The sequence below is a fragment of the Dermacentor variabilis genome, chromosome 8 (genome assembly GCF_050947875.1).
Source record: "Dermacentor variabilis isolate Ectoservices chromosome 8, ASM5094787v1, whole genome shotgun sequence".
Lineage (NCBI taxonomy): Eukaryota > Metazoa > Arthropoda > Arachnida > Ixodida > Ixodidae > Dermacentor > Dermacentor variabilis.
Genome location: NC_134575.1, coordinates 16,184,516 through 16,310,379, shown reverse-complemented (window position 1 = coordinate 16,310,379; position 125,864 = coordinate 16,184,516). Strand labels below are relative to the sequence as shown.

General features: G+C 45.1%; 5 protein-coding genes across 7 annotated transcripts; 3 read left to right on the top strand and 2 right to left on the bottom strand.

Moving 5' to 3' along the window:
• The first annotated feature begins 7,308 nt into the window (after window positions 1-7,308).
• Window positions 7,309-13,557, top strand: LOC142589705 (uncharacterized). Its single transcript, XM_075701254.1, has 3 exons — window positions 7,309-7,722; window positions 10,206-10,636; window positions 11,139-13,557. Exons 2-3 carry the CDS (start codon window positions 10,323-10,325, stop codon window positions 13,000-13,002), a joined length of 2,178 nt encoding a protein of 725 aa, XP_075557369.1. The 5' UTR covers window positions 7,309-7,722; window positions 10,206-10,322; the 3' UTR covers window positions 13,003-13,557.
• Window positions 13,558-17,442: 3,885 nt separating this feature from the next.
• LOC142589704 (uncharacterized) lies at window positions 17,443-23,561 on the top strand. Its single transcript, XM_075701253.1, has 2 exons — window positions 17,443-18,809; window positions 22,132-23,561. The coding sequence occupies exons 1-2, from the start codon at window positions 17,684-17,686 to the stop codon at window positions 22,308-22,310; spliced, it is 1,305 nt and encodes a 434-aa protein (XP_075557368.1). The 5' UTR covers window positions 17,443-17,683; the 3' UTR covers window positions 22,311-23,561.
• On the bottom strand, window positions 23,257-59,536 carry GTPBP1 (GTP-binding protein 1). Its single transcript, XM_075701248.1, has 12 exons — window positions 59,395-59,536; window positions 58,381-58,657; window positions 52,222-52,330; window positions 50,442-50,622; window positions 48,072-48,324; window positions 47,832-47,927; window positions 44,344-44,582; window positions 41,406-41,550; window positions 38,140-38,322; window positions 35,531-35,669; window positions 33,402-33,725; window positions 23,257-31,036 (listed from the first exon to the last, which is right to left on the bottom strand). Exons 2-12 carry the CDS (start codon window positions 58,498-58,500, stop codon window positions 30,918-30,920), a joined length of 1,908 nt encoding a protein of 635 aa, XP_075557363.1. The 5' UTR covers window positions 58,501-58,657; window positions 59,395-59,536; the 3' UTR covers window positions 23,257-30,917.
• A 223-nt stretch (window positions 59,537-59,759) lies between these two features.
• Rint1 (RAD50 interactor 1) lies at window positions 59,760-85,976 on the top strand. The gene is made up of 14 exons (XM_075701247.1): window positions 59,760-60,005; window positions 60,157-60,401; window positions 62,378-62,551; window positions 63,321-63,455; window positions 64,113-64,248; window positions 65,327-65,440; window positions 67,333-67,555; window positions 69,712-69,849; window positions 70,687-70,886; window positions 72,862-72,943; window positions 73,919-74,144; window positions 76,565-76,745; window positions 78,734-78,852; window positions 81,043-85,976. The coding sequence occupies exons 1-14, from the start codon at window positions 59,886-59,888 to the stop codon at window positions 81,233-81,235; spliced, it is 2,286 nt and encodes a 761-aa protein (XP_075557362.1). The 5' UTR covers window positions 59,760-59,885; the 3' UTR covers window positions 81,236-85,976.
• Tmep (Transmembrane endosomal protein) lies at window positions 78,809-118,412 on the bottom strand. 3 transcript variants are annotated; one of them, XM_075701249.1, is made up of 10 exons: window positions 118,178-118,412; window positions 112,924-113,162; window positions 111,045-111,207; window positions 108,958-109,048; window positions 107,435-107,510; window positions 105,680-105,771; window positions 102,470-102,639; window positions 100,900-101,150; window positions 100,294-100,577; window positions 78,809-78,992 (listed from the first exon to the last, which is right to left on the bottom strand). In XM_075701249.1, the coding sequence occupies exons 2-10, from the start codon at window positions 113,152-113,154 to the stop codon at window positions 78,809-78,811; spliced, it is 1,542 nt and encodes a 513-aa protein (XP_075557364.1). In that variant the 5' UTR covers window positions 113,155-113,162; window positions 118,178-118,412. The 3 variants fall into 3 exon arrangements, with proteins under 3 accessions (XP_075557364.1, XP_075557366.1, XP_075557365.1); XM_075701251.1 differs by lacking the exon at window positions 78,809-78,992 and adding an exon at window positions 87,899-90,448; XM_075701250.1 differs by lacking the exon at window positions 78,809-78,992 and adding an exon at window positions 91,079-93,547.
• Window positions 118,413-125,864: the final 7,452 nt, after the last annotated feature.

Here is a 125,864-nt window from a genome sequence, read left to right as displayed (position 1 = left end):
AATTTGTAGACAGGGTAGCGTCTTCAGGACTTTAAGAGCATCGGTACCCTCAGCTGTTTCAGTGATCAGGTACACTGCCAGGAGAGTACATGATCCGCTTGAAGCCAAACTCTGTGCTCTATGAGGTTCATGTGGCACGCCACGTTCCTATTCCCATGACAGGTGCTGTAGAGCATCAATTGGATGACATGGGCAGCGGAAACGTTTGAGGAGTATCTCCGAGGACTCAAAGTACAATTCGAGACTGACTACAAACCGTTCGTAACGCTGCTGGACAAAGCACCGCTTGATTTGTTTCGTCCGTGTATTCAGTAGCCTCCAAATGAGGCTAACGGGCTTCATGTTCTATATTTGGTACGTGCCCGGCAAAAATCTTGTCTTGGCCGATACTTTGTCAAGGGCTCCGGTCCGATCGAGGCAGCGAGATCCTCAAGCACTGTCTGTATCCGAAGTCGAGCGCTTCGCACAAGGTCGCGTTGATGCCGTGGCTCAAGTTTGTGGCTTTGAGAAGGTGAAACAAAGTCAGGCAGAAAATTCCATCTGCCAAGCCTTGGTTTGCTTCTGTCGAAACGGGTGGCCACGACATCGCTCTTTTCAAGCCTGTATGCAGCCGTATTGGCAATCTAAGGCGACAATCTCAGTTTGTAATGGGGTTTTGAGGAAAGACATGCGCCTCGTCGTACCGCAGCGTCAAAGGGCCGAAGTCTCGAGCCGTCTACATGACGGTCACCAGGGCATCTCTAAATGTTGCGCGCGTGCGGGCAAATCCGTGTGGTGGCCGGGACTAAGCTCGGAACTAGCAGAGTTAGTAACAAACTGCGTAGAGTGCTGTATGTCACGCAAACAGGATTCACACCTAATGATCTCTTCCGACGCCCCCGATGCTGCCTTAGCAGGAAGTCGGCATCGATCTTTGCGAAATGAAGGGTACGGACTGTCTTGTTGTTGATTACCTGTCAGGATATCCAGAAGTTGCTCGTCTTGCGGCGAGTATCACTGACCACGGTGTAAACCAGAATAAGAGCATCTTTGCACGGTATGGCATTCCTGAAATAGCGTTTTCAAACAATGGAACACAGTTTATTTCGACAACGTTTGACTGCTTTTCTCCAGAACATGGGTTTCGACATGTCACGTCCAGCCCGAGATATCCACAGGCCAACAGATAGGTGGAGAGGACGGGTAAGAGGATACAAGGTCTTATTCAGAAATCCCATGATCCATACCTATTCTTAGCAGGTTACTGGGATACCCTTTGGGGAAAATTTCAGCCGAGCTCTTGATGGGCCGGCGACTGCGTATTACGATTCCCCTGCACCCCATAAAGATGTCACCCAAGTTCGTCAACCTGAAAAGGGTTCACGACGAAGATCGCGCCGTCAGGAAGAAGCAGAAGAAGGAACTTGAATCGCCGTCATGCCCCTGCTGCCACCCCTGCTACAAGGGAACAGTGTGTGAGTAAATGACTGTAAAGCAGCAGGCGTTGCCCTAGTAACGCCAAGATACCAAGGTCATATGTCATCAAAATGGACTCTGGAATACAAATTGAGAGAAACCCCTGGCCTCTCATTCGGCTTGAGCCGAAGGGTGGTGACGAGGCAGGAAGCTACGACATCCCACAGGACGTAAGCTCGCCCAGCACAGCCCCAAATTTGACCCATTTGCCAAGTGAGCAGACCGCCGAGTCACATGATGGTGAAGACAGACAGCTTGTTCCATTGCCTGCGAATCGACTGAGTGCTTACGTGACATGCTCGGGAAGAGAAGTGTCGCACCGAACATTACGGATACGGGCAGTGAAAATTTTGGTACCGTGGTTCAAGTGTTCTTGTAGCGCGTCCAGTGTATGAGGTGCTGCATTGTGGGTCCAGTGCGACTCTTATTATACCAAAGCAGTGATTTCGCTGGATGGCTTCAAGATTTCAAAAAGTCAGTGCGCTTGCACTCTGTGAAGAAGGATGACCAGTGAAGCTGTGTATGTGTCCCACTTCATGGTGAACTGCACCTCCACCGTGGGTCGGCGTGGCATTGCACTATCACGTATGGGGAGTGCTTAACGCTTGCTTCACCTCCACCGCTGGTCGGCCTTGTATTGACTATCTTCGGCATCGGTCCGCGTGTGGGGAGTGCTTAACGCCTGTTTCACCTCCGCCGCGGGTCGACCCGGCATTGCACTATCTTCGGTATCAACCCGAAGACAGGGCAGTGCCGAACCGATAGTGGACACGGACACGATCCTGTGGGAACTAGCCCTTAACAGCGTCGCGGTAATTAACTGTAAAATTGGTTGCGTCATTGTGTTCCATAATTAATTAATTAATTAATGCTGCAGACGAGCACGTTCGCGCTATAGCGTCGAGAGGCTCCAACGAGCCAGCTGTGGAAGAAGACGCTGGAGCCAGTACTGATGGTGATATAGTGTTTTGTTAACACACGGACACGATCCTGGGAGAAGTAGCCCTTAACAGCTTCGCTGTAAAAGAAAGGAATATGTGGCGTTGCATCGCCAATGTATACTATCCTTCAGGTGTTCACGACACACGACCTATGGATAGCGAAATATCTATTAGCGGAAATGATGTCATATTTGCTGGTGATTTCAACTCCCATCATCTCACATGGGGCTTAAAAACAGATCAGTGCGGTATTCGACCATGAGATTGGTCATAGGACGATAATCTCATGTCAGAAGTCCGGTCATCCTTATTTTGTGAAAGGTTTAGCTACTTGCGCTCTAGATTTGACTTTCCCAGGTGCAGGTCTTTGCGTATACTCTTGGTCGACTGTTCACTATGCCACAAATAGGGACCACATTCCGGCGATTTGTGAGATTATGTGCCCGGTAACATTCTTAGTGTCTTATGCACGAACATACATAAATTATAGCAAATTCCAGAGTAATTTGCGATCATCATTGACTGCCCTATCTGAAGCGAATTTTAAGCAAAAAGCATTAAGCATTGGTTCACTCTTAGAGGACTCCCATAGAAAAGCTGAATTTGAGGTTCACTCAGTTAAAGAAAAATCCTCTTCGCGCTGGTGGTATTATGACTCTTCGCGGGATTGTAGGAGAAGAAAAGCCTCCTGGAAGAAATTGTTACATAACCCATGCCCGGAAACTTGGTCAGACTATAAATTTGTTGCAGTTACGTTTAAGCGTGATGTATCAAAAGTAAAATATGAAAACGACATAAAGCATTTTGATTTTCTCGCCAAACCCAATAACAAACGGGCGCTATTCAGCTTTCTTAGATACAAGAAAATGATTCTGTTGCCGGCAAACGTCGAATCTAGAGTTTTATGTTCACATGACATGATAGAGTCACTGGAAGTTCTAGCTAAAAGGCTGGAGCATCGCATTTCTTCTAATGTTCATCCCGCTACATTGATTCCCCATATTGATGAGGATTATACGGAGATAACTGCAAATGAATTGTCATATGTCGTAAAGAAAATTCCGACTGCGGCTCCAGACCCTGATGGAGTCACCTTGGCCATCTTAAAAAAAATTTATACAAAGAGTTGCAAGACGATATGCTAAACATCATGAATTATTCAGTCAGAGGAGCTTGGATCCCAACAGAATGGAAGATTGCAAAGATTGTACCGCTACCTAAAAAATAGGAAGAGAGTTATACCCTAGACATCATTAGACCAATCGCCCTTACATCACATTTTGTAAAGTTGATAGAAAGAGCCTTACATGTTCGCGTTATGAATATTATTAATACAAGAAAGCTTCTTAGTCCATGTCAAATTGGATTCAGGCCGGAGTGCTCCATATGGCAAGCGCATATTGACCTGGAAAGTCGTATACAACTTGCACGGCGCCAAGGTCAGTATGCGGCGTTAGTTACGCTTGATATCACCAAGGCATACGATAGCATCGAACGCGAGATTCTGGTAAGCCGGCTGCGAGAACAAGTCCCCCAAATATTTGCAAGCATGGATTACGCAATTTTTAAGTGGCAGAAAATTTAATTGCTTCCGGAATGGCTTTTCATCGAGTGCATATAGACAGGCAAAAGGAGTTCCACAGGGCTCAGTGCTATCTCCGGTTTTATTCAGTACATTAATGAGCTCCATTCAATCCCAAGAGGATGTATGCATATACCTGTATATGGATGACACTGCCTTTTTCTCACCGGCAAAGGATATTAAAGCACTTTACGAAAACCTGCAACGCTATCTACTATTTATCTGTTCTAAAAGCTTGGCTTAATTCCATTCATCTGACTCGAAACGTGAACAAGTGCTCATTGCTCGTATTTACTCTGAAGGAAATAGTACATATGTCTCTGTCGCACCAGCTCGATTTCATTCCACAAGCAGATGCTGTTAAGTATCTCGGTGTTATATACGACAGCTCTCTTTCATGGCGTGCGCACATAGATTATATTGCAGTTAAAGGCGTTCGAGCAATGGGTTTGTTACGTAGACTGAGCAATAGTCGATCAGGCATGCGCAGGGGCTCCTTGTTATCAATCTACCGTATGTATATACGCCCTGTCCTAGAATTCGGCTGTGTGCTATACTCTGGGGTGTCTGCATATAAGCTTCGCCCCCTTGTTCTTCTAAAAAAAGCAGGCATTAAGGCTATGTTTAGGGCTGCCTAAATTTGTAGCAAATGCTATGTTGTATCTAGAAGCAAGAATTCCTTCTCTCGTAACTCGGTTTCGTGTGCTCGCGGTACAAACATTTTTAAGGCCGTACAAATCACCAATAAGACATTGCCAAACAGTGTTCATTTCTCAGCCTAGTATGTTTTTCGATGCACATTGGTCTCGATTCCACACTCCTCAAGTTAATTTTGTACAAACTCTTCTCGATCCGTTGAACGTTAGGATCAGAGAGGTAAAGCCCATTTGTGACAGTGAAAATCCTCTTAACATACAATTTTACAATATTTTTCTAAGCAATGCAAATGACCTACCCTACCGAATGTCAAATGCTATTTCAGAGGATCATTTAATAACATCACAAACAAATGTAGTTATAGGGGCTGATGCCACGCAGAACCAAGAAAAATGTAGTATCAGTATATTCAGCCCTATTCTCGATTGGGCATTTTCCCTGCGGCTTCCGGATTTTGTACCAATATTTCTTGCAGAATATTTAGCAGTAGTACTGACCCTTCTTAAGTTAGGCCCAGCACGAGATTATGTAGCCATTTATATTAATTCGTTGTCCTTGTGTACTTCACTCACAGCACCTAATGAATCTCTGGCTCTGCGAGTGTTTAAATCCTTAGTACCTTAACACTTAACTAATATCCGTATAGTCTGGGTACCTGGGCATACAGGCCTCATTCTAAGTGAAACGGCTGATTCATTGGCGAAAGCGTCGCTAACTGGCTCAGCCATTCAAATTCTCCCTACATCAGCCTTGATTATTGCTGCAAGATTTCGGAGGCAAATCATGATGCGAGAATTCTCTGTGCCATCTATAACAAATTCCTCGAATTTTAAACACTTACTGTACCCCTGGAAAAACACTCTGCCAATCTAGAAAAAATGAAGTAACTATTAGTAGGCTTCGCTGTCGCATACCTTTTTTTTTATTTTTGCTCATACAGGGCTGGTCCGGCGCTCTCACCGATTTGTCATGTGTGTAGGCAAAATAAAACCATAGAATATTTCTTTTTATTTCCTGTATACGAATCATTAGCTTAAGAAAACAAACCCTAGAAACTCCCTCCGTCTTATTGGATTAGCTTTAGTTGTTCAAAATGTGATTTCTTTGGGTTCCTCTACTCTTGGGCACAGCAACGGAAAGGTTTGCGCTGCCATTCAGGAGTTTCTTTCAGGATCAATGAGATTTAGACTCCGAATATAAAATTTTTATCTTCCTTTTCTTTCACCAAACCTGAACTTGAATTCTATTTACTTTATGGTCATGATATAGAATTTTTCAGTTTCATAAAATCATGCAGGCTCTACAATCTCATATCTTTCGATTATAGCTTACATATCATATAACTTTTGACTTATTGGCCTACCCGATTCTTGGCCAATTCCCCAGAGTGGGTATGTACCAGTAGATCACAGGGGTCTACATCTCACGCGGGGTACCCTGGCAACGAGGCGGCAAATTCCATCGCTCGCGAGACGACAGACCGAGCTGGCCCCCTCCGCTCCGGGATGGACACGCGTGACTCCCTCCTCACCTTCCATGACATCACCCTCCATTACCGCAACTCTCGCCTATCCCTCCCTCCCCCACACAAATCCCTGTATAAGCTCCAACAGAGCACGTGGCGCCATTTACAGACCCACACTTTCTTCTCTCCTGCCCTACTTGCCCTTATTCACCCCGGTGCCTTCTCACCCGAATGCACGCTCTGCAGACACTCACGAGCCGACTATGCTCATATTCTCTATTCATGCCCGAAACACTCTCCCCCTGTCCCTTAGCATGTATCTAGTCCCCAGCTGTGGGAGGCTGCTTTGGCCAGCCCGGAGCCGGATGTCCAGCTACGACTAACGATCTGGGCAGCGGAAGTCGCCGCCAGGCATGATCTGGTGGCCACGACCGGCAGCCCGAAGGCCACCCACGGAACGGCGGCATCTTAATTTTTTTTTCATTTTTGGGGGCATTCACTAAATAAATTTTGTGCCACCACCACCACATCTGCCAGCGCTCCGATGAACACGCACCATAATGCATCAAGTGCTCCAGCGTCCTGCCGAGCGACGCCCCGCGTTCCAAGACGGCTGCGGCGTTGGAGCTCGCCGGTGACGTCTCCGCCCACGAGGAAACGGTTCGCTTACGATGAACGGGGGCTGCTTCGTTTGGGGCTTCGACGGTTGTCTGTTGTGTTCTTCCTTCAGGGCGTCTGCTCCGACGCGGTGGCAGCAACGCTATACTATGCTGTCTTCCTTTACGCAACCCCGGAGCGCTGGGGCCGCGGCGGGTGTTCCCTTTCGCCCCATCTGCCATCCTTGGCTCTGCTCCGTCGAGAAGCGCTCGTGTCGCGAGTGAGGGTGACGTGGCGTCGCGGCGATGCCCTTTCCCTCACGCAACACCCGGCGCGCTAGCGTTTCAGCAGGTGTTCTCTTTCACCCTCTCTGCTTGGTCGAGGCACAGGTCGTGACGTGGCGTCGCAGCCAATGACAATGGGTGCCGTTTCGCTGCCACAGATGACAGACGCCGGCTTTCTCGCTCAAAGAGAAATTTGACGCCTCGGCATATAAAAAAAGATATGTAAAGAAAAAAAGCATGTTTCGTACCTGCGTGTGTGGTCTACTGAAAACTTATGCGCGTGCTCGTGCTGTTGCGTACGCATTTAGAGTTCTTTCTTTTTTCTCCCGTTTCGGCAGTGACGTCTACAGTGGGTACGAGTCACAATTTCGCCGGACAACAACAACGACCTCCTCGCTTCCACTACTGAACCATATTTATTTTCTTGAACCCCCGCTCCACCATAATTCATGGCCGATCACCCCAGAGTGGCTTACGCCATTTCACTGAGGAACAAGCGGCCAAAAAGAAGTCTTGAGACCAGGTCAGCAGAGCACGCATTGCCATCGTCGTGGGCGCTGGCATAGCGCGAGCTGTGGCACGAGCTGTGGAACGAGCAAACGAGCAGGAGGTTCGCGCTTGTAGGAGCCATTCCGCAATCTGTCCTACAAACGCTGCAGAGGCAAACGAAGGAAGTTGGTCGACCGTACGCATACACCGCTAAGCCATCGTCGTGCAACGAACGCCTGTCTTCCACAAGACGTGAGTACCGGTGTCTTCTCCTCCCGCTGTGATAAACAATGGCCAGTCAAGAGATGTCGCCGAAGACAACGTTCCGACAAACGAACTTGCCGTCGTCAAGGTCTTGTCGAAAATTTGGCTTCAGGGACATGTCTCGTTCCACTGTTGATCACTTAAGCCACCATGTTCCTGTAAGCTTCTCTCTTTCTCTCGTTTTGGACTCCTCGCGCTGTGTATCACTCTAGTTCGCAGCAGTATTCAATGCTTAACAAGCATTTCATACTGCGGTGCATCTTCACATTGTTCACGCGATCAGAGAAGGCAACAAAAATAACAGAGGCCGTTGTTAAAGGTTTCCACGGCTTGGACTGTGCTTGAGAATGCGTTTGTTTTACAGCGAAGATGCCATTGCGTATAACGATAGAAAGCTGAACTCGCTTCTCACTTCTTTTTTGCATAATGCTATTGCGCTCGTGTAGTCGCGCTAACAGCTTCGCTTTCAAACAAACGCCCACTGATGAACATTTCAAGCCCTTGCCATGGCGGCTTGGTGGCTGCGCGTCATTGAGCAGCTAGGCGCGAGGTTTCGGGTTCATTTTTCGGCCACAGCGGCCGGATTTCGAAGGGGCCGAAATGCGAAAAACGCCCGCGTGCCGTGCATTGGGTGCACGTTAAAGGTGCCCAGGTGGTCAAAATTAACCAGTGGAATAGGACAGAATAGAATAACTTTATTTCCATCTACTTGATGGAGGAGGCTGCAAGTAAAAGCTGCTCCAGTAGAAGCAGCTTGACGAGGCCCGCAGCCCCCCCCCCCCCCCCCCACCGCCTACAGAATATTCGGCACAACAACATACATGCAAACACATATGCATTATACATATATATGCTCTCATGAACCCCATGTAGTCCCCCGCTACGTCAAATTGTGCTTTTGGCACGTGAAACTGCAGAATTTCATTAAATTCAATGGACAAGGTGTAGGATACTTATGGGCGATGTGCGGGCTAAGCCTCAATCGTGTGATTTAATTACAAGCTTTGTAAAAACTTCCTTAGAACGGGTTATGCAGCCATTATCCTCAATGTTTCCCAGAGTATACAGAACTGTGTGTGATGTCTAGTTCACATTCGGCAAAACGGGACTGATGTTTGGGATAGTATCAGAAATTTTAACGTCTCTGGCTTAGTATATATGTGTTGCAAATAAATACTAGAAACTCCTTTTTATAGCGAAGCTGTTGGGATACTTTCCCCGCTATCATGTCCCCGTGTAGAGAAAAAAGCCCGAAGACAGCACAATGCCGGGCCGATCCGCTGCAGAGGTGACGCAGGCGTTAAGCACTCCCCATACCTGGGCCGATACCGAAGATAGTGCTAAGCCGGGCCGACCCGCGGAAGAGGTGCAGTTCGCCATTAAGGGGCCCACATACACATGCAGCTTCGCTGGTTATCCTTCACAGAGTGGAAGGGCACTGAGGTTTTTTTTTTTGTGCTTAATACGGGGAACGTTGCAGGTTTTCCCGGTGTACTCAATGAACAGGCTAGGCGTCTTACTTTTATGCATTGAGTTCTGGAGTTTTACGTGCCAAAATCACGATTTGATTATGAGGTGCACTGTAGAGGGGGACTCCAGATCAATTTTGACCACCAGGGTGACATTAACGTGCCTCCAATGCACTGGGCATAGGCGTTACTTTCATGTTATGAAAACAAAGGTCAGGTGATGTGTAGGCAAAGCTTAAAGCGTGTGTTAATTACGGGTTTTGTATACACGGGCGCTTCGGAGCGTTATAAGCGTTTTAGTAACGGCGAAGAACTTGAGAACTCGCCGGCTTCAGTTGCTAAATGTGCTAAAGTGATTATTAAAATCAAAATTGTGTTAATTTGTCCATTAGGCTTTTCGATTTTTCCCTGCACTTAATATTCGTCACTTCGAGCGATCCAGTTCAAGGATTGGAATTTGTGCCATCTGCCACGTGCAAATTTTTAAGTGTTCAACACTATAGAAAAAGAAGTTGTCGGACACTCCATGCACATCTAACAATCGGTTACAGTAAGTGCAGAATTCTTTTTTATGCTTACTTAGGCTGCACTTCTTCCTCGCCCAGTGCACGCTTTGGTCCCCTTCCGCTCACTTCTTTCTCTACACTCGGCTGTTCTTGTTGCCATCTTTTTCGCTTCTTTGTAGCCGACTTCTTCGATTTTCTGTTGCCGACTTCTTCGCTGCTTGCCTCTTGCTTGCCTCTTGTTCTGATTCGAGCACTTACCCATCTGCACACGCCCATTCCGGTGATTGGCCAACAATATTCTTGTACCCAGTGTCACATGCCGAGATGGGCATACTCAGCGGCTGAAGTTGTATAACCAGCAGAACAGCAGCAGCCGGCACTCGCAAATCGGGAAGAAGAGGCAAAGAAAGCTTTGCTTAACTAAAAATCGCCTGTATTCACAAAGTGTTCTCTCTCTCAAGTACTTCCGCCTCAGTCTTGCCATTACGCTGCGCAGACTTGGGACAACTCCTAGGGACAGCCTCTAACGTGACGACCGTTGACCGACAGCCGCAAATCGGCGACTATTCTGCGTAGCAAGCGACGCCTCACCCGATCACAGCGCGGGCAGCAAATGGACAAACGCGACGTTCGGCCTCGGCCTCACCGCGACAGCACCGGGGCGTGTCGCTTCGACCTGAGAAGGCGCTGTACCAGGAGCGACAGCGCCCCGGTCTGCCAGCTCCTGTGGCGCCTCGAGGCGTGCAACCAGCTTCTCTCCCACATCGGGTTCCAGCTGCGCGAGGAAGAGGAAGACGGCATCGGCGAGCTCCGGCTGGTCCTGACCCCGCGTCAGGTGACCGTGCACCCGTGGAGGGCTCCCATGAGGTTCGGCACTCGCAGCCGCGCGGCCACGGATCTCTTTCGGCGCCTGTGCGAGGCGCACAGGTGCGTATTCTTTTGGCGGTAGAACGTGGCCCCTGGGATCACACCAAGGTGAGCCATTGCGATCTCGGAGGCCACTGCTGAAAAGGTGAAAGCGGCGCGAAAAGGTACGCAAACAGAGAGGCAGAGAGAGGGATCAGGAGTAAAAAAAAAATCAAATTCTGGGGGTTTACGTGCCAGAACCATTATTAGGTTGTAAGGCACGTTAGTTGGGGACTACTTTTGCGCACCTGCTGTTCTTTAAAGCGCGCTTAAAAAAGAAGTACGCGAGCGCATTTGCATTTCAACCCAACCGAAATGCTGCCGGGATCGAACCAGTGACCTCGAGCTCAACGACGCGACGCCATAGGCATTAAGTCACTGCGCCGGATAAACTGACCAGACAAGCTCCCTCTTTCTTTCGCTCTCTGTCCCTCTCTTGCTGCACCCTTTTTCGTGGTGATTTCTCTGTTGCAACTACGAATACGTACCAAACTCGCCCAATTTCCGTAACCGTTGTAAACAGGTGTGTCACGTTGGTCGAGCTCGACTACGACGTCGCAAGGTACGAGGTGCTGCTGGCAGCTATCAAAGAGAGCGTGGGCGTGAAGCGGCTGCGCGTCTACGACTTCCACGACATCCCGCGGGACAACCCGGGCCTCTTCGACGTCATCCTGGAGCTGGTCACGTCGATGGAACGCGTGGACGAGCTGGAGTTTCGCAAGCGGCACCACCACTCCATAGACAGCGTGCCCTTGCCTCCGTTCTCTCTCAGCCGAGTAGGGGGCACCACTCTCAGGAAGCTCAACGTGGCCGACCTGAACCTGAGGGACTCCGAGGTGTCCAAGCTGATCACGCTGCTCATGTGCAACGACACCGTGACCGAGCTCGCCGTCGGGACATCGGTGTGCACGTTCGCCGGCACGGAGACGTCGCTGGGCTTCGCCGATTACCTGGCCAAGGCCAAGGGAATCCTGCGCAGCCTCACTCTCAGATCGGTCGGTTTCTGCAGCGCCCCCGACTTGGAGAGGCTCGTCAACACCATCGCCGCCATGACGGCGCTCGAGGAGCTGGTCGTGGACATGGTGCCCTGCGGCAGCGAGGGCACCGACATCTTCGCCGAGGTGCTCGCGTGGAGCACCACCCTGCGCCACCTGAGCGTCGTCCTGCCCCCTTGGTGGGACCGGTCCATGTTCTACGACGTCTTCGACGAGCCGGACAACCGCTTTCGCAGCGTTCGACGCTGGCTGACGGGGCTGGCCAAGACCACCGTGCTCGAGACCCTGACGCTGGACCTGCTCGGCTTTCACCTGGACGAGTGCCGCATGCTGTTCCGGGCCCTGGCGGAGAACGCGAGCGTCAGGCGGGTGACCGTGCACCGACTCATCGAGTGGGGCTGCGTCGAGAGCGCGTGCCGCATGATCCGAGAGTGCGGCCTCTCGGACCGAGTGCTCATCAAGGACCACAACATGAGCCCCAACAGCATGTCCAAGCTGCCCGCGTGTCCGGAAGTCAAGGCCGTCACCGTCTACTCGCACTGGTTCCGGGCCGCGTCTTGCAACATTCGCGCGGCCTTTCGCGTCCTGGGCGCGTGCGGCCACCTCACCTCACTGCGGGTCCACCTCAGCGACCACACCTTCAATTACTCGGTGCTCAACGCCCTGGCCTCGTACCTGGCCGGTCCCAACCAGCTCAGGGAAGTCGAGGTGCACTTCTACGCCAGCCTGTTCAACGAGTTGAACATGCCGCACGACAGCAGCGAGAGTCCCCTGATCAAGGCCGTGTCGTCCAAGCCAAACTTGAGCAAGCTCACGCTACGCCAGCTGCGGCTGAGCGACGCGGACTGCCGGCTGCTCGCCGACAGCGTTCGGCGCAGTCCGAATCTTCGCGATCTGACGCTCTCGGCGGCCAACAGCGGTCACTTCCTGAGGCTCTTCGCACCGTCGGCGGCGAGGAACTACACCTTGCTCAACATCTGCCTCAGCAACACCGACGGGAGCGACGAGGACATGAAGGTCGTGGTGGACGTCGCCAGGCGCAACCGCAGCCTCGTGGCGCGAGCCGCCCGCTTCGTGCTCGATGACGACCGGTCCATCTACTGCGCGAGCGCCATCGAGTTGGTGTCGCGACACCCCAAGCTCGCGGAGACATTGCAGGACAAAGCGGCAGTCGGAGAGAGTGGAGCCAAGGAGATGATCCGGCGCGCCCTGAACAGCATTTCCGGCCTGGACGCGTACATGACGGCCGTCCGCGTAGTGAAGGACAGGGTGGAGTGCTGCAGCCTGCCGGACGCCGGCGTTCAGCTCGACCAGCTGAATCACGACTGTTGGCTGCACATCAGGCAGTACCTCAAGGTGGCGGACGTTTTGCAGGCTGGACATCCGCTCTGAGGAGCCGCTCAACAATACACACACTCGGGTTCTGACCGCGACGTCTGTGGCCGTCTTCTTGTTCCTATCTTAAAATGCGTAACCATTTTACGCGCACGGTTCTATCATATGGGAACTCACAACAGAGAGAATGTGCGTTCTGCAAATTGGCTACAAAATATACTTTAAGCATAGATGTGTGGGTGGAAGGGGGCAGTGGTGCAGACATATTTTTTGGGGGTGGACACAGTATGTCCCCCCCCCCGCCACAAACACGCACTGATACGCCCATCGAACGGACGGAATGGGAACGCACATCTGCCATTTCCGGCGAGGAGCCGAGTCGTCTTCAAGGCAGTTAAGATTAAACGGTTTACTATAAGTGGAGGTGTATAGGTTTTGTAACGGCAATGACATTCACACTTCCTTTTTTCACCATTTCTGCGTTAAATTACATGGAATATGTATCCTCATCAGAGACGTTCGTAGATAAACGATGAGCATTCAGAGGCATCGCCAAACATCGTGTCCCGCCACACAACATATTTTTTGACAACTGTATATTAGTTGCGGGTTGCGGGCGGTCTGTATCACGAACGCAGTGAAAAGTTTCCGAAGAATTTCGATCACGTCCGCTTTGTTAACGTTCACACCCAAAAGCTCGCCACAGGAGCAACTTCCGCTGCTACAGACGAGGTTCGAGCAACCAGAACTCGTTCACTTTATGAACGTACAATTATGCACGAACATTCGGGCGTTTATGCTCCCCTGAACACGGTCTTTTAAGCTTATAAAAGGAAATGACATGTTCCTAAATAAGCGCGTATAGTACCTATTGCTCAGTGTTTGCATGCATATGCACAGCCAACACAGCTCGCACGCGTGCCGACACAACGTAGACAGCTTTTTGTTCACTTCTACATTGTGCTGAATGTCTCAACCGGCTAATGCGTTTACCTCATTAATTCTTGACAAGAAAAGCTTCAGATCATATCGGATAAGCGCTTGAACGAGCCATACGAAAAAGCTCTCGGAAATAGTATCATACAGTGACTCAGTATCAGTGGCACAGCGTCGCAGTGGCACGGTATATGCCACTGCATAAGCGCACGTATGAAGCATACCATTGGTAAGCGGACAAGCATGTAGAGCGTAACTGGCAGCATAGCCAAGGATACTAGACCTGCAAGCGCAGGTTCTTCAGCGGATTCTTGCGCAGCGAGAAGTAGTGTGATGGTTGGGAGCCCATGGTGCTTCACTAAATGGTTTTCACAAGTGGTCTTCTCGGCAGACGTTTACTTTTATGCTGCTCTGCAGGTCGCAGAGCGGTTTCCTGTGCGATTTTGCTTCGTTTATTGATGAAATATTTATTAAGAAGGCCCTATGAAACTGAAAATAGAGCTCCAGTTGTTCGACTGAAAGCGTGCAGAGAGATTGAGAGAGAGAGAGAGAACAAACGTTTCATAATCCGAATTGGTGAGAGAGAGTTATTTCTTCACCCAAGGCGGATGGCCTCCTCAGTCCATGTAGTCATTGACCTTTGCTGCGTCCCTAATTTGCTATCGCAATCGACGCTTCGATCGAAAGGCGAAACATCTATTGTGATAGTAAATTAGTGGACAGTCATATGAAGTAAAAATAGTAGTTTTACCGGCCGTGTAAACTTGCAAACATACGCACACCAGCTAAACCAGCAACCATCGTGTCACGCGCGCACAAGCAAACGTAACACATATCTCACTCAACGACCGCACAAACTCGCTGTCAAAACGCTGGAGTGAGGAAACGCGGCAGCAGCAGCGAGCGAATTGACCTTCGTGCTGTCGTTCTCATCAACGCGAACCAAGTCACGTAAACACCGCGCACAGCGAACTCTGTTACCCGTTGCGTTCGTTTCAGTATAAAACGTACAGGCCGGTCGCGCGGCCGCCCAGCCCGCCCGGAGAACGGTCCCCTCGGAGTAGAACGGTCCTCCCCTCTCCTCCTCCCTACCCTCCCCCTGAGGCCGCGCGCGCGACGGAAGGCGGCGCGCTTCCTCCCCGCTTTCCGCCGTTGCGTGCGCGAGATTTAGCCGCTATCACCGGCTCACCGTCGCTAGCTTTCACTTGCATGCAGTTACAGCAAACGGAGGCGAAATGCGAAAACACTCCTGCACTTAGATTTAGGTGCACGTTAAAAGAATCCCGGAGGTGGTCGAAATTTCCGGAGTCCTCCACTACGGCGTGCCTCATAATCAGAAAGTGGTTTTGGCACGTAAAACCCAATAATTTAACTTTTAACACAACAAACGGCGCGAGGCGACGATCTTGTCGGACTTTATGCGGAACCTCACGGTGACGCCCAGTAGCCAAAACACTGACTATCTAAAATGGACAGGGATATCGACGAGTATTCCAAGCAACTTGGCCAAACAGAATGACATCAACTATTTGACAGGCTCGACGGACAGCTAGGAAATAAAAACGCCTGGCAGCTTCTCAGGCACTTATTAGATCCATGAGCAGGCCAAAAGCGCATCGCGCAACAAAATGCGTCGACTCGTTTTTAAATATCCGGGCTACGACCAGGAAATAATACAAAAATTGAAATCGATACCTAAACGCATACAAATACTCATCACAAGTACTTGAGTACTCCAGACATACTAACACGGAACTAGACCAAGACATCACCGAGGCGTAAGTATGTGTCGTTTTAAATAACATTCGTACAACGGCCGCCTCAGAAGAGAATCAAATTTCCAACAAAATACTCCGTAACCTAGATGACAAATCCATTAGAGCCATTACTGAACTCCGGAACAAACAAACACATGGGCGCCTGAGGCACTACCACTATGTTGGAAACATGCTAGGGTAATTTTTATTCCTAAGCCGGGTAAGACACTAAACCTGGAAAACCTTCCACCTATTCCCTTTACCTCTCGCCTGGGGAAGCTGATGGAGCACGTAATTTTAAGGTATAATGCTGCAAATTCAACATATCTTAAATCCGGGACCCACAATGGCTACCAGGACCATTTTGGGCCTGGATGCGTATGGCCCGTGCTGTGATTGCTTTCCTATGCGACAGAAATGCAGGTGCTGGGCTGTGATAGTGCTGACATTGCATTCGTCCACACCATGAAGAGGGCGCTTGAAGCTGGCGTCTCAACAGTGCGCTCGCGTGTGTAGAAGGAGCACGTAAGCACGCGCCAGCAAAGTGGCTCCAAAGCGTGCACTCCGTGTCGAGGGCACCCAGGCCAGAAAGAATCGTCGCACGGAACAGGAGCGTCTTCGCTATATACGCAGCGAAACGTGGTGCAGACCGCTGCTACCACGATGCGATGTGCCATGTGAGGCAATGATAATGTTCAACCCTCTCAAGAGATTATGAACACTGACGCGCAACGTCTCAAGCTAATACATCTTCCTGTGTGTCCAGTGGACTACGCGGACAAGCAGCAATGGTGCGCCATGGTAATGGTAACATCGACTCACCACTCTCGTGTTAGGCAAAACGTTGAAAAGCTTTAGCCGTCAACATCACCGCTAATTATCGTCAATCAAAGCAAACAGCATACAAAGCTTCGCTTACATTGGTTCCAACAGTGCGCGGAATCAACAGACAGACAGACAGACAGACAGACAGACAGACAGACAGACAACGAACGTTATTTAATCCTGAGGAGCTACCAGGATCTCCTAACGGGAGGCCATTGTAGCCGCTGGCCGCGCCCACGTAAAGGACAGAACGCCGTGACGCTCCGCTCTTTCCTTACCTTGCAAGCTTCTATTCATTCTTTAAAGCATTGGGAAATCGCTCGTACACACCAGCGCCAAGCAATTACAATGAGAAATATTTACATAGCTAACCATATGCGCCGACAACGGAAGGGGGGGGGGGGGGAGTGGAGGCTCCGGGTACCCAGCCCCCTCCGGAGTTTGCCGGGGGGCGCTGAGCCCCCCCCCCCCCCCGCTAGCGTGTCATTGCCAGAGTTTTGTCGCACATCATTTTAGGTTTATTTTGACTTGTCTCGACCTTTTCACTTAAAATTTTACTGTGGCTGATAGCTTACTGCATCATGGTTGGCGCGGACATGCACGGATTTTATTTCATGCTTTGCTTTATTTCTGCAAATCCTGACAATAGAACAAGCGTATTAGAAGTACCAGCGGCTGCTGCCTCCTCCGTATTTTCTCACTTTAACATTGCTTCTTCAAGTGCAATAAATAAATAAATATAAGGCGCCGAAAGCTGCTCGCCCCCCCGGCAAAATGAAAACTTTCCGCCTATGCCCTGAGGCATTAACCGTCGCATTATATATATATATATATATATATATATATATATATATATATAATTATAAAGGATATTATATTGTATAGATCTGAGGACGCCAAGCAACCGCTAGGGGTGCGCATGTTCCTTGAAACCGAAACTAACTTTCGCCTTACGGAGCTTGGTTTTACGGTGAACGCGATCGGTCGATAAACTATCCGACACGAGCCACAGTCATCATACACCGTAGCCCGACAATCGTGAACTCTCAACTGAATGTGACAGCGGGATAAATTCGCGATCGCCGAGGCGCCAAGTATAGAAGTTTGCCAAAGGCGTTGACATACTAGTACATCGCCGTTGTCAGTTCATGTGTGCGTTGGCGCGTTCTTCCGAAGCGTCGGAAAGCGCCGCGTCGCCACCGCGGCCAGGCGAATGAGCGATGAGCGAGACACCCGCGACAACACCAACCACAAGCAGTGCACCAACAAAGCCATCCGGCAATGACACCGCCGCCGGCACGCCGAAGAAACAGCGGGCCCAAAACTTCTGCTACGCGCCGCGCTGTCGCACAGGTCAGAAAGGCGCGCCGCGGTTCTCGATGTTCACCGCGCCCAAGGACCCAAAGGTGAGGAAGATCTGGCAGTACAACCTGCGCCGGCTCGACAAGCCGCTCACCCAGTTCTCGTCGGTCTGCGAGCGGCACTTCGACCCTCGTTTCATCGTGCGCGACTACGTGCACATCATAAACGGCGCCGAGGTGCGAATACCTCGAGGCAAGCCGAGGCTCGCCGAAGGCGCCATTCCTACGCTGCTTCCCGACCTGCCCGGGTACCTCTCGAAGAAGCTGCCCAAGCAGAGGCCGACCAAAGGCAGGCAACTGTCGGAGCCCGTGGTCAAGACCATCCTACAGGCGACGCCGTCACCGCCTCCGAAGAAAAAGAAGCAGCTTCAACAAGATCCCGGCGACAACGAGTCCGGCGATCAACAAGCCGACGACTCCGTGTGTCAGGACAGCAGACCCGACAGTCCGTGCTCCAAAGACGCGGACACTACCGCCAGTGGCGCCGCTAATCAAACGCCTAAGGGGGCTCGGCCAACCCCCGAACTTAAGGTGGTTCGACCAGCCCGCGAACCTCCACTGACGATAGAACGCCTCAGGAAGGAAAACATCGAGCTTCCTTCGGTGGCGTGGTGCCTCCTCGGAACTCGAGACCCGTACAGAGTGGTGTTTGCGACGACCGACGTGAAAAAGGTTGCGCCGGATTCGCTCACGGTGACGCACCCGAAGCTGGTCAGCTTCTCGACGAGCACCGACGGTCCGGAAATCGTGGCCGAGGCGTACTTCCAGGGCACCCTATGCTGCAAGTCGATCGTCACGACGCTGGACGCGGCCAAGGTGATCCTGCAGGACGCGAATGCGACACACATGTGCAAGGGGGCGATGACCCCGAGCGAGTTCGAGGATTGCTGCCGCAGCATCACCGTGCAGCTGCTGCTGAAGATCGGCAAGAACGACGAGGGCACCGTGTTCAGCCTGGAGTGCACGAGAAACGTTGAGACGGAAGGTAACAGCGCTTCGCTTCGCCTCACGAGTCGATGGGTGGGAGTGCGTAAATGTGCTGTGCGTGCGAGTGGTTATGTGCGTGCATTTGGGGCGTGGTAGTGCGTTTGGTTTTCCTCTTCTATCCTCCCCCCCCCCCCCCTTTGGTTCTTAGGTGCATAAACTGCGAAATCAAACACAAGAAACTAAAAAAAGTCTTGGAGCATGTACACACGAAATGCTGCTTGGATGGAGGTGCACTCTCAGTACACATTCTTTACTGTTATAGATTTTGACTGTGTTTGCTTAACGTTACTAGATGCAGCAAGAAAAACTTGCTAGTTGTTACGCATTCTTGTTGAAAATTCAGCTCAACTTAAATATGAAGAATGCACTGAAGTGTCCCTTTCTTCATCTTCACTTATAAGCTGTGCTACAGTTTCAACAGGAAAAATAACTGGTCAGTGGATACACGTCCTGTCACTGTTGTCACCTCGATTATATTTGCTGAGTGGACTAACAGGTTGAGTCACGAAAAAATTCAGTGCGTCCTCCATGATCACCCACAGTTATTCAGACAGGCATCAATTTCGGTGAAGCATTGGCTACCTTGATGGTTACCATCGGGTGAAGAAGGTAATGGATTTTAAGAGGGGCAAGTTCAAAACGGTGACAGAGGCATCTCATGAAGGACTCGCAATCAAAAATCCTGTTACAACGTTGCTGCTTTCCCACTTGGCTTTGGTCATTGCTAGAAGCTTGCAGGCCGAAGCTCTTCAGGAGGCCTTGTCTCCATCTGTGCTGGCCGTTTTAGATGAAAGCATAATTTATAAACCCTTACACATTATTTGATTGTCTTTTTTCCATGCCACAGAGATGTGGTCAATGCCATTAAGAGTCTAGGGCTTTATGTTACTTAATGCCATTATATCTAAAGGAGGACAAAGCGGTCACCCCTGTTCTGCATCTACTCCTGTTTGTCTTGTCTTTCTGGCGCTGTGACTGTAGTCTTAACCGGACAGCTGTCAACACAGTTATTACTCTGAGTAGCCTCAGTTGCTTAAGAGCTTAACAGATAATTACATTATAATGCCACCCATTCAGAAAGCGCACAAAGTGCAGCATAGCTTCTGACACGAAAAAATGAGATGATTCACGTCACTGAAACCTGATGTGGCGATCTCGTACCAGACATGACTGACGCTTGCACACGGAGCTGTGCTGCTGAAAGTAATTCAGAACTCAACTGGACGTTGAGGGAGAGCAAGTTGCCCTGGATTTCCAAGAAAAGCACCAAATTGGAGAGTCCACTTTGGCAGTCCACCTGGCCACTGTATAGACCTCAACAACTGAACCGGACTGACTGGCGTGCTGATGTTTGTGAAATCCCATGACCGGCTACCTTGGTGACGTGAACAGTCACCTTTTCCACATCCGAAGACACTCTTAACTTGGCTCGCATTTGAGAAGGTCACATAAAAGGTGTTGTAATTATTTGTGGTGCTCTTAAGGAATTGAGGCTCCTTACTATAATCATAGAGTCAACAGAAAAAAAAGCAGGTCCCGCAATTATCATGTCAGTGCTCTTTCGTCACAGTTACAATAGCTGCAGTGAATGCAGTAAATTTGTTTGTCAATTGTAGTGTTATCCAAAACAGTTATTTAGCAGGGGAAAGTTCCAGAAATGGCACTAAAGAACATTGTCAACCTATAAACTATTGTAGATCACTGAAATGCGTTGTGTCATCTATAGCTATTAACACTGAGAGTGAGTGTACATTTTACAGCCAAATAGCTTAGGCAAATGCAGTATGGCCACAAGTGGCATTGAGTTTTAATGTCTTTCGGTACGTCCGTGTTTGAGTGATTAAATGTCATTTCTTTGCACCCGTGTGACATGGATATCAGTTCGTGATAATGAGCATTTGTGGAGCATTTTAGTTTTTTATTTGTGCAGCCTATTTCATTTACCGTTTTATTATGTGTACAAATGGACATTTTTGTATCACTTACCAAAGAAACATTCCATAAAGAAGGAGTTAACCTGAACTGTGAATTGGTTAAGACTCGCCAACATTATGATTTGAAAAGTACTGCAGTTAAACCCACCTACTCCTCCAAAGAAAAATACTGTAAATTTTGTATTTATATAAAATCTTAACTGCTTATTACAAAAAGAAAACATACATTGTGACGTACCCATGCTGCAAACAGGCCCCATTGCAGATATGTCCAAGTAATCATGAGAGTCCGAAAGAATTGCCTTCATTATGAAAGCGAACTACATTCGCTTTCTTCTAAAAATCAAGTTTTAAGAAATACTAGGTGGAACTCTGGTGCTGCAATTACTCAGCTACCATAGGAATGATGGCCATTAGCAGATGGATTTGGCTTGTGTTGCTTCTGGCTTTAAACATTCTTGTATGCTTTAAGACAGTTTACACATATTGGGGCATATTTTTGACCCATAGCAATAATTGCCATCTATTTAGCATGCCTTTTCTTTTTTTCTTTAATTCTGTGCGCCCTGTACTTTTAGGCCATGAAAGGCATGCATGTTAGCAGCATGATGTAGCATTCTTTACAGAAAAGTAGCGAGTGCAAATTTTTCAAGAAAGAAATGACAAGCAACGCAGACATTCACTGCTTGGGACGAACATGCAACCCACAGGGTGTAAACTGTAAGGTTGAATTTTTTTTTTTTACACAGTGTTAACACTTTAACCCCAAATTATATATGCAGAAACCTATGAAATTTCCCTATTTTTTACATAGTCGTAACTTTTTCTGTCATTCTGGTTCTGAAAACATATTACTGGATTGGTTTCTTGCCACAATCAACCACACACACAGACATAAAAAAAGAAAAAAAGCTGCTTTTGAGGGCAGCTTTCCCTCAATGATAACTGTAAGTCATCTTTGGCAGTGGTAGTAGCAGTGCAACTCATCATTGGCGATATTGGTATAATCTCCCATAAGAAGTACAGATTGTGATTGAGGGTTAAAAGGTTAAATTGCCAGCAATTATAACTTTATGAGCACAGCAGGTTAATTAGTCTCTGTGCACATGTGTAATCGTTGCGAAGTGTTTCACTTTCAATGCTGGAAATGACCAATTTGCAAGGTCGCAAAGCCATTTGAAGCGAGACGGATGAAGTTTAGGCAAGCCCTTGTACTACTACTCACTTTTACATTGGCCGAAGTGTGCTTGCAGCTGCCGTAGACAATATGATGGAAGAGGTCCCTCTAGCAAATATGTAGGAAAATAGTATGATCGCAAGTGTGCGCACTTCGTGGGCAAAACTCGTGAAACATTCAAATGTCTCCCCGGTTGCACTTCCTCGCAGGAACAGTGTGCGTGCCCTGCAAGGTGCTACGAAAAAATCTGCAAAGCAGGAAGTCCAGAGTGCTAAAAAAACTGATGAAGGAGTGCCTTGACGACGGAGAGCCAGACAGCCCCGAGCAGACGATGCAGGAGAGTGCCGTCTGCTCTCCTGCTCCAGAGGAGCTGAGAAACGGCTCCTAACGAGCACTTCAACTCTCACCCCGCATAGGATTCCATACGAGTGGTCACTAGAGGGTTCCTAGTGTCTGCTGGAGCTGCCACTATGGTGGTTCGTTTTAAGGACTCTGTACAGTCTGGCTTGTAATAGTTGGCTTTTGGCCATCCCTGTGGCATCGCTCACTACTAAAGTAGCGCTACAAACGAACTAAATGCGTGAAATTTTCTGATGATGGACCCACGATGGTCGTTTGCTCTGCTGCTAGGGCTACAATTTCGAATCTGTTATTTTGTGAAGAATACCTTACGCGGCATTGATTAGTTCAATGTAAACTTTGGAGTGTGATTGTTGATCCGTTTTCCAAGCTCCTCGCAGAACAAGTTCTCTGAAGGCTAAGAAACACCACTGATGCTCAAGCTAGATTTATGAAACAGACCAGATTTCCAATTCACTTCACAGATGAGTGTGATTTGGCTCAGTACTGCCAAAACATGCTGCACATAGGCATGGTAGAAGCTAGGTGCTTGAGGCACGAGCTGCTGCAGTTCAGCCAGTCGTGCATATCTAGCTTTAGTACCATCAATGCATTAGATTGCCATTTATTAAAGCACATAAATTTTTGTGACAAACTGAACTGCTTCTGAATTATCAGTGCACTTGTCTTTAGAGAACGATGTTATCAGCTACACCAGAAAACTAGGAAAATTATACATTGGTAACAGAAGCCAGAAACGTATCTTTAAGCCAGGTCCACAGACGAGCCAAGCAAAACCTGCCTTCTGCTTGGCATTCACACATTGGTTGAGCTACTGTGTCACCAGGATACCCTCCCGTAACATTTGCATGAACTCTGTGCTTGCTATTGTTAGCCCACCTGGGCTCTCATCGACACCATCTTACAAAAGCCATCATTGTCTTGTTTTTTTTTCTTGTTTTTTTTTTTTACAAACACAGTCAATGCAATACAGGTAATGTTTGGAAATGTTTATTCCTTCTTCATTTGTATAAACAAACACTATGTGAAAGGAGCACAAATTATTTCAGATGGCCACTGCAGTCAACACTATGGTACACCGGTTAAAACGAAATTTCTCTGGCACGATTAACACAAATGTTTTACCATAAAAGCAACACAATGTACACTTCTGTTAGATTATAATTTAAATGTAAGCCATATGAGAGTGCCTTGTAAATATGTGCCCAATCAAGGCTTTCCAAAGCAGATGACATCATGTGGGTAGTTGTTTTTTCCATTAATTGTACACCTCGGCGAACTTGCTTGCAAAAAACGAACTCTATTGTACAAGCAATTCCGTCTTTGACTGTGCATTATCCATTGATTTGACCACGAGACACCAACTGTCTCGGTGGACAGGGACGATCCGATGGCACTGCAGGAGCCACTGGAGTGTTTTAGCAAATTACCACTCTCTTGTTCTAGTAATGCCGGAGACGTAGAAGGCAGCACCGCTGGTCACACTCTCTGCAGCCGTCTTCAATTGTAATTCATCATAAGTATTGACATATTGCACAACTCTTCTCAAGAAAACAAACAAAAATTTCGACACGTGTCGGAGCCAACACAGATATATTAAAGAAGTGCCGACACATTTTAGTCAAGCCCACTTAGTTTCTTTTTGTAGTTATAAGAAGGTACAAAGCCTCTTCACTCTCCAAAATTAATACTCGCAAAGCATATCAGAGCACCCTAAATAATTGGTTATGTCCCTTTTAATCATGGTTCAGCCAGTTTTGGTAATCGAGAAGTGGACGCATCGAGACGCCATCGGCTTGCTCCGTTCCAGCGCTCACTGCTGCTACCGTATGCAAGCACGACTGGACGAAATGCACACAACACTCTCGTTTAATTTCTGTTATGGGCAACTTTTTTTTGTACTTGGCCATTATTGCTACACAAAATTGAAAAATTTTTGCTTCGCGTCACGTCACGAGAACGTCAGTGGCACCAGGTCTGGCAGCAAGAGACTTGACTTCAGTATCAAATTTAAGTATCTTACGTTTTCCAACACGGCTCATACTTGCCAAGCGGCGCACTTTCAAGAAGTGTGCGGTATGGCTTGTACAACTTGAAAAATGTGTGTCAGTAGTAACTTCTTTAATTTGCTATTCCTGTGCATGTTTCCATCGTCACGACTTGTACGGTAATGGCATTGCATGTCTCGGGACTAAAATGCTGCGTTGGCAAGGAAATGCGTGAAGCCTTGACAGTGCCATCACTTTTTAATCTCATCTCGGGTGTTGTTGCTGAAAGACAATTCAAAATGGGAGAGTTGAAAATCACAATTACGCGTGACAACAGCGCTGCATCATGCATGAGCGATGCTGCATTTCGTTGTTGTTGTAATGAGGCTTGAACCTGTAGTTTTACATTCTTTAGTGGTTAACGCCAGTTCCAAACAGCCAAAAATTTTGCTATTTTCATTGACCGTAAATGACTGGAACAAGCCTCTAATGAGATTCACGCCTCTGTAAAAAAAGGATCAGTAATTTCGCAAGAGTGTCCATGTCGCCCATTTCCATATACTCCCAGCAAATTTCCAATGCCTTGTACCCGGTAGTTGTCAACGGTACACGCAACAAATGTCGGCCAACAATATGTAATGGCTAAATATAACACCGAGGGAAAAAAAGAAAAAAACCTGAACGCATCGGCTTAACTGTGTAGGCACTGGTGCCGAGACTTTTTTCTGTCAATACTGATGAGGCTTCACTCTTTTTTTGACTTTCTTTCTTTTTGCACTAGCGTCAATTAGACAACTACTTTTTTTCGTAAGTCAATTGGTTTTCAAGATAACATTACTCTTCCATTGTTTCAGGTCACAATAGAAAAAAAATAAAGGATAAAATGTTCCCTAGGTAAAGTATTTCCAAGCCTAAAGAGTAGAAGCGGGTGAATATCTGAAGTTTCAAATATGAACTGAATATCCCTCACCGACCATTTGTATTCAGAAAGGTACTATTTCTGAATATTTTGCAATAAACGACTGCTGATGTTTTCTTTCTCTTCTCCGTCTGCTAATGACAGTTTTGTTATCGGTTTTGAGGCACAAGCTTGCATGACAACATAAGAGTTCTGCAAGTAGCAAGTAATCTGGTGTTTCTGTCAGGCTGGTCATGCAGCATTTCAATCTTGTACATGACGATTACCGATGTTTTCCTTGCAGCAGGCACTTTTACATGTGTTTATGGCAAGGAAGTCCATCAGCAGCTTTCTTTCTTTTTTCTATAACTTGTGATCACTTTTTGGCAACAATCTATTTAGCATTTTCATAAATCTCGCACTTCATACAGCAGCCATTCATTCTTGCAAGGCCTGTTTGTAACCAAGCTCTAAAGATGTCGTTCAGTCTTTTAATGACAATTAGTGGTCTTTTGTTTAAGCCATATTCTTTATCCCTGATAGTTGGCAGTCTTTTTTTGGACCAGTCAGATGTGGTACTTAGTTCTACAGAAATAAACGTTCCTTTTGTAAATAGGTTTATGCATTTGCGTTCGACTATTCAACATTCGATTCGATACTTGCTATTCATATTAAAGAAATTTTATTCACCCACCTCTAATAAAGAGTAAAAAACGAAATGTTTGAAGCACTTTTCTTTTTTCACGAGTTATATTGCCACATTTTCTGCCACTATGGAAGACATTGCTAGATCCCGACTGGCAGCTTACCACTATCATTGAAAAGAAAGGTGCACAATCAACTCTACCGGTGCTAATATATGGGGTAGAAACTTGGAGGTTGACAAAGAAGCTCAAGAGCAAGTTACGGACCGCACAAAGGGCAATGGAACGAAGAATGTTAGGCGTAACGTTAAGAGATAAGAGAGCAGTGTAGATCGGAGAGCAAATGGGGATAACCAATATTCTAGCTGACATGAAGAGAACAAAAAATGGAGCTGGGCAGGCCAGTAGACCATTAGAGTTACAAAATGGGTGCCAAGAGTAGGGAAGTGCAGTCAAGGACAGCAGAAAACTAGGTGGGGTGATGAAATTCGCAGGTGTAATTGTAATCGGTTGGCGCAGGACATGGGGTAATTGGAAAGTGCAGGGAGAGGCCTTCGTCCTGCAGTGGGCATAAAGCAGACTGATGATGATAATTTTCTGCCACATGCAATAGGCTGTAATACAGCTAATAATGGTCAGATAGAAAAGCTGCCTTCTAACATTTCATTTGCTTACTCTAAGCTTACTAATCATGCCTTAGAGATAATATGTTATGTAGGTTTTTTTTACATCGTAGCCTCAAACAACGGAAGTGAAATGTTAATTATCTTAAGAACTGACCTATACATATCTTACCTACATCTTTCACATCAGCCAACAAAAATGTATGTTTCATTAATTACCGATAAATAACTAACACTAAAAGGAACAGGAAACATCACAATACATTTATGCCATCTTGAAATCAAAGCCACTGTAAACTGCGGAAATAATGCTATCAAGAGGGTTCAGTGGTTCCAGTAGCAGGTACAAGGTGGACAATTGTCTCTGCACAGACATCTTGAAATGTAAGAGACCCTGTAATAAAGAACACTCCAAGAAGGGGAGGGGGGGGGGTGCAAACAACGGCAATAGCGAAAGTTTTTTAATCTTGCCAACTGCAGACATTCGCTCTTTTAGAATACAGTGCAGTCCACTTTCGTTGGGTAACCGATTAACTAGGCCCGAGCACAAACACCCTAAAAACCTGCATCACATGACGAGCTGGTGGGGGAACACGAACGCACTGTTACCGCCCATAGTGTCTTCTTTTGCCAAGTCTGCTTTCGCCATTAGAGTGGCACTGTCCGTATTGTAGAAGCCCAGCTTATCGATACAGCTCAACTTCATTTTATTTTAACAGAGTAGAAATTCACATCTGTCAGTGGAACCTGTGTCACGGACATTTTGTGGCCGACTGTACACGTGCATGGAAAGACAACTCGTAGACAGGAAGATGTAGAAATTTCACGGGACATCCATAATATCTGTCAACATGCAATGCCTGCACCTTTAGCGCCGCAAGCAACTATGGAGTTGAAATTGTGATAACTTTTCTATGCAGCAGCAAGAAACGGGGCAAGACTATTGCTTGCTCCCCACCCACCTCCTAATCCTCGTAGCTAACTTGTAAAAAGAAAAATTGATTTGAACTAAAATATTGTACAACCCAAAAATCTTGACAACCGTAATTTCTGTCCTAAATGAGCCGGTTAAATAAGCTTTCATTTTCTCTGCAGCTGCACGATTATAGTTTCACAGCAGCGGTTTTCTATACAGCAATGTGGAATATAGCGCTTTCATCTTGGCCCTATTGGTTCCTCGCCAATGCTTTGCGATAAAATACAGAAAAGGAAAACTGTCATTTTGCCACACAGAAAGCTTTGTTGTGTTTCTAATGCACTGCATTCTAATACATGTGCGTCATGACTGCAGCCCTTCAAAGCAGATGATGAATTCTATTGTAGAGAGTCAGCAAGAACTGCAATCTTTCAGCAGTTCCGAGGATGGAACTGACAATTCTCACTTTGTCTGCGATGTCAGTTGTCGTTAAAATAGATGAGAAAAAAAAAAAAGACAAGTTGTGTAGCACAAGAAAGCTGGAAGTAAAATGACACCACGAGGTCTCGTACACAACAAAAGTGTTCAAGAACAGATGAAACGTAAACTATGCAAGCACCAAACCAAGCTAGACAGCAACAATACTAGTTTGTATTTTATCTGTGCTTAACCCTTCAATTCCCAATTCTGAGCTATTGTCAAGGGAGGTTGTAGCAATATTGCCAATAGCAAGTCATGGTCAGCGATCAGCATTACTTTCAATTTTCAGCGCTAGAGGGCAGTGGAAGGTCAGAAAGAACATGAAATCAAGAATCAATATATCTGCAAAATCAGAACGACATAGAAAAAATTACGACTACATAAAAAATGTGGGAAATTCAGTATTTTTTTCCAGAAATAATTTGGGAGTTAAAGGGTTAAAAATCATATTCTACTTGAACAGATGTAGCAAATAAGCTTTCCTTCATTATCATCTGTCACGATATTCCAACTCACAAATCCATACCAACTCATCCAAATGTCAACCTTGCCGACACAGATACGACTTTTTAGTATAATGCAAATTATGCCTGTAACGATTCCAATAAAGCATTCTCTTTTTTGTAACCGTTACATTGTCCAAAGCAAAAAGTACAGACCATCAACAGACCTCCAATTATACCTTCGAAAGACACCACCCAGCAGTACAAGTACTTTGTCATAATTATAGGCTCAAGGAATTAACTCGCAATGAATCACTCCCAACTTCTCTATGCCTCCAATATGCCTTTTTCACAGCTACAGATCATTTTAAACAGTTGACTGATTTTTCGGACATGCCCGCTAATTCAGATGCCTTTGCAGCACTGCCGCATATAGCCGATATATGTGGGCATCCTCACTGTCAAATTTTTCAGACTTTTTATCATGACTGCAGGTCTGAAATGGCATTAATTGAAACCGCCGCCATTTTGATTATCTCGCAGCCTCGAACCAGCGCTCTCCAGCGCCAATCTGCTGGCAGTAGTCATTTTGTGCCGTTTTTAGGCCTAGGTGCTTCGACATTCTGTGATCAAGGTTCCTGCTGTTCAGTGCCATGTTCAAAGGATTTGCCGATGTTGGCAGTGATGCTGACATCTTCGCAGATGTCGTTGAAGCGTGGAGAAGGCCTAAAACGGTGCATAATGCCGGCTCCTGAAAGTCAGCTTCGTCGCAGTACAGCGGTGTCATGCGATCAAGCATACGCAATGTATTGCAGTGAAGCATGTAAACGTACCAAGAGTGTAAGGGGGCCACTGTCACTGGACATAAAATGTGTTCCTTAACTATACACACGCACCACCACTGTCTCCTGTCGCAGTAAGAGCACCAAGACGCCTAGTATGTGTATTGGCAGGCCTTTAAAGCTATTTCGGGGGTGGCTGTGGCGATTTGGGCTCTGAAAGGGCAGTTAAAGACATGCTTCTTTTTTTTTGACTGCCTGGTTTCTGGGACGTTCTTGCGGTCTCTATGGAGTCCAAAAAATGTGACGTTGGTTGCATATACTATTAGGTTCTCGTACTGAAATGAATACCTATGCTGATACCACAAAGTCTGTAGAATCCTTGTTTATGCCCTGTGACTGTGGCAGTGCCATCATCAACGTGGAGGAATTGTCACATGGACAACCTTGAAGCCTTGTCATAAAAAAATTCAATGGAGTAATCGTAGGACGCAGCCGCTTCTTGTCACAGTCATGCTGGGTTTGTCGCCTGCTTGTCTGTCACACCGCTCAGAAGATGTAACGCACAATTAACCATGCGAACACTTTGGAGCCAGTATTGCTGTTGCAATGACAACAATGTTCTTGGGTATCGAGGACGAGAGAAATAAAGTCCTTAAATGTGGCGAGCAGAAAAGAGAGTGGCATGGGCTCGAAGAAGTGGCCAGCAGTACTTAAACCTACGATGGACGAAGCAACTTATTGTGCACTGTACTCGGGATTCAACCCCATGTTTGCATTTGGCAATTGAGAGCACGAAGACAACGAAGTCACAGGAGGGTACCTTGTAAAGCCCGACTGCCTAAAGTTTCTTTTAAGTTGTTTTTTTTTCGTCCTTTTCCTCTTTCCTCCACATTTGTCATCATTGAGTTTATATGGGTAAACTCTTCAGAGCATCCAAAGATAATTGAATATTATCCTGTGCAACACTAGCCGATTCCCTCTGAGAATCCGACTCATTGCAGCCTTCATTTATTCGCGTTAGTCAACGTCACAAAAGTTGGCAGAATGTTATAAACCCAATTTGAGCCAAGCGTCGGTTAAATACTGAAACTTGCAGCGTACGCCACGCGAATCTTAATTTGAATAATGTGCAAGTAGAGGACATTGGTGGCAGTAAAGCGCACCGTGCTTCAATAGTAACCGCCGAAGCAGAACCAGCAAGAAGAAGTACACAAACGTCAGAAGTTGCATCATGGCCAAACAAACTAGTCATTACAGCAACAACGCAAGCTTAACGAGCCTAAAGTTGTCGAAAAAGAAGAAAAGGAACGGTCAAAGTCAATGGGCATTACACAAGGGCAAAACAAAAAGGTCACATTGTGTGAGAAATGAAATTCCATAAAAACAAAAAAAGCACAATGGCTGTACTGTCCATGACAAGAGAGAAAATGAGGAGCTAAGTGACAAAGCTAACAAGCTCATGAGCAAAATTTTCAAGCCGAATTCGCTCTTGCAAGTTAGTTCAGGGTAAGGTTGTTCTGAACACATATGGGTAAAACTTTTGCTTAGCAAGCGAGTCCTTTTGACATACAAGGAATGGGAACAGGTGCTTGGCAAGAGAGTCCTATTAGACACACGGGCACAGACAATGAAGCGATGGGAAAAAGACATAAAAAAATAAAATAAAGAACACCGGGGGTATAAAGACAGCACCAAGGATCCACCAATGAGATGCCCAAGTTGGACACGAGGAGTCGGGGTTAAGAGTGGCAGAGAATGTGGGCGTGCACGCTGGCTTTAAGTACGCACTACAAGGATCCCTGTCGGGTGATGTAACGTAATATCTGGGTCTTAAAAACACGCTCTACAAAACACAAGGTGCCTAGATGATTGGGGCCATTCGGGGACCTCGGTAACGGCCGCGGTTGCGTTTGCTGGCTTTCTGCGGTTCGTTCTCGGCCCTGGGCACTGCTGTCGATAAGCTCCCGGATGAAGTGGTATCTGCATCAATGAAGAGGATAAAGGAAATAGAGAACAGCAGTTAGGATAGCATTGGTTTTAATGTGTCATATTTTTACAGTTATTGTACCGTCATGCAAGTGCCGTGTGACCCTCCGGTCTCACCAGCTGCACACTTCATCGCAGACAACCATTCAAGAAGGTGAAAACACTGTCAAGTCAAAAACTGCTGTGCAGAAAACCTATCACCATTTCCTTTACACGGCTGACAGTAGTACAGGTGCAAGGAGGCAGCTAGACTCTCACACCACCCATTCCCGCGACGTCTGTCTTCCCTGCATGACTTGTGCATTGCCTGGCATTTGGCTTCCCCGCATCAACACACACATGACAGACTGAGCCACGCAGAATATGATTGGTCTGCCCCTAAGCTAGCGCCACCTGACAGCATGGATAGCTTGGGCACAAGAGGAACATGCTTCCTGCTTTCTGTTTTTGGGAGACACTGGTGTTTACAGTGTGATTGTGCACTTGTCAGTGCACCAGCACTGTCTTGCAGAGTGCTTGTCTTGTCCCTGTTCGGCTTTGGAGAGCAGCACCAGTATTGGCAAACAAGATTGCTTATAACCTAAAAGAACAGGGGTAGCAGGTACAGTCTAAACGTAGTTATATTTTGTTTTTTTAAAGTCTGGCAAGGGTAAACACCTGCATGGCAGGTCAAATAGGCATAGTTCCTCAGTGTGGTTCATCAGAAACTATTCCATATACCACAATTCAGTTTGGTGAAAAGGCCTCGGCAATCAGTTTAGCGGCCCGCTGATACATTTTACGTATCATAATTCTACATGCAATAACAAGTTCTCATAGTTAAACAAAACATGTTTTTGTGTAATAATAAAGCTAAAACAGCTTTTTACGTGCTGTTTTAGTAGAAAATTAATCATTGTGACAGACGGAACGGTGCTTGCCTGGCTTTCAGAGAACGACGCCAATCCGAAGTCACAATATACCGGCATTCCCATGCATACCACAGTGCAGCAGCGCCAGATTTCCCTCTAGGTAATATACAGTAGAATCTCGGTGATACGAACCCGGCTGATACAAATTTCGATGTGATACGAATTCGTGAAATTCCTCCGCCGAAATGCATTGTGTACAATGAGCCAAAATTCGGACGTTCCAAACACTTTTCCGCATCGGGCCGGGTGATACCAACTTCGGTGCCGCGACCATCGAGCCGCCACCGGCGCAGCATGCACAAGTGCCGGTTTGGGATTCCGCGGCAGCAGGGAGGCTGACGAGGCAAGCGAAGCTTTCTCTCTCTCTAGTTTTTGAGGGCGGCCTCTTCGCCTTTTTCTTTTTACTTTGTTGTTGCCCGAGGCTAGTGCCGCTGCTTATTGGTCCATTCACCCTGCGAACCAGCCAACCCAACCGGTAGGGCGCGATTTGTCGTTTCCACGTTTCTCGCGGCCCTGCGTGCCCGCTACGCCGGTCTTTCCGCTACAGCCAGCGCGCAGATCGTCACACTAGCAGCAGCTCCCGCTTCTTTGTTCCCTCGTGCGCGACGGCTATGGAAGTGCAGCGTGTTGTTTACGTGTGTCGTATTACGAGCATTGATCATGTCAGCACGAAAGGTACTGCAATCAGTACGATGTCGTGAAAGTGGACAGCGCTGTACTTAAAGGACAAATTGGATATTTTAAAGAAGGTGGACAAAGAGCCCAAGAAAAGGCGCATTCACATGGCCAAAGAATTAGGCCTGCCACTTTCTATGCTGTCTACGATCGTCAGTCAGCGCGACCAAATTATGCAGAATGCGCAGAACTTAGGCAAAAATTCCAAGAAAGCGATGACTGCTCACCATGTAAAGTTAGAAGTTCTCCTAACATGGTGTACAGAGGTCACCACGGCCGGCGTCAACACTGATGGAAAAGTTCTGCGTGAGAAGGCTGCGGACATCGCACTCACGCTTGGAATTGAAAATTTTCTAATATTTTTCTAATAATACTAATATTTTCGCCTCCCCTTGAGATTCGTATCACCAATATTGTACTGTAGCGAGAAACTCTATGGGGACGACGCACCGCCGTGACTGCGCGACGAAAAGTGGAAACACTACATGTTAATTGATACATATGCAAAGAGCTGGTACGGTTTATGTGGATACAAAACGCATTATGTTCAATGGCTGCTGAGTCGGGGATTTGACTTTACTACTGTTAAAATGAAACTACTGTTTAAGCAGGTGCAGTTTAATGAGGTTTTACTGTATTGCAGTAAAGGGCAATAACAGACATAACAAAGTAACACTTATAACGAAGTAATTTCAGCTCCCTCTTCAACTTCATTATAATGAGGTTTAAGTGTGCTAAACAATGGTCCCGAACACCTTTGCCAAAGTACGCACCCGCTGTTTGGTATTCAACTGGCAAGACGTCGCCGTTGTTCTCAGAGGTGGACGGTGTGCTGTTGTTCCTGGCCTGCTGCTGTGGTTTGCTGACCACCTTGGCGACCCCATGGTAGTGCCCGCCACCGGGCACAGGTGGGAAGAGGCGCAGCACGTTCCCCACGGCCTTGGTGCGTCCCTCGCGGAACACCAGGCGCATGCCCGGACGCAGGTACTCGGGGTTTTTGATGAAGCGGAATCGCACCAGCGCCTTGTCACCCGTGCGCAGGCAGTCGGTTGACATGGTCAGGATGGAGGCCGTCTGCCGGATGCTGCCGCAATGAACTGAAAGGAAATCGGCGGTTGACAAATATGGTAGTTATACCATATTCATTTTTACCATATTCATTTATTTATATTATTCATTTATACCATATTCATTTATACCATAGTTCATTTGTTCATTGTATCAAGGTTCCTCTGTCAGTATAGCTGGGTATTCTTGCACTGCGATGGAGCTGAAGTGCTGCTATGATTGCCTGCAGTCAAACATGCGAGTTCACGCTCAGGGGCGAAATGCCATAGCTACTAAAGAAACAATAACTTCACTGGCTGACTGACTACTTGCTTTGACAAGCCAGGACAATACAGTAGAACCTTGTTCATGCATTTTGGAAAAAAAAAAAAAATGTGAGAAATAAATGTACGAACCGGGAAAACATACAATCCGAAGTAAATAAAAAAAAATTGACAGACTCAATTATTGTTGACATCTACGCAATGCGAAGCGTCATGCGGGTCGTTGCGGCACGAGTCGTCGACGCATGTCATCGGCACGTTTGGATTATCGCCTACTAAAAGCATGTAGTACGCTAGCAATGGCACTACACATCATGCGCTGTAAAACAGATAGGTTAAGATGCTTATCGCAATAGGTTTGGCGGCGATAGCTGTGAATGCGGTGTGCGATGAGCCGGAATAAGAAACTGTGCACACAGTTTTTTTCACGTGAGACAGGCAGCTATATGCTGTTGTCGATTGCATGCGCTTCACGCCTCTTCTTCTTCACAAGGGATTTAGCGGCCGGAAAACTTATACGATAGCAGTCTGCAGCAGGGAACAGAGGCGCATTTCAGTCATCGCCTATTAATAGTGTGCGTTATGCTTCCGACAGTACCACGCGCTGTGAAACAGATAGATGAAGATGCTTATCGCAATAGGATTGGCAGTGCTAGCTGTGAATGCCACGTGCGACGACCCCGGAGATGATTTGCTGGCACCGAATTGAAAAACTGTGTGCTCACCGACGTTTTCACATGAGAAGAGTGGGTGAGTATTACAGTGAAGCTGCCATGGCCGGGCAGCTATAGACTGTTCTCCACAGCATGCGCCTCGCACATTTTGTTGTTTACATGGGATCTAGCGGCCGGAAAAAGTATCATACGATCGCAGTATGGCAATGTACTGAACGTTGGTGCAGAAAAATCTTATTTTCTGGGAATGTATTCACAGGTAAAAAATGAGCGTAACTCTGTTGGGTCTTTTTTTGTGTTCTCGATTGCAAACATTGGCGCCGGAAAAATGTACGTAACGGGAACGTATCAACGACGTTCTACTGTACTCGCTTTGACAGGCCAAGACAGTATTAAGGCTCTGAGGGACACCACAGCCAAGGGCTTCCGCTTCATTTTTTACCATCTAAGGTTCTTTGATGTGCAGCACACTTTACGTTTTTATTTCCCACCTCCATTAGAATGTGGCTGTAGGAACTTCAGAACTTAGCCTGTTACATCACGTGCAGCACTAGGAACACAAAAGCCAACAAGCACTGATGTAGTAGGTGGCAAGAAACCTATATGCGTTGAGCAGACCCCATGGCTCTGGACAACTCCTCCTCTTCCCTAAATATATCCCCACCCTATCGACGAACCCAATGAACCCCACCAAAGTGGTATCCCAACAAAAAATCTGTATGATCCCATGTCACTGTTTGACATGGAGGTATGCCCAATCTCCATGTCTAACAGTTGGGCCTACCCTCTCTTAACAGGGTAGGCCTACAGTCATTCTTTTTCAGCCAACTGACATTTGCTAAGTCATCACTCATGTGCTTCCGCACTGTGATGGGCACAAAAAGAAGCACTCCCCACCCATGGCCTGGTAGCGAGGGCTGATGGTGGTCGGGTGGTGCAGCACCAGGATCTCGCCCTCGAACTCCCAGCATGACTTGGGCTCCAGCTTGGGCGACACCAGCACCATGCCCTTGCGGATGTCCGAGCGCTTCACTTGCTGCAAGGGGGCACATAGTGAATGCACTTGTCAGTTAGGACTCTTTACTGTCTCGCAACATTGGGGCAAACTGAACAACATTTCACCGATACTATTAAGAAGACTGAATAGTTAACGGGTGTCAAAATTCAGCAAGGTAGTTAGCTCGAGGTCAAAGCACCTTGTTCGTCGCTTCTTGTGTGATCGGCGGCATCACAAACTTATCAATCTGCGAATACTTTGTTTACCACAAAACAACAGACACAAGAAAGACGACCAGGACAAGGCGCTACTCTCAACTGACATCATTTTATTGCATCACTCCTTTATAGACAGCTGAAACTAGAGGAACATGTGCAGTGAGTACCATGCGGTGGAGCCACCAACATCCGGGCACAAGAGCGCACTCTTGCAATAAAATGATGTGAGCTGAGAGTAGCGCCTTGTCCGGTCGTCTTTCTTGTGTCTGTTGTTTTGCGCTAAACAAAGTATTCATGGATTCACACCAACTAGCCCACCAACGCATTGTGCTGAATTATCAATCTGCGTCGAAGTTTATGGATACAAAGCCTCTCAAGTAATAGTAGTAGCCCTCAATTTCAAGCTCCCTACTTCCTCCGCTTAGGCTGGAAAGGTATTGCACAGAACAATATAAGTGACTGTCTATTTGACTAACAGAATGAGTGCCAGGGAAGGAGCAGTGCATTTGAGGGTGCCAGAGTGGGCTTCTTTGATTTTCCACTTCTGGCTACCTGCGGGCTGCCAGAACTAGCCAGGACTATTTTGGTCTGGCAGCTCTCAGGAAATTCTCTGGCTATCACACGACAAAAAAAGGCAATGAGCGCTCACTACTGCCTTTGCAGGCACTTGGCAAATCGCAACGCCAGTGCTTGAGGACTTTTGCATCGCTCAGCCAACCAGCTATGGTGACCTATGGTTTTCATTACATCTGGCATTATCTTCTCATTTTTTTGGATGGCGGGATACAGAAGTGGCAGACACTTGAAGTTTAATTTTTGCACCTTCTGAAGGTTGTTTCCATGAACAGCATCTGGTGCATTCATGCGCATTATCTAAAACGCTTCTGCATCATGTAGTGCGCAGGTTGTAGATGCTCATTCCAACAAGTTGCGGTGCTTCTTGGGTTTACCTTTCTCTGGTGATATCTATCTTTTTTACATCTCTCGTGCATATGCGGTGATATCTCCTTTTTCTGCAGTTAGCAAACCTGGTCGCAGTCGCAGCTAACCAGCGTGCTTCATCATACGTCTTGGGTGGCATCGAAACTGATAAGTTCTAACTAGGCTGTTGATGTTAATGAAACGCATTGGTTGAGTAATGGCCAGCCAGTCTATATAACTGCACATAAATTCGATTGCTGCTATTATGATCGATACTGTTTTTTGTGTAGTTTTTTGCTTGGTCACAGACTGCGTGCACTTCCACGTACCAGCTGCAGCCCCAACTCCTTCAGCACTACGCCGGAAGAGAGGCAGCATCAGCCAAAATAACTTTTCGAAGTAAAAGCCCAAGCAGGACGGCACGAAAATCTATTTGCGTACCCAATGTCCTGCTTTTCAGTGTCTTGACAATTGCCAAACGGTGACAGAACGTGAACTCGTCAACACTGGTGGGCGACATCGTCACTGCAAGCAGGTATCCTCGAGCCATCACTTTTGGGGGTACGATCACTTTCGTGAGGTTTCGTGTCCTGGCACCAGATGCGCCAGAAGTGATTTGTTGCACTGTGCAAAGAGTGAGCTTGGCCCAGCACACGTCCTGTGCCGAGTCGTGCGAAATCTTGTGATAGTATTCCCAAATGCAATCACTAGAGGATATCGCTTCAGCTCTTTGGCAAACGTAACTAAATAGTTCCAAGCGGGTAACGCAAAAATGTGCCGACTAAGCCAAGCATGCCAGCCACTGCCACAGCAGTAGTGTGTTTACGTTATCAGAGTTTTCTTTGATCCCACGGCCAGCTGTCCCGACACTCAATTTTGCGACCTTCAAGCAGCTTCGGGTTGTCTTGGGATGTCAGCCTATGTTACCAGATGTCGTTTTCCTATCATAGTGGGAAATAACTAGTTGCCATCCAGATGCCAGAACTCCAATGGTCAAAGAGGCCTAGTGTTAGAAGACGTAATGAGCACAGGAAATTTGCAGGCATAGGACAGGCTCGGCTGGTGCAAAGCAGAGGTAGTTGGAGACATGTGGGAGGGCTGATCCTCTAGAGTGTGTCACTGTGGGAGTGGCAGTAGAATGGCCTAGGCTTAACTTGGGTCATTACAGCACATAAACAACCAAGGGCTGGCAAAATAATAAAGGAAGCAAGCAAGCTCCTGCAGTGCATTGTTTCGGCACTCTTCGTACAGTGCATTTTTTATATCACCCGCCCTATTTGAAGACGTCATGGAACCATCATAAGTAAGCTTACAAAGAATTTCCGTTCCTTGTCAGCCAAAACAAAACAAAACAATAAGGTTGTTCTCACCTTCTTCAGTGCAAAGGAGGCTGTCTGACCACTGTGCACCTCCTTGACGGGCATCCGCTTCCGATGTATGGACTTGACCGCAACAGGCTGAAAGTGGCCCAGTGGGTCCGGTCCGAGCAGGAGCACCTCATTCAGCCGAATGACGCCCTTGAGCGTGGTGCCCGACACCACTGTGCCCACACCCTGCATGCAAAGCCAAAGCGCCCATCATACCCCATTAGCTTCTTTCAGAGTACTCTTGTGAAAATTTCACCTTGCACAATGCCAAAGCACCTATTGACATCCAATTCATTCCTTTAAGAACTCGAACAAAATGTGCACCTTGCACAATGCCAAAGCACCCATTTACACCCAATTCATTCCTTTCAGAGTACGCCTCTTAAAAAGAAGTGCACCCTTTGAGGCTTATCTCTTATCTTATCGTCAGCTGCGTTGCTAGCGTTTCCGTTCCCGAAAACTCGGCGCTCACCACTTTCCTGTCAAGAATGCTATGTCACGCTGTTGACGTGCATGTCGTTCATGGCCTGGAGGTACCGGGAGTGCAGTTTAATAGGGTCCCTGAAACGGTTCATACAAATTTTGTAGACGTGTAGAGTATAGCTACAGTAAATTGTTTGCACCACAATTTTTGTGAAGCCTTTCATATTGAGGAAGCTATGGACGATTACAAGTTACCCTCCTTCACAGTCATGCATCTTCTCAATTCATTCGCCGAGTAATCAGGGCTAAGCTCTGCCTTCACTAACTCGCTGTCACGATGGCACGTCGTGTCGTCTACTTCCGGTTGTCTCGGAGCAGGCGTGCGAAGCCTCTCCAACCTCTCCGTGAGCCACCTGGCAGTCGATCCCAAGCGAGAGCTATCGAAGCAGCTTGCGTTGCGAGCATTGTGTCACAGCGCCGAGCATGTCCACTATTTCAGCGACCACAGGCGAGCTGGGCGTTTTAACGGATGGGTGGAGGCGTAAACTAAAGCCCCTCCGTGCTACTATTGCTCTGATGAAGGAGCTTTAGCATAGATGTACTTGAGCGGCCTGATAGGTCTGCGCGGCCCAGCCACCTGGTGGCGCAGAGCTTAACCTGACAAACAAAGAGCTAATATTGCTCTACCCTGGCGTAAAACATTTTAAACATTTAGAAAAACAATGTGTTCACGATTACGCTCCTGCCAGAAGATTACACCAGCAGCAAAGCAGAATACACTTCGTTACTGCTATATTAGTTCTGCACTTGGTTGCGCTCTGTGCGACCGAGTGGCTGCACTGTTCAGACCGTTCAAGTTTGCGCAACCATTCATCCCATGAAATGCCCAAGCGCAGTTCACTTGCGCTTGTATTTACCCGACTACCGGTAATCCTCCGGCATAAATTTACGGCCGCAAATGCGCAAATCCTGGTGCCAATCGGAGACCGACAGTCTGATGCGCTGCAGCCACTCTGCTTATCTACTGACTAGCAGAGGGACACGATGTCGCAGCTTGACATACTGCCAGTCACTTTGCGTGCAGCCCTCAACATAACAAGGTCGAACCATGGTGCTAACAAAAAGCAAGATTGAGACCAACACTGACCATGAAGCTCCTGTCAACACAGAGCATGTTGTAACAGAAGCAGATGACCCTTGCTGTGTGCCGGAAGTCTTGAGTGTACTGACAGCATTCTCTTTATGTTACTTTCTTTTTTAGAGAAACAAATGAACTAACATTCCAACTATTATGAACCACATTTGTTTGCCATAAAATTGGAAAAATTATCGATGACACACCCTGGGCAGCCACTCGAATAGCTCACACTACTGGCGTCATATGGTCACCTCGCGTCACCTGGTCAGAGGCGGCTGACAACTCAGCCGAGCGACATGCTGCGATTGGTAGCTACGTACATTTTTAAAACCTTATAACAAATTACACGCTTTACACAGAGCACTTAGATGCATCAATTAATGATCAGAAGGACCTACCCTAGCGACAAAGCACATTTGCACAAAATCGTCAAAATCTTTTCAGGATCCCTTTAAAGAAAAGAATAGAACACAAGGCAGATGACGGTTATTGTTGTGGGACAAGATTAGCCCCAAAGGGCGCAATCTTTTTTTAAGAGTGTAGTCTGACAAAATGTACACCTTACGCAATGCCAAACCACCCATTCACACCGCATTCGCCCCTTTCAGAGTATTTTTACAAAATGTACACCCGATACCATGCTAAAGGAAAAGCAAACTATGTGATCTGAACGAACATTTGCCTTTGATATCACGTCAATGACGCTTTGCTTGAGTGGGCATATCTCACATATAAAACTTACACTAAAGTTATCCTGCGTCCACTTGCAGTGAAAGTATTCACTGGACCCTCTTTCCTGTTCTCTTAGTAAAGTGTAGTGTGCATAGGTAGCGTTTGAACTCTAAGATAGCAGTTAAGTAATTAATCAATCAGAAGGTTAAGATGATAAATCAATGATCAATCAATCAATAAAAAGCCTAGTCCAGAAAACGAGCTGTACTACAGGAACTGACCAAAAGCATTTTTCACTGCTCGTTAACGCTTTCAGGGTCACTTCGAGGGCTTGTAAACAAAGTGACCGCACACCTACGAGAGAGACATGCAGGAGAGCAGCTCACAATAACAGTTTGAATGACAAGAAACGAGACAGAAATCACTTCTGCCGACGTCCTTGACTCGAAAAAACACTTGCGAAAATGCCAATCATAAAATGCGCATGCAGAACTATGGGCAGACAACAGGGGCGGTATTCTGTAAGAATCCACCTAGTGGACTGTCCATTTCGGCCACTGCTGATTGGATAAAGCCGCTCGTTTCTTCCTCGTTCATACAGCTGCATCAAATCGGCAGCGGCCGAAATGGACAGTCCACTAGGTGAACCCCTACAGAATACACCCCCCAGTGAACTCAGCGAAGTGAGAATACTCCTAAAGTGCCGCGGTAGGAACCACCGGGGAGCAAAGTGAAAAATCAGTTTTAGTGAAAGCGAAGAGCTCGTAGCACATTAAGCACTTTTTATAATGGAGGAATGATTATAGAAGTCGCGGAAGGTTGAAGCACCTCCAGAGTGATGCTAGGGGGCGCCTCATTCTGGCAAGGTGCATTTTTTAAAATGTTCTGTCATCACCGCACATGAACAGCGATGATCGTCAAAGGGTTAATAATCACAAATGTGACATTTTAAATTTAATTAATTCACCCAACTTGACTAAGTAAGACGAGTTGTCCGAGCTGACAGGATTGTCGGTTGCGCAAAAGGCACACTCACGGGGACCGAGTAGGTGTCGTCCACTTGGAACTCTGCTGGCTCCGAGTCCAGGTTGGGCATGCGTGTGGAAAGCAGATTCAGGAACATCTTGAGCAGCAGCAGGTTCTCACCCGTCACGTTGGAAACTTGGAATATGGGGCACAGCCTGCACGCCGCAACGAGGAACCACAGTTAAAAAGCGCCGCGAGCCGACAGCTGTGCACTACAACTCTGAAGTAATCGTATTGAGCCTTCATTTTATCAGTCAATTAAGTGTTTTAGCACAGCCTCACCCACGATCCCACCTGCCAATGAGCAATGGCTAAGCAGAACGAGCTAGCTGCCACACCTGTCCGCCTGCCTGGCATCTTGCCAGTGCACTTTGCAGTACAATACAGTGAAGCCTCGAACATGGATGTAATGAATTACAGAATATGATGAAGTAAACCTAAAAATGTTTCTTGCTGATATCAGTGTGCAGCAAATGTACATTTATGAGTCTTCTCGAGTACGTCCGCTTGACGTAGCACCTAGTGCGCGCCTGAACTCCCTAAAAAACTATGGTATGGCAGGGTTCAACAGTACAGCAGCTTATGCTAAAACACTCTACTCAGCTACAAATATAATTGATGTGCTAAGGTTAAAGGTCCAGAGAAAAAGCAGGTGCAAGTACTGCATGTGAATAAGTGGCAACAAAGCAACAATCTGTGCCGACCTCCCAACATGCAACAAAAAAGAAATGTAAGAGCCACATATATATATAATGATGCATGCAAAAAGGCTGGTAAAGTTGAACTTGACAGCACACAAATGTCCTGGCCAACAAGAAAATCCTTTGAGATAAGACGTTCCTCTAGGGTGCAGCATTTCCTAAAGCTGTTGTTTGGGATTTTCTTTCTTTTTTTTTTGACACGGACACTAAGAAGTGACCTTTAACCCGACATGACATTTTCAACTTGTCATTCTTTTGCATTAGATGACAGTCGAAACCCTGTCAACCCAAGAAAGAAATACTCGTAAGCCTCAAGGGTCCCCAAAAGTATACTGTAATACTTATTTTTATGAACTAGTTTCAGTTTTAGCACCAAGGTGGTAGCCATGACATCATGATTTACAAGCTCGGTTTGTTTCTGCAACCTCTGCGACTGCCTCATACAAGCACAGGCAGAAAAAGATGCATATAACACTGTTGTCATTTTTTTTATGAGCAATGTCATCACATCTATATTGGTACATGACACCAGCAAATATTTCTCAACATCATGACATCATGTTATCATGTGATAATTTCAATGGCGCCCGGTCTTTATCTCAAATTTAAGTATACTCCAGGGGCTATATTTTTTCAAAGTCCGATCAGTCGCAAAATGAGAACCACATTGATAATAAAAACTGTTCTACTTGGGAACATTTCGATACATTTTCCAGCTGCTTCACTACACAGTCGCCACTCTGACTGAGACACCTGTTGTAGCGTGGTACCAACTTTCCTATACCCTCATCACAGAAGGCAGATAGCTGTGCTTTTAGCCAATTTTGTACACTGGTCTGCAGCTCAATTTCCGATTCAAACTCCTGTCCTTCTAGCCAGCGGTTCATGTGAGCAAAGAGATGGTAATCAGAGGGAGTTATTTCTAGGCTGTATGGTGGGCGATCAAACACTTCCCATTGAAAACGCTGCAAGAGCTTCTTTGCTGCAGCTACACTCTATGGACGCGCATTGTCATGAAAAAGGACAGTGCCTGATGACAACATTCCTCTGCGCTTGTTCTGAATCGCCTTTCGATGACATTCAAGAGTCACGCTGTACGAGATTGCAGTGATGGCCACGCCATGTTCCATGAATTCCACCAAGAGAACACCATTGCTGTCCCAGAACACAGCAGCCATACACTTTCTGATGCAGAAGGATCACTTGAACCTCTTTGCTTTCACAGAATCAGAATGCATCCACTCTTTGGATTGCTCTTTTGTTTCTTCAGTTTCGAAACAGACTCATGTCTTCAAAAATCTTCTCCTTCATCATAGCAGTGCTGGAGAAACATTAAGGCTGCACCCATTCGCTGCGTTTTGTGATGGTCGGTTAGCATCTTAAGAACCCACCTTGCACAGTGTTTGCGGTATCGGAGTCTCTCACTCGTGATGGTATAGAAGCTGACCGTGAAATTTCTGGAAACGAATCACTCAACACAGAAATTGTGAACCGACTATTTTCTTGGATCGCCTGATCCGCTTGCTGAACAAGATCATTTGTTGACAACTGTCCTTCCTTCCCTGGCTGCATGCATCGTGAACGCCTGTCCGTCCTGCTTTAAAGTTCCTACACCATTGTCGAAATGTGCGGTCACTCACGAAAGTTGTGCCGTACACATTATTCATTCGTTGATGGATTTCAGCTGCACTGCACCCCTCAGCGTGCAGAATCGAATAACACGCACTTCACACTTAGCGGCAGACTCTGTTGAGGCATGTTTACGTGCTTACTGCATGCTCAGCATTGACAACTGTGATGTCATGCGATCGATGGGCATAGTAGGGCCACCGCGCAAAATATCTGCGCATAGTGTCATCGGATTTTCACTGTGGTTTTAATTTTGCGACTGATCGGACCTTGAAAAAGAAAGAAAAGAAAAACCTTGTATAAGCTTTATTGGCTAAGTGTCATTTTTGCATGCGTGACAAGTGCGGAAGTGTTTTTACAACATTAAAGAAGTGTAACCAATAAATTTTTCTCGGTTTAATGACGTAACATTATCACGTGATAATGTCAATGGCTCCAGGTCCGTATATGAAATTTAAGTGTACTATAGGTGTTGTTGGCTAAGTGTCATCTTTTAATGCGTTACAAGCGTGGGAGAGTCAGCACTCCTTTATATCAGCTGCTGTGAAGGCTCCAGTGTGAAGGGGCCGACGATGGCTATTGGCTCGGCTCGACCCCAGTTCCTTGCCCCATGCACACCTTTCAGAGACAAAATTGGTGGCGCAGACGACCACATCGTCGGCCGAGTGGACCACGACGGGGATCTTGCGGCAGCCCGGCGACTTAAGAATTCGCACGAGCAGGCGCATGGTGTCTTGCAGAACGTTGGCTGGGCACATGTCCATCTTAGTGACCACGACGAACACGGGAACACTCAGCGCTAGGGCCAGGCCCAGGTGCTCCTTGGTCATGCCAACCACACCTGCATTAGCACCCACCTGAACAAAGGAACGAAAGAGAATGGTTTTTTTCTGCTTTAATGAATCTTAAATATGATTGATTGATTGATTGATTGCGCTCAACACCCTGAAACAACACTGTGGCTATGTTTGACAACACTGTGGCTATGTTTTACACCACAGTGAAAAGGCCCAGGACTGAGTCTTGTCACTTGGGGTTCTCCTTAAGTGACATCCAAAACTCAAAGTTGACGGTTCTATCTTTCAAGTTTTTGCACTCCGCCCACATAAGAATTCAAATGACCCAAAAGAGATGACTTTCACAAGACCAAAGAAAGATGTTCTAATTATAGTACTGTCAAATACTTGACTGAACCAAGACAACAAACAATTAAGATGTTTACGGCATTACAATCCCTAAACTGCCATGAAAAACTTTAAAAAATGCGAAGTTCTGATCTTTTCTTAAACTTGCATTTGTTTTGCCTTTTCTAAAAAGAATATGATACAGTTAAACCTCGATATAACAAAGTATTTAACTTTTCGTAACCTCCTGTCTATAGAACACCATGTATTTAGAACCTCAATATAACAAAGCGTGTTTGTATACGATTTCAATATAACGAAATTTTACTGCCACCTCAAAGGAATGCCGAGACAATAAACAGAAACTTCTGCAGGAGCAGATGGTCAAATGATTGAATTGCAAGCCTGCAAACCCACCTCTCAAATCGGGCGCGACACAACAAGAGAGACTGCCGAAGCCACATCATGTTGCGCATAAAGTACAAGTGCGATACGATCCTATCGCACCCCATGCACGGTGTGCTTCAGGTGCGAGTGAAAGAGTGCGAGGGTGTAACAAGATAGATGGTGGCCTCACGAGTGCGGCCTTCCGGTGCGAGCAAAGGTAAAAAAGGGGGAGGGGAGCAAGCTCAAGCGTGCGCAAGGGGTTGTGGGGGGGGAGAGGGGTAAGTCGGCGCGCATGGCTGTAAGCACGACTGAGCGCATAAGCAGCAGCGCACCCTGCTTTAGAGGTAATTTTCCACGTGTGCAAAGAGTGAGCGTGTCAAGACGGCTTGGCACCATGTGAGCTGTCTTATCGCATATTTAATATTGGATGTTACGTAATCTCGAGTTTCAGTGAACCGTTGGAGCGAGAGGCAGACGAAGCATTCGCTCACCGCTGCCGGTGCTTTTCCTGATAGCGCCTCCCAGTGCAGGCGACACTATCAGCCGTGGGGGCAGAGTGCATGCGAAAGCGTGACTGGTTTCGCTTAATTCGTACCGCCGAGAAGATACCGTCAACATACGTGGCATGAAACCGTATCATTCGTGGCGGACTCCCAAATTTATCAAAATGAATTGTTTTCTCGTTCAAATTTTTTTTTTTTTATTGTCCAATAATTTGGAAAATTCTATCGTCCCTTTCCGTGTAAGAAAAATCCATCGGCGGCTGTACTTATTTGCATAAAAGGCCGAATTTCAATAGAACAAAATTTCAATATAACGAAGCAAATTGCCGATTTTACCGACTTCGCTATATCTAGGTTTAACTGTATCAGGAATACCTAAGCCTTATTACTGCTCTTGATGAAAAAAAAAATAGCATAAGACATTGTGTATTATTTATTGGTATGTCAAAATTACGAGACTGTTCAACCTTTGTCATGACTAACTGATCATCGGCAGTTAAGGGGCTAAGATACTTCTAACTTAGCTTCATATTAGCACACATTGTGTGCTTTTTTTCTTCTTTTTTTTGTTCGAAGTGAAGTCGAAACGAATAGTAATTAGTGCTGAATAATTTCGAAGCAAATAACATAGTTTCATAGTTGTGGGATTTCCATAAAGCCTTGACATTATAGCCAGATGATGACAAATCTAAGAAAGTTGCTTCTTATTAAGAAGTTAACAGGCTCACCTCTGGAGTCAGTTTATTTTCAAACTGCTGTTATTCAGACATTTTTCATCCAAAAATGCAATTTTAGCATTTCTTACAACTCCATCTGCACAGAAAATTTGTTTACAGGCTCTTCCTCACTGTTGTGCTTCAGTTTAATCAAAATTTTACGGTAGACGATAATGCACGACGACGCCCATCGTGCGTCGTCGCGATGCTGTGAAGTGCAACTTTGGCTTCGCGATGCTGGCAGTTTATGCTGTGTTGTGCAAATTCAGCTCGACGCCATTTACACGCGAGCTTAACCAGTTCCGTTTTACAAGTACACAGAGGAATAAATTTAATTTAATTTAAGATCAGGGTGCAAATTACATGTGAATTTCGACTTCAGGTGCGATTGCATAGCAGCGATGCCCGAACTGCCCCGAAATATGAGCAGCTGGTCGAATAGCAGCTGCTACGACATGAACGACTCGTGCATCTGCTAAAGGAGAGCTTTCACAAAGATTCGGGCATTGTCGCAGTTATTACTGGTTATATGTGCAGATCTTTTCCTCTCTTTCCGGGCTGTTGCACTTGCGGGTGTGGCTAATACATCAAAAGATGTAGAGGAATATTAGAAAATATCAGATATTTTCACATGCCTAGACACTAGCACTGCTTTTGCTTTGCACACATGGCTACTTCACAGTTCAGATCTTTTCCCAACAATAGTTACCGACCAATAACTCAAGCATGCTCAACTATTCGGACAGCTTCATTTTGGTTTTCCTTGCACATTATGCCCCATGGGCGTAATGTGCAAGGACAACCAAAATTTCACTCTTTGTTCAATAATTTAGACTCTGCCTGCATCACTGCAGGCTTAAATTAAAATTAAATTCCAGAGATTTACATACTAAAACAACAATTTCACCATGAGGCATATCTTAGAGTCGCACTCCAGAATAGGTTTGACCACATGGAGTTCTCTAACATGCACCCAATGCGTGGCATACAGGCACCCTTGCTGAAAGACATACTTTGCTGTGAATTAAGACACACACAAAAGCAAAAAACACAGGAAATGCACGGGTGGCAAACAGAATTTGATGCATCTTGCACGGCACGCTGGCGCAACTTCTGTGCATGTCTGAATTGGCAGCAAAGTACTGTCCTTCACAAAACCACGTCATAATAGTTATTATACAAAATAGCACGGCTTTGAATATCCAGTGCATCTGATTTATGATTCCAATCTCTCCTAGCATAACTGTTCTAGTTGTTGCTGCCCGACACACGAGTACTCACCCCACACACAGGGGGCGCCACCCTACGCGCGTGATCGCGAAGATCGGCGCTCTGCATTTCGCTTTGCTAAGCCACAGAGCAACAGCTGCCCTCACCATGAGCATGGTGAAGTCGGGGGCATGCCCTGTCATGCCAAAGATGGTGGTCTTCAAGTAGCGCTCGTGGCCTGCCAAGTCGATGAACGTGATCACCTGCAACGGCGTGAAAACAAGCAAACAGTATACGCTTATCATGAATATAACAAAGTTATTCTCGTGTCGAATGTGACTTTGGTACGACTGTACCAGAGGTTCGGCTGTACCGAGTCTGCTCGTGATCGCCGCAGATGAACCCACCTTTGAGGACTGCTCGCAGATGCGCATCCAGTCAAGCTGGCCCCCGTGCGGGTCCGGCTGGTTCACCACGTTGCCCCGCGAGTCGAAACCCAAGATGTCATTGCCCACGGACGAGGTGCGGCCGGACTCGGCCTCGTGCTTGTGCCGAAACAGCCGCTGCCGAGCCAAGCCACGGCCGTTGTCCAGCTCGCCGTGGGTGAGCACGCCCAGCAGAGTGCTCTTGCCGGCGTCGACGTTGCCCACCACGGCCACCCTGGAGCACAAGTCATTGAAATCAAGGTCACATATCACAAATAGTGACATGGTATCACCAGCCTATTTTACAGCTGCTACAGGTTGAAGATCACTGATATCTTCACATTCGGTCGCTTTGGCCACCGCCACATGAGCTCTGTGTAGTGAAGGGACCAAGTTAACCAAATGTCAAGTTATTGAGTGTCTCCAGAAACAATGAACAAATACTTAATAACATGTCTTTATTTGATTAAAGAACCTACAACATTCGTCTCCATTTTGCACAAAATAGGTCTGGAAGCTGCAATTATCATCATCTCATGAATGATAAGCACTTGCAGCAGCAAGGGCCTTGGGACTTGCCTTCCAGTGCAGAAGTGGCGCAAGATGTACATGTTCATCATCTCAGTAGGCATGTTTCTTACTGCTGTGCACACATCACGATTATTTTGTCCCCAGTGAGCTGGCTGGCAACTGATCCTCCATCGTGATGCAACCAGCATGTTCTGTGACAGTGTGTTGCCCACAGCAGAACTGCTTTTTATTGCTGACGACTTCCACCACTTTTATGACATCACAGATGCTTCACACTGAATAACGAAACCAGTGCTTGCTACAACCGCCGCAGATCAATCTGTGGTTCCTACTGATGTGATCGTGGACAGCAATCCACGCAGTTTTGAAAGCATATGGCTAATGCTGTATGCAGTGGTGAAAGCAAGAACTACAAAGGTGCAAGGCACTCCTGTTATTCCTGTATGGCTCCTGTAGACGACTATGGCGATGTGGACTTCGTCGCTTTGTTTCGACTGGACACAAACATCACTATTGCCTTTTGCATTCCACATTTACGGCGCCCCACACTCGGTGCACTTCAAGGGTTGCCAAATACCTCTGAATTAATGAGCTCAGGGTCATTAAATAATGGGTGTACTTGCTGAGACCAGAGGTCAAGTCCTAATTATCAGATTTTCTGAATAAACGAGCCTTTATTGTACTATAAACATAAACATAGTAAACACCAGCAGTAGTTCACAAATGACCTGCACATCAATATCAGGCTGTAGTTGGGACATCACATGTACGCTGGTCCAAGCTCGAGACAGAAGAAAGCTAGGTGTGAGCTTTCAAATAGGTTTGAGCTAATATGGAGGCGTGCAGTACAACATAACTGAATGCATGGATTGAATGTATAATCTTAAGCCATGGTTAAAGAACTGTCTAGACATCTCGAACAACCATTTCTGTTGGTCATGTTGTGGCATTCCTTGTCAACTTCTTATTCATTCAGAAAGTCAGAGAAATACAGCAATTTGCAGATCAGAGTTCCCATAATTTTACTGTGGCGAAGCTTGGAAAGCAATTAGAAATTGCGTATGATGGCTGTCATAGTAAAAAAAAAAGTGGCAGTTCACCGTGACAGCAATTTACTGTATCTTTTTCTAGCTGACTTGTTTTGCATTTATACTGCATTTACATTTTTCTGTTTGCATTATGTGCAGCTTGTTCAGCGCACGAATGAATGCTTTCTTTCTGCTCTGTATACTCTTTTATGATGCACCGAGAAACACTGTATACATGTGCACTGTACCTTTCATCCTTATCTTTTATCAATAATTTATCAATTATATAATGACTGTACTCTCTTGTTTGATGTATGTGCTTCCTGTTGAATTTTTAGTTGTGGAAACATGCATTTCATGCTTTTGTGCACACATTTAGCTGCATCAGCTTTCTCATTCTCAATATTTTCTTGTATATATTATGGGGTTTTACGTGCCAAAACCACTTTCTGATTATGAGGCACGCCGTAGTGGAGGACTCTGGAAATTTTGACCACCTGGGGTTCTCTAACGTGCACTTAAATCTAAGTACACGAGTGTTTTTGCATTTCGCCTCCATTGCAACACGGCCGCCGTGGCAGGGATTCGATCCCACGACCTTGTGGTCAGCAGCCCAACACCATAGCCATTTCTTTGCATGTACCTTTCAACTTATTCTAAAAAATTAATGCTATGTCATAACGCACAGGCTCCCGTCAAGCTACATCATTTATGACTTTTTGTATGCACCCCTGACATCATATCATTGTTGTCAAATAGAGAAATTGATCTGGCAAGTTTGCTGGAGTCTGACCTGACTTCCACAAAGTCATTCTCCTTAGCCCGTCGCCGAACCAGATACTCGGCAATCAGCCCATCAGCAGTTTTTCGCTCTCGCAGCCGCACACAGTCACACTCCATTGTCGATGCCATACTTTGTAACGTTGCCACTGAGGCATCCATCTCCTCAGCTGTGAGCCCAGCATCGCCTTGACCTGTAACAAATGCATGCAGCGCAGGACACACTTATGGTAGGTTCGACTGATCACTTGTAAGTGCTCTCGCGTGGGATGTCTTACATATAGCTGGTCGAAATCAAGTGCTCTGAACACATTCAACTGGTTCATTCAGGGTGCTGTGTTCCAGTTCAAAGTAATCGGAGGCACTCTTCACCTTCAAGCTGAGAGCAAGATCCGAACCTGACAAATTTGCGATTACACGGCTCCTCCGACTGCTTCTAAATGCAGCTGAGCGTTCGGTTCGGGCATGCTTTTTTTCTTTTTTAGCCAATGTCAAGAGGCTTGTGCATCGGCGCACACCATCTTTCCAGCCACCAGCCTATACTGAACCATATAATGAACCAGACAGTTCAGTATATTATTAGTAACTGACCAGTAGTGCAAAGAACTAAACAATTACTAACACCTCATTATAAACTATTTATGTTTCTCTACCATCTTCTTGTTCATACAGTGTCAACACGTGTCTACAGAAAGTGAAATGCAACTAAACTTCCTTTCACTGCCAAACACTTGTTTAATAAATGAGGTTCTACTATTAATAGACAAGAGACAGTACAAGGAAATATTATACAGGAGGAGGTCCCGAGGACAAAGAGTGTAATGGGACCTCTTGTACAGTGTATAAGTAGAAATATAAACAACAGTTGCAACAAATAACATAAAAAATAAAAAAAAACTGTGAGCATAGTGTTGGTTTATGCTTCTACATTCCAACAATACACCTGTCTCGCACTTCATTTTATCCACTTTACGGTCAATCCCTCAACGTGCTCAACTCAAGAGCACTGGACATCATGGCACACATGGGATTCACTAGATGTCAGAAGATAACCAAATGTGCGCACACATCTGTACTATGCTTTCTTCCATGCCATTATGACTGACTGTGACCAAATAAGAAAATTCTCAGCCTGGAGATAATGTTTCATTGAGGAAACTTGTCTTTGTCAGGACATCAGGTGCCTTCAACTTGCCTACGTTGCTTCGACAAAAACAAATCCTTTTGTCAATATGCTGGCTTGGACTGAGGATTCTCTTATTTACCGACTGTTGGTATCACTGTCTTCATCTCCCTGCGAATTCTTTGTCTCGTTTGGATTTCTATGCCATTTTGCAATGCAAAAACATTATATCATCCCATTTTTGCATAGAGCAACCAATTAGTAAATGAACATACACAACACAGACATTGGTGCACCTGGTGCCTCTCAGCACAGTGGCTGGCATTCTTTCGTGAACAATGATTTGAATGTACCTGCATACAGAAGGGTGTCAGATTGGTCTAGTTGGTGTTCCATTGTGTTACAAGGTTGTATAGTGCAATGTGGAAACCACGGGATGACAGACACACAGACAAGCATTGGCCTTCAACTAAGATGTATTGCAAAGGCGCGGCGACCAGGTTACCAGTAAGCAGTACAGCATGAAGGCAAGATAAAAAAAAACAGTGCTTAAAGCAACAAGACCCGAACAAAATGGCGTGAGATAATGCAGCGCGTATTTTGTTTTAGTTTTATTGCTTCTGGTATTGCTACATTTTCAATAGCTGGCTTTACTCTTTAATATTCTCACCTCCAGTCCCAATCTCGTAGATGACTTCACCATGTCCTTTTCGTAACCGCTGCGACAGCTGCCTCTGCAGAGCATCGTACTGCTCTTCGGATGGACTCACGAGGACAGTCTGCAGAAGCAATGAGAGCTTTCACCTCCTCGGTCCTCAGAACAATTGATCTTGAAATAAAATTACTTAAGGCTGTGTTACCAGAAACATAATCCATAGACAAACATATTTTTTTTTTTTGCCTGGAAGAGAGCTTTGAAAGAAGAGCTGACAGTGTTTGACTAATTTTCTATTTTGCTTGGTGGTTTAGTGTTACGAAAAAAATTTTATCGTGGGATTTGATGTCAGAGTTGCTGAGTGGTCTACACAGTACACCGCAGTGCAGGACTCCAGATTAACTCTGACCACCTGGGGTTCTTTATTGTGCACCTCAGGTACAATACATGGGTACTTTCGCGTCCAATGCCCATCGGATTGTGGCCACTGTGCCTGGCACTCAGCAACATAGCCTCTGAGCCATCATGGTGTGTAGTCACCTACCATGCCACGGTTCACACTTTGAAACATTCCTTGATGATTTCATATTTACACTGGTTTTCCAGTTCTGGACACCCAGAAATGCTGGTAAGTTACAGTCTTCCTTTCTCTTTTAAAAGTGACACTCTTAAAAAGTGAATTCCATCAAATTCTTGGGTTTCAGGTGCTGAAATCATGATCTGATCATGAGGCACACCATAGTATGTGGGGGGGGGGGGGGAGGCTATGGAATAATTTTGATCACTTGGGGTTCCCTTCTAACGTGCATCTATACTCTGTTTCAGTAGTTTCCCTAAGCACTGTGCTATCTACGGTATCCTTGACATATTGAGAGGGCCACCACATCTTAATGTTGTGCTTCTGCGCATTGTTGTCTGCTAGCAGTGACTACTGTAACGCAAGCAGCAGTGGTCGCATCTACAAAACTGTGGAGCTGCGCAGCAAGATCAGCTGTTGCGATAGCAGTGGTAGAAAACTTGGTCCTACACATACAAAACACGTGTGTTTGAGATATCAGAGTCTTTTAATACTTCAAGATGCAGAAGAGAAGGAGGGTTGCCAAGACGGAGGAAGTGTACCATTAAGAAAAAACGCTTAGCCAGCGTGTAACATTGCACAGACGGTGGCGCCATCTCTCAATATCTCTTGTAACAACCATTTGTACAGGATGGGCTTGCCGATTCGTAAATGCAGTCATTCTCTTAATTACAGAGTTCAGGCTTGTGGCTTTATCGCACTCCTTCCGTACAACGAAGTATGTTCAACGCCATTTGCTTCATTCCTCTTGCGTAAAAATTATGAGTGGTTCTGCTATCGCAAACACCAGAGACCAGTGGAGCTGGGGGAAGGCCAGTAAAGTAGTGCCGAACTGCACACAAGATACACGAGCGCTGGCAACGCATCCCTACAGCGTCCGCCAAAGGTGTCTACTATGGCATCTGCGATTCGCGTGGCTACACACAACACACAAACTTAGCCAGTGTTTGTACTTTGTACTGCAAATTATGTCTATATGGCAGCGTTGCATTGATGAGAACTCTTCATTTTCAGTTCATAGTACCTCAATAGAGGTACTATTGGTAAAATAACTGCAGGTAAAATAACTGCAGCTGCAACCTACAAGGAAGCTTCCACATAAACACCTGCCGGCGAGACCATGTGTCAAGGCCATTTAGCCAAACAACAGGTTCTAAACTATGGCACTACATCTTGCTTAGCAAGAATTCGGGCTCGCAAGCCTCGAGCTTTGGCTCTGCTGCAAGGAACTACTGAAACAGAGTATAAGTACACAAGCGTTTTTGCATTCCGCCCCATCGAAATGCAGCCACCAACACCATGATCGAATCTAAGACCTGAGGCTCAGCAGCGCAACGCCAGAGCGACTAAGCTATCACATTAGATTTAATCGACACAGCTCTCAAAGAAAGTTACAAGACAGGTATCAATTAAGACATCCAGAAAGAGTGCATGAGACAGAGACTAGGAGCATTTTCAATTTCAAGAACAGGCACGTTTCAGGCGACAAGCAAAACAACACATTGTGAAGCTCTTAGCCACAGAGGGCTGCATATTGCAAATCAAACCCATGACAGACAAGGACACTACACCACAAGTTTCCTCTTTTGTGTCTGTGACTGATGGTGTACACCAGTGCAAATGCCCAGGAACCACATACTTCTGTATGAATGTTAAGAAGTCCAAATTATACTCAAAGTTGAATTAGATGCACCCCAAAGCAGAGTTACGGCCAGTAAAACAAGCAGGGATGCAACCAGAACAGCCTTTCAGGTTTATATCTACTACCCAACTGTGTTCGCAGTGCTTTGTCAGCGATGATGTCTCAGATTGGAACCCATCAACAAACACACAATGGTGTAAATCTCAACTGGGAGACATGCGCCAGCTTCGTGCATTAGAAATTTAATGGAATCTGCTGTCTCCACCTACATTGCTGTGCCCCGAGAATTCAAAAACCTTAATTTAACTGAAATTTGTGAATGAGGCTCCCAGTTTTCTTTAAATTAACCATAATTATGGGTTGCCTAAGCTTAATAATTATACTGTGTTATCGCCTTTCTTTACAGCACATTCCGCTGTCCTGCGCCTCATGCTATGAGTCATGATGTCCTCTGTCCCCTTAAGAACTGTTAATATGCAAAAATCATGAAGAAATGAGCTCATCAATCCACTGTCCAGCTTTGAACAATGTGTGGGGCTGTGAGGATTTGCCGAGAGATGTTCCTGGCCATCTTAAATGATTGAGGTACTTTTTTCAAGACTCAATTTGCAATTATGTATTAGAAAAGGGTTAATTATAAGCAGTGAAAGTGAACAGAACATTTTCCTTATGTGGCATCTGTGCCCAAACCACAGCACCGGTATGTTAGCACGATGTCATAGATTTCAAATTATTTTCACATATTTGGGCTGCTTTTGTTCAGAAGACATTTTTAAGGCTAAGTTGAACCTTAGGTTCTGACAAAATGAAACATAAACATTGTGCATATTGATTAACTACTATCTAGTCAAGAGAAGATGCAGTTCAAGTTTAATGATGTCACAATCAAGTCGTACAAGAATTTCAAGCCAGTTTTTCACTTCTGTGTCCTTTCTGGCATATGAAGAATCCTCTCATAGTAAGATTGATGTTTCTGGTATTACAGATGTGTAATGTGCCAATCCAGGTTAATATTCCTATTTAATGACCCTTTAACCTTGCAATTCACATGGATCTCCTTGTTAATGACCGATTCCTGACACACTAAGCATGCTTCATAATCATATCGTGGTTTTGAAATGCAAAACCCTGGAGCCTTTTTTTTTTTCCGCAATACAATAAAAAATTCCATGGTTTTATGTGCTAAAACCACAATATGATTATGAGGTGCGGTTGAGGTAGTGGGGCGCTATGGAATAATTTTTACCAGCTGGGGTTCCCTAATGTGCACCTAAATCTAAGTACATAAGCGATTTTGCCTTTTGCCCTTGTCGAAATGCAGCCACTGTGGTTGGGAAACAAGCCTGTGACCTCATCCTTAGCAGCATGATGCCATAGTCACTAAGCCACCGCAATGGGTTGCCCAACACAATGCAGTGCCTGGATTGCTCATGTGTAATGACAGAGCAACAATGCTTTCTAAAACACTTCTGGGCAGCATCTGTGACAACGAGCACTGCGCCAAGTTGCTGAAGCCCAGTGGTATGCTGGCATGAAAGAGCACATGATAATCACGAAGTGACAGTGTAAACAATGCCATCTGCTTCACTTTATCGACCATCCATACCTACGAGGATGCAGGAAGACTACTGTGGAATAGTTGTCAAAAATGTTGAAAGATGCCTCGTGTCAAGCTAGACAAACAAGACAAGCTAACCTTACCAACTGAATGCCACTGACCAAGACATCCAGACATGGGCCCTGGCACGAGCTGAAGACATTGAGAAGCACAGCCTGGCAGCCTACGTAACTTAGCCTCCCTTACCTGTCACCCCTTCGATTAATAAAGTTTCCACGCACCCACTCGGGTGATAACAACAGCAAAAGCTGCATGCAACACAAGGTTACATTGTGCAAGTGCTAGGCATTGAAAAGCTAAAGTCACTATTATGATAATTTAGGTCTAGCGAGCGCCATTCAGCTTATGACATAAGACTACAAGCACTATACCATGGCAGAGTAACCGTGCAATACACCTGTCATATAAACAGTGTGAATCATCACTGCGATTGATTTGCGGCCATACTACATAATGATCCTTTTCTCCCGGTGTTCAACTACATACAAATTTTCAAATAATTAATCGAATATTATCCTATTCAACTCAATCTTCGAAGAGAATTGTCTCTGTTCATGAATGCAAATACTTCTACAGTCTTCAAATATTTCAAATCGTCAAATCTGTGCTGTCAAGCAAAAAACTGGTGCAAAAGTGCGATAAATTCCATTCAGGAGGCCACAGTCAACACAGAGCCTGAGAAATTATAGTAGTGGCGCAGGCTACATCACAGGAAGCTTCCGGCTAAACCACTATAAATTGCAAACACCAGTGTCCCGAGTTGCGAATAAACTTTTAATTTGCTGTTAATGTAATATTTGCGCTCGTAATAAGCAAAACTTAATGGGCAATAAAGCGACACAAGCTTGCTAATGATGTGAAGATACTGGGATGCAAAGATCACTTATATTCATAGTGAAAACTACTGATTATTTGAAAACTAGAGAACTCTATATTTGATCTGATTCATTCTTGGCACTACATGATTCGGATTCTGTTCAGTCTTGGAACTTGCGATTCGCATACCCCTATCCTTTCCTTTTCCTGGCTGGTGACAATGTACTGGTGACAATGAAATATACCAGCGTGTAAACCAATGACAAAGGTCCAAAGAGTATAGCTACAGCATCGGGGCCCTCAACTGAACTTACAACTGAAGCATGAAACCTGAATGAGCATAGAAGTAAAGCCATGTGTGCTTGGAAAATAACTGCAACAGTTCCCAATTTGCAATGACTTTCATTTGTATAGATTCAGGTACATTCGACAGCGACCGTGTAACTGGAGTACAAGTTCAAGCAAAGCTTCAAGTAGTGCTGAACATTTCAAAACGACTACAATATGCATATCAATAAGGCGATTTAGTAATTTTATGAAAGAATGATATACCTAAGTCACTCTCTCTTTAAAAATATATATAAACACAACAACGAAATCAATCCTATTCTTCAATGTAGTAAAAAATTGTTAGCAAGAGTGCCAATGGCTGTCATATTACGGTCACTTTGAGATATAAAACCCATCTCGTTCTTTCCAAACAGATTCCAAACAGAGACAAACTATGATGGCAACAATGACAATTCAATTCACATTTGTTTATTTCTCTGACATATTCTTAGTCATGATCACATGACTACATGATTGCAGTAGACATGCACGGAGTAAATAGTATAATGCTGTCGTTTTGTCAATACTTAAGAGTCTGTGGTTGGCATGCACTAAACCAAACAGTGGACAAAACCCATGTGTCGCAACGAAATCGATGCTGATTAGTCGCAAACAAGGATCCCTTTTATTGGTCAATGAAAAACCTTTTTACCACTAATTTATCATTTCACGTGATAGACAGGTAAAAGTACCGTGTAGATATAAACGAAACTTAATATCAAACAGGTAACATCAATGTAAATGTGATGGTGCAATGCATGCAAAAGTTCGCAACATAACTTTTAATTTAGATTAATAACATTAATAATAACAACAACAAAAATAGAAATGGATGCACGCGGTCGTATGGTGAAACAGTCACTAAACTTTGGAACAACCACCTCGCTTTCAAGTGGCAAAAACAAAGCGTCAGTACAGTGTGATTAACCCTTTGAAAAATATTTCGTACTTGGATCAGAAAACAAATATTACGATTTTGAGCGCTAAAAGAACCAGTCACTGTCACCGCGAAAAATATATCTTTCGTGCCAATCAACAATTCTTTACTTTCTTTTAGAAAGCGAAGGTTATACAGTTCGCGCACTGAAAGAGCCAGTCACGGTTACCAAGCGAGTCTCTTATCATGAACGCCTCTGAAGCGCGAAGCGTTTTAATCAAAGGGTTAAAAGAAAGGAAAGAAAGTGGACTTGCCTTTTCGTTGAGTCCATCGCAGTCTATCTTGTCTTCGCCCGTTACCGGAACATGGTTTGGCGCGAAGAGATCAATCACAGACTTGGCCGTGTTGGGCGTCTGATCCACGATCGCAGACATCGCGGGCAAACGCTGTCCAACACCACAGCACAGGAGGGAGGAGGGCACGCACTTTTTTTTTTTCACACGTAAACACTCGAAAACCGCGCACACAGCTTTATAAAGCGAAGGCCCGTAAAGATAAAGCCATGGCTGATCGGATGACCGACGTGTTTACCTAGGGGAAAGCGAAACAAAAGCAAAACAACGAGTTACGAGGAGAGCGAAAGTTCAAAAGAATAAAGGCGCGCCAATGCGAAAGCAAAACTTGCAGGACGAAAGGCAACAGGAAAAAGAAAAAAGAAACACGCGAGCCAGCGATGTGAAAAGCTCGACCCAGCGATGGGTATAATTTCCGCGGTTAAAAGGACTCCCGCAGTACGCCGCTCATGACCGTTGCCAAGCGAATCTTGGCATGATGACATTGCGCGGGATGCGAACGTTTAGCAACAGCGGCGCCAACGCGAAAGTTTCGTCACTACTCCCATCCAAAACGATTCGCTTTCGTGCCCGCGAAAATACACCGAACGGGACAACGGGTATGCCAACTTATAACGGACGTACTATGTATGCATATATATATACCGTCGCGAGCAGCAAAATAAAAGAAGTATGGCTGGTTTATTGCGAACACGGAGGGCTCTCACGAGCTAACAAGCTACACGTCGAGAAAAGATCGTAGCGCGAAGATCGTAGCAACCGTTTTGACAGCGGTACAGCGGCGTCCAAAGTCATTACTCGCGTTACGATCCCAGCCATATTGGCCCAAGGGACGCGTTTACGTGACAACGCACAGCTGCCGCGCGCGTATACATATCGCGAGGAATATTAAACAAGCAAGCAAAGCGCGCTCCCAGCTCCAAGCAAAGTAGTGATGGCATTTCGCGCAAATGCGGGCGACGCTGGCAAACTTACAGTGCTGCCGTCCAGATGAAAACGTGCTTTCCTAGTTTCTTTTAAAAAAAAGCAAAATACTTGCTGGGACAACACCGCTCAACGTCACCGCCACACGTTCAGCGCAGTGTGCGATAGCGCGCAGGTACCTCGGAAGTAAACTCCAAAGCCGCCGACCCGTTAGCGCAATAAATACAGCTTGCAATACAAAAAGATACTCAATGAAAAACGCAAACGCTAGAACAAGCAAAATTTTCATCAATAAAGAATGATAAATGCGCAGTTGCGAGAGCTTTATCGAATAATAAACAAGTACTTTTTTATTTAGGTACGACACTGTCAATCAACTAGGCAAAACACGAATGGCCAAATCAGCGCGCCTTCTCTTTAAACATGGCGGCTCCCTGGCGCTAGCTGGGACGAAACGCCAGCTTGTAACACGATTTTGTCGATCGAAACCTCGCAGAGAGAAAGAAAGAAAAAAAAACAGACTTGAAGGAAACAAAACCACAATGGAACGAAACGTCGCGGACGACCTAAATCGCGAATTCGGGAACGATGTGAAAAACCTGCGCAAGGCGAAGAATTATCACGCTTCGCTGATGGTTAGGAAGCAAGAGATCGAGCAGAGAGTGAGTACCACAAGTGAACGCGTTTTGTTAATCTTTCCTTTTCCCAGTAACCGCGGGAGCGGTCTGCCGTTCTGTCGTGCAATCTGTTGCCGTTTCGGCACCTTACGTGTTGCGTTCTTGTCTTTCTGTTTCCCTGAACGAAACGAAACAGCTCAAGGCGTCGAAAGGAGGTAGCGATCCGGAGCAGTTGAAGGGACTGCTCGGCTTCGCGCGAGAGTCCCTGGAGAAGATGCAGATACTCGAAGGCGTTCACGGCAAGATCTTGAACGACGTGTCGGCGCACCTGGACAATGCCAGCCTGGTCAAGAAGGAGTTCGAAAGCTCCCTCACCGACATCCAGAAGCTGCTGCGGTTAAAGCAGTACCTGCAGTGGATAGCCAAGATCGAAGAAACCAGGTGAGTGCATGCGGCCAACGCGACTCTTCTGTTTCTGATCGGTTTCGCTTCGCGATACCGGTCTCAACAGACTTGTTGACGATTGTTACAAAACAAAAGCCATTTTTCACAGTCCTCGCAGCTCACGTCATACGACCCTGCGCGTTGTGCGCGAAAAATTCGTTGGGCGGGTTTTATTTCGAGACTTCATTGAGCGGATGGGTGAATTTTCTGGCTGCTGTGATCAACCCGTAGCGAGAGAAATTAGATTTGTATCTGAATTGAACAGCTATGTTTACTTAAAATACATTTCAGACGAAAACTTCACCCATGCGATAGTATGTTCAGAGCGTTGCGAAAGAGCCCCAAGGACAGAAAAAATTTTTTTTTTATTAATATCAAACAAGCATAAGCCGTGAGCAGATAGAGGTGAAACAAGAGGGAATCATTGACGGTCCTGCCTAATTAGTGAAAAGGCCAGCTTTAACTTCACAGCATGCGACGTACAATTCCAATATGCTTCAACATCGCACCTATACACAATAATCAGATTAAATTAAAATTCAGTGGTGATTTAGTGGCAAATGCAAGTGAAATGCGTTAGCATTATGTCTCACCTCTTTAATGTCTCGGATCAATGATTTAAACTGCGTTCACAACATTGCAAGTGTTCAGCTAGGAGCTCACTCGACACATGTCCTGCCTCTTCAAGGAGTGAAGTGCAATTCTGACAGTGGTCTGGAGCAGGCCCTGTCATTTGTGCAATACACACATGCACACTCTTCTAAGCCCTCCCATCCCCTCCCAATCTCTACCACGTAACCAGTTTCCCACACTTCGCACACACACATACACACTTTTTTTCCACTTTGACACTCCTAATGCTTACATATTAGAATATCCGAGTTTAACATCCCAAAACTATACAGGGGCTTGCATGGGAAAACCATTATGAGGCATGCTGTAGTTGGAAGAGCTCTGGAATAATTTTGACCACCTGGAGTTCTTGAACAAGTGCCTAAATAAAAATGCATGAGCACTTTTGCATTCTGCTCCCATCTGGCTGGGCTACTTGCACTTGCTACCAAGTGGAATGCATTGGCTGTGGAACTTGCTTTGAAGATTGTTCAGGAAACATACGAGCATGTATTGCTGCTATGACATACTTGCACTGGGCAGAGCAAGAAAGTTAGATTACTGCACTTCAAGGCTTGGTGCAGGCATGTCTGCACTATTAGTGCACAGAGAATGTATTCCGTGAGAATAAAGATGTTTCTGAATGTAATGTATTCTGTGATGCAGTGGGGAGCATCACGTGCCCTTATCTAATCTTCTTGTAAGCACTATATTAACACATATGTGTTATATAAACGAAATAAGTGTTGATACCTGAAGCGGATGTTCATATGTGCACATGCTTTTGTGAGCAGAAATGTAAAGGATGTTCACATTTGTGAATGCCGTCCATCTACAAACATAGTTTGCTGTTGACATTGCGTATCATTGTCATTGCATCATATCGTTGCCATTGTGGCTGTGCCACTGTGCTGCTAAGTATGCGGTTGCAGGTTTGATTACCGGCGGCATTTCGGTGGGAGGGAAATGCAGAAGCGCTTGTGTACTTTTATTTAGAAGCACATTTAAGAACCCCAGGTGGTCAAAATTAATCCGGAGTAACCCCCACTACGGCACGCCTCATAATGTGCGTCCCACACATCCCACTGTTAAGTCTAGTATGATAAATTGCCAATTTTAATGTGATCTGTGTGTAGATGTGATTTTTATTATTTTTATTGTGCACAAACACTCAAAAACTGTGTGACCTGTCATATCAGGTACCATATTTTGCATCTGCCTATAGTTGCAAATTTCGTTCTCTAAAGGCTGAGTGTTTGTTGGTGACCTAGACCCTACTCAAACCATGTTGTGGACCTTTTGCCTTCAACTTCTATCATCCTGGTGAGGTTAACAAAGATTTCACTTGCATTTGGGCGCAGCGAATCAATCGAGGAAGGGATGAGTCAGGGCCAAGATGAACAAGCCGTGTCGCACCTCTCCTTCCTGCTGCAAGTGTGGCAAAGAGTGCGTGGTTCGGCCTGCGTGCACCTTGTCGACTTTCTACGAGAAACCATCCTCTACTGGCACCAAATTCTCAGGGATAAGTTTGAAAAGTGAGTGGTCCACTGTTCTATGGTTTTTCCAGATTATTTGCTTTCATCGCTGGACATACCAGCAGATCTTCTTGGTGCAAGCAGACTGATTCAAAACCTCTTAAGGCACACAGTGTTCTATCAAATATGCTAACCTTCATTAAATAATGCTTGTTCATTTAAGTTGAATTCTTGTTGAGCAAATATGTGCGTGGTGGACACACACATAATTTTGTGCATTGGATCAAGCACTAGCCATGAAGTCTGTAGGTCCGAGTATTTTGTATGTATTTCATGAGCTTATAAGTAAGGGTAATAATTATACATTGATTAGTTGATTAATGCGGTTATGTTGCATCAGTTTTTCAGATGGCAGCGTTTCACTGTTGCTGCAGCATAGTATGCCATAATCTCAGAGGCTATGCTTCTGGTGTACTGCTATACCCCTGCTTCTCCATATAGAAGTAAAACATTCTGTACTCAAGCCTAAATGCCTAGGAAATGCCGTGTTTATTCTGCTGCATTGTATTTAGAGTGTCAAAGGTGTCATAGGTCAGGAGAAAATCTCAAAACACCTGTTTTTATCAGTTTGCAACAATTTGTAACGGTTTGGAGTCTTCAACACCAGAGGCAGTTGACAAGGGGAACAGGAATGACACAGCCATGTCATTCAAGTCTTCCTTTTCATTGTTTGTTCCTGTGGTTGCATCGTCTCCTTGCTGATTGCTAGCTATGTCTTTTGCTTTGCCAAGTTCCTCTCAAGTTTAATGATGAGTCTCATTGCACGCAGGGAGTTCAACAAGGTTCTGCATTCCATGGGCTGGCCCATCCTCAACACGGGGGTCAGCGCGCCTGTTTCCTACACGCCAGAGCTGTTGCTTCCGTTCGAGAAGTGCTTCATCAACCTGCACAAGATCCAGCTGCCGTATCCTTTTTCCTTTTGACATCTTTTGAAAGTTTTTTTCATGTACTGCTATGTATGCATTGCAGTATTCCTGTATGCTTTCTGCTTTTTTGCTCGGTATGGCCTTTTAGGGAACAGTGTATCTCCACCTGAGTTCTTGCAAAGTTTCGGTAGTATCACATGTTTGTTCTTCGCACGCTCACTAACTTTTTGCCTACTATGATGGCTCAGTGGCTATGGTGTTGTACTGCAGAGCTCAAGGCAGTGGGTTCGATTCCCTGCTGTGGTGGCCACATTTCCATGCGGGCAGAATGCAAAAAGTGCTCGTTCACCGTGCTTTGGGTTTATGCTAAGAGCCCCAGGTAGCCAAGTATAATTGAAGCCCCCAATTTGAAAAGTTCGTTTTTTGAACCCCCCCCCTCTCCCCTGCTGTCAACACATCCAGGAAGGGCAGTTTGAGGGAGCATGTTCGTTATGCTTTACACCAAAACGGAGGCTTTACTTCAAAGTGATACACCTAGAGAACTCACATTTAGGTCGTAAGGTCGAGCCATTTAGGCTGTCGGTTTAAATATCTCTGTACAAACTTTTTCTAATTATGTAATAGTTTCCTTGGATTGATTAATTGCATACAAGTGGTGGCTTGGTCCTTGACATGTGGCACGCCTGGATAAACAGAGAAGGCCTGGAGGGTTCACAGTTGGACGTCGGATCGACCACATCGGTGCTACCCTTGGAACTGATGCTGCGACCACTGAAGAAGCGCTTCCTATTCCACTTTACTGGGAAACGCCAGACCAACAGACTTGACAAGGTTAGCAAGAATCGACCCACGGGCTAGTCGTTTCGTTATCACAGAGATGCAGCACTGGGGCATCGGACAAGATAGGAAGGAGCAAACAGACACTGTGTGCTCCTTCCTATCTTGTCCTATCTTCTAATGCTTTCTTTCTTTGATAAGGTTGGCCATTTTTCCTTGTCAAGGCGGCGTTATGACAAAAAAATTTTAGGGCTGCTTCATGTTTGAATCAAACTAGGTTACCGCAGAAGCTCTGGGCTAGCTTCCATGTATACACGATGCAGAAATTTCCCAATGACCTCCATACAGCATGGCGAATATTCTTAAACGACTTGGGATCCTTGAGTTTAAGATGCACTCGGACAGGGCAGCACAGCTTCGAGAACATGCTGATCACATTAATTTGGGCAGTTACCACAAAAACTGGTGCTCCAAGAGATAAAACAATATGTTGTGTCAGCAGCAATAACAAAAAAATTTGGAAGACGCTTAAGCTTCGTTTTTAAGAGTGGATCATGATAGCATTTAAAGATCCCTGACTGCTTCTCACGCTTCCTAGAAACTGCAGTTTATGTAACCGTAATGCTTACTGGAAAACGTTGGTGGCAAACACTATATGCAGAGTCGAGCGGGTTAACTTTCTGGTAGAAATGCAGCGTCTTACATGGGCCGCGGATGCGCAGAGGCGAACACCATTTGGATGGTGTTGTTGCAAGTAACCGATGTAGCAAGCCAATCTATGAATGGTAGAAACGCTGGAAAAGGTGTTTATGTTTGAGTTCCCACGTAACAGAATTATGTTTTTGAGTATATTCAAATTACTAACTTATGATATCATGTCTGTAGGTTGTGTTTAGGTTGTACTTTACGATTTTTCTGATGCATCATGCTTTGAGGAATTTGATTATTTGAGTAATGCCTCTGCGCCATGCAGAGGGCCTGCATTGTCGTGGTTCAGAATGATATTTCGCTAAACAACGTCCGACGCAAGACACTGACACCGTATTTTATGCGACACAGGGCCCTTAACACTATCGCGTTAAAACTAAGTAAAGCAGACTCATCATGCAGCGTTGTTGCTCAACCTTTGCAGCCGGAGTGGTACCTGAGCCAGATACTGACCTGGGCTGCTGACCATGGAGAGTTCTGCGATCGCTTTGTCCAGGCAATTCTTGTGAAAGCAGGTGTTGAAGGCATGCAGGCACGGGTAAGTGTCCTTCTTAATGCAATTAGCATTCTCTTGGGTGGCTGACCCACTTTCTTGGGCTGTCTGTCTATGATCTGTCTGTGTCTGACCATATTCCTGCCAACTTGGCTCACTGGGTAGTCCATGGTTCAATGTATAGCACATTGCCCTGCTGTGCTGAGTGAGCAGGGTTTGAAACCAACTGTCGGACCAACTTGGGTGGCGGGGTATGTGACAGTAGGTATGCTCCACTCTTCACTATATGCTGCTCTTCACTGAAAGTCTTTTGTGCAAACTTGTATCACCAGGTGTGTACTGTTATTCAACGACCTTCTTTCACACCAGCTAGGGTCACTGGGTATATGCGTCATACTATGTATCCTTATGATCTTTATCTGAATATATATTCAGGCGCGCTCCACATGCAGTCTTCGGGGCGGCGGCGCTAGATGACACAGCATATCTAGAGGACGGTGCGAGAGGGGAGTCCAGCTGCATACGCCTCTCATCTGTGACCAGTTTTGGGAGCAGTAATACAGTGTTTTGCTGCATTGCTGCAGTGCTAATCGCATTAAGGTTGACTGTTGTCGTGAGGTCAATTCTGCCGGATCTTTTTGTCATTACACCTTAGGAAGTTACATTTAACTTGTTTCATGGCTGCTGGCTGTGAGAGAGTACAGCATGATGTTGGTGTTAAAGGGAACACTTAAATAATATTAATTAGGCAACATGATAAGCAACAGTTGCTCAGTGTTATCGGAAAAAAATGGTCCGATATGAAGTGTCAAGCAGCCACCTATACGTACTAGCATAGTCTGCAGGACTTCATGTCTTAACTTGACTGTAATGTTTCATCTTGGGCGGTGGAGTACCAACCTGGCATTTCGTTTCAGAGTGGGCGGTACTGTAAATTGGAAGAATCAAGCAGCACACACGAGTAAATGGACACACGAGCATAACTCACATGCACAAATGGAGGATTGACACAAAGCGCTGCATTTTAACGAAAAATGCATGTGACGCTTACTGGACATCTTAGTTTATTGCTTTATGGTCGTAGAACCTGGCACTGGTTATCTTTCAGAATCTTTTTCTTGCTTGTTTTGTTTTCTTGACAGAGGTGCTTTCAAAGCAGATGCATTTATGAGAAACAAATCATTGAGTGAGAAAACAGGAGTCAGTGTCAGGGATTTTTGGCATTCCTTTCTTGCAAATTTCTGTTCATGTTTTTAGGCACCCTGCTTTGGCTAAGTCATCAATGTAGAACTAGACTGTCAACAGGATTGTCACTTCATTCTTCTCAGCCACAACATTGTTGCAATATGTCAGTACCATAGGTCGACATGAAATCTTTTATGACGACAAACACTTAGCTGATTACATGGTCACAAGAGACAAAGTGGCTGATATGTATTTATTGACTAAACAAAGCATACTTTACTGTCACCTAGGCACCTAGTTGTATGTGTGATCATGTCATACATACACGTTGCTAATGACAAAAGTTTCCTCACGGTGCATCTTTAGTAATGCACAATTTCCTTTGTTGTAGTTTAATAAAGTTAGAAGAGTTAACTGCTGGGCTAGTTGGTGATCTTGCATACTGAAAAGATTTTGCGGCAGAAAACAAAACACACAAGAAAGACGACGCCCGTTGTGTCGTCGTCTTTCTTGTGCGTTTTGTTTTTTGGCGCAAAATCTTTTCAGTATGTAATAAAGTTAGATTTGTCATTTTAACCATTCCTCTTACACTACGTTGTCTCCATTCCAAAGGCTGATCTTTGGATTTGCCTTTACATGGCTGAGGTAGCTGCAGTCACATAGCGCAGACTATCAGCGTAAAAATGCAAGCGGTTGTTTTCAGGGGCTATGCTTGCCTACACTGCAACCTGCAACTCCAACCCTCTTTCTAGCTGGAGCTGATGCGTGGACTGGTCCAGATCGGCATTCACAAGTTGCAGATGGACTTGCCGTCGCTGCTTGCCGACGACCAGCTGCTGACGCACGCCATCGAGGAGGTGCTACTGTTCGACCGGGAGCTGCGAAGTCAGGGCTACCCGCCCTTCTACCCGTGCATACTCAACGTGCTCACCGCCGACCACTGCTTCATCCGGTGGATTGCCCTGGAGAAGAAGTGTGCGTGGACGTGGCCTGCGCTAATTTCTCTTCCATAGTGTCCTGTATTTCATATAGTCCAAGCTGGGGGTTCATTTAGAGGGCACTACATTTCCAGTAGTTGCTCACGGTTTACAGCTCAGTACGAACTAATAATAATAATAATAAAGAATAAATAAATAAATAAATAGAAGGGAAAGAACTGTATCATCATGAATGTACAGATGAGACAAAGGTGATGGTGCTGGTGTAATTATGCTGGAGCTTGCCAGTTAATTTTAACCTACCTTTGGCACCTGCACGTAATATGCTGCTCTTATGCCTGCAGTTATAACACATGGACAACTGGACTGTTGCATATATGTAACGATTTATTTTTCGTTCTGCATTGACAGTGATATTTATGAAATCAGAATGAATTTGTAGGGATTGCAGTAAAATTCACTGCGGGGCAGCAACTTGGCACTCTAATTGTCTGCCACTCTGATTTGCAAGGGTGATGCCACCTGGTGATTTGTTCTAAAATCAGCTGCTCCCCCACCATTGCAAATTCTCTTGCTTACATTCAGCATAACAGATAAGTTTGGCCGCTGGATCTATCATAACAGATAAGTTTGGCCAACAACTGTCAACTTCATCATGATGAATACCACAGACGATGAAACAAGAGACCTGTGAGCAAAACAGCACATCTGGGGACATATTCTGCGACGATCACTATTGACGATACTATCATGTTGGCTGTCAGATGCGTACTGATTGGCTGGTTGAGAAAAACTGGATTAGCTGATTGAGCACTACGTCACACGATAGATTGGCAATACTAGTATCACTGAGAGTGATCGTCACAGAATACGCCCCCTGTTCTCTTGTCTCGTCACCTGCTCTGTGTGTCATGGTGAATGTAAACAGACTAGTGCGGCCAACTTCTGTTAATTCAACCCTGATGGGATTGATGAAACTGAACTATTTTTACGGTGAATCGAATTAAACAAGAGGCAGTAAAGGAACACCAAAACATGGCGCTGATTCATTTGGCAGGAATTACAAGATTCTAACATGTCCCCAAATCAAACCCACACCCACTTTTTATAGGTTCAAAGTAGAAAACAAACCTGGAAATGACATTGGTGCTCCTGAACAAAGTTGAAATCTAATGCGTATTTGATGTTTTCGCAAGAAAAATGTAGCATAACTCCAACTCTGGTAAAAATAAAAATGAAACCAGCAACCTTTGGCTTCACAAAATGGAAATTATTAAAACTCTGTGTCCATCTCCATCACATTCAGACAGCATGTATCGCTGTCTATGAACCACATTTCATCCTCCATACACTTTATTGTGTATTTGATACACTGAATTTATTAAATGACTGCAACCATCACAAATAGGATGGTCCTCTCGCACCTGTGGTAACCAATTCACTAAGTTGTCTTGTGATGCATACAATTCTTCAGATTGCCAGAAACACGTGCTGTGACTTGTTCTTGCTAACTTAGCATGTAAAATAACTTATTTTTTAAATGAGCTTTTGTAATAAATGACTGAAAGCAACACGTCGTTGTTATGCTACGTGAGAACTTCTGTTGCCGTCTTGTGATGGCCATGGCAATGACACTGACTTGTCTTGCTCTGACGATATGAAACCAAAACACTGTTTTGGTGCGCATTATAATCGGGTGAATGCTGTAGTCACTTGTTGCGAGCTACCATTTTTGCTTAAAGATCTTCTTGAGGCCAGCCAAAAATGGCCATTTTCTGTGGGAGATCACGCTTTCAATGAATTCACTGACCCCTAAGTGCTGCCTAGAGAGACGCTGCTGCTATTGGGGTTACCACCATTATGTCAGGCACACGTGAGCTGACCAGTCAAGCTTGAATTATCCGGCAATTGCCAGTTTCAGGTTCCAAATGACGATTGTTATGACCTAAAGAAGTGTACAGGCACCGGCAGGGATGATTGACCAGGATCGAACTGCCTGAAAAGTTTAATTAACTGGAGCCAAATTAACAGAAGCTTGCAGTATCTTATCTTATATCCTGTTCATGTGTCACTTGTTCTGTTGTCTGCTCTCTTTTCTCCATGTTGCACACAAACAAACTAGCCCAGTTTAGAACTCTAGCGCAACAATTGCCTTGTGTTTGTTTGCATTGCAGTATGTTGTTTGTCATGCAGGCGCCGATGAGAAACGCGACGTCCTCTTGTCGTCTCCGACGGCGTGGAAGCCACAGTTCGCAATGGAAGGTGATGTCGACGACTTCAAAGTTCCAGAGTGTGCTGAAGCATTCATGATGATCCTGTCTGCTATGACAGGTGAAGTCCTGCCATCATCTTGGAATGTTTACTTTTTGCTTGTTTAGTTCACAGAGTAGGTAGGGCATTCCTGTGGCCGAGATACCATGTGCGGTGATGCAATTGTTGTATCGGATGTGCTAAGCTGTGCCAATAAAAAGGCTAGCCCTACTTGAAGCAAGACTAGCTGATTCACGTTTTTCTGTGATATATAAGTAGGCGCAGTGACAACTGTCTTCAGCTATCGAAAATAGTGGGTTGGATACAAAGTTACAACTTTCTGGTAAAGATCCATTGGCTGACTCGTATGATAATTGCTAGAAATTGTATGATAATTGCTAACAGGCTGTTCCAGGAACTAAAACTTACTCAATATGGCCCACTATCAAAGAGAACACCTCACTATTAGTACGCCAGTGCTGATTAGAGATCACATTGCACAAGAATATGTGCAAAACAATATTTTTTATTAATGTACGCTTGTCAAGTGCTTCACATCGATCAACCACTTTTCCTTCCTCAAAAATTTGAAGAAATATATGTTATAATAGTATGTTCAGTTTTAACTTGCTGTTTCCTTTAATAATGCATTGTGATATCGAAACGTAACTGCCAATGCCAGTTTCATTGTCAATAACTTTTGCATGTTTTGAAGCGCGAGCCCACATATAACGAGCTACTGATACAACAGCCACTTTTTTCCGAACTATCAAGCTCATTATAAACGGGTTCAAATGTATAAAAGCACAGCACGCCCGTGCCATTCCTTATGTGCGCCGCACGTAGAAGACCATGTATCACCAGCTCCCCCCAGCCTCAACGAGCCTCAGAAATTCGTATCTCAATTCCTGGCTGCAGAGCGTTATCGCCACCTCGAGCAGCCTTATCACCGGCTCAAGTTTGTGAGCCTGCAGCAGATCCTCCTGGAAGACTGGAGGCTGTGCCTGCAGCAGATCCTGACAGCACGGCTGGAAGAGCTGAACCTGGTCGCCATCTGCCCGATCGTGAACGCCGCCAACTACGTGGTCCAAGTGCTGGCCCAGTGGAGCATACAGCCGGTCAGTCGTGCAGTCAGCATGCAAGTCATTTAGCTTGCTGCAGTAGCTCTGTTGGCTGTGGCATTCCGCTGCCGAGCACGAGATTGTGGGTTTGATTTCTTTCCACGACAACAATACGAAAATGCTCGCATACCACTTCTTGGGGCCGTGTTAAAGAACACCAAGCGCTGTGAATTCATCCGGAGCCCCCCTTACACCACTATGACATTTTCCGTGGGCTGTGTGTAGCTTTTGAACATTAAAATGGTGCGGTTATTCTCCAAGTTCAAGTTTTTAGTTTAGTCAAGCCTTGTTGCTTTTTTTTTTTGTTATAAAATGTATATAATGCAGAAGGAGGTCTTGAATTCAGAACTGTCAGGAGGACCTCCTGTTAAAACGTGTACATAACAAAGAATGTACACTTAGCGACAAAGGTTTACAACAGACGAAAAAAATATATGTCAGCATATTGGAATTAAATAAACAAAACAACAGGTAGTTCAGTATTACACAGAAATAAGATTTGTCAAAACAACAGGTAGTTTGATATTACACAAAAATAAGATTTGTTTTATTTATGTGCAAGCTTATCAGAAAACATTTCTTTTTCATTTTGACTAAGAAACATCTTGTTTCTTCGTTTCACTCCTAAAAGACTCCTGACAAAAACAGTTCCTCACTTCCGTGGTAAACAGATGTTTACAAAGGTTATTTTTAAAAGTTCTTCCTCTGTTTCAGTCTCAAAAATGCCCCGACTCCAAACTTATGTGCAAGTCTTCCTCAGTAAGCATAATCTGCAAATGGCACCAGAAAACACCAAGTACAGAAGAGAAACAAAGACGACATTCTTTCTGACCTTTCCTGTTGTTTGTGTTCTCTGGCGCCACTTGCAAGCTATGGAAAACCAAATAGTCCAGCAGTAACAGGTTTTGATCGTTAGGCAGCCATTAGCCACCCAGTAATCATGTGGCCTTTTGTATGTGGCCTTTAGCATATGGGCAGCATGATGTGGCATATGTTTTCCCAGGAAAACTGCATTAGTGAAGAGGTGTTGTATTTGCATGATTATACTGGCAACCGCGAATACAGTGCAAGGAAGGGAAGATCTGACTACCTCAAAAGTAAGCTGAAAATGGAAAATATTAGAAATGTACCCATGCAAAGTACATTTGTAGTCCTGGCCTGTTTTTAGCCGCGCATGGTATGTGCTTTCTTACTTTTTGTCTTAATTTCTTAAGAGGTTGCTTTAGCTCTGTGTCAACTCTGATTTCTCTATTCAAGTACATGTAAAATGCAGAAACGTTCTCATGAGACAACTGCCAAACTGATTTGAATGAGATTTGTTACATTTAATATAGAAAGTTGAATTCTAGCAACCATAGGAAGCGGAATTCTGAATTAGGACCTCATACTTTTTAAAATATTGCTGAAGATTGGTTAGTTTAATTAAATATTGAAGCACGAAGTTTACAAATTCATATCTCTTCCATCAAAAGCAGCTATCACAGTTCTGTAAACTGCAACTGACAGAGCCTTTAAAGTGTCAAATTTGATTTACAGGTTTACTGCATGCATGACATGTTTACAATACTGATGAGGGCTTTTCAAAAGTCCTATTCGCAAATTAGCAGCATATCTAGGAACGGTATTAGTATAATAATCAGTTTTGTATGCTTTACAGCATTGAGATATACTTGGACTGAGTATTTTTTCTCTCCCTTCTTCTTTCTTTTTTAGCTTTTGACACTTTTGTTTACATATTGATAGCCTGAATAAAAAAAATCTTCCTGCAGTCACTATATTTTAAGTTTCCTTTAAATGCAACAAACCGCATACAAATCATTGCAGAAGATTGCCGAGAAAAACTAGTTCTTTGTTTCCATGTATATTGGATGGAGCCCCCAAGCTAAAGCTTCTTTCTGAGGGCTTAGCATATGCAAGAATGCAGCTCACCATCAACCAATACTAACACTAAAGCATGATTCCCTCTTTTCAGTTCTTTGTCGAACTTCTGGAAGCCTGCAACGAGATGCAACAGAAGGAGAAGCAGAAGAGGCAAAGTACAAAACAGGCCAATTGTAAGCGACTCATTTTGTCCTGCCTCTATTCTTCCTTCCATGTGTAGCAGGCAACACCACGAGAGCCACAGAGACTTTTCTTATTCTGCTCGCATTTGCTATAAAAAAATAGTGCATCAGGTGTGAAACAAAGATATGGGTATGTATCGTGTGATTCAGTGTAACACCAAGTCTCATACTTCTATGTCACGAGATAGTGTGTAATTATTACATGGAAGGCATCACAGATAAAAACCTATTTACCATCAGACGAGCGGAGCGATGCATTTCTGCAACCCATGGCCGCAGCGTGCCGTTCGCTCTCGTGACTAAAACATAGTACATGTATGTTGTATGCTTGAAACAAAAGATAGCCCAAATAGTATGAGATTCGACGTAAGTACTGTTACATCCCCACATTGCAGTTTTAATATATAAAGTAGTTATTCCATAGAAATCATTGCAGATCAGTGACAACTGCACTGCAAAATGGGCTGTATGAGAGTTCTGTGATCCCTCTTCTTTCGTAGCTTCTGCAACATGGCTGCTAGGTATGAAACCAAGAACAGGATTAGCTCAGCATTGAGTTTATTAACACAGAGCAATCTTTGCCTACCCGCGCGCACTTTAGCCTGACTGGGTATCATCTGTCTGGCCTTGAAACAATGATTGCATATAACAGGAATGAGGAAAATTTCGTACCCTGCAAGAAACCGAACCCGGCTTGTAGCATGGTAAACGATTAGCTATCCTCGGCACCACGTTAACAGTTGACACAGGGTGCGGCATTGTATGTAACTGACTTCAGCCCACATCATCTCATGATAACTGTCTTTGGCACAACAGCTGAAGCTAACTATAATGTAATGGAGGTTGGATAAACTGTGTGTGTGTGTTTTGTGCAAATGCTCTTGCATAACTTAGTCAATCGTCGTAGATGGGATCTGCCGGAGCTTTCTGTCATCCTTTTTTTTTCTCACACATGGCCATCCCCAGCGGAAATGGTGGACCCCGAGGAGGCGCTATTTCTGGCTGCCTCGGAGACACCGTCAGACGATAGCAGCCAGCTTGTGCCTATGGCCGAGTACGGCACCCTACAGGAGTCGGTGTTCGAGGAGGTGTCGCAGCTCCTCGAGAAGCTGTACACAGACACCGTGCTTGCCATCGTTGATGAGCTGGTGCTTGACTTCAAGGCCAAGAGCAAGGCCTACCGGCGGGAGAAGTGAGTACTTCTTCCTTTGCAGTTGTTTGGTAGACTGATAGACGTCGGAGAAGCACGTCTGTGTTTGATGTTTCGATGGGCACCAAGCGAAAACCGGAGGCTGTCTATTAAGTACTGGCACATACCATATTTATTCGAATCTAGGCCGATAGTTTTCTTCAAATAATCATATTCCAAACTCTAGGGTCGGCTTAGATTCAAGGATTTTAATAAACGCACCAGTTTTTAATTGAAACTGCTAAATATGGTGCATAGCTAACACCATCTAGAAAAGTCAGTATCGCAGCCGCTACTAGCCATGCCAGTAGCCAACCGTACACAAGTGAGGTCGCCATTTTGACCTGTGTCGTGTCTGCCGTATTGGTGTGCAGCGTGGTGTTATCGCGATGGCACCAAGCAAGAGATGCCACTACAGTGCCGCTTTCAAGCGAAAAGTTGTGATAGCTGCAAAGGCATCATCGAACCTTCAAGCTGGGCGGGACTTCGGCGTCGACGAGAAAAATGCCCATCGTTGGAGGAGACAGCGACAGCAGCTTTTTGCGTGCGCCGCAACGAGGATGGCATTTAGCAGACCAAAGAAAGGCCATCACCAAGTGGAGACAGTTTTGGCCGACTTTGTTCGGACGCAGAGAGCAGCTGCCTTTCCAGTGACAACAGAAGTGCTCCAAGCGAAAGCGAGGGAACTTTCGAGGGAACAAGGCCTAATGCCAAAGGATTTCAAAGCCAGCCGGGGCTGTCTTCAGAAATTCATGAAGCACTTTGGCTTCAGCCTCTGATGTCGCACTTCAATCACCCAGAAGCTGCCAAGCGATTTCAAAGAAAAGTTGATAGCTTTTCAGCACTACAGGCTGCGAAAGGGAGAAGTGGCAGGCTACAACCTTGGGCAAATCGGCAACGCCGACCAGACGGCTGTGTATTTTGATATGCCAGTGGCATACGCCATGAATGAAAAGGGTGCCAAGGAGGTGAAAGTGCGCTCTGCAGGCTACGAGAAGCAGTGAGCAACTGTGATGCTGTGCTGCACAGCTGATGGACATAAACTCCCTCCTTATATGATTGATATTTAAATGGAAGACACTGCCTGCGCGAGAAACTTTCCCAAGAAATTTCATTGTGCGGGCAAATGAGAACGGCTGGATGACGGGTGCGATGGTGGAAGAGTAGGTTAAGATTGTGTGGCGATGGCGTCAAGGAGCCCTTTTGACAAAGAACTCGCTCCTTGTCCTCAACTCTTACCGTGGGCACTTGACCGACAACGTGAAGGCTGCACTCGCCCAAGCGAACACGGACCTCAATGTCATACCGGGCGGCATGACGGGCCAGTTGCAGCCACTTGATGTCTGCATCAACAAACCTTTTAAGGATCGTCTGTGGAAATATTACACGGACTGGTTGACTGACGAAGACCACATGCTAACGGCAACGGGCTGCATCAAACGTGCATCGCTATTGCAGCTGGCAGGCTGGATAGCTGCAGCGTGGGGCGACATCCCAGGTACTTTTATCGGTCGCGCCTTTAAAAAGTGCAGCATATCTAATGCAGTTGACGGTACCGAAGATAGTGCACTGTTTGAAGGTGACAGTGACAAAAAACACAGCGACGAGTCTAGCAGCGACGACAACGTTGAATGAGCTCTGCACTTTCAAATTCAATAAATGCTGTTTGTATATTGTGAACACTTTTTTTGTTTGGCCTACGTTCGAGGTAACATATTTTTTTTGTTGGCTTTGAAATTTAGGCGGTCGGCCTAGATTCGAGTAAATACGGTATTTTTGGAGTTGTAGAAACTGCACTGCATGATTATTGCATGGAAAATGGTGAGAGCTAGCAAGTATGAACGTTGGGAAGCACTTATAAGGTACTAATTCAATTTGATAATAAAGTTGGGCTCTCACTGTGGGGCCCAGCATCATCGACATTGTTGTGATGCCACGACAGAGAACAAGATTTGCTCACACTGTGTAGCAATAAGACTGGGTATGTTGACATTGCTCATCAAGAGAAATAAAGAAGAGTGATATGTGCCTTTCTCCTAGCTTATGGCAACTACAGCGACTGCAGGAATGGTGCAAGGTAGTGTTTCATGCATCATGAAGCATTGACATACTGGGAACCAAAACCAAAACTGACTCATCGAAACAAACATTATAGTAATTTACTTAGGGCACTCTAACACTTCCTGGTATGTCTTCTAAGGTTTAAATGGTTCGAACTTTCGTGTAATGCACAAATCTCTGAGCACTAACGACATGTTTCACAGAAACCAGCCTTGCAGAGCATTGCGAAAACCTGGAGTGTAATGCACTGGTACTGTTGCGCTATGGACACCAGCTGAATTTTTGGAGCTCTCGACTACGCCTGCAATCCGTGTCTTGTTAGAGAGATAGGTTTTTGCTAATATCTGGCATGCACTCTGCAGGTGGTTCTGCATGCCGTCGCTGAACGACAGGGAAGACGCGGGCCTGACGCCGACTGCCTTCCCCATGCTCAGCTGGCTGCAGTCCAGTCTTCAACAGCTTCAGGAGGCCCTCGCTGCACCACTCTTCAACACCCTCTGGCAAGAAGCCGCGCGAGGCATCAGCGTGTTCTTGTATGAAGAGGTCGGTGCTCGTAACACCTTAAGTTCTGAACAGCTTCTCGTGTAATGAATGAGCTCATAGTCATTAACTCTGCAAGCACTCATACGCATTGCTTCTGTTCATCAAAGAAACTTGTCTGTTGTTTCCATAACTGTGATTGAGTTGATAGCTTGTAACACAATGCTTTATTTGACCTTCAATGCTTGTCCACTAGTACTAACCTTACAGGGTCACTAAAGACAAACGTTAAATCAGTATACACTGACAAAGTATTATTTCATTTTATTTTTGTTCTACGTTTGCTGGTTTTGTGGTAATAGGTTGATTACCGGAGAGAAAGCAAAGGATAAGGCGTCATTTTTAAATATTTCGCTTCGAAATGCCAGCACCAATATGTCAGTGTAGCGTCACAGATTTCACCGTACGTACTTTATAATTGGGCCATTGCAGCTTCCTACACGTTCTTGAAGCTTGCCAAGTCCAATGTTTGGCTCTTTTAGAACGCAACATATACCATGTTGGCCAATAAAACATTCACTAGAGCCAGGCAGGCGCCGTGAAAACCTACGTCGTCATGGCCAGACCACCTCCATACATGTTTCCGCTGACCAGGCTAAGTACCGCCAACCTACCCTCCTCCTCCCTTGCTGATCCCTTCAGCTCCCGGTGTCAAGCAGACTAACACAGTCCTAGCTTCTGTTTCCGAGTGGATGCGATGTCACTGCCATCTGCTACTGCTGCGTACAGGAGCAAGCATGCAACAAGCGAAAGTTCAAAAACTAGAAATTCCAGAAGCAGAGCTACCGGCTACGGAAACCCCAAAAGTGAAAATTGCAAAAGTGACACTAGTGTGAATGATGAATCAGGGAACAGTGGCGCGCATCAAAGGTTGGCACTACTTAGCAAAAGCAATCGTGGTGCATGGTTGCAGGCACTTTAGTCATCTTCGAGATGGCGTCAGCACCCATCTTTTGTTTACGCTTTTCTGGCGTGTCACGCCTCCTCTTTTTGTAAGAGTTAGTTTTTCTGGTATTGGTAGAAGGGTAATTGAATAATTCAGTTCAATTTACTTTCCTCTTTAGTGCCCCTCTAGGGATACAGTGTCCCTCCTCTTGGGCTTTAGGAAGCAATTGAAGTTTTATTTCTTTTGCTGTGCTTTGTTGTTTCTTACAATCGATTTGCTTCATTGCATGCACAGTAACAAAATACTAGTGTTTTGCAAGTATCTGTTCTTTGTTGTTTTTCTTTTCTCTCTTTCGCTCTACTCAGTTTCCTCTTTTTCACAGATGTATATTGTGCATTAGCTTCTGTTTTTAACACACATTTTTGTTTGAATCCTTCTTTGTAATGTTTACTGTTGCAAAAGATGGTTCAGTCCTGTTTATGTAGTTAAGAACATGCTGTTTTGCTGACCTTTATGCACCATGATATTTTTTTTTATTTTTTTCCCCTAATGTCGTCATGTGGTGAATCTACTATATCTAGTAGTGCTAGATGTTTCGTCAGGTGACCACTGAATTCACCTTTTGTCTGCAGCATCATATCAATGGTGTCAGTCAAATAAATCAGTAAATCAGTAATGCATTTAGTTTTGAGACTTTCAAGACATCAACGTGCATGTGCGTTCGTATGTTTGTTATGTGAATGTGAACGCAAGTCTTCAAAAGGTAATACAAAAGATGACATCAACGTTCACTCAGTAAGTTGATGTCACCCTTTGTCTCCAACAGCATGACAGTTGTGCATTGTCAACCAAATAAATAAATAATGTATTTAGCTTTGGGACTCCGAAATGTCTGCCCACACATGTATCTGTAATTCCGTTATGCACATGCAAACGTAAATTTTTTAACCTCTCACTCCCCTTCCGTGTTGCAACAAACACTGCAGAGGATGGTACTTTCGAATGAGCATTTTCAGGCAGACAGAGAATGTTTGAAACCAAGCCGGTTCTATTTGGGGCCAGATAGAGGTCACTCATGCCTTCATCTCATCCATACATGTTTCAGCTGATCCTGGAAAACTTCTTCAGTGAAGGGGGTGCCATGCAGCTCAGTTTTGACATGAACCGAAACCTGTTCCCCCTATTCAGCACCTACTCCCAGAAGCCAGAGAACCACTTCAAGGAGTGAGTAGTACAATAATTTTGGTTCAGCTGCCTTATAGCAGTCTGTGTAAGTCTTCAACGAAAGTCTCAAGTGCCACCAGTCTCGTTCCTGGGGTGCGTCATTCCTGAACACTGGTGCTGGGCTTGTTTCTGGCGGTAGCCTGCAGTAAGGTTTTGCATTAGTACAGCTACCAATAAATGCTAGGGGCCATAGCTCTTTAAGAGAGCCAGATTTGTTTACACTTTTGTGACAGATTGTTCCCTGTTTCTTTAACTCACTTTGCATTGTGATGGTTGCTGGCCAAAGGTAAGCCAAACCTATCTCGATATAACGAATGCAGGTACTATAATGAACTAAATTTCAAAGGTTCACAACGGTATTTTAGCGTGTAATGAATACAGCTGAGTCTTGCTGTAACAAACACTGATACAGTAGACTCCTGTTAATTCTACCCTGGTTAATTCAACCTTTTTCTTAATTTGATCCCAAGTGAATGCCCCTGCTGGTGCTCATGCATTTCTATAGACCCAAACTTTCATTATTTTGATCTTAATATTGGTGTTCCCCGGATAATTAGAACTTGAACGGTGAACACACGTCATCTCCCATCAAAAATGCTTATTTCAGGCCTGCCCTAGGGATATTTTCAAACAGTAAAGGTAGCTCACTAGCTCTTATAACAGAATTCGGCTGTATAGCAAATTATTAGATATAACAAATCATCCAAATCAAAAATTTTCTCACCGATAAAAAAGAAAATCTGTGTAACATATTTATGCTTATAGTACAGTCGACTCTCGTTACAACAGACCCTGATAATCCTGCAAAAAAATGCCCATTTCATCCAAAGTGCATAGTATTCGAAGCGCCTCACTTCCAAAACTTTGGCCACTATGTCTAACAACGTTATTGCAAAGAGAGAGTGCGATGTCCAAAGTAAAAAACAAACAAAAAAAAGTCACAGTTTCACCCGAAAGGCGAAACATCAATTGCAATAGCAAATTAGTAGACAGCTATGCAAAGTAAGGATAGCAGTTTTATCAGCCATATAAAGTTGTAAACATTCGCTTACTAACTAAATTAACAAGCACGGTGTCACGCGCCCACAAGTAAACATGAACACGTCTCGCTCTATGACCGTGAAGAGTCGCTGTCAAAACGCTGGAGTCAGGAAGCACGTCAGTAGCAGCGAGCAAATTGACCTTTGTGCTGTCTCTTGCTTCAATGCGAACTAAACGTAGAAAGCACGGTGCATACGAAGCTGCTGGCACTGGGTGCACTTTGTCCATATCGCAGATCACTTTCAAGATATGGCACCCGTGCGAGTGCGCCGTAAGCAGCAGCTGCCGGAGCGGAACCCCCCTTTCCCTTGCCTCCCCCCTTGTCTCACGTGCAAAAGAAGATGGTGCACTTCCGCCCCGCTTTCCTGCCTCGCGCGCGTGCGATATTGAGCTGCGATTGTCAACTGAACCTCGCAAGTCAGTTGTCAGCCCGTGTCGACATGGCAAAGGTATGTTTTGTATGCCCGATTTTGAAAAAAATTGCCACTAATTGCCACTAATAAGCCAATAGTCCGTTGTAGCACGGTCTGTTAAAAGCAAACTTCGTTGCATTAATAAAATAGGTCGAGCAAACTAAGGTTGAAATATGGTCTGTTATATTGGAAGGTCTGTTGTATGTGAGTCCGTTGTGACAAGCGTAGACTGTACTAACAAATATTAGATTTAGCAAAGGTATTCTTCTGCGGCGACTCTGTTATAGCAAGGTTCGACTATAGCATGTTAAAGAGGGGCATATAAGTTGTCTGAAATATGCAAGTTGCGCATTCCAGCATTTTAAGTTGTTCATTACTGCCTACCAAAAATGAGCTACCCTTTGTCTGCTCCAATACTTTACACACTTGTGTAGTCCTTGGCAGTAAAGTTGAAAGAAGCTGTCACAAATCTGCCTACGTCAGTTTGTGCATTGTCCACTCTCATTTAGTAGCAATAGCATTATTGGTTGTTTATTCGACTTTAAAATGACGGGAACAAAAGTAAGGCAGTTTCTGCTGACTGCACTGTAAGTGTCTGGCTGCATCTGCCGACACAGGGAGGGCAGGAAAGAGACAGGGAGAGAGATAGCGTAAGAATAAGGAGACTATTTACATATTGTACAATGAGATAACAATAAACATGCAGATAAAAGCAACCGTGTAAACTATCACGCAGGGTGAAAGAGGCGTGCATCCTGCTGACCATGCCACACCCCGTGGCCTGGATCCTACAAGAAACGCTCCGTGCGGCGCGGGCCACCGACGTCGTGACGGGCGGCACGGCGCTCGAGGAGCAGGGCGTCTCGTTCCTGACCCCATCCCAGGCCATGCACGTGCTCTCTAAACGCAACGACCTCGTGCACACCTGAGTCATCATCCCAAGCTGGCCGGCGTCATCAAGCCAGCTGCAAAGCCGGTCACCTAGCCACGCTTGTCACACCCCTCCACATGCTGAGGTCCTTTCCCCAGCCTTTGTGCAAAGCTTTCGAGGCATGGCCACGTCGCACACCGCGCATTGTCCCAACCGCGACGAGTTCGTACGTGCCAATGTTTGTGGTGCAGGCTTGGCAGAGGCGGCTTGTCGACAAGATTGCGTGGGTGTGGATGACGTAGAAAGCCGAAGAAGGCCCAAAATCTCGTGCGCTGCTTCGCGAAGTGCTTCTGCACAATCCTGTTGCATTGTGACCCTCACCGTTGTAAATGTGCCAATCTCTACTATGCGCTGCATGGGCAAGAGAAAACTAAATTTGTGAGAGTCAGCATGTGAATGTCGACGGTCTTTGAGCAGAAAGGTTGGAAAGCCTGCGAGAGATTTATTGAGCAAAGTGATATCTCCGGCAGTGTGTTTGCGAGGCAAAGGAGCGTGAAGCTGCACGGACAAGTTGAACTGCCAGTCTCGGGAGGATTACAGGAGGAAGCAAATTTCTTTGCTGGCCGTGTATTGGCAGATACGACACTGTTTGTTAGGGGCCGTCCGGACAAAGTTGAGAGGCAGCAGTCTGAAAAGCACACGCTGTGTACTACAGTTTCAGCTAAGCTTTTCCATGTTGCCTACCTGTCGAAACTGGAAATGGCAGCTATGCTAAGACTGCCATAATAACAAAGGCATTCAGCTTGTCTGTATCCATCTGTATCTGCTCTGGTGTATTCCCGAATCAAGTCACTTACAGCACTTATGCTTGGCGTGGTCCTCTGACACATTTTAAGAGACCAAATTGTGGAGTGTTAACGTGCAGGCATTTCAAAGCATATAATACACCACTGCAATGTAACCTCTGCTCCGGATGCTTTCTTTTTTTTAAGCTCCGGCAGCTGAAGGCAAGAGATTTTACGCTTGACATCTCGGTGTATGTGTTATGAAGGAAAGAAAGAGAGAATGACCACAACGTGGGAAAGGAAACGATTTCATTGCGCAAGCTCTTGTTGTGCGTTGCTGACATCCGAAGAGAGTTGAGCTTGGTTAGGAAACTCGGTGGGGTGTTCCGACATGTTGCCATTCCCCATATCACAGCAGCCGCATGTGCTAATTCCTCAGACGTTTCAGCCATTGTACAGATTAGTTGGAAAGAAGGCTTGTCGACAGCTCCAACGAAACACAAGCAGATGCCAAGACTATAGGTCGGATCTCAGTCGATGCCTCGTTGGTGCAAGTCAGAACCTGTGAGCAAATGAAGCTGCAAACTAACCTTTAATTTTTTCTTGTAACGTTGCACAAATTGGAAGGACGTAAACTCTTTTTAAGATGAGCTTCTTGATAAGTTTTGTTTCTTTGATAAGCTGATAAGATCATTGATTGATAAGCCAAGCAGTTTTTGAACGTCTCTTTAGTTGCCCTTAGTTGTGACTAAGTATTTTCAGGGCCATCGCAGGCAGCCTATCAGTCACAAAAAGCAATTTCGAGAAGAAAAAGATTAGTTTCATGACTGCAGTATGCTCTGCATTGCTGCATAACTGCACCTTCAGGCTAAATTAACAAATAATCTGCATTCTTGCTTTGTTCTTAAATTTCCTAAACTCTGGCACATTTTATGTGCAAAAATGTGGTATAGTGGTAAGTACGCCATGTTGAAGAGGGATCTTTTATTCAGATCCAACTGTGAGTGTGTGGCATGCAATTTATTGACTGTACGACCAAGAAATTGAATGAACAGGATTTGTCTAGCACACGTGGCTGTCTTGATTTACAAAGTATGGTGTTGTTGACAAGCTTTCTGGAGTTAGAACCCAAAGTTGGACGAGCTGGTTGTTCATGCCGAGGCAGGAAAACAGCACTAGAGGCGAAATGAATGACAAATCATGTTGACGTCATTTTATTTCTTCTCGCTATTTGCGCCGTCTCTGGCACTGTTTTTCTGTCTTGAGGCTTACTGAGCACTGAAGTGTTCCATTTGTTTTTCAAAACATCTTGGGTGCTATCTTGATCACAGTTAACATGAACGCAGGAGCTTTGAGCAATATCTGTGCCATTCTAACGGCCCTGTGCGAGGTCCCGGCACTTGTGCGATGAGGACATCCTGCCATCGCGCACATGACCTTGTTGAAATGCTCGTTTGTCGTCTGCTAGGCTTGCTTTCTGATACAGATGGAGAATATTAAAACTTACAAGGTATGACTGACTGTAAAAATTAAAGATATACAAGAAGTTGTGTAAATCTGTCTACAGAAATTCTTAGACTTCGCATGGAGAGCGGTTTCTGCAGTTTGTGACCACAACAGATGATGCGTCAAAGCGACAATGACGCAGTTCACATGATAATTACAGTTTTATGCTTCGTGCCTAGTGCAACGTTTTCGGCGCCTGGTCAATAGAATGTGCTATTAACACAGAAAGCCACACATTGCCATGTTCCTGCTAACCGTGATGAAGATGGTACATTGCGCCTGTATGCATTCCAATCCACTACACAGTCGCCACTGCTGGATGTACAATACTGCACTTGTTTTCTTCCCGTTTTCAATCGCGCAAATCATGTTTCATCTAGTCAGTCTTGTTTGAGTGTCTCATTAGTGTGTGCAGCATTTTTATGACTCAATTTTTCTTTTTCTCTTTGCATCTCACATTTGACTGTGGCGTGAGGATGTGTGGTCATTCAGTAAGCTGAACTGGGTAGTAGGAACTCTTATTATAAAAGATACCTACCTATTTCCCATATTTTCCTCTAGTCCAGTCTGTGTTGAAGTACAGTCATGACTTTGATGTGATGTATTTTACGAGTACTTTGGCCCCGTCGCAACCCACTTCTACTATAGTGCTACGACATTCACCTACCACTCTGTAGAAAAGAAGTCTGGCGTTTTCCAGCATTGGTGCTTCTTATCGTCGGTCACCGTGTAGTCCTGATTTCTCATTTGAGCTTTCTTATTCTTTTTTCAACATTCACAAGTGTCTAAATTTTTCTAATCCAAGATCTTTCAAGCTGTACCATGTCTTGTCCTCAGGACTGCATAAGTTGAATGATATTTCACTGTAAGGAAGTTAAGTGTTCTCACAGAATTTTAAATTTCTGGGTTTTCCATCAAAAGTTGAGTTGTCGCATAAAGCTCATTTTCACCTGTGAAGCTTTTTCCGCAATCTACGGTGATTCTGGCTAAGGCATTCTGATGTCAAGCATGCCAAGGTTGCAGCTTCACTTCCCGACTGCAGCAGCCATGTTCAGACAAAGGAAGAATGCAAAAGCCTGCATGTACAGAGCGGTCTACTCTTAAACGGCAGGCGAGTACAGAGCACACGCGATTTTGGCCCTCTGGCGTTTGTACAATCTCTGGCAGCCAGAGCACCAGCAAATTGAGAGCTGCCCTTTAATAGCAGACCACACTGCGGTTCTGTTTAGCTGGATGTTGAAAAACCTCAAGCATTCGAAGTTTACCCGAGTCCTCTGTCCCACCTTCAATGGACTTCACAGCCCAGTTGTTGCTGATTAATTAAGCTTAGCATCCCATGATTAGGCTTATCATGCCAGAATAACATAGGGGCACCACCTGGAGTTAATGTGCACACACATGCATGCGCATGCTTGATGTGCAAGTGTTTTTGCACTCTACCCCCCAGCAACATGGCCACCGTGGCCGGTTATCAAACCAACGACCTTGAACTCGGTAGCAAAACACCGTAACCACTTAGTCGCAGTGGCAAACACCCAGGTTTGCCTTGGGAATAAAAACCGCATCTGCAAATGACATTTCTTCCAAGTATGCTGGTGCCGAAACCATAAGCACATACCTGAAAGCCATATTTGGCGCCAGAAGGATGGAAACAATAGTAAAAACATCAATGACAATGTTATTGTGTATGTGGGGGGTGTTTCAGCAACATCTAAAGCCAAGCTAGCTTTGATATAACAAACGCATACATAACAAATTATCAGATATAGTAAACATAAAGTGTCTCCTGTGGATATCGGCATGTAGCGAACATATGCTTAGAACATATATCAGATATCATGAAGATATTTTGGTATCGAATAAAACTTTGTTATCGCGAGGTTAACTTATGTCTTTGAGCAAATACCAGCTAAGCCAAAAAGCATTTCTGAAGCACATACAGTGCTGGAAGCGCATGTCTTCTACTACTCCCTTTTGCTCCTCACATATCAAAGTGATTGTCTGTGGCGGATGTCGGAGTTTACAGTTTTTCATTGCTTACTTACCGAAGGTGCATTTACCAGTGCGAAAGAGGATGAGCGATTGAGGGCCACGATTTACGACAATGGCCGATGGCCAAGCTGCCGCTGCTTGCCGCATTTCGTTTTCCCGCGCATTTGCCAACGCCGCGGTGCGCAAGACCATTTCCGCAAATTGTCGCCAGCCGCAGGAGAAGGTCTCGTCACAGATGTGCGTGTGTTGTTGTTTGATCGAGTCTTGTTGCACTCTGCCGCATAGTTGAGAGGCTGTAATTAGTGCTAAAGCATGTTGTTGAGTGTTGTTTCGCTGCAGCATTGCTTAGTTTTGTTGATGTGGCTGCGCTTTCTGTGGCTCCTTGTTCTCGGCCAGCTGTATTCACTTTTGCAGAGATCTGCCTTTGAGCAGTTAAGTGTGAAATGTCCTTGTTTAGTCTTTGCTTTTCTGTTGCACCTAAGACGTCTGTGGATGAAGAAACTGACTGAGCACGAAGTTCCCAAGCTGTGTCCTTATTCCCCACTAATTATCTTATTTCCCTAATAAGGTTCCTATACTCTATTTCATACACAGCAGGCAATGCTACAAAGGCTAAAGACGACGCTTCTCTCACTGTTGACATTTGCGATCGAAAAATAGTGCATCATGTATAAAAGAAAAAGGCACAGCTATGCGTGATGCAATCAATGTAAAATTAAGTGCCATACTTTTATGTCGCAGCATGTGATGCAATTACTACGAGAAAGATATTGCAGACCTGACTCTATTAACCACCGAATGAGTGAAGTGGCATGTTTATGCCACCAGCGGCCACGACGCACCACTCATGCTGGTGACTAAAACGTAGTTCATCGCATATGAGCTGCATAACGATGCACAAGTACTAATACAGTTAAATTTGTAAGTTGCATCTGACACAGAAAATAGCTTCGGTATATGCAATATTCATTATAAGCGGATATCTGTTACACTGGAATTGCGCTGAGACAATTTTTGGTTTAGCATTATATCCAAAAATTTGTCATATCAGTGTTCCTTATAGTATCGAGGTTTGACTCGTGTGATTTGACGAAAACTCAAAATCAGCAAGTTGTAGGTCTGACATATGAAGTACCACTTATTTGGTAGAAAGCATCACAGATCAAATACAACTGTGCTGTGAAATGTGCAGAGACTTGATTGACAACTCTCTTTGCATAGCCTCTACAGCATTGCCTACTAAGTATTAATAGTAGTATAATAAGAGTTTCCATAGGAAAGGTCTGTCGTTTTGGGGAGCACTGAGTAAAGGGTAAAAGTTATACTTTACAAATGACAGGGAATATTTGCCACTCCATACAACAGTGTGCAGTGTAGTACACTGTTAAATGGAGCACTTGAGCACAGAGCATTGCGAATTTTTCTCTGGCAAGTGTCAATCGCCCAGTTTCGCAGCAGACGACTTGTGGTTGATATAACTGACACCTTTCTACATAGTTGTGTGGTGAATTAACACAGCTTCAGGTGGCAATTGCAGCCATTGCATCAACAATGTAAGATCAGCACATTCGAGTGTTCCCCTTAACAGTGGACTGAACTGTACACGCAACTTTTTTTAAGCTATGTTTCTTTTTAACGAAAGATGTCATTGAATGCTATGACTGTTAAAATCATCAAAGTCATTATTGAAACTGAAAACTCAGCATTACCTGAGGGGAGTGGATCAGGGAGCAGCTGGGCAATTAATTTACCATGATGATCTGTTATTGAACACAACAAAATTTAATAGACAGTGATATCTTCTAGGCGTAATTGCAACAGCACACGTTATTGTGGTTATACGTCTGCCTATTTAGAAAGTCCAGTTGCCAGTTTTATTATAAATATTTTTTAACCCCTTAAGTGTTTGGACGAGTTCAGCTTGTCAGTGTGATGCTAGTTAACTTGGTTTTGAATGAGCTCAGCTCGCTAATGGCGATAAACCTGTTTTCAAATCGATTTGGACGGACTCGGCACGTCCCCTTAGTTCTTCTTCTTACTACACGGCCGGCCGCAGCGCCAGAGTTTAAAATCTGCATTTATATTGCTCCTTTTTTCTGTTTTACTGTATAGATGTCAGCACTTCTCCAGCGCCTCGAAGGCCATGTTGATCCAGTTTTTATGTTCTACAACCTAAATGGTAGCCATTTGGTCAGTGCTGGAGGGGTGCGTTTATTGTGGTCTTTGTTTTCTACTACATAAAGGCCGCACTTCTTAGGCATTCAAAGACCACATTTTTTGGAATCGAGCACTTCTTGCATCTTTTGGCAGATTTGTAACGCTGGCATCTGTACCGTTTGTGGCGATGACAAATGCATATATGTTGTATAATGAAGAGGTAAAGTGAGGTTATCTCATTTAAAGCATTAAGCAAATTGGTTGGGAAACCTATAGAAGTGTTTTTGATGAATTGAAGTTTGAAAATAAGCCTTAAAAAAATATGCGAAATAAGGTCACTTTTGGTCAAAATAATAAAACACTTAAAGGGTTAAAAGAAAGTTTAGAGACTAATCACACAATGGGGGGTCATCGTTGACCTAACACATTCTGTTCACAGGTGCTTTTATAAGGAAAGTTTGTCAGACCAGATGCACATCACCATTGACTTGACTTCAGTTTGAATACCCAGCCTTCAAGATCAAGAAGGGGGGCAGGCAGGCTCTAGCCTGACAAAACGCTTTGCACCACTTGTCTTAAGGTAAACTGACTGTGGGAGATTACAGAAGAAGGTGAAAGAAAGATCTGAGTAACATCACAAGATAGCACAGTTCTAAAATTTTTTTTTTTCTTTTCAGTACGGTCCACGGCACAGTAGAGTTCCTGATAATCAGTCCCCAAACTCAAAGTTTGTGTCAAGATTCTCATGCCGACAGTTCATCATGCGAAGGCACTTTACACTTGCTGCTGCTTCTGCTCTTGCGAGCTTCTGTCATAGCTCTTAAATTTACCTTGTGATGTCCTCGACGTTGTGCATGTTCAACAGGAGGAAAATCAAGCATGCCAACCGATTTCAGCACTTTATGCACTCATTGAAAGCATTTTGGTCCTTTACTATATCTCAAGCCATCTTTTGCAGCCACGCACAAAGATGCAGTGATATGATGGTCTTTCCCCGACACAGTGATATCTATCCCTTTTTCCAGCATGCATAAAGGAAAAAGGCTGGTGTTTGCATGAACCAGTGTTTAGGTCACCACTAACTGGTGAGAACAAGATATTACTCCAGAATTTTGAGCAAGCACCCATTTAAGATAATTGAAGGAATGTTGTGAAGGGATTCTGTTCATGCGTAAATTCAGAATGGTGGGAGAAAAATTTTTTTGCCATCTTCAGAAATGGTTGGATTGGGTCACTTTTAAAAATAGTGATGCTTGTTCAGAATTTTGCAGTAATGCCCCTGTCACGCAGGCTATCTCAAATCTGTGGAACCAAAAGTTTTCATATCGTTAAGCAAGAATGTCTGCTGTTGCGTCAAAGGGGGCATGGATCAGAGGCATATTGAATGAAGAACAGCTTTGTTCATGCATCGAGACTTCAATTGTGCCTGCTTGATCCTAGCTAACTGCAGGTTGAATTTTCTGCCAGTTGTTAGTAGTTTACCAGTTAAGAAAAACATGCGCCAATAAATTCCGAGAACGATGTTGAAGGTGGCGTCTTAAGCCCTGGGCTGTAAGAGGTAAATGTAGCCGGGATCTCAACAGGTACTCTATTTGGGTTGGTTGCTGTTTTCGGTACAAAACGCATTTTAATACAAAGAACTGGAAATAAGCTATTTAAAAGTTTCTCAGAAAGGCGACCTCTTAAAGGGACAATAAAAGGCAGCAATGCGGTAGCTCAGTCTGGTAATGTTTTGTTTTAGCATTAATTTGGCAGAGAGGTTAAGTTCTTAGTACATAGTATCTCTTGTTGAATACATCATATTGGCAGTATTTGCATTGCATCACTGTTTTCAAAGTATTTTTGAGCATTTAGGAAATATTTGTTTCAAAGAAGTTCTTGAAGCACATCGAATTGTCTCCAGTTCTGTTATAATATAGCACTGTCCTTGTTTGTAGATAAACTATTAGCAGATTCTGGCCAAATCTTGCGGTCCCGTTAGAATTCAATGTAACCCTTAGTCACTGATAACATTTTATCTAGCCCCGAGCAGATGCTGGTCAAATCTATTGCCACAAGAAGCTACCACGAGAACTCAAAGCCAGTCTTTTGTTATCACTTGGTTTCTGACTTGCCAAGACTTTGCTCGCATAAGACTGACACTTCCAATATTGCTTAAGTGTGATTTATTAATCTTTAGTGACTAAACATTTTTCCTCAGCATCCCTTTTGGAGAGAACGGGGCTCTGACAGAATTCTTTCAAACTAAGGCTTTTTCGGACTAAGGACTTCATACTTTTACTTCAAGGAAGTTTTGGTATGCCTGCAGGACAGGGGCTGGCTTTTGGATTAAGCGTACCAGCTTCTGCGTTTCCTCAATATTGATGCCAACCACAAAATGCTACCCACCAACACAGCCAGTGTTCTAAGCTTTTCAAGCAGCAAGGAATGGGCATAACTTTCTTGAATGTTTTTGGACCCTTGGGTGCTATATATACGAAGAGAAAAAAAAAAGTTGTGATAATCCCCCCGCCCAGCCAAGAAATGTTCTGCCACAGTTTTTTGTCATATCACCTCGTACAAACGGATTTCTCTTCCCCGCGCGACTTTTTTTTTTTTTTTCATTTGTGTGCATTGTTGAGAGAGTGTTTGACTCTGAATTGACCAAACTGTTTTGACCGCTGTTGACTGACACCATATCCCAGCTTATTGTGTACATATTCAGTGAAAAATAAAAAAAATGTGTTAAAAATGTTACTGCTGGTTATTCGACATTGCGTTGACATGTACAGTCCGCTCATGTAGTCGCAGGAGACAAAAGTTTTCGTTGAATCATCAAGCCCCTTGTTTATCTGCAGACAAATAAAATGAAAGGGAGAGATTGTATATACATTACAGTGGTATCTCAAAGCTACAAAGGAAACCCAGTATGGATTTCTTGGAAAGCTTCACATAAAAAAAAATGAATCCTCGTCCAGATATCAAATTCAACGCTAATGCCTTTCTGAGGGCGGTCACTCTACCATTCGAGTTAAACATGAGGCAGCACACTGCAAGGCGACTGCCGAATTAATGAACAATTTGAAGAAGTGTGGAGCATTAAATGTGGCAAATCGGTTCACAAATACCTTCAAGGTTGAGAAAGCTTCAGGATTGAGAAAGTTTCAGGAAAGGGAAAAATTGGTGTGTACTTGCAGTGATGTTACTGGCTGGGCAGTTGCCATTTCAGTGCAGCTTTTGGCATGACTAAAAAATGCATTTAGGAGCAGTAAAATGGGCTACCAAAACTGACTCTCAATAACAACTTATTCAGGGTGCCCCGACAGTTGAACTTCATAAGTACTTGTGTCCCATCTTACCTGGTGTTCCTTGATAGATTTTAAGGAGGTCTGGAGAAATTGCTTCAGGGACACGCCAGTAACAAGCTTTGTCTAGCAAAACAGCAAGTGATATGCCCTTTCATTACCCAAAGGAACACGCCATCAGTACGTAGTTTTTATTTGGGTTATATACTTTATACAAGCATAACCAGCATAACATCTCTCTATACAGAACACACTTTGTTCAGATATACACTTGAAGCATTTTCATGTACGCAAGTGCAGAGGCGGGAAGGAAAAAAAAAAAAAACATTTGCAGACAACATCTGTGACACGGTTTCCTATCTCCGTGTACGTACACTATATACACAGCCCTTAGCACACACAAAAAAAAGAAAGAGCACAGTTGGAGAAGGTCACGCAGTTTCCCATGGCCCCAGATTCCTTCACACGAGTGAACCGAAGCATCCCTTATAACATCTCTCTTGGATTATATCTATACACAGTTCTTGCTCTAGCAGCAGTCTAACAGCCAGCCAGAACAATGTCCCCCCCAAAGTAAAGCTGTGTGATGTTGGGGAAGAGATTTGGCGTGAGCTGCGGTCTCGACAGAAGGCCCAGCAAACACCTCTGCATACTGAACTCGTAAAAAGCGCATCACATGCTGCAATAAACAAAATGCGACAAAAAAAAACAACAAAGTTTTCCACTTCAAGCATTTGTTCTCAAAATTTAAGTAGCTGTCATACATGTTGAAAACTTGAAATAGCATTCATGCAAAAAAAAAAAAAAAGAAGAAAGAGGGGAGTGTGGCATACCATAAATGTGTTTTCAGGATGCAAACGTCACGCACGGAGGCGGTGGAGGCGGCGAATTTCATTTACACGAGCATGTTATACTCACACAAGCACATAGAATGGCTCTCTTCACAAGACAGATCGCCACATTTTCTTTTTTTAGCTTCTTTTACTATTTACAAAGTGTCAACAAAGAGTCCCTCTGTGCACCCCTCATTTTTTGAAACACCCATTCGACCTCAAGAGTTTTCCTTCGAGTTGCAACCTTTCAGCAAACACTTATCTCTCTTGCTCAACTATATCTCATCGTAAAACATTTAACAACATCCACTCACTGTCTTCCAACCGTGGACGAGCCGACTGTGTTCGCCTTCAAAGCTGCCATTTCATGCCGCCACACAGACACTTACAAAAGCGAGAGGGCACACAAAAATTTGTTTAAAAGGAAAAAGGGGGTGAACAGAGCCACTTTTCGTTTGCACCAACATGGTAGATAACACATTACACGGATACAAACCACAAGTACCAAAACTGCCTATAACTAAACGCAAGTTAGGTGTAGTTTTGATTTCAGGAAATGGCAGAGCTACTGCGACTATGCATGACTACAAACTTCTTTTGTTCAACAGCTGCCAGTATCAGCAGAATTTCCTCAAAATGCTGGTTAAAAACAGTTTCCCTCAAATTACTTCCTGTTCCTACACCGGGGCAACTTCAAACGGCAATCTTTTTGTGAACATTCGCAACAAGTAAATGGGCTACATTTTTCTCAGCCACAAGCTCCCATTGTACAACAAGTGATCTACCACTGGCAGTGGTGAATGATAAACTTGGTGATGCAAAATGGATGACAGAGTGTAAAAACGCATGGATGGATGTTGTTTCTTGCCTAATATGACAGTGACATTGCAAGGTTCGTTTTATGGAACTGCATCAAACGAACGGCAATGCAACATTTCAGAACCGATTTCTCTTATTTTTTCCCCTGTCGGGCCCGACAGACATGTTTTTCTGAAGACCCGCTAAGATGCAGCATAGAACAGGAACAAAAACTGTCTCAGTCTTGGCTCTCTTCTCTCTAACACAAGAGAAGCGACATATCAAAAAAACTTTTTAAAACTTGCAGCCCATCGGTAAAAACAACCCTGCATATCACACTGAAACGTTCATTGCACATTACCGGGCACATACAAACAGTTTAGACACTTTGCTTAGAAAAAAAAAAAGAGACTAAATGCTCATTTCATGAAAGAATGTTTCATGAATAAAAAAGATGTCAATCTAGCCAGCCAAGGACGGCTTCTCGTTTGCTGCACCGGCTCTATGCCGCATCTCTCCGCGTTTATTGTGACAGACCAGAAAGAAAAGAATGGCTGGCAATACAAAAAAAAAAAACATGCATCTGCTACACTGCGTGCGCCAGGATGAGATGGTGACTGCCGACCAGCACAGCTCAGCATCAGGCAACAAGGGCACTCGCATGCGTCATGCAGACAATGACACCCGACATTGGTGACGGTGGATGATGATGGGCCCCGCAACGACCCAGGTAGTCGGCGGCGAGACGACGACAAGTGTCGGGAGCAATTTGATTCGCACGTGCACGTTGGTTGTATTAGAATTTGCACTGCAGTTCCGCATTGTTTCTGCTCTAGAGAGGCTTCATGTGCAAGCGAACGCCCTTCCCAACCGAGGAAGAGAGCCAGCAGGCAGGCATGCACCGAAGCAGGCAGGCAGCACACACGGTCAAGTTGACACACAGCAGCGGCGAAGTCCGTCCCGGTGTCACTTGTTTTTCTAAAAACGGCATGCGTCGTTGCCTCGCTGCATCATTCTGAAAAGATGGTTAGCCGACACCACCCCCTAGAGGCCTCTGCTGCCATGTATCGCCGTGCGCAAAAAGTATGCGTCAAGAGTTCACGGACTGCATGGCCTGAGAAAATGCACAATTCCTGAGCAGTTTGCGACGGCAGCCAACAAAACCACACAACATTAGGATGTTCACATATGTTGTTCACATTAATACAGGCTGTAAATCTGAATGCCAGCCCACATGCCTAGGCTGCAGAAATGCTGAGCCTTTTCTCATTTCCCGTGATCCATGAACTTTTGATGCCGACTGTACAGATTAGCGTATATGTTACTGCGTTAGAACAATGCATTGAATTTGGAGAGCAATATCACACCCACATGCATTGCGTGCATCAATAATAAGAAAGCGGCATTCCAACATATGCAAGGCGCTACACTGTTACGTTTACAGTGCAAGTGGCGCTGTTTAAGTTCCACAAACCGATAGTGCCAGGCTATGACACGATACAGTGCAGTACGTCTGCAAAGAGCAAGTTTCTTAGGTGACTGCTTTTACCATATTCCAGCCGCACCCAAGTAAGTGTACTGAACACGGTTCACGAAGTGCTCAGGGCATCCCTGTGCCAAATTTCATCCTTGCAGAGCCGGTTTGGTACATGATTCAAAGCTAAGTGGCACTAGTGCAGGAAGCAAGAGCAGACAACACGCATGCTGGCAGACGCCACAGGTGCCATGTCGTCTGCTTTTCTTTACACCTGAATTTTGCACAATAGCATAAAGAATAGCAGATCACACTGTGTCTGCTCCTCCCTGCTTTAATGATTTTGTAGTATAGTACTGTTTGGTTTCACTGGTCCCTGCCACAATGTAGCCAGTTCGTACAGGATGCAAAACCAAATGGCGCTAGCACAGAAGGCGCAAGAGCAGACGACACAAGCGCTGGCAGATGACATAGGTGCAGTGGTGTCTGTTCTTTTTTAGACCTGTACCTTCTGAAATAGCATTAGGAATAGCAGATCAGGCTGTGCTGTCTGCTCCTCCATGCTCTTGTGTCTTGCACAGTATGTATTGTCTGGCTTTACTGGTTTCCACCGCAAATTTCTTTAATGCAGAGGTGGTTGTTCAGAAGTTTCACTGTTTAAAATTACACTGGCTAGAAGTCCATGCTTTGCACACAGTGAGCCAAAGAAAGTCACAAATGGCTACTGTGAGCCGCCCTTTTTCCAGGTAAGCTGCAGTGCGACCCTGTACTCAACTATTGTGCCTACAAAAACATTTTGCAAAGTTGTTGCAAGCAACTAATTAATGTCACCTTCGTTAGAAGCTCGCCAGATAGTAGCCCTTAGCGCAAACAAAAAAGCATGCAATGAAGCAATATCCGAAGTGGTAAGTTCCCACAATGTTCCGCTGTAAGCTAGTGCCTTCAATTATTAACTCGTTAAATTAAAAAGCAAAGCAATTTAACTTGAATGACATTTAAGTACTATCTATGTCCAACAGCGATGTGACCCGATGCACTCCTTTCTTGCTTTCCTTAAATACGAAAGTAGTAGTGCAAACAACTTGATGAAAACTTCAGAATTTAGGGAAACACAGATTAACCTAAAGCATAAGAAAGAAAAAAAGGCCAATGAGATTTTCTAAAATGGAAAAGCAAATGACAAGTAGGTATAGATGGCAGTGGTGTTATGACACACACAGTGGACTACTGATGAACCAAAATTTGAAAGAGGGGAAAAAAAAGCTAAAAATATTGTGTGATCAGTTTTGTATCAGCAATGCAGCATTATTCAGTCAAACGAGATGTCAAATTTGGCTTCAGAAATCGACATGTAAAAGTGGACAAAGTAGCGCTCTCAAACGTTTGGCTGCTTAGTTTTTGATCCATCAGCAGTGCACTGTACGGAAAAGAGCCCGACATTGAGTCAGGTGTAGACAATGGCACACGAAAGCACGAGAAACAAAAAGTCATAAATATACAAAGGTGATGGCAACACTGGTTGATGGAGGCCCAAAACCAGGGCTCATAGTTGCACAAGTGTGTGATCGAAGATATGCTCTCAAAACACCTCCTGTCTATACTGGAAATGACTAACTATTGTAGTATATAACCAAGAAGAATCGTTGCTTTGTCGTTCAGAGAGAAAACATTGTTTCAGATCGTGCATTCCTCGGCAAAGACCTTGACCCTTCTGTGTCCACAATGAAAGCGATGGCATGACAACACCAGAAGCCGGTTAGGCTAACGACCTGTGTGGAAACACATTTCCAAAGGAAACAGCACAATAATGTGACGCAATTCAAAACGCACTACACTCATTTCCATTTCAAATCTAGCACTCACAGTTTTTAATCCATAGCTTCCAGTCTTGTAAGAGTAAAATAGAAGCACTGAAACAACCATTTGGCAGCAACAAAGCAAGCAGAAAGAAGTTTAACCGAAGGTCCATATCTTTTTTTTTCTCCGGACTTCTAAACATTCCAAATATTATTAGTTTTGTGACCTTTCGTTAAAAATTTGGAGATTATCATTCACGGCCAGTCTAATTAGACACCATGATTTCGTTTAACTAAGCATGTTTTAGCCTCAGTCAGTGTTTCGATTTTCCTGTGCAGTGTGTTCCCATAAAGTCGTACATCGCCAAAATGCTTGCAAAGCCGGCAATAAAGAAAGAAAGCGCTCCCAAGCTGAAACCTGTTTGCCCAGCAAGAAGCACAGAATTGTACGCGCTCCCATCAAAGCACACTGAATAGGTGGTTCATCGAACAGGTGGTTCTCAATCAATCCACAACTTTGCTCAAAAATAGGCACACGGGACAGTGACGACAGAGAAGCCAAGCACACATAGGAGGACATGTGGTGACAACAAAAAGACAATGACGACATTAGGTGCAGCATTTGGAGATTACACGAGGCCATTGCAGCGCCGAAGTGATGCAGAACACTTGGTTGTAGACTGTAGTTCCATGTACTGTACAGACAGTACAGCATTACAGTACAGTACCACATTGTCTGGCAGCACATTTCGTTGTAGACACACAAACAGAAGTCGGCCGCAGCTTCAGTACTGATGGTTAGGCAACCATTTTGAGCTGATGCATTCGCTCTACAATGCTACTGCCTACCGATCACCAATCTGGTGAGGCGACGTCGATTTCACTTACTATGACAACTACAGTTAAATGGCCTACATCCTGCCTCTAGTACTTGAAAGTTTCAAGGCTACTTGCTCGGAACAACTTTATCTGCCACAGGGCCACACATAAGGGTGCCTGCAAATAGTAGGTGTACCAAACACCCTTCAAGATTTAGAAGGACAATGCATTTCACTCACTTCAACTTTGCACTGTTGGGAGTGCTACAGGAGCGCTGGGAAAAATTCCTGTGGCAAACCTCGTCAATCATGGCAGGGCTTCGAAAGTGATGACAAAACAGTACAGCCAAGCTTGCTGCACACCATAGCTACAACATTTACATGCTGCATCTCAGCCTTTATATTCAGGCACGCAACCTGTCACAAGGTAATTTGACACCCCTGACAGCACACGACGGGGGCTGAAACATTTCCCAATAAGCGTTGACAGACTACCTACGAGTGTTCTGCACCACATGGCTAAAGAACGCAACACTGAAGACACAAAACAGAGCAAGTGAAAAGTACGAAAGTTGTACACAACCTATATGTAAGGCAGGGCCAAGTTGATCTTTGTCAAGCTTGGCCCTTCGGACAGAAATGAAGTGCTTGCAAGGACTAGACAAAAGCTCATGCCGTCGATGCAACAGATCCGGCAGAACACAACCGTTCCTCGGTGCCGGTGGTTTCGAGACACAACTGTTCACATGCCTATGCGATAGAGACAAGAGAGGACATCAAGAAAAAAACAAAACGGAGAGACAAGAGAGATGACAACAGCAACAATGTATACAACAACGAGGCCGCAGAGGCAACCTCTGCCAGAATAGGCGGGCGCATTGTCTGCTTGCGCAAAATGTGTCGGGGCCAGACTCTGAGAGCAACCGGTTTCCCAGCCAACATGTGAATGGCTTTCGAGGAACCTTGGGATGTGACCAGAGGTATTCGAGCGTCTAGAGTCAGCTTGTGAGTGGATCTCAGCTAGCTTACGAAGATTGTGGGAGGCCCGTGGCAAGCAGGGTCCGTCACTTAACAACTCGGCTTTGTGTTATTTTCGAGCCGGATTCTAGATAGTCGTGCGGGCTGGCAGCCATTGCTTCAGAGTTGGGTACGTGCAGTTTCAACGACGGCACGAACGACTTTTTTTCCTTCTTTGGCTCAGACTCGTTCCAGACGATGTCCCCCGCCATAATAATCTCGTGAGTGGCCAACATGCCGACGGCGTGTGGCAAGTTCGAGTCAACGAAACGAATGAAACGAAAACAAGATTGCACGTAGTGATCGCGTAAGGTGTGCGCAATAAGTGTGCGTCGCGACTTCGTGCTTAGCAACAACAAAAAGTCGGGTGTTAATCTCAGTGGTGCCACGGCAGGCATGAGGATTGTCTCGGAGCAGCTGAGGGAAACGTTCCGAGCATGCGATGCTCCTGCCTTTGTGACTCGTCAAAAGGGCATCGATATCTCATCGTGTGATCGGTAGTTGCTTGTAGTAAAAATGAGAAACACGAGAAGCACGCGAGTAAAACTTAAGCTGTTCTTGAAACAAATATGTTGATCAAGAGGGGCAGCAGAACGAAATAAGCAGCTTTGTTTGCGTCCGCAAAAAAAAAAAAAAGTTAAGTAGGCTTACCGAGGCAGGTTTCATTTGTAGTTCCAAACCAAACGGTGAAAATGGGTGAAATTGTGACTCTTATTAAAGGGGGAAAAGTTGGGTTTTGGGCTCTTTAAGGCTCTAGTTCATGAGCAAAACACCAGATTCCTGAATGCATTGCAGATACACAGTACTCTCTCGTTAGGGTTACAGAAGAAACAGACGTCAACTTAATGCCCCAGGTAGAAGAGCTGTCCTGAGGTAGCAACAACATATGCTGCAGACATTGCAACACGAACATTGGGTCCACAAAGATACTGTGTGCCACAGGTTTGCAGCACTTTTCGCAAGGCGGCAGTGTCCCAATAACACAGAGGCAGCACAGCTTGTAGACAATGCAGCTACATCTGCACATCAAGAAAGTGCTGAGAATGCAACAAGGGAGACCTACCTAACCACACAGGAGATCCTGCAAGCAAGCTCTGTCAAAATGTGGAATAGCAAACACAGCTCGGAAATTATGGAGTGGCAAGGATGAAAGAAGGAAAACCAGTAGGGATAGCTCAACCAGCAAGAACTTGACGGAAGGAACTGCAAGAGACAGTTAAAACGAAATGAAACAGCCTGCACTGGTTCTCCCTTGAAGTGTAATGCAGCATAAGCACGACGTGCACTGTGCTTGTCAGATAATTTTGCCTTCAGGTGCAGCTTCAAAGTTCCAAAAATGTTTAAGCAAAATTCTCGTGTAGCTCGCACGCTGTACTTGAATGTGCAAAATTTACACTGTGGGATACATGCGTGAATGTATGGTGCGTCCCTGACAGGAAAGACCAGAACCCGATCACTCATGAAACACAACCTGCTTGTGTGGCTCCAACATGGTTGTGTTACTGCGAGTGTGAGGAGTGTGACACTAGACTTTTTAAGCCATCATGAAGACAATTCAAAAGTTTGCGACACAGCCCTAACAAAGGCAATGATCTGTCCTAAAATGAATGCACGTTGGTGTCAGCATGATGTGTCAGCAGCTGCGGTGACAGTCCAATTCCTTTTTTTAACCAAGTCATCTTGCAGTTTCTCTGGCCATGCTCTGTGAGAGGACTACACACAGAAACTGTTCAGCTGGAACACGCAAGCTGTGCTGCAGTACTTGCCACTTTAGACACACTGTATGCAAATTACCTGTGACAATCAGTTATTGAACGAAAACAAATAAACCATTTCGACACAAGATGAGATTCCATTGCACCCAAAAAGTTTTTTTTTTTTTTTCATTCATGGAAAACTCTCGACCTCTAACAGGGATTCCGGCACTGCTTCTTGACTAAATTAGTGTGGTTTGACAACACACGCAGGTGTTCTAAAAAATGTTTCTTTAAATAACACTGCACAAATGTGCTCCTTGTGAACTTAACATCTGAGGTGACTAAATGACCCCCGGGGTGCACAATGTTGCTTTTGGCGGGCCCACGTACAGCCCACGGCCTGTTAAGGCAAAAAGGAGACGGTCAAAAAAGTGACCGTCAAATACTGCAAGAAGACCTGTAAGAATCTGGAATGCCCTCATTCCGCACCATGTTCCTTGCTTCTCACAAGTCCTTGGCCGTCAAATTTTTCAGTGCTGTCGGGAGCACGGTGGGCTTCATTCGTTCCCAAGTTCTTCCACTATGAAAATTGAGCGGGCACGGTCATCGTGCTTTTAAAAAGCGAGACTGCCTCGTTAGACGTGTGTGCGAATCCCTCAACGAGCTAGCCCATTCGTCACCAAACAGCTGCTATGAAGGAATCTACTCTTTTGCTCAGTCAACCTAATGCTGAAGAAGAAAGCATTTCAAAGCGCCCAGACCACCAACAGCGGACACCAAGCAAGAAACGCCGAGAACTGAAAGCGTGGGTGAAAACAATGAGAGAGATCAGGGATCAGTGAGCCAGCGGGAATCGCCGACTGCGCGCGTGCATGTGTAGAAGTGGAGGGGGGGGGGAGGTGGCGGGAGACGAAGCAGTGGCTTGTCGTCTGGCGCCATCGCCGTCGTCGTCAACTCACTGGAACTCATCGTCGGAGCTAAGGAGGGTGGTCTTCTCGTTGTAGGCCGGGTTGCGGCCCCGCGTGGGCGGCCGGCCCCCGTTGACCGAGGGAGCAGCGCCGGTCGAGTGCGTGGCCCGCGCCCCGCCGCCGTGGAGCGAGTCGTCGTTGTTGCCGCCTCCTCCCCCACCGCGGGCGAGGTGGTGGTGGCGGTTGGGCGGGGCCGCGTACTGCGTGTACTGCTGGTACTGTGGGTGGAAGTTGTGGATGGCGTCGTTCATTATGTCCTTCGGGTTCATCGTTTCCTGCGGGCGGAACAAGAAGGGGGGGGCTCTACAAATAGGCCTCTCTCTCTCTCTCTAACTCTATCTCTAATTTTCGTGCAATTTAAAAGTGCACCGACATACGCTCAAGGCCATATAACCTCTGAGACAGACCTCTTGCACATAAAAAGGTGACGATCAGCTATTATGAAAGATTGGAAAACACTATTAAGATTTCAATTGATACTAAAGTTGGTCTCCGATCGCTGTAGCTGATGTCCTGACATCATCAAAACATTATACCAGAGAGCGATCCTACGACAGATGTAACAGACGATGACGCAGCACAACATTGAAAACGCACCTTGAGGCTAGAAGAGATGCTCTGCATGGTGACCGAACGGCCCTGCGCATCAGCGCGGCATCCCTGCACGTAGACACGATATGGGAAGGCGTACTTGAGCGCCAGCGAGGCAAAGAACATCTCGATGCAGATGAGGAAGTTCTGATAGGCCGCCGACACAGTGCCGGCACTCGCCGCGGCCGTGTTGGCCATGCCGCTGGCGTTGATGGCCGAGATGAGCCCCGCTTTTTCCAGCACTGCCAGCAAGACCCCTGCAAGCAGCACGGTCAGTGTAAACTGGCATGAAACTCTGGTCACACGCGCAACTGTAGCAGCCCCCGCCGAGACGTTATGGAATTTCTCCCGCCAAAAAAGCTGCCTTTTGGAAAACCTAGCTGTAGCGTTAAGGAAGTACAGTAGAACCCCGCTGTTACGTTCCTCACTGCTGCGTTTTCCTGGCTGCTACGTCGTTTTCATCCGGTCCCGGCATAGCTTCCATAGGATCCAATGTATAAGGAACCCCGCTGTTACGTCGTAGCTGTGAAAACGTTCCCGCATGATACGTCGCAACTTAGCCCCCCGAACCCGCCTGGGCTAAAGTAGGCAACGCGCTCCAACCGCCATTTTGGATTTTGACGAGTTTTGGCCGGGCTTGGCTATGGAACTGGCTGCAAGAAGCCGCACGCCAGTTCGAGAGGCCGCCATCGAATTGGCGTGCGGCTTCTTGCAGCCAGCTCCATAGCCAAGCCCGGCCAAAACTCGCCAAAAGCCAAAATGGCGGTCACATACGACGACTACGTCGCCGTGGATGTTGTTGTCGGGACGTCAGAGTGTCAGAGCATCGCCGAGATCGTTGGGATCTCGGTCGCGAGTGAAGTCGCAGACTGCGATGCACGAGCCGCATGATGCCGGGGAGTTGCCAAATCGTAGCTTTCGAAAAGCCGTTGCGGCTCTGGACCTCCTCCGCAGGTACGTCGCACCTCACAGCGACGCTGACAGCAATGCGGCCTTCCAGGCTATTGAGAAACGTGTGGTGATTTCTAGCGAGCGAAAGAAACGGCAAGCCACAATTCTGGACTTTTTTTTAGGTCCTAAGCGCACTCTGTGGAAATAAATTGTCTATAGTTGAAGCTGCACTTTTTTTCATTCATTTTCGGAGCTTTCCTCACTGTTGCGTTTTCCCGGCTGTTACGTTTTTTTTCCCCGGTCCGGTGAAAAACGTATGAACGGGGTTCCACTGTACTAGGTAACACTTTTTTTGGTAGATGTTTAAACGTTACTGTAGGCTTCTCGCACATAAAAGGATGACACGTAGCAAGTATAAAGGCTGCAATAATGTACCTTAATTTGATAGTGAAGTTTGTCTTGAAACGGCAGGCTCAACATCAACATTATCACGACGTCATGACGCAGCAAAATTTGCCGACATCATGTAGCAGTAAAGTTAAGTGCGACGACGTTGCCCAGAAAGAAATTAGCCAAGCTGTTGCGCATGCTTATTCTGGATGTATAGAGTATAGGTACTTGTTTAAAAAATGCCCTGCGTCTCCTCTGAAAAGCGAAAATGGGACTCTGCACACGCAGTCATCACCTTGCCAGAAGGAGAGGAAGATGACCGACTTGACGGTGCAGAACTTCCACACGGGGTCAAAGGGCGCCAGCAGGTCCTTGGTGGCAAAGTAGAACAGCACCATGCCGTACAGCGCCAGTGACACGCTGATGTTGTAGATTATCGTGATGTACAGGTAGCCACTGTCTGGCCTGCACGCGCAATGGATGGACAAGCAGAAGCCAGCGTTACGGGACGCTGAAGCTCATGGCCAACTCAATGGTAACACTACATAAGCTAAACAAACAAACAAACAAACAAACAATTCAAAAGAAATTTTACAACAAATTGAACAGAAATGCTCAACTCAACAGAAGTTGAAATGAAGTTTCTGTATAGTATGTTGGAGGGCTAGCTGGTACAAAATTTTGTACAAACGGGAGTGCTGAAGTGGTACAAAAAGAAGCGGACAACACGAACAGGAAAGACGACAGCTCAACTCAATAACTTGACAAGCTCAAATGAAATGCTCATCTGATCAAAAACACAATACAAACTCATAAAAAATGCTCAACTCCAAGAATACTCTCCTACAGCAGCTGTTCAACTGACCTGAGTAAAAGTTATTGCACTTATGCAAGAAAGTTAAATTTTGCGGACCACCAGCTGCAGAATTCTATTTTGGGGTTCAAGTCTTTTATTCTTTTTTTTACTAAAATTGCTAATGAAGTTACTTCCCGTAAATTGAAGCATAAAGTTTATACAACTCCATTACTATCCACCATAAACAGATAAAGTTCCGTAAGCACACAAAATATTCCCATGCTAGTTTACAGCTTACGTTGCTCTGTTCATGCGAGTGCTCCAAGAGGTCTGATTTTACAAATAACTTGTATATCTTCAAGTTTTAAGGAGCCACACAACAGGCCTCACTGGAAAGTTCTGGTTATACATGGAAGTTTTTTTTTCTTTTTTCTTATAGAGTGCACTTTAAAGGACATTTTACTGCCAAAATTTTTTCAATATGGTTTTTGCATTAGGAGAGAGAGAAATGGAAATTTTGCATTGTCACGCTACCGGAAGGTGAGCTTCAATGCCAACACAGACACTCTCTCTCCCTTTGTCATGACCAGTGTCCACAAGCAAAATGCATTCCCTGCCCTCTCACACGCTGGAGCTGAGGGACCACATCACGTTTGTGCTGCAATCACTGCCTCCTTTCCTAATTCTCCTTTTTCTTTTTCTGCACCGAGCGCCACACCAGTGGCGGTTTAGCGTGTTCTGCATTGGATGATTTACTGAAGTCAAGTGCCATCGTAGCTGGCAATGTTTAAGGCACTGCATCTGATGAACAGGCGGTTATGCGTGCGACTTTGATTAGCCGGCAGGAAGCGGGGATTTTTCGAGCATGAGCTCCTGTTTGAAATTTCAGGGCCAACATGTTGTAGTGATGCCTTTTCCCGATGCTAATGCCTCTGAGCACTTTTTTCGCATTAGTGAGTAGGTGAAAAGCTCTGAAAGGCTTCCAGAAGTGGCATCACTACAAAATCGCAGCCCAGCTGTTTTCGCGCCGCGCACCGGGTTTGGTACTTTGCAGACAAGATCATCAGCGTGTGATCGTTGCACCGCACATTTCTGTTTGCAATGCCCAAACCTGGTGAGGGCCTCTTTAGCGGTGATGATCCCATATATCCCACATAGTGTCACAAGCAGCGACTGTTGAAAGGTGAAGAAAAAGTTACTTAGAAATACTGCAGTCCTAAAGTAACCCGTGGCTCACTTTTAGTGACAGCGGAAGCATTTACATGCAAGCAAGAGAGCTGAGTTTGTGGCATCTTAGAATTCCAGTGGCACTTATCTTATCCAGGCATCACAGATGTCACTCAAACAACCTATTTGTTTAAAAAAAAAGTAAAGGATGTTTAATTTCAAAATGAAAAGTTCAAGATCTTTAGATCAATTGAGAGACCTACACAGCTCCGAATCCTAAAAATATGAGGCATTATGCAGTGATGTAATCATTTGTGCAGCTTGGGCAATTAATGACTTTGAATGCCAGTAAGCAATTCTTTTTTGCTCATCAAATAGACAAAGATTTAACACTTCAATTATGAGTGTTGCCTACAGGTAAACATTTCAGAAAAAAAAAAATGTCTTGCAGAGTTTCAACACTGAGTACGAAGTTTCCCACAATGTCTTCAGCCAACACTAAATGACAGGCAGCAAGCGGCATTCGTTGGTTTGGAGCATAAACAAGGGATGAGGAAGAAAAAGTATGGCATGCGATTAGCTTTTTTTTAACGCACTGTCAGGGGAGACAGACCAATGTCAGATCTCTGGCTACACTGGTGTCCCACACGTGATGTAAAGCAAATGAAATGTGCAGTAAACCGCAAAAGTTTACAGGACACCGGATCTGCCAAGAAGCTGAATTCTCGCGAAGCATGGTCACACAGCCTGGAATTAAATGTTCCAGCATGTACAGTAGCCTTCGCCACCTAAACAGTGATTCCTGAAGTACGAAGTGTCATGCCTTAACGGTGCAGGAATTCACATTTGAAGGGGAAACCGCATCCCATAAACTTTTGCTGTTGACTGTACACCTATGGTTCACATGTGATGAGAGCTGCCTGGACAAATTCCCAAATGTAGCGTTAGGTGGCTTGCGGTGAAGCCCACTTCCAGTTTTCTGCCTGGGGTTTTCCTTATTACTGAGATCATTTTTGCAAAATATTTTTTTCTGTTTGGTGATTATGCTCATGCGTGATGTGTCTCGCACATTTTGATAGAAAATAAACATTTTTTCTCGGTATCTATATGTCTTTTTCTTAAAGGGTTAAAAGGGTGATCGACCAATGGTTGTGGACAGGTGCTTATTGTTAATCCTTGGCACACACGTAATTTAAGACATGAAACGAGATGCAGGAAGACAGCACTGCGGGTTAGAGAGCAAATAGGGTCAGCCAACATTTCACACAAGATTCGGAGAAAAAGAAAGGAGTTGGGCAGGCCATTTGATAGTAACCGGTGGTCTACTAGATTTCTATAACAAAGAGGTAGGGAGGACAAGGAGAGGGAAGCGCAGTCGAGGATGGAAAATAACTAGGCAGAGTGATGAAATTAGAAAATTTGCCGGCATAAGATTGGGTCAGCTGACGTAAAGCCAGGGTAATTGGATATCACTGGGGGAGGGTTTTGTCCTGCAGCGGACAGGTTGATGACGACGATTAGAGAATGAGAGTGACCGCATACCTCCAGTCTCCATCGGAGTACTTCCCGAAGGGCTGTAGAATCAGCGTGATCACAGACATGAGCGGTTTTACTGCACAGAATTGCAGGGTCGCCTGAAAAAAAAAAGAAAGAACAAAAATGGGAGACCTAGTTAAATGGCCTGATGCACAATTGGTCCAGCATCATTCAAGTCAATCTGTTATGATTTTCTTCGCAGTTTTTATGCTTCCCGTAGTGAGTGGCTGTGAATTAGCTTACGTAACACATTAGGCTACGTTCACAGCTCCGATAGTTGTACTCTTGTGCGCTCTGTTCAAAGTACTATTCGGTGCGTATGCCCTGTCCGCACACATAGACAATCTTATCTTGTGGACTGCGTTTGAGTTTCACTTCGTTAATGCATATCAATTTAATTGTGCAGCTGGCCACAAACATTTTCGGAGCCCGGAATGCTGAGTAAGCGCTAGATACTGTCGCCATTCACCACTGAGCCGGCTTCATACATTCAGCAGCGAGGCACCTAAATATGCACCAAATTTTTCACACATGCAAATGCATTACTGAAACCAAAATAGCTTTTGCACCCCCCCCCCCCCCCGCATAGATTTTGTAGCCTAAAAGCTTCTGGCTCTGGCAGCAAATTGCATTCAAGTTTCTTTACGAGCATTTTGTATTCCAGGTCTCTTAACTAATATAATCGTGTTACTGTTTGCTGGCATCTTTTCCACAGAATAACACGCCACTGAGGGTTTTTAGGAATACCAAAAGACGAAAACTGTTTAGTGCTGTGCTGCGTCAAAAGTTCTAAGGACTAATAAGGAAACCTTAACTCAGGAGCTCCTATTTAAACACATGTACACAGGAGAATACACGAGCACGCAAAAAATTTTTTCCCTGCATCTACGGTGTTGATTTTGACGAGGCCTGTTGCATTTAAATGTAGACGCTAAAGTATACTAACTGAAGGGGGTAAATATAGGCAATAATGTTTTTTTGAGATGTTCTTGAAGAAATAAAACATGGGTGGGGGGGGGGGGAGCCTGCAGAATTCATGTTTACAGCTCTGCAACATCCCTACCATAATTATTCTGTACATTGAACCTCCCGAGACATCTAAAGTGGACAACATCAATGCCTTATAGTTATAAACCGCTCTGAGAATTACACCCCAATTTGTGTCGAGGACTTTTGTAAAACCCTTGTAAGCATCAATTTTACTTGTATTCTGAACTAATAAGGCACATTTGTCCACCTCACGTGCTTTAAGAGTTGCAGTTTACAGAACTGCGGTATCTGGTTTTAGTTCAGAGTTACGGATGGTGCAAACTTCATGCTTCTATTTTCTTTTTCAAACACACAAATTTTTGGCAATTTTGTTAAGAGCGTCTGAAGCAGATAAATTTGGCATATTAATTTACAGCTTTATGTGGATTTGTTCCCATGTGCACATAATTCTTATATCATTCTTCACTGCTGATTTACAGAGTTGTAAACTTGATAGCTCCCCATTTCTAAATTTTCCAATTTTCAACAATATTTATTCAAATACCAACGGCTTAAATATAGGAAATCCGCTTTCTACATTCACTACATTTCAACTTTTTCTTTGAAGTCTAACAAATAACCTCAATTTCGGTGCAGTGGTAGCCTAGAAAAACTATTTCTCCTTTCCCATGTAGTATCTAGGTAGGAGCACCCGAGCTAAAGCTTCCTTTTAAGGCCACTGCCATGTGATACGTGTGAGAAAGCATCATTCAGCACACGAAAACGGCATACCTGTTTGCAGAATCGGAGAAAGCCAATGGTGTACGTTTTTCCTGAAAGGCAACACGTCCCATACCAGAAACTTTGTCTGGAAAAGAGAACAGGCACGTCATCGTTAAAGCAACAAAAGAAACAACCAACGTATTAAAAACTATTTATTATCAGATTTTTAACACTGCTCTAATGATACACGAGAGAACCGTTCACAACTGTTCCTTTCGTTCTTCTTGCTTTAGTTCATTGGGCTATAACACACAACATAAAGATGTATAGGGGAAAAGATGGATTTGTAGTGTTCGTTCCACTATTTGGAACAATCTTCCTGATGATGTGAAATATAATCCCAACTTCCACGTTTCTTTAAAATGAGACTTCGCAACACTTCTCTGTAATGCTAAACTTTAGTTTCCGTTTCACATATATAACCCCTTCAGGTGCTCCTGCTGTGTACACAAAAGCTCAAAAGCGAAAGCACTTAGAGAAATAATAATATTTAACATCAGTAGCAAACATGCTAAACCTTCCTGACTGAACCTATGTGCAAGGCATTTTAGACAAATGAGTTGGAAGGTAGATATCAGAGCATCTGCTCACAGTATCAATATGACATCATGCAGTGGGTCCACTTTTTTTTATCGGTTTCAGTGTTTTATATTGGGCATATGTTTCACTAGCTGGATAGGCACTTTCCATACATGCTAGATGTTAAATAGTTGATGTTCTCACACATGATGTTCATATAGACCGTTCTCACACGGAGTCCACAGTCTGTAAACTTGAGATACAAGCACTGTGGCGAAACTAAATTTTCATTGGACATAATTATTTGTTGCCTGAAGGAGGTAACGGTCACCCAATTTTGTAGCACGAAGAAAGTAGCCTGCCTTCCAATTTTTGCAATGAGATGACAAAACCTGCAGAATTTGGCTTGACAGAATGTATTCGCATGATTTATTTACACCTAATAATTTCTGTCGTGGTCCCCGTCAGACAGCTCTTTATTGAGGTATATGATTACATGTTTCCTGGGTGGCCTACTGCGTAAAATATTCCATGTTTCTTGACAGCTCCGCAACAATTGCAAACAGAATGGTGGCTTGCACCTCAGCTAACCAGTTGATCAGTTTGTCCTGCGATTTATAAAAGTCCGCAGAGCCCCAAAATCATGTCATGCGAATCTGTTACCACAAGCTTAGCATGCAAAGTAACGTCTTAAAGCAAGCTTTAGTAATAATAGCAGAGCGCTGTCATCGCTAGCTCGAACAAAAACTTGTTCTGCAATGACCCTGTGATGACATCGTTGACTACGCTGACACTGACACGAGCTAATCCTACACAGTTTTGGTACTGCATGCGATCGTAAGGCACAGGCAACTTTTGATACCATTTTCTCAGGAAATATGGTGTGCGTTAGAATTGGATAAATATGGTATTTAGTAAAAGATGAGAATCTCTTCACGTCAACACCAACAGGTCCATTTTAGCGATGGACAAACAACATCGAACGAAGCCTTCAAGAAATAGACACCACTCACTGTATTGGCTTCCCCCGGATCTCGGACATGATGTTGCTTTCACCTCCTAGATACTCATAACAGAGGCTCAGGAAGTTGTAGATCACAAAAGCTGGAATGGTGAGGTCAGGACAATTGTAACACAGCTATACCAAGCATTCAGAGTACTTCAGGAAAGATCGAAGTAGATTAATTAATTAATCTATTCATTCATTCATTCATTCATTCATTTTATTTCGGCATAATGGTACATGTATAGCATGCACAAAACTGCTGGGGGCACAGACTAAAAGGCACAGAAGGCTTGATGGGGTCGGTACCTGATAATGCACTTTGACAGGGGCAAAGAAAATGACAGGGCCTCCAGTAAAAAGAGAAACGAAAAAGGATTGTTGAACACAGTGAAAAAGTGAAGTGTGCTCAACTGTTCACATTCTGGGAACACAAAGAGAGGAAAGTGTGCAGGAACAGCAGTTCCTGAAACTAAGCAGAAAGGACCTTGCAATGCATTACCACCACAACTTTGGCTTCAAGGTGCCTTCTCCCCAGTCCCCCATGGCAAATTTTAGTCATACACTGGAAGTTTGAAACCGCTGTCAGGAATCGTTCTACCGGAATAATTTTTCGAATTGGTTTACTATCGGATGAGGCGGAAGAAATTGAATGCCCTGTTACCATAGCGCCAGGAGGCGAGCGTGACTGCCAACAGAGACACACTATCCCGCTGCTTCGAGCAGCATCAGCAAGCTACGCTCCTTCTCCACATTCTCCCACACTGGAGCCGAGAGACCATGCCGGGCTCCACGTGACAAGCTCTGCCTTCTCTCCAATTCGAAAGCGTCGAATTGGCCCATTGAGCGAAAAAGCGGGCTCTATCGTCCATAGCAGCAAAATGGCACCGAAAATCGCATTGTCATTGGCTGCCTTGCCACGTCACGAGCGCACCTTGACGGAACAGAGCGGGCGAAAGGGACCACCTGCTGCTGCGCTAGCGCACCAGGTGTTGCGCAAGAGGAGAGGGCATCGCCACACGGCCACGTCGCCCTCGCTCTTGGAAGCCTGTGTCATAGGCGGGTTCCTTCCATGCACACGTTCTCACCTGCGTTCTAACTGCACCTAAACTCTCACCTGCATTCTAACTGCATTCTAAAAACGCACTAAGTGTCTCAATGCGATCACTTGCCTGCGAGGCTTTCTCCTTCTCTCCCTTTTTTCTCTTCGCTTCGAGGCACATTTTTTTTGTGTCGGCATTAACACTTTCCGCAAGTAAAAAACACTAATGCGCACCCTAGAGAAAATGGTTCCTGTTGTGTTAGCTAGCACTAGACCTGCCGATCTTGCATCGTGAATAATATTACAGTCGTAGAATACTATCATTTAGCAACAGATACTAAAAATACTTTTAACATCATAGACATTGCCAGTTTTAGGATTCACAGGATATGCTCTGTAGTAATGCTGTGGGAACGCTGTCAACAGGCATTATGCTGTATATATTTGCAGCTAAATTTATCTGTGCCACAAATGTGTATGAAGTGTGTTCATTAAATATTCACGCAATGGTGATCAAAATTATCCACTGGTTCGATAAGTTGGTGTCGCTGCTGCACAAGGAGGCCATGCATTTTACAAAGGCCCAAAAAATCAGACAAGGATAAATTGTTCAGTAACTGTATTTGCACCCCTTTGGAATAAGTTATGCCCTTAACTAGGCAAAAATACGTTTAAAAAAGTGTTAGATTATTGTTGTCAATACGACAACCAAAAAAGAAGCTCTAGAAATTGGGCATTCTACGATAAGGTCATAAAAGTTGGCGTGTATGCAACATGAAGCTGGCTGGACACTACACCGTACAACAGCCTCAGCCATAAAGAAAATGTAATGAAATAAATAGCTTGTTACATGTTTGTTTACATGAGTGCTCTTTTTGTGGGACATCCAAAACGACAGGAATACTAGTTCCCGACCAGCACAACCGCAAAGTTGTAAATTCTCACGACTGCAAAGGGTCAGTTCAGCCCAGCTATCTTTTTTGCGAGGCAGGTAGAAGCTAAATGGCCGGTACAGATAGCTAGGCACTGCTTTTATAACAAGGATTCCAGCTCACCTTCATACCAGTCGCGAACGCTGTTGAAGTAGATGTAGTAGTTCTCGCGGAAGAAGAGCAGACTAAGCCACGAGTCGAACGCGTAGATGGGCACTATGAACAGTATCCGTACAATCCAGCGCTGCTCTGTCGGCAACGTGTAGAACCGCAGGTGTTGGTAGATCTGCACATAATATGACGTAATTGATTATAATTGGCAGTTACCTGCACAAATAAGAAAAAAGAAAGCACATTACAGCACAATGACATAATAAACGGCAACATATGAACAAACATTAGGATAATGAGCAAGACCTGAGCAACATGATACATGCATTGTACACCTTTGTCAAAGAATTGGGCACCCTCCACTTGGTGTAGGCTGGCCCTGCCAATAATGTGGCATCATCATTGTCATTTATCATCATCATGATGCGTTATAGCAACAATAAAGCTATATGTATCACCTGCTTTTCCAACCCCATAGGTCAATGAGTCATTTATGTTTTAATAAAGCTATTTCCACATCATACATACATTGATGAGCGAACTATCATTCTGATCCTGTTCTTTTGTAAATTTCTGTTCGTTTCTAAATGTCTGCCTATTTTTTATTCATTGTAATGAAAAAAAAAAGAAAGGTTGTACAAGTGCTAGAGGACTGCATAAAAGATCATGCAAAGAAATCACATGAATAAAAGATTCTAATGGTGCAGCGACACTTGTCAGCAGAAGGACCAGAGCAACGAAGGTGCCTGCGGCTATGGCTAGCTCTCACCAAAAACTTAGCCCTGTTCATCTTTCGTGTGATGTTAGTACCTCATTAGAAGAAGAAAGAAGGGTTTCAAGAAGGTATGTAGATCCCACGCGCTGCAGGAATCGATGTTATGTGAGCGTTTTGCAAATAGCTGGCAATTTAGCATCGTTTGAGGTTCTGCAAAAGCAACCACATGTGACGGAAGTGTATGTGTGTCGGATGAAAACGGTGATGATTATGGTTTAACGACGGTGGCAACGACAGCACGACGGCGATGACTATACTATCATGGCGATAGCACGGAAAATAATTATTGCACTCTGTTGATGTAGTGTTGCAACCTGTTCAGTCACGACCTGCACTGACCCTGTAAGCAGTGAATGAGTAAACTGGGCCCAAAGGCAGTGCGATGTCACTCCTGCTTTTAGACAAGTTGTTGCTAAATGACATGACTCACATGCCAATTCTCTCAAAGAGCTACCTTTGATAGCAGACAGAGAATAATAAGGTCATTGTTTACTTGAGTTAGGCATGTGTCTGTGGCCTGTTGGGTAGAACATAGGGCTCTACCCAAAGCATATTTAGCGCCAGCAAACAAGGACGGAAGGGAGACGACAACACAATGCGCTATCGTTGTCGTCTCAATGCGTTGTCCTCTCCCTTCCGTCCTTGTTTGCTGGCGCTAAATATTCTTTCAATTTACCAACACGCCCAACAAATGGCAAGGCTCTACCCAATACTGGGGCTCTTTGGTTCAAATTGCAGTACCAAACTCGACATTCTTTTTTTACCAAGGAGGCCCCAAACAAGGTGAGCGCTACCTACTGTAAAGTGCCCGAAAAGAGGCAGAGAATGCATGGAATTAGAAACCACTATAGTATAATTGAACCTAATCATAATGAAGTTGCATGCAACATGAAAACACCTTTGTTATATCTGCTCTTCATTGTAAGTGCACATTTGTTACCCACTAATATGGGCGAGAAATACTTAAGATTCACGTTGCTACATTCAACAACTGATCACGTCCATGTTCGTTATATTGAAGTTTGGCTGTACAGATTCATACAGACCAGTCTGGTTATAATTATGGCCGCAAAAGAATAGTCACAGGGATGTTCGGGGCTCTCAAGGTGTGCTCACCTGGTGGCAGGTGATGATGAGGGCGGTCCAGACGAAGGCCCCGGACAGGGCCTGAGCCCCCGTGGTCTGCAGAAAGGTGGGCGGCAGGTCCTCCAACACCTGGCTGGCGTTCTCGGCTGTAATGTTGGCCGTGGCCAGCACCACGGGGAGCATTGACGAGCTCGCCACGCTGGCCGCCGTGCTTGGCCCACCCGTGACGCCAGGGGGCGTCACCGTGCTGCCGCTGCTCATCCTGGCACCTGTTTCGTGACAGTGCGAAAGCTCAGTCACTGTCTGCAGTCATTAGTTCAAGACTTGGTGGCTCATGTAAGAGCCCTCGGTGACCTTTGAGGCACTGGAAATAAATAAAATAAAATGAAATAAATACAAAAGTAGAAGCGTTGCTTGTCATCGCTCTTGGCACAGGTACCATATGGCAACAGAGCATCAATATGGGTCAATACTAATACAGATCATCCATTGTGTACTAGTACTAAGTTAAAGAAATCGCACTTGTGATAGGATATGAAGCAGATGGCAACCACAACCACTTACTACATTTCATACATAACAGGCAATTCAATGCTACATTGCCTACAAAGACTTCCCTAACTGCTCGAATTTGTGACCAGAAACTAGTGGGCCAGATATAAAGGAAAGACACAGGCATGTGCCATGTAATTAGTTCAGTTGAGTTATATTTAGGATTACAAATGTTGCTGTAAATCACCTGTAGATGTAACGTTGAGTCTTACAGTTTTATGTAGCATAATATTACGTATTCGTAATGCAGAAGGCGTTGCAGATCTGAGCCATTTTACAACCATACGAGCGGTGTGGCACACTCCTGCAACAGGCAACCCGAGTGCACCGCCTGCGATTAAAACGTACGAATGTCGCATACTGGAAGCACGAAGGCACGCAAATATGTCATTTGACGTAACCTTATGTTTACGAGCTGTGGTTGTAACGTATGGGGCTGCTAATCCGTAGAAAGCATCACAGGTCAAAAACAGCTACACTACAAAATGTGCCAAGTGAGACTAACATGCCTGCAATATTCACATAGATTCTGCTGTGTTGAACGTTCATGAATTTAGCGCCAAAAACACGATTACAGAGAGTGGAGGGTGTAAAGAAGGGATGAGTGCTTCGTTGCATTGTTTGACAAGTACGAAACGGAGTAAGTAACCATAACGTTTGTTGTGAAAATTCGACACATATAACTATTTCACAAATTAGCAACAGCAACAAAAAAATCTTGCAAATCGTTTATACTAAATATACATTTACAAGTCATCGTCATGGTAGACCAGCTGTTTCTCTTCACAAATGAGCTCACGAACGCAGAAATCATCCCACCTTTCTTTTATGCAGCAAAGGCTTCTAAAATCTTGTGCATTCTATTTTCTAGAGCTCTTTTTAGGACAATTATTGGGAAGGCTGAGAGTACACATGCATGTACATATGTGGCTAGCTAGATGGCTACTACAGTCCAACTTTGTTATAACGTAGTCTCATCTGATTGCAAAAATAGTTTTTTTTTATATCCGATAATTTGTTATATTTGTGCTCAATATATCAGGATTTGACTGCACTAGGTGCGCAGGCACTGTCATCAGTGGGCAGAATGGAGGTTCCCAAATTCCCTTGGCCACAGGCAACCCCATTTACCATCACAGAACCAACAGAAACGACAATGTCCTTTTTCCTGTACCTTCGGGAGGAGGTAACACACACGTGACAGATAAGCATGCACTTCACATACCAGCCATATCATTTATACATTTCTGAGGGAGCACAATGCTATCATGCATTTTTGGAAGCCGCAGAGATAGCCGGTGCCTGCTGGCCTGATTGTTCCACTGCAGCCACCTAAGCAACTGGAGCCATCAAAGCTGACGTAACCACAACACAACTAAATTACTTGCAGCTGTCATGGTTCCCACAGAGTTCCCTAAAATATCATTAGAGGGAACTCTGGTGCTAGTGGTCTACGGCACTTGCAAATATGGTGGCTCAGCCAGTGCAGGAATCGTGAAGGAAATAAATAAACAAAAGAAAACTAGGAGAGAGCATCACATGGCAATCTTAAAGCCTAGTTATGAGAAGTATAAAGGAGAGGCTTGGTGGGAGACACGCCCTCACCACAGGACAGGCAAGCAGGTATTTCTAACTGCTGAGAACGCTAAGAGTCTGGGCGAGTGCAGAGCTGAGAATGGGTAATAAGGGCCGATAGTGACGATGGCCAAACAATGCCTTACAAGGTCAGGCAACCTCGGACAGTCTACTTCCCAAGAGTCCATGCACAGATGGTCTCCAATGTGAGGGAGGGGTGGTGTCAGAGGAGGTTGCTTTGCTAAGGCTAGCTGCCAACTCACTTCCAAGTGTTTAAATATAGTGCCTGTCCTTTTTGTCCATGTCATTTTTTAGCACTATTTGTAAGCTTAAAGCACAAAATTTGCTAAATTTGTGGTAACTTATTGTGTGGCACTAGGGCACGACGCTATGTCTGTAGCAGACAAAAGATCAAATGTGTGGAAAACAAAACTGTCCTTGCCTGATGAATAATACTTCAATCATAGTTTCAGGCTGTGTTCCTTATAATAATCGTAAGTTCAAATTACCAGCTATTAAATTACATTGAGTCTACTACAAAATGAACAACACATTATACTCAATCCGCATGGGCACAAACAATGAGACTAACTGCTTTAACGCCTTAAAGTTTATGCCGCTCGTGCAATGCTTAACAGCACAGGGACATAACTGCTTTTCATGCTGGTTCTTGATACCGGAGACTTTATTACTGACTGTTGTTTAACAAATACAAAAACATTTTTTTACGCCCCCCAGGTTACATGCCAAAAGCAGCATCTCCGTATAGTGGCATGGGTAGTAAGTGAGTATAAGTAACAAATTCCACAGGATCCTGTGGTAAAAGAACTGTATGATGTATGAAACCATAAGCAGAGATATGAAAGTGTAACACTGTGTGGTAGAACAGAAGGTTGTTACAACATTCTGGGTTTTCGCGCCAGCTTGCGATATAGGAAACACGTTTCAAGGGTGTTTTTTCTTGTCTGTGACGACGTGACGATCCAGGCTGAACTGGTGTCTAGTTTCACAAACGCTGGCAGTGATAATGTATTTGTGCACTTTCAGACAGTTCAACGTGTGTCCAATTTTATACCCAGGATGAACATCTTACGTAATCGTTTCCAAGTCTATTGGAATGAATTAAATTCATATTAGCCATGTGGCATGGGTATTATTAGTTGCCCACTTTTTTTGTTCAAAGGATGACAATAATCCCGGAAAAGGGCGTAGCAACTGTGTCTAGAAGCACAGGCAAAAAACAAATGCAACATGGCTCAAGAGGAAACCTGTCAGGACCGGATGACATGGAACTCTTCCAAATGAATTATTACATCCTTGCGGGCTGTCGTATGCCTGCCAGACAGGTGACGTCACCCCATCGGTCACAAACACTCATTGCCATTCACGAGCAAACATGGAACAATAGCACGCGACGAAGCCAACACAGGCTGACAAGCCTTGCAAAAGCAACCCGACCACAAAAGAAGCAGCCTTGCCATTGAATGTAAATCAATGGAACCGACAGTAGCACAGACACATTCAATGCTGCTGTTAGTACAAAAGAAAAAAAAAAAGAAAGGCGAACACTTGAATAAAAGAAAAAATAGAATTGCCACATGACGCCAGTGTTATGGCTCCGCTACACTCAAATGACAAGTTACAGAGCAACAAGTTGTACAAGTCAATAATATATGTCGCGATTCTTCCTTGAGAACAAAATGGAAATGACATTTTTAAGCAAGCCCTTCTCTAGTTATTTGTGGTGAAGAGCTTTCCAGACGAAATCGTGCATCGTCAGCAAGACATTACGAAAACGTTGCAGGTGTGTGTGTGTTGTATATAACAGGCGAGGCCACTGACCTGCGGGGTACATATAAATAGGGTGTCTGTTATTCCTTTGTTGCTTGCACGCAAATCTAAAGTAAGTGCAGACGACACGGCGGTTAAAAGGAAAGGAGGTAGGATGTAATGCAGTGGTGGCGGTAGGAGGAGGGAGGTATTTATTATCGGCTCACAAGTCCGCTCCGACGTTGGCACGGCCCGCTATTTTAAGCGGAGCTCACGAATTAAGACGGAGGAAAGAACTGCGAGCGGAACGCGTTCAAGTCGAGCCACCACACGGCAGTGGCTGTGTAGTGCTACTACGTGTTCGGCTCCTTTTCCGGGGGGCTTTACGCGGCAATCGCGGGACGAGCGTAGTGTGAAATGATGCAGAAGGAACTCGTCTGCTACGACCGCCGGCGGGGCCGGAAGAGGGGAGGGTGTGCTACGACAAGAACAGTAAGAACAAAAGCAACTAGGGGCCGCACAAGAGACTCGCGATGCGACATACGAGGATGAACGCGTCGTGAGGACACGGTCTACATGTTCGAGCACGACTTCGTTACGCCATCCATTCTTTCTTCTCTCTGTCGGGCTACTGCCATGGTTGGGGGACCAACGACGAAGTCGTTGGCGTGTCTGTCGCTTCTCGAAGTGGGCGAGCGAGCAGGGGGCGGGAACCGCCAGCGATCGGCGCAAGCTCGCAAAAGAAGAGTCCGTGAAAGGAAGGCCAACCTCGGCGACGAGGCGCGGTTATTAGTCACCTGGCGCAAAACAAAATAAATACGACGGCCTCACCTGCGACACCGCTGACAGCCGCTCTTCCCCAGAGGCAAAGCGGAAAAGGAGAAATGCTGCACGCAAGGCGATTCCTGCAACACCCAAGGTCGGACGCTCGCTCGCCCGCCGCCACCACTCACTCGCTCGCTCACAATCGACTAAAATATTCAATTAGCGTCGCGATCACTGCGGCAGTGGGCCAATGCTGACGCGCGAGACAGACGCCGAACCCCGGCCGAGCGGATGCCCTTTTGTTTAGACGCGTTTTACGCTGTTTACGTAACACTTTAGTGCCGCGGAGCCGACACGATGACACACTCCAAACGTCGCCGCCGCCGCCGCAGTGTCAACAGCACGGCACCCGAACGAGTTGCTTGTTTCGCACGACAGCGATCAAAGGACAGCGAGCGCGACTCGCAACAGGCGCGCAACCGGAACTGTTTACATCAGACAAAACTTCGATCACCTTCGCGGGCCGAACAAACCGATTTCCACACGCTCGTGGTTCAAAATATGCGACGAGTGACGGACCGCGGCTCTAAACCTAACTGGGCCAACCAACGAGCCCTCTCACCTCCTCGGTTGTTGGCAGTCGACGGCGGCTGATGATGTTGTCAAGCCTTGCGGCCTCGTCGGGTCGATTTCATTCACATGCGAAGCCCGTGAAGTACTCCGCTGCGACGCAATTTGGGCGGACCAGCTTCCAGATTACGCTCCTACAGCGCTGAAAAACCATTGCGAACACATCTCTCCTCGGACCCGACGTCGTCGTCCGTCACCAACCAAAGCATCAGGCGTCGCGATTTGGGAACTGCGCATGCGCAGAAATATACATGTGGAGGTACCGGAGCAACCAATACTATAACCAATGCATTGAAGTAGAGAAACAGACAGCGCTGCCTAGGAAATAACACGGATTAAAAATTTGTCACAAGTGTGATAATTTCAGACAATAAAGTTGACAATAAAAAGAAACTTAAGCCTATTGGAGTTAGTTTTGATTTCGGGAAGTCTTACGAAAATTTGAGAACTGCCCACTAGGCGCCACCTAGTGCGCAAAAGAAGTTCGTCTGCTAGTCCTTCAACATATGTTGATATTCCTACACCGTGGCCCAGAAACTTAATGTCGTCGACTGTGTTGACACGTATTTGTCGTAACACAATCAACAATTCAACATGACTCGGTCAGTTCAAAACGTAGCGACTGTGGAAACGCAATTAGCACTTCCTGTGACACCATCCGGATTGCAAGTGACACAACGAACGTTGTATTTTTGTGAAATGCAGTATAATGTGTGGTTTAGCGCATTTCTAACGCGGTCTAAAAATTGCGTGTATTGGCGCGAGAAAAGAAAACAGAAAAGAACAACTACTTAAATGTGTTTGACCATCTTGTTGCAAATAATGCAGTGTTTAGCGGATGATTACTCTGGATAAGGCAGCTCTTGAGGCAGAACTAAGAAATCTTGCAGAGCAGCCAACAGTTCCAATTTTATTCCTTTCTATAGAACTTCACGTTGCACAGGGATTGTTTCATTGGCTAAACGCATTTTTATTCGATATAAAAGTTCTACGAGCCGAACTGGAAGGCCGTCTAGTGGCACCGCAATCCGGTTTCCTCCGCTGCCAGGGCACGACTACACCAACTACACTGCAGTGTACTCCCGACCCACGAGCCGGTCAGGGTTATCGCTGCGAAGGATGGATTGCCATCAGGGAGATATGACACGCGTTTAAACCGCGCTAGTTCGCGTTGACATTTCCCAAGATATGGGAGCATTAATCCCTCGTCTTGCCAAGAATTGATCAACTTGCGTTTTGCCTGCGGCGAACCGATCACATTTTCTTGTTGGCTGGGCGGTGGTGCCATCTGTGGTGAGAGGGCAAAACAATCGGCGCAAAGACTGACAATTTGCGCCGTGCTCCCTGAAGGGCGGCAAAAATAAAGGTGTCTTCATCCTCTTGATCACAACACATAACGGCGGTTTCTTTGTCCTAGCGACCGATAGCGGGGTCATTTCCTTTTCTTTGGGACATTCTTTTTCTCAGGAAATTCAGATTTCTTGGTTTAGCATTGCTACAGACGACGCGCGCTTTATTTGCTAGACAAACCTTTAAAAAAAAAAAAACATCGCGTCCAGGAATTATTCTATACACTCTTAAAAAATTTACACCCTTTATGGCTCATCTTGTCCCACAACGATGATCATCATCATCAACACAGCTATAATCGCCATCTGTCTTTCCCGCGTTTAGTTTCTTTATACACTCTTAAAACGGTTGCACCCTTTGGGGTGTGTATTTGTCCCACAACAATAATCGTCATCTGCCTTGCTGGTGTTTCCTTTCTTGAAAACTCGGCTCTGGCTACTTTCCTGTCGAGAATGCTGCGTCACACTGATAACGCGCATGCCGTTCGGGACTGGGAAGTACCGGGCTCGCAGCGTTAAAGAAAGGAAACGCGGGCAAGACAGATGACGATTATCGTTGTGGGACAAGATACGCCCCAAAGGGTGTAAATTTTTCTAAGAGTGTGGACAAAAGCGTATACACTCTTAGAGAAATTTACACCCTTTGGGACGTATCTTATGTATACACTCTTAGAAACTTTTACACCCTTTGGGGCGTATCTTGTCCCACAACGATATTCGTGATCTGTCTTGCCCGCGTTTCCTTTATTTAACGCTGCGAGCCCGGTACTTCCCAGTCCCGAACGGCATGCGCGTTATCAGTGTGACGCAGCATTCTCGACAGGAAAGTAGCGAGCGCTGAGTTTCAAGAAACGAAACGCAAGCAAGGCAGATGACGATTATTGTTGTGGGACAAATATACACCCCAAAGGGTGCAACCGTTTTAAGAGTGTACAGTCTAACAATTAAAGTTTGCACCCTTTGGGGTGTATGTCTGCCACACAGCGATAATCGACATCTGCCTTGATGCGTTTCCTTTCTTTAACGCTGCGAGCCCGGTACTTTCCAGTAACGAACGGCGTGCGCGTTATCAGCATAACAAAGCATTCCCGACAGGAGAGTTGCGGGCGCGGCGTTTTCAAGAAAGGAAGCGCATCAAGGCAGATGACGATTATCGTTGTGTGGCAGAGATACACTCCAAAGGGTGCAAGCTTTTTTAGAGTATACTCTTCACTCTAAAAAACGTTTGCACCCTTTGGGGGGTATATCTGCCACACAAGAATAATCGTCATCTGCCTTGATGCGTTTCCTTTCTTTAACGCTGCGAGCCCGGTACTTTCCAGTGACGAACGACATGCGCGTTATCAGCATAACAAAGCATTCCCGACAGGAGAGTTGCGTGCGCGGCGTTTTCAAGAAAGGAAGCGCATCAAGGCAGATGACGATTATCGTTGTGTGGCAGAGATACACTCCAAAGGGTGCAAGCTTTTTTAGAGTATACTCTTCACTCTAAATAAAGTTTGCACCCTTTGGGGCGTATATCTGCCACACAAGAATAATCGTCATCTGCCTTGATGCGTTTCCTTTCTTTAACGCTGCGAGCCCGGTACTTTCCAGTAACGAACGACATGCGCGTTATCAGCATGACATAGCATTCCCGACAGGAAAGTAGCGGGCGCGGCGTTTTCAAGAAAGGAAACGCATCAAAGCAGATGACGATTATCGTTGTGTGGCAGATATACACCCCAAAGGGTGCAAACTTTTTTAGAGTGTTAGACAAAGGTACACCCTTTGGGGTGTATATCTGCCACACAACGATAATCGTCATCTGCCTTGCTTGCGCTTCCTTTCTTGAAAACGCCGCGCCCGCTACTTTTCTGTCGGGAATGCTATGTCATGCTGATAACGCGCATGCCGTTCATTACTGGGAAGTACCAGGATCGCAGCATTAAAGAAAGGAAATACGGACAAGTCACGAATGGCATGCGGGTTATCAGCATGACAGCGCATTCTCGACAGGAAAGTAGCGATCGCTGAGTTTTTGAGAAAGGAAACGCAAGCAAGGCGGATGACGATTATCGTTGTGGGACAAGTCCCAAAGGGTGCAAACTTTTTAAGAGGGGACAATCGGCATATGCCTTGCTTGAGTTTCCTTTGTTGAAAAGCCCGCGCTCGCTATTTTACTCTCAAGAATTATTTATGTTCTAAACGGGTATGTCGTTCGTGACACGCATGTCCGTTATGCTTTTTTCTTGTCCAACAGAATTTGTGACACATATATGCAGACATAAGCACGCAAATGTGTAAATACAATGCCTGAGCATTAGCAAATATACAAAGAAAGAAAATTAGAGCTTTGTGTGATGATTTCTCAAGGGAAATATTCGCATCAACAATGTTAAGATGCTGGGATCGAGCACGCAACAGTAAATGAATGCAATTAGTAATGCCGGGAACAAGAACATGGTATGTTGCATGTGAGACCAGAGAAACGTTTCGTTAATGTTAGAGATGTCTCTAAGAAGGTCCTCCATGATAAACTAATATTCCATTCATCAATATCACAGGAAACTCTGTACCATTCCATTCAGCTTTCCTGGGTACTTCCATTTCAACATGGAGAATTAATTACCTTTATGCCTGATATTATTACATCTATCACGTGTCGCATCTGCTGACGCCTCTGATAAACACAACTGAAAACAGCACATGCAGTCTTTCGTCTGAATTTGTGGACTGACTGTGGTGTGCGCAGCTCATTCCCTATGGCATCTCATCATGTTTAAACTTTTTATTTGTGTTGAAAAGCTGACAAGTGCAAAATTTTTGTCATATAAACAATTTCGTAATAACAATGCAAAAAAAAACATTTAAGCGCAACCGTTCAAGGTGGGGGTACTGAACCACACAAAAAAATGAAGTCCTTTATGTTTAGAGCTTTTCATGCGAGTTGGCTGACGCTTGACCATGCTAAAAGCAGCAAAAACAAAGGACACGTAAATGTTCAAGTGATTCTGCTAGGTGCCTATTCATCTTTTGTCTGCATTGTTCTTGCACTTCATCCGGTTACTTGCATTGTCTTAACACTTCAGCCAGCTACTTACACAGTTCTTGCATTTCAGCCAGACACTTGCACTGTTTTTGCACTTCAGCTGGCTTCTTGCACCGTTTTGCACTTCAGCTGGCTAGTTGCACAATTTTTACACTTCAGCCGGATGCTTGCCCTGTTTATGCACTTATGTTGGCTACTTGCACAGCTTTGCACTTCAGTCGGCTATTTGTACTGTTTTTGCACTTCAGTTGGCTACTTGCGCTGTTGATGTCTAGGGTTCCGTGACAGTTTCATGTGTACGAGCAAACACCATCATCATCGGCAATGGCTCGTGTCACTGCTCGCGCTTTCGTCGTCGTCATCTTCTTCCACAGCTGACTCCGATGGCACTCATCATGCTGCAGCGTTCCCATTATGCCCTCCCTCTGCGAAGGCACTGAAGGCACTAGCCGACTGCTAGTCGGTGCGGTGATTTCGGTCTCAAATTATTTGTCTCAACATATCGTTTGTGCCTTCGTCGTCGTCTTCTTCCACAGCTGGCTCCGATGCCGCTCACCAGGCCAGCGTTGCCATACTGCCCTTCCCTCTGTGAAGGAGATGGTGATGACCACCGATCGAGACAATAAATGTGTTCGTACCTTTGTTCAAAATTGTGTGTCACCTTTTTGTCGTGTGCTGCACAGCTTCGCTGGTCATCCGCCATCACACAGTGAAACAGCACATGATTTTTTGCACTTCAGCTGGTTATAGTTGCACAGTTTTTGCACTTCAGCCGGCTACCTGCACAATATTGGCGCTTCAGCCAGCTACTTGCACAGTTTTACAGCGAAAGCTTTACTGGCCGCGAACTTGCGATTTCGCCGTGGCCGTGCTCCGAGGAGGCACAGGACGTCACACTGCGTTCCTCGTCACACAGCGTTCCTACACCGCGTTCCTCGTCGTTGCGCTCGCCTCCGCACACATCGCCAGCTGCGCCGCATGCCTGATAACAACTGTGGTTGCGGCGTGCGTCGCAACCACAGTTGAGGCGGCAGTATAGACAGCGACAATTTTCATAAGCAGGAGGAGGCCTGTAATCGACATCGGAACGAGATGAACAGGAAACGAATCGCCCAGGAAACAGACGAACAGCGCGCCAAACACTGGCTAAACGCCGTAACATATAGCCAAACAACCAGACTAACCTGGACTTGCAATCAAGATTAACAAAGGCTAACTATGCTATGCCTTTGCTTTCGCTACGTATATCCTGGCATAGCCGAGCTAAGCCACTGCCAATTTTTGCACTTCAGCCGGCTATTTGAACTTCTTTGCGCTTCAGCCAGCTTTTGCACAGTTTTTAATGCCTGAGCATTCTTTACCAGTACCCCAGCAAAATCTGTCCGTCACACAAAAAGTGTAGTGCCTTGCATTTGCACAAAAATGCGTAATTTGCTAAGTTAATAATCGTTATAATAGTGTAAATGTAGATAATTGGTACCATTATAAGTGATAAGGAACAATTGCAACAAAAATTTATGAACCATTGCACTCTGTGAAAATGCGTGGCACACACACAAATATATATATATATATATATATTCACGCGAACGTATATAAGTAAATGTGTGTGTGTGTACCTTTGTCCAAAATTCAGTGCCACCTCCTTATCGTGTGCTAACAGCTTCGCTGGTAACGAAGACGCCAAGGACAGCACAGGGGAAATCATTTGTACTGATTAATTGAATTGAAGGAACGATAAATTAATAAAAATGAAATCGATATATATATATATATATATATATATATATATATATATATATACGAGGGTGCATGAGAAAGTCCTTGCCCTTACTTTTTATTGGACAAAATAAGGTTCATACAGGTAATTACATATATACATATCTACGCACCTTACACAATTTTTCCGCACAGTCCCCAGACCGGTTCATACATTTGTCCCCTAGCAGCACTAAATTTGAAATGCCGCTGTGGTAGAATTCGTCCGGTTGACTGTGGAACCACGCTGTTGTGCCATTACCACCAGCCCGGATTCCGAATCTACAAGATGCAGAACCCGGGGCTGCGCCGAAAGGCACAGCGCCCTAATTCTCCCTTGACAAGTCAAGATGCTGAGCCGTCAGGCAACGGCGTCCCAGGAGAAGCATCGGCAAGCGACATGTCCAAACGTGCAACAAAGTGCTAGACAGCCCGGCGCCGTATTTCCTTTTCCCTGGAGGTCACCGCGCACGGCAACTTGGAAGCGGGTGGCCAGCGCGGTAGCTGGTTTGACCTCTCGGACGACCGTCGAGTGCTGGCTTTGTATTGGGCCGTTTGAGTAACAATCGTTTCTCGGGGCTATATAAGTCCAGCCGCCGCCGCCTGGAAAACCGGATCCACCGACCCACCGGGAGCCGAGTGCCGCTCTCGAGTGGAGTGAGATGTGTCACGCGTTGCAGTCTCACCGGACGTCGCCGAGCGGGAACAGTCGCGTTTGCTGTGGGCTCTCGGCCCCCGTGCCGATCCGATCTTGTCCTGTATAATGACCTGTATATAGTGTATAAAATCCCTTTCGTTATTCTCACCGACGCCTGACTCGGAGTCTTCGCTACCAACGCTCTGTCACAAAACGGGCGACGAGCGCTACGGGACCACCTCAAAGTCGTAATAGTGGTGGCAGCGGTGCAAAGTCGCAACAACGCTCATTGTCATGCAAGTCTTCACGGCCTTTTTCGAACTCACAACACCACCACCTCACACTTCCAAAAGCGAGACGCATTTCCCCATACGTGAGCTGCCTTTCGCTGTGAATTTCGAAGAGAGTTCGTCTCTTGCTCTGTAGAAAACGAATCGCACTTCGTTGCTCGTACGCCGTGAATGTGGGAAGCGCCACCGCCATCTTCAACAACTGACAGCAGTGCCGTGCCGCGGAGCTACCCGCAGATAAAACCGGGCCGGTCCAAGAAAGGTCCACCGTTGCGAATGGACATGCTGGCTTCACATTTACAGCTGTAATTTGGCAAAGAAATAGCGGCAATTACTTTCTGGTTCGCCCTTGTAATACCCTCCGCATTATGAGAGGGATGAACCATTGCATTTTTTGCTTGCTTAGTGGGGTATGAACGATTGCTGATGATGATATTTTTTGCTCGCACACATGAAAATTTCACGGACACCTAGCCATAAACAGTTTCGCTGGAAAAAAAATTAATATTGTTCAGAGAGAATACCGACAAGATCTGACTTATCCATAACCCTTGGGAACCACAGGGCTCCACAGAAAGTGCATGGGGAAGCCAAGCAGGGGTGGGCCAACTTGA

Coding starts and splice junctions, on each gene's coding strand:
- GTPBP1 (XM_075701248.1), bottom strand. CDS start 58,500: ATGTCTGCGATCGTGGATCAGACGCCCAACACGGCCAAGTCTGTGATT. Junction 41,551..44,343: donor ACCAATTTTGTCTCTGAAAG/GTGTGCATGGGG, acceptor TGCGGCGTGCAG/GCTGTGCCCCATATTCCAAG. Junction 38,323..41,405: donor ACGACACCTACTCGGTCCCC/GTGAGTGTGCCT, acceptor CTTTGCATGCAG/GGTGTGGGCACAGTGGTGTC.
- Tmep (XM_075701249.1), bottom strand. CDS start 113,154: ATGAGCAGCGGCAGCACGGTGACGCCCCCTGGCGTCACGGGTGGGCCA. Junction 101,151..102,469: donor CTTCCTCTCCTTCTGGCAAG/GTGATGACTGCG, acceptor TGCTGCTTGCAG/GGGTCTTGCTGGCAGTGCTG. Junction 78,993..100,293: donor AGCTCCGACGATGAGTTCCA/GTGAGTTGACGA, acceptor ACCTTACTGCAG/GCTACCGCCAGAAACAAGCC.
- LOC142589704 (XM_075701253.1), top strand. CDS start 17,684: ATGAGCGAGACACCCGCGACAACACCAACCACAAGCAGTGCACCAACA. Junction 18,810..22,131: donor GAGAAACGTTGAGACGGAAG/GTAACAGCGCTT, acceptor ACTTCCTCGCAG/GAACAGTGTGCGTGCCCTGC.
- Rint1 (XM_075701247.1), top strand. CDS start 59,886: ATGGAACGAAACGTCGCGGACGACCTAAATCGCGAATTCGGGAACGAT. Junction 69,850..70,686: donor GATCCTGTCTGCTATGACAG/GTGAAGTCCTGC, acceptor TCCTGGCTGCAG/AGCGTTATCGCCACCTCGAG. Junction 76,746..78,733: donor GCGTGTTCTTGTATGAAGAG/GTCGGTGCTCGT, acceptor TACATGTTTCAG/CTGATCCTGGAAAACTTCTT.
- LOC142589705 (XM_075701254.1), top strand. CDS start 10,323: ATGGACAAACGCGACGTTCGGCCTCGGCCTCACCGCGACAGCACCGGG. Junction 10,637..11,138: donor CGCCTGTGCGAGGCGCACAG/GTGCGTATTCTT, acceptor CGTTGTAAACAG/GTGTGTCACGTTGGTCGAGC.